Genomic DNA, 132194 nt, shown 5'->3' with positions numbered 1-132194 from the left:
GCTGTGAGTTTTGCTCCACAGTTAAAGAAAGGGAAAATACTTCCACTTGAGATTCTCAGCCTGCTTTACACACCAGCGTGAATGTTTTGGCTCAGCTCAGGGGAAAACAGAAGCAGAGAAGTGACCCCACTAGAGGAATGGGGGAGCATGCTGGGAAAGTCAGAGTGCTCTAGTAAAGGGATGCATGCCGTAAGAGATGGCCACAAGTTCCCGGGAAGGTTGGAACAGCTAAGTCTGAAGAAGAAAGCACTGGATTGAATGGAAGACATTCAGCATGGCCGAGCGATTCTGAGAAAGTCACCAGGAGCTCTGCATACTTTATTTTGCCAGTCTCTATAGTCAGAATTGTGCTGGCAAATGTTTAGCAGCTCTCTGAGTGGCGGGGGAGCTCGAATTATGTGTTTGCTGATGTCCGTGATATAAATTGTCTTACCACGGTCAATTTCAAGGTATCAAAATGACATCACCGAATGTGGAATTGGAAAGAGACGCACAGTAAGCCTACCATCATGTGGCATTCCCATCACGCAGATACAATCAGTGTAAATAGCCCCAAGGCCATAGATATAGTAAGGTATAGTAAAATGACTAGGAAGCAGTGGGTTTTGATTTATTTATTCACTTTGTATTTAATATCATTTCACCATAAGTTCATATAATTGTTAATAAGTTAGTTACATTAAAAATTTAAGTTTAGTGAGTGATTAAATATAATTTAATGATTTAACAATCAGCTTTTATGAAACAGTGTGAGACAACTCCAGCACACCACTGCATGGAAAAAGTTCCAGACCCTTGTGCTCAAGTGCTGGCTGGAAAAACAAGTTAATGCCTTGGAAATAAACATGGTACCTAAGCAGAAGCCCTGGAAAGGCCGGAGTTACCATTCTAAGAAACACATACAATATTTTGCTATTTAAAAGTGAATTCGTTTATATTTATCACACTAGATATCCCAGCACTTTGGGAGGCTGAGACGGGCAGATCATGAGGTCAGGAGATCGAGACCATCCTGGCTAACATGGTGAAACCCCGTCTCTACTAAAAAAATACAAAAAACTAGCCGGGTGCGGTGGCAGGCGCCTGTAGTCCCAGCTACTCGGGAGGCTGAGGCAGGAGAATGGCGTAAACCCGGGAGGCGGAGCTTGCAGTGAGCTGAGATCCGGCCACTGCACTCCAGCCTGGGCAACAGAGCAAGACTCTGTCTCAAAAATATAAAAAATAAAAAAAATAAAAAATAACCTTGAGGATGTCAAACCATTGGAAACAGGATCAGAGAGGGAAAGGGAACACAAGCCCACTCAGCTGGTCAGGGGGGTGCAGCATTTGATTTACTCTAAATCCCTCTCTTGTCTCTACCACTCCCTTTGTAGTCTTAGTGAGGGGCAGCCCACACCAGCACACAACCTCTGACTGCACACCACTGTCAAAGCTCACCTAACAAGCGTCACCAGACACGGTTCACAAGTGGAGCGCCTGTGCCCGCCCTGGACTCAGCCCTCTGGCTTTAAAGGAATATTAAGTAAGAGGCCACACTCACTTCTTTCCTAGGACGTCTATTGCAGAGCTCGGGGGCAGTGACATTCAGAGGCTGCCTTTCTTCCAAGATTGGAGGAAAACACAGCTTTCTAAGTCCCACCCCTTTCTCTGCCCTCTGGGATGCAGGATGTTGGTGTCTCTGCTAAACTGATCAGAAGGTAGCAGAGGGCTTTAAACTCAATTCTCTGAGCTGTAGCCAAACCCCAAGGCCTCCTGGACACCGAGAGCTTGACAGCGCCTGACTGGCCACCCAGGCTGTGTGCGGTGTTACCCAGCAGCCCCTCGGAAAGCCCCAGACAGGCCACCACCCCATCCCCCAACCCGGAGCAGCCAGCACTGGATTCCAGGACCTCTGCTTGGGGCTCAGATCCCAGACCCCCAAACTCACATGTGGCTGGAAACCAGCCCCTACAAAGTCCTCCCGTGCAAAGTGAGCCCTTCTCCCACCTCCCACCTTCCCCCAGCTTGGCTACTGCCCCTCCAGCTTCTGGGTAGGAGACACCCCATCGCCCAGGCCACACCCCCTCAATCCTTTGTCATTTCAAATTTTCTGGCATGTAGGTTTGGTATGCTTGGCTCTTTTAAACATCACGCTTTATGGCCTTTTGCAGTGTAATTTTGTTCCTGTCCTGCCATTCAATCTGAATTAAATATCAAACAGATGTGAGTCATTTTTTTTGCTCTTTTTAAAGAAAAAGTTTAATATTAGAGAGCATGCCCTCCTATAAGATCAGGAAAACCATTTGGAGAAATAAGCCCCTTCAAATTAAAAAAGAATCATATTGATTAACGTTAAGATGCTTTCAAGTGATACATTTCGAAGTGCTAAGGGAAGGTGTTTCCAGCAAGCTATAAAGCAGCCCGTAGAAAGAAGGGGAAGATATACGGCCCAAGGCTGACGGGGAAATTGGAGCTCTGAGAAGGGGCAACCCCACCTGGGAGGAAGCTCTGAGCTTGGAGATGAGGTTCACAGATGATGTTGGGGGAGACCATCTTCCCTGAAGGCCTTAGGCGGGCCCCTGTGCTCTGCAGCCTGTGTGGTCAGGCCGGGAAAGGAAGCAGGAAGGAGCTCCATTTTGCTCAGATACCCGGCCTGGCCTGAGTGCCCATTCCTCTTCCTCTCATGTGTGTGCTAGCTTGGCCTGTCTCCCTCAGCCAGCTGTCCCCGGTGATTTTGTATGTCTGGACATGCTGAATGGCTTAATCCACTCATTCCTGCTGCAGTCTCTTGGGTAGTGCAGTCTTTGGCTTTCTGTGGGTCTTGGACACCTCAGAAAATGATAGCTATGGTGTCTCTTCGCACATAGGAACATGCGCAACTTGCATCCAACCTCAGGAGCCCATGGTTTCCTGTTGTAGATGTTCCCTCTTCCCCCATCCCAAGAGAGTCAGAGCATATAGCATTCCATTACCAGGACATTCAGTGCACAGGGCCAAGGCCCTCCTCTCACAGAGAATGGGAACTTACGTTTACTGAGCACCACGTGCCTAGCACTGTGTAGGGGCTTTTGCATGAGCCAGAGGAGCTGGTCAGTCTCCAAACTGCTCTCCCTTCTTGGCAACATGCATACCTGGAACTCAGTGTTACTGGACCTGCTGCCGTTCATGGCTACAAGCCAGGGCTGCTCCAGTGCCGCCTCAGGCTAAAGCATTTCCATGTGGTCCTTTGACTCACTGCACCTAAAGGCAGCTCTCCAATGATGGCCGGCTCACTACAAATGGCATTTCCACGTGGCAGGGCAAGGAGCCAGAAGGCCTCTGATTCCAGCTGGTCCTGAACATCCTGGGCCCTGGGATAGGGCTCTGCATACCCAAGGTTTGCCTCTGGGATGACGTGCAGGTGCCCAGAGACCATGGGGAGCATCAGGCCCTGCTGATGAGAAACAGAACCAACACTTCCTAGAATTCCTCAGACAAAAGAGAAGTTGAGCGGAGGGATTTAGAGCAAAGAAAAGCCTAGACTTTGGAGTCAGACAGCCAAAGTCTGGATCCCAGCTCTACCACTTACTGGCTCTGTGACCTTGGGCAAGAGCTCAACCTCTCCCAGCCTCAGTTTCTTGTTTCTGTGAAACAGGAGTATCACAGGTCTTATACGGTGTCTGGGAGGATAAATGGGGTGCCTGTGAAGGACTCTGCACCGTGCTTGACCGACACCAAGGATTCAATGTTTGGAAATTATCTTTTTGGCCCCTTCCCTCCAAGGTGACAAGCCCCCTATCTGATGGCGCTTGCTGGGGCCTGGGGGACTGGGAAGTGAGTCAGAGCAGGCTCAGCCCCTGAAGGAACCGTACCAATGGCCACAAGAGGAGCCACAAATGCAAAAAGAGTGTGTGTTACTGCCTCATAATTCCTGTTTCGGGGGAGGGAAGAGGGGGAGGGGAGAGGGGAAGAAAGCAGCAGAAATATCTGCAAGTGGTTTTAGAAGAGGAACTGAAATTCACAAGCCACTGCTGCCATTCCAACGGTTATTTTCATCCATGGCAATTCAGTCAGAATGTACTGAGATTCATCCTGAGGACCTTGGGTGTGGGGGCTGTGGTGGGAGCAGCACAGAAATGGTGAGGCCCGGCTTCTGCCCTCCAAGGACCCAGGACCACATCCAGATTCCAGAAGGACTCTGAGCTCAACCTGGCAAAGGCTGGTCTGGGCAGAAGGGGTTTCTGAGGGGGGCAGGGATGAAGTCATACCTTGAAGGATGGGCCATCTGCTGAGAGAGAGGGAGAGCCCCCCACTATGCCTTGCTGCCCGCTGGGTGGGGGCCCAGGGACGAGGTAGCCAGCTCTCTGAGGTCTCCATTTAGCCCCCTCCACCTCCCAGCTCACATAGCCCCACACGACAGGCATTTATTTGTGCTTCACTAAGAACAAGAGGTCCTTTCTAAAGGGGCTGCTCGCTGCCCAGCCTGGGAACTCATAACAGCAATGAAAACACATTTCTCTTACTCTGCAGCTAACAGGGTCAGCAGAGTGTCACTCAGAGTCCTGAGGATGTGGGTGAGGCTCCACTCCCAGCCCCTCGTCAGGAGCCCAGGTCTCTCTCCAGGTGACAGGGGCATGGGGAGACATGAGGCCCTAGGTTGTTAAAGGGGGCCGACTATGACGGTGGCTTAGCCCCATACCCTCCAAGATCCCCAGGATGCCCAGTCTGAGTCCAGAACCTCGTGTGGTGGCCACACTCATTCTGATGACTTTGTTTCCATGTTCCCTACAGGGCAAAAGCTCAGCCACAGGCTTTTCTCCAGCCTTTTGTACCACATACATTCTGTCCTAGACTGATGACATGGGGTCTCCTCCTAGTAGGAACTTGATAACTTAGACACATTCATATCTGTCTCTGCTCTTATTTAATTTTCATGTTTTAATATGCATTTAACTATGTGAATAACTGAAATATATTTAAATAAACATTTACTTACATGTCCCTCCAATCTTCCTCAGGGCACACACTTTCTCACAGTTGTAATCAGGCTATATACAGACCCATTTTCTTCAGTTATTTGTTGGACATTTCATATGGCTCCATCCTTGTCATATTGAGCTTATTGGTTACACATTATCGTGTCACAATACACCTTAGTCTATAACTAACCAATGAGCATTTTAATTGGTTAAAATGTTTTTGCAATGGTTAATGTAATGCTTCAAAGTATCTATAAAATACTTTTTCTTTGGAACAATTCCCTTGAGAATGTTCCCAGGAGCTGCATGCTCTGTTGATCCTCTGTGTGCCTGATGTTTTGCAGACTATCTCATTAATCCGTTTGCTGATCCAGCAGAGTTTGCTCCTATGATGCCCATTTTATAGATGGGAAAACTGAGGCGGGTAGGGTGGGAGTGGACATTTGCCCAGAGCCAGCCAGCGTGTTTTCATGAGCCATTTCTTGGGATGCCCCCCACCTCCAGGTACACTCTGGGTGTAACGGGAGCCCTGAGTGCCTTTACCCAGGGCAGTGAATGACAATGGTGGGATGCTTCTGTGGCAGTGTAGAGCTGGTATGAGATGAAGAAAGCTGCTTCTTCAGCCTCTGAAACCACCGCTACAGATGGCCATCTTGAACCAAGCCCAGGGCTGCCCTCCCCGACCCCTCCAGAGACCCTTTAAGTAAAGGAGGAGGTGGTTTTTGGATCTCTAAGCCCCTCTGAAGATGTGAAAATGGGGGCAGGTCAGCCACATGAAGCGCCAGCTACAATGTGTAAACACACCTCAGGGCGATGCTAATCTCCAGGTCAGGCCCTGGTGCCACCAGCCGCCCACGGCAGACACAGAGGCTGGGGTGGCTCTGGCCAAGGGCGTTGTGTGATCTTGTGTCCACGGCAGAAGGTCACTGGGTTCCCAGGGCCAGGCAGCGGACCTGGTTGGCACCTCTGTCTGCCCTGCAGCGGTGTGAGTGTCCTGTCCAGCCTTCCCTAGATGCAAAGTTGCCACAGTTGCCAGGCCAGAGAGGGGCCCAGGGGCTCATGCAGGCATCTCAGCCCCTGGTTGTGCCCCTGGGTGAGGTGCACGGGGCTAATCAGAAACACCTGTGTACATGGAATTTCCTGCCCCAGTTCAGCCTTCATTTCCTCTGCCAGTAAAAACCCGAGACGTGCAAAGGTGAAAGAAACCAGCCAGTCAATCACCCAGACGACGGCCACCAGGGCCGCAGAGACAGGACTTTCTAAATTAAATTTTAATTCCCACCCGATGGCCCGGCTGGGACAGCCATGATTCAAACCGTGCAACTGGCTGCCTTGGTCAGGGAGACCCTCACCCAGGTCCTTGCAGGAATTAACCCCATCCCCTGGCCAGCGGACGGTGCTGTCTGCCTTGGCCATCGAGTTGTAGAATGAGACTCCAAGAATGAAAGGGACCCCCTTTCCCTTCAACTTCATTGTGCAGCTGCAAGGGTTGCCCAGCTGATTAGCTGCTCACTACTTCAGACTGTTTGAATTATTAGGTGCTGGAGAGATCAGAGCCCGCCAGTGACTCGGGGACATTTAGCAAGACAACATCAAAGCTGGGGGCTGCCCAGGTCCAAAGTGTAGGATAACGGTCAGAGCCTGAGGGTCTGGGCTCTGTCCTGGCCCAGCAGGTTTAGGTGAGGAGAGAGTCGTAAAAATGCCTCCGTTTTTCCAGAACATTTTTCCAGAGATTCCTGCAGGCTTGGGGAGGAGGGGCTTAGAGCGAGAAGAAGGGAAGTATCGAGCTGCCCACTTTATAGTCAAACCAACTGCAGCATCTTCTGGGAAAATGACTTGCCTGACCACACAGCTGGCTGGGAGCAGTTTGCCAGGCTGAGCCCATTACCAGAGACTGAGTCATGACCCCCATCTCTTAACCTCAGCTAGACATGGGAGGGCCAGGGAGGTGGCCTTTAGAGGCAAATATCCAGGGCTAAGAACTTGGGCTTGGGAGTCATGGAGTCCTGGACGCAAAGTCCAGCTTGTGCCCTTCTGCAGGCTAACCTTCCCCAGTCTCAGCCTCGTGGTCCACAAAATGGAAAATAACTGTAGCTCCCCCAGCCCTAACCCTCATGGGGTTGCTGCAAGGAGAACAAGGGCAGGGAAGCACCTCAGGGTGCTTTACCCTGAGGAATGTGATAAGCCAGGGGCCAGATGGGGCAATCTTTGAGAGAGAGCTTCTGCTTCTCTGCTCGTGGCATATCAGTGACAGTCACCACGAGAGCAGGAAGAGATGGCCCTCCCTTCAGGAGGATCTGAGCCCCTGCTGGACACCACTTCCTGTCAGCCTTGTGTCCGGCACCACCATGGTGAGACACATATGTCCCCCTCTCCATCCTATCTGATTGGCCTCCTTATAAAGGGGCCCAAACACATCACTGGCGATGGTGGGCAAGCCGGCAGGGTCAGGAGGATTGGCACAAATCCTCCCTAGTTTTGGAGAAGCAACTGCACAAGAGAACCTTTGGGATCTTCAGGGCAGCAGCCAGGACTGGAGGCCATGGACTGACTTCCCAGCAGAAGGACTGTGTAGCGCTCCCCAGGAAGCAAAAAGTGTCCCAGGGTTTCAAATCTGCCTTCTTTTAAATATAGCTTTATGATTTTTAAATGATATATACTCGTGCTCTACTGCAACTACATACAGTAACAACATTGCTCAACAATGTTGAGCAAAGCGAGCCAGACACAAATGAGTTCACACTGTGTGATTCCATTTATATGAAGCTTAAAAATAGGCAAACAGAATCTCTGGTGTTTAAATCTGGAAATGGGTCAGCCCTGGGGGGTGGTGACTGGAAGTTGACACTGGAGGTAGAGCGCCTGTGATGTTGTTCCCTGATCTTGATGCTGGCTACATGGGTATGTCCACAGAGTGAAATCCCCTGAGCCACACACTTATGACTTGTGCACTTTTCTGTATGTCTGTTATATCCAATAATAAATTTCCTTAAAATAAATGATCAGGCTCATAGCAACATTGTATGTACAAATAAATAAATATGAAACATTGGGCCAGGCACAGTGGCTCATGCCTGCAATCTCAGAGCTTTGGGAGGCTGACGCTGGAGGCTTAGAAGTTCAAGACCCGCCTGGTTTTAAAAACTGCAAAAAAAAAAAAAAAAAAATGCATAAAATAAATATAAAACATTGATCCTTATTGAAAAAATGTTATTTACAATAGAAAATTGGAAAGGTGTCATTTATCCTACCATCCAGTTTAATTCTTGTAATAGTTTATTATATTTTCTTCCCACCTTTTCCCATGTACTGTGTGTGTATATTTGGTACTTTTAGTATTATTATTATATGCAAAATTATAGGTCTAACTTTTTTCTTTGTGTTATATTGTGAAGATTTTTGTACACATCTTTGATGACTTCTAAAAACTATCCTGATGAGTATACTGTGCCACCACATGGACACATCATGCTTTAACTTAGTGGTTCTCAACCGGAGTGGATTTTGCCCCTCCCCAGAGGACATTTCACAATGTCTGGCTGGGGAAGAGGATACTAGCAGCATCCAGCAGGTAGAGGCCAGGGAGGGCTGTGTCTTGTTCACTTCCATTTCCCAAGGGGCTGGTCCAGACCTGGCACCTGGTCGGGGTTCAGTAAAAGTCAGTGGGATGAAAGTGACCCTCCCTCTTTCCTCCCTTGCTTGTGAAGATGACCTGTACTTACATTTGAGTTTCTAGGTCAGGCTCTTGTCTGTCTTTTTCCGTGGATGGGGCATGTTAGAATAGTTTTAGAAAATGTGTCTAAGGGACTCAGGGTGAAAGTGCAAACCAATCTCGAAGAATACCTGGGTTGCCAGGCAACAAGAAGACACCAGCACACATTCTCAAAGATGAGCCTAGAAGATATTTCCAAATAGCCCAAGACAGTCTCATTACTAGTAATTTGCTTACTTACACTCAAGGAAAGACTTATTCAAAATATACAATATATTGTGCCGATTACTGGGAGTAGAATGCTGGAAGAGAGATGATATACCACTGATGGAAGAAGTACAAACCTGACCCTGGCACTGGGAATATTAGGGAGAGAGAACCGTCTCTCTCTCATCATTAGGGCATGACCATCTTCAACAAAAAGCCAGAACCCAGAGTCACCTCCTGCCTCTGGCCTTTGCTGGACCTAGCAGAAGAGGCTGGCTGGAGAAATGCAGGGTGGAGAAGGCACCAGGACAGGGCTCTGAGGCCGCCCTAGAGATGGTTAGATGGCACTGCAGGGCCCCAGATCTCAGGGCCACGGGGTTGATTGTAGAGTCACTGCTAGTCCTTTGACCCCAAGACTGCCATAATCAGACTCAGCCTGGATAAACTAATGTGCCCATCTAGACTCCTGGACTCACTGGGACTCAGTGAGCCCCTGGACCCTGCATGGAGTGGCACACCTTCCTCCTTGCAATGTGGAAAGTGCTCTGCTTCCAGGACAAGCTCTGAAAAGCAGCATGAACTTCTGTTTTGTTTTCTTGTTTTGCGCAAGAAAGCCAGTTGGCATAGCCTATCTGTATTTCTAAAGTGGCTGTGGATTACCTACATCAGAGACACTTCGGATGCTTGTTAAAAAGGCACACACTGGGACCCCACACTGGACTTCCTGACTCAACCAACCTGGGAGGAAGTGCCAGGAATCAGCATCTCAAAAAACTCTTCAGGTAATTCTTTTTTAAAGAAATGTGGAGATATGTATATATGTGTGTGTATATATATACACACACACACACACATATATACACATATACATATATACACACACATATATATACACATATACATATATAAAACTTAAAAATGTCATTTTAACTTTTTTAATATTCAAGTCACCGTAATTACAATTCATTGTTGCACAAACATCTTCACTGTTTTCAACATTGTGTGTGTGTGTGTGTGTGTGTGAGAGAGAGAGAGAGAGAGAGACGAAGTCTCACTCTGTTGCCCAGGCTGGAATGGAGTGGTGTGATCTAGGCTCATTACAACCTCTGCCTCCAGGGTTCAAGTGATTCTCCTGCTTCAGCCTCCCCAGTAGCTGGGATTACAGGTGCCCACCACCATGCCCAGCTAACTTCTGTATTTTTAGTAGAGACAGGGTTTCACCATGTTGGCCAGGCTGGTCTCGAACTCCTTACCTCAGGTGATCTCCCTGGCTTGGCCAGCCAAAGTGTTGGGATTACAAGTGTAAGCCACCACTCCAGGCCAATCTCCAACATTATCACCCCAAACAGAAACCCTATCCCCATTAAGTAATAACCTCATGTTTTCCCCTTCCCACAGCTCTTGTAACCTCTATCTACTTTCTGTCTCTGTGAATTTACCTAGTCTAGACATTTATCTAAGTGGAATCATACCATATGTGTCCTTTTGTCTCTGGCTTAGTTCACTCAGCATGTTTTCAAAGTTCATCCATGTTGTATCATGTATCAGAACTTCATTCTTTTTTATGGCTGAATAATATTTCATTGTATATATGCATGCTACACTTTGTTTATCTATTTATTCATCTGTGGACACTTGGGGTATTTCCACCCTTTGGCTATCATGGATAAGGCTGCTATAAGCATTAGTGTTCAAATATCTACTTAAGTCCCTGCCTTCCGTTTTGTGTGTGTGTGTATAGCTAGAAGTGAAATTGCGGGGTCATATAGTAACTCTATGTTTCACTTTTTGAGGAACTGCCATATTGTTTTCTACAGTGGCTGAACCATTTTCTATTTCTACCCACAATGCATGAGGGTTCCAGTTTCTTTACATCCTCACCAATTCCCATCATTTTTCTTTTTTTTTTTTCTGTCTAACGTGCATAGCTTTGAGATGTGGGAGGAAACCCAAGTGCCCAGAGAAAACCCTCACAGATATGTGGATAATGTGCCAACTGCACACAGACAGTGGCCCAGGCTGGAATTGATTTTTTTTTTCTCGTCAATTTTATAACGAACCTACATTGGATGAATGGACATTACAGAAGGACCCACTGTATAGCCATCTCAGTAGGTGTGAAGTGGAATCTCACTGTGGTTTTCTTCAGATCATTCTCACACACGCTAAAGTTGGAGAACTCTGTTGTCAATAAAACAGAACACTCAGCAGAGAGACAGGGACCCAGGGTAAAGGGAAGGGGATTTTTGCCACTTTTCAAAGAGTTCATTTTTTTTTAAACAAACGCTGGTTGCTAATGCTGAGTTCAGTGGCCCATCAAGGGCACTCCATAGTCCTGAAGTGAATTTGAAGAGTTTGGGGGATGCAAAGACTGGATTTAGAGTTGCGAGGCTGCAGGCAGGCTTGTGTGAGTGGGGCAGCGGGCCAGCGCGGGTGACAGAGGTGCCATGGAAGCCCATGGACAGGGCTGCACTCTCATTAAGCTTTTGCTGGTGAAAGGGATCGAGTCTGAGCATCTCTCCAGGGTCTAATAATTTTATGAGTCGGCTTTGTAGGATAACTTTGCTTTTTTGGAAGCACTGTAAGGAGAATGCACAATAGGAAAAGTGCCAACTGGCTTTTTAATAAAGTCATCTGAGGCAGGGGTGGAACAACAACTTTCCTGCCTTCCCACCAACACGATTTGTGCAACAGGACTCAGAGGGGAAGATACCAGGCTTCGGGCCCATCTTCACAGACACCAAATAGAGGGATTTTCTTGTATTCCAGGACTCTGGTCCAGGCTGAGTAATAAATCTCTCTGGAAGCGGAGGTTGCCTCCTCATAACCCTGTATCAGCCTAACCAAGAAGCAGCTGCCCATTAGTCGTGGGGGTACTGAGGGACTGGCAAGGGTTGCGTGGTACCCAGGGCTGACCCCTGAGCCTCCGTAGAGGTTGCTGTCTTCCAAATCCCAAAGCCTGCCAGAAGAAACACTCATTGCTTTAGGTGTAATTGTGCTTATTTGGCTACACTGGGACAATTAGCAAAGCAGAGCTCTGTGGGTAAGAGCACTCTCAATGGGACTTGTAAGAGCCACAGCCAAGAGATCAAATAACCCCCTTGCTCTCTGTGCAGCAGGCCTGGATTCCATCAGAAGGACACGCCCAGCCAGCCACGATGTAACTTTGGTGCAGACGGCCAGCGGGGCAGTGAAGCAAGCAATAAAAAGGCCTAATCTCTTAAGGCAACATGAATTGTTGGCGAGAACACAAGGGGAAAGCAATGTTAGCTGAGGATCATTTTCTTCTTGTTATAGATGCCTGCTGACTGCTTGGAAAAACTAAAGTGGGAAGAAAATCCTGCTAACACTGGTGGGCAGCAAGATGCAATTTACAGGACTCGTTCTGTACACAGTCTTCTTGTAATGATTAGTGACTACATTGACTGAGCGCTTCTTCTGCAACAGGTATTTTACATTTAATAGCTTGCCTAATCCTCATGATCCTGAAAAATTAGCAGTATTATCACCCTGTGTCAGTCAAGTGCAGTGTAAGAAACAGAAGTCACTCTAAGTATTTCAAGCAAAAGGGGATTTTCATAGAGGGAATCAAATGTTTATAAGATTGTGGTTAGGGCTGGAGGAGCACATGCAGAGGGGGTGACAATGAGCAGTTGGGTACGTGGACACATCACACAGCTGAGCTATCAGGAAGCTGCTGTAGCTACCACCAGAGCTACTGTCACAACTACTTCCCGCACCCTTGAAGCAGGTGACCATCTTCCTTGGCTGCCTCTAAACTCACCACAACCAAGTTTACCAGCAACCTCAGAGGGAGGAAGAAGGCATCCCTCAGCTCTGCCTTACAGACCTCTCACAAGAACCAAGACTAGTGGAATTTATTTCCAGCCAGATCCCTAGCTGCAAGGGAGTCTGGAAAGCTTTCCAGGATGTCCAAGGAAGGAGAGTAGAAGTGAGAATTAGAAGGTCTTGCAGCCCCATTTTTCATTTGAGTCCAGAGAGGTTAAGTCATTTGCTCAGGATCATCCAGTTGGTAGTGGAGCCATTATTTGAGCCCAAGTTCGTAGGACTCTGAAGCCTGATCTTTCCATTGTTTTCCAGAGAATTTAGGAGAAAGAGCATTCTACATGTTTTAAGCATTCCTTTTAATTATAATTACATTGGATGGTTATTATTTGATCTGATTAAATTCCCAGTGGATTACTCTGAATTTTAGAGATAATGACTCAACTCTGGCAATTGTGACAAATGAATTGTTCCAGTATGAGGGGAGAGGGAGTAAAGAGGGGAGTGGTGAGAGAAAATAAATGGGTCTAGTCCGGATTTAGCTGCAAAGCAAACCTGTTTTCCCCGAGATCCCCATCCCAAGCTCCAGGTTCTGGAGCCCCAGCCATGGGCAGCCTGGGGAGCTTTACAGCATCATTGTTGAAGGGCAAGCATGGAAGAGCAATACTCACAGTTTAGTCTTACTGGCATTTAGGTGCCATGGATTAGGGCATTTCATTCACACAACAACTTATGAAGGAGGCAACTATCTCCATTGAATTTCATAGATGAGGAGATTGCATCTCAGAGAGGTTGAATAACTTGTCCAGTGTCACACAGACCGTCTGTGGTAAAGCCAGAGTTGGCACCTGAGTCTGTTTCAGTCCATATTCTGAAATTCTTAGTCCTTGGCCACGTCTATACCTCCCTGACCTTACAAGTTCTGTCAGCCTCTCAGGCACACAAAAACCTGGACTAGTCCAAAAAGGCTGACTGCCGGTTGGGTGGAAACTGTTTGTGTCAGAGCCATAGTCACTGACTCCCCTGACTCCAGTCTGGAGAACTCAGTGGAGTGGGCTCCAGCAGGCCCAGGAACCACCTGGGGCTAGGCCATCTCTCTCTACCAGTGATTGCTTCCAGATCCATCACGCAGTCTGCCACTGCACCTTGTCCTGTGAGACCTGGGGCAAGTCCTGAAACCACATTGCTCCAGTATGGGAAACCTTAATGGCTTGTTAGTCCAACCTTCCCATTGCACAGATGGAGAAGCAGAGACTCTAAGAAGGTTCGCTGCCAAAGATAATTCCCATGGCTGGGATTGGGGAGGGCACACCCCAGGCCTCTTCATCCTCTCTCCGACTTTGGTGCTAACATTTTTAAAAAGAGGCATTATAGCCCAAAATAATGGGCCAGCAACTGAGCACCCCTTGAATTCCTCTGATCACTGAGAACTCCTCCACCTGCCCATCCTTGCTGGCAGCTTTAGAGACAGTGGTAATGTTCCATTTCTCGACCTGGGTGAGAGTTACTTGGCTATACTGACGGGGTGAGAGTTCACTGGGTTGGACACTTACTTTTTTATACATATTTTTCTGTATTATGTCATGCTTCAATTAAAAAAAAAAATCTTACTTAAAAGTGATGTTGGCTGTACACCTTCCCCAGGACCAGAAAAATATTCCAATGTTTTAATTGAAAGGTATCTTCCTCTAATCTTAAGAGGCTGAAAAAACTGTATCCAGTGCTGCTGTCAACTCCAGAGTTAAGTAGACTTGGAGATGAAAAGGGCAAGAAGGTTCAAGGACTCTGACAGAAGCTGAGACATTCCTTTTACTGTACTTCAGAAGGCAGAAATGCACCCACACAAATGATACCTGTGGCAGAGACTTGATAGTTGTTTACAAGCTACATCTTCCTCCTGAGAAACCAGCTAGACTACACTTCCCAGCCTCCCCTTCAGGTGGGCACAGCCATAAGACTGAATTCTGGCCAACAGAATGCCCAAAGTGGGCAGACATGATGGATGCAAATTCCACATCTGGCCCATAAAAACTCCCTTGTACAACCCCTGATTGCCTTTTTCAATCTACTGAGTAAATAGAAAATGCTCTGAGGCCTTAAGGAGGGTGGAGCCATTAGCTAGGAGGAGCTTGTGTCCCTGTGACCTCACATGGAGGAGAGCCAGGTAGGAGAGTTACCTGACCAGGAAGACTTACCATGGGTCAGTTCATGAGCAAGACATAAACTTTGTTATGCAAAGCACTGAAATGCATAACTTATTTGTGGCGACAGTTAGCCTACTCTGAATAATACAACAGCCATTTAAAAATTAGGCAAATAATCTTCTCAACCTAAAGTCAGCCCCAAAGTATTTTTAAAAATCTGAGAAGCTACAGTGGCCTCTTGCCTGTTACCTATTGACTCATAAATCAGAAACAGTTTTAACAAGGGCAATTCACCTGTTTCCTAGGTCATTAGGGCAGCAGATCAATGGGGAAGGATTCATTCTTATAAAATGTGAGATTTGGTAGTCTTTTTAAAAAAACTATTGTTCTGTCTCCTCCCTTGTTGACAAAGAGCACAAACAGTAACGTTCTGGACCCCTTTAATACAGGGGCTAACAGTTCTGTACCACCAGAGGGCGATACTATGTAATAGCTGATGCACATAATACCTGAATCCTCATGACAGTGAGAAATGGAGTCAACGTTTATAGAAAGGGGCCAGAGGCAGACACCAGAATTGTGGACAGGTTCCTGGACAATGGGATGGGAGACAGCATGGAAAGCTCCTTTCACACCTACCCCCCAGCTTCCATTTCCTTTGCAAGTGTCCTCACAACTAAATCTGCCCATATTTTTCCAACACATACAAAAATTCTCCAGCTGAAAGACCTGCTTGCATAAGGCAAGGAAAAAATGTGTTCAAGCTACCTCCTACCAAAACAGCCACACAGGTAAAGCTGTTAGAAAATGAAGACACTGACAAAAAAGAAGACAGGCACACAAGGGGACAGGCCCCATTTTGTTCTCTGTTGGGCCTGGGGCCTGCAAGAGTCTGCAAGAAAACAGCAGTTTCTCCAGCATTACCCTGTGGTTTCCTGTTAAAACCAAGGGTTGAGAGTTCTGCTTCCTAGAATGGGGAGCTAGCTTTTTTCCAGGCCAAGCCTTTAGCTGAAAATAACTAGAAAAGGACAAAAATATGTCAGTTAATCTGTGTGATGGCATTGAAGAGCAATGACAGACCTGCAGAAGCAAGATCTAGGGGAGAAGGAAGCCCAATTTTCTTTTCTTTCTTTCTTTTCTTTTTTCTTTTTCTTTTTCTTTTTTTTAGACAGTTTCACTCTTGTTGCCCAGGCTGGAGTGCAATGGTGTAATTTTGGCTCACTGCAACCTCTGCCTACTGGGTTCAAGCGATTCTCCTGTCTCAGCCTCCTGAATAGTTGGAATTACAGGTGCCCACCACCATGCCCTGCTAATTTTTTTATTTTTAGTAGAGATGGGGTTTCACCATGTTGGCCAGGCTGGTCTTGATCTCCTGGCCTCAGGTGATTGGCCCGCCTCGACCTCCCAAAGTGCTGGGATTACAGGCTTGAGCCCCCACGCCCAGCCAAGGAAGCCCAATTTTCAGCAGTCCTTCTCCTTGGGATATTTGCCAATTCAAACTTTTTGGTTGAAAAGTTGGTCAGAAAGGTCCAGCTGAGAAGCTGAGAAGAACTTTTGGCCATCTCTCACCAGGGTGCGGGTACAAAAATTAGAGTTCAAGATTTGCCAATCAGGAGAGGCTATGATAAGCAGCTCAGGTTTTCAGCTGGGATCTCAAATATCTACAGCATAGGAATAAGAGAATCTTGGCCCAAGTTTCCTAGAATATAGAACCCAAAGAAAAAGCTTGCGTACTTCCTAGGAAATACAATTGTAGGGAAGCTGGAGTGAGAAAGAAAGGTGAGTGAAGCAGAGAAGGATGAACATACATAAGGAAGTGGATCACTGAGCTTTACAACAAGCACAGCTGACTGCTCCATTTCATGGGAAATGCTATGTGTCTCTGAACAGTCCTTCCAAGGGTATGTGGGTTGAGAATTTTCCTGCCAGTGCCTTGCATCTCTTGTCCCCTAGAGTAAAAGTTCACTCCATAGAGGGTTAACTCCTACATTTTCATATTATATGCCAATCCCTTTAGCAGTCCCAAGACAGACATATCCCACACCCTTTACATCTGGGTGTAGAAGCTGTAGGGGAAGCTAGAGACACTTCACAGCAGACTCATGTGTTAGAATAATGCTGATTTGAATGCCTTTTTCAGAGTCAGTAACCCTTGTGTTGGCCAGGGCTGAACAGGTAACCAATAGCCTTAAAGACAGGTGAAACTCATAGGATCTGAGAAAGAATGTAAGAGGTATTTGATACAACGAGTGGACCAGAACTAGACCAACTCTAGCCAAGCCTAGCTTCCAATATTAAATCATTTCAATCTCTGATTGGATTATGAAGATCTGACCCTGGAAAGGCAAGACTAAGATAAAATCCAGTAAGGGACTCACTCTGGGTGCAAAATGCAAGAGGTCTCAAAAAAACTTAATACTTGTCATAAATAATCTATAACTGCAAGATTATAAAAATCAAAATTAATGCAAAATATTTATGACAAAGAAATATCAAAATGTTTGGAAAATGGTGTTTTGATTGGAAACTGCAAGATTAATGACAAAAGGAACTGCGCAGAAATAAGAAACTTTACTTAGTGAAGCTGTTCCTCACAGGGGTATAGGTTAACAATTCTGAACTTGCTGCACATATATGATGGGACTGAACAAATGAGTAAATGAAACAGAGAGAGGTGGTGGGAGTCAGGTTTCTCATTGTTAGAGCTAGAGGTTGCAGAGAGGCATGAGGGGAAGGCTGGAATGAAGCATGTGGTTTTAGATTAGTGCAGACAGCAGTATGAACTCATGAGTAGCTTAAAATAGATACAGATGGAGAGAGACAGAAATAATTACAGACATGTATGTATATAAATATATATGTGGGTTATTACATATGTACATATATTTCCTAGCTCTGTCTACTGAGAGGACCAAGGAGCGAGGATGTTCTACCAACGGTGAGGATACCCGGTGCCCTAATCTGGGTTTCTGGTAAAAGCACCCAGGGATCCTTGGAGAAATGACTGATTCTAGGGCTGGGCTTGAAGCTCATCTTGTAGTACCAGAAAATAAGGAAGTGCTCAAAAAAAGCAAAACCATAGGGACATGACTCAAGAGCCAACCCGCAAGAGCTCTCAAGAACTAAATCTGGAACAATTTCAGCAACATGAAATTACAGTATTGGATTATAACCCCAAGTGTAAAATACATATCCATGAGGCCATACTGACACAAATTACTGAATAAATAAATCAAGGAATTCCAAATAGTTTATGTAGCTACTCCCTGCTCGAGGAGGTGGACTTCACTCTCCTCTCCACTTTCAAATGTAAGCCATGCTCATTGAGTAGAGTACAAAGAGGGGGAAAACACTCGCTTTATTGAGGAAAAACCTCGCCAGCACTACCGCAGCCCAGGAATAATCAGTGATGAGTCATGTTGATGGCGTGTACCCTTGATATGATGTGATAAGACCGGCACTTCACCTCTGGTCTTCTTCCCCCAATCATGAGAAAAACATCAGATAACCGCAAACTGAGGGACATTCTACAAAATACCAGTACTCCTCAAAGCTCTCAAGGTCTGAGAATTTGGAGAAACAAAGAAATTCCGAGATTGTCACAGACCGAAGGAGGCTAAGGAGACACAAAGGCTGAATATGATATGGCATGAAAAGAGCATTAGGGAAAACTAATAAAATCCAAAGAAAGTGTAGAGGTTAGTTAAGAGTTATGCACCAATGCTGTTTTCTTAGTTGTTACAAATGTACCATAATAATGTAAAACAATGGGGGAAGTTGGGTCCAATATACATGGAACTCTCTGTACTATCTTTTCAACTTTTCTGTAAGCTTAAAACTATTTAAAATAAAATTTTGATTTAAAAATAAGATAAACAGGTAAATCCAAATAAATTTTCACTGTTGAAAACATCAATAATTATGTCTTGGGGAGATTATAAATGTATGTTTGATATTATTTATAATGAAATCATATTATAACAAATAATATATTTATTATGATTCAATATATAAATATACTTATGATTTAATATATAAATCATAATAAATATGCTACTTGTTATATGATTTAATTATAAATTATTAATTACATTATTTACATAAATCTTTACAAATATGAGCATATACAATTATGCATGTAATTAAAATATGCAACAATAATAGCCCAAAAAGGGAATAAATGGAGCTAGGATGTTCTAAAATCCTTGCATAGTCTGGAGAATTGTAAAAATATTCACTTATATTAGATTTTAATAAATCAAAAATGTATACTGTAATCTCTAGGTTCATCACCAGTAGAATGTAACTAACAACTAATAAAGAAGAAAGCTATAATGGTAAAAATAATACAAAAGGGAGTAAGAAAGGAAGTTGAGCTTAAAAGAGGTGAAACAAGTAAAAAATAAACAGTAAGTTATAATGCTGAAACCCAAATACGTTATAAAATTAAACATAAATGAAGGAAGTGCTCAAAATAAAAGTGTAATTAGATTAGATACAATAGCACTGATAACCAAAACCTGCTTTAAATATATACTTAAATATAAAGATGTAGAATTACTTAAAGATAATAGGGTGAAAAAAACATTTAATTCAAACATTAATTTTTAAAAGGTTGATGTAGCTAAGGGGACTTTAAAATGGAGCATTACTAGAGATAAAAAGGGGTAATGTATGTTTAAAGGATCAGTCTGCCACAAATATACAACAATTCCCAATTTGTATGCACTTCATAGTTTCAAAATATAAAAAGCAAAATTCACAAAACTAAAAGGAAAAAAGACAAATCTACAACTAAATGGGCGATTTAAATACATTTCTCTCAGTAATTGATAAAACAAACAGAAAATAAAAAGCAAGGATTTAGAAGATTTGAACAATATGATTAAAAAGTTGATCTAATCAATGTATACAGAGTATGACCTCCCAGCAGTGAAAGAATAAATATACTTTCTTTTTAACTGCACATGAATATTTGCCAAAATTGAACATACATTAAGCCACAAGGCAAACTGCAACAGATTTCAAAAACTGAAATCACACAGAAGATATTCTCTACCCACAGTGGCATTAAGCTAGAAATAAATAACAATAAAGTTACTGGAAAATCCTCAAATATTTGGAAATTAAACAATATACTTCTAAGTAAATCACGGGTCAAAGAAGAAACACACTGGAAAGAAGAAACTAACTGAATAACAATAAAAATACAACATACTAAAACCTGTGGGATACAGTAAACCCAGACTTAGAGAGAAATGTATACCCTAGGATTCATATAAGGGAGAAGAGGAATGAGCATCTAGCCCTAGGAAGTTAAAATTATAACAGCAAATTAAACTCAAAGAGTTCCACTTTTTAAATTTTGAAGTAGATAGTGGAAAGGCAACGCTTCTGCTAAAATGACCTAGAAAAATCAGACAACTTATAAAAATTACATATTCAAAAGTATCAGAATTATAGAGATGATGGATTAAAGGAAGTAAAATTTCACTGAAAAGAGAACCTTTCAGGGTCAAGCTGAAGATATCTATCCTTGGGGTATTCATAGATCCTGGGCACAGGCCACAGATTGAGAATCTGGGGTGGGACATGTCACAGGGGTCTCCTAGGTGCAGAGTTTCAGAAAATCACATGAGACTAGAATTGTACAACTGGAGACTTGAGGGGCTTCAGACACATGGTGGGTTTCCTTTCTAAGACCTTAGCTGAAATCTCACACTTCACAGGTCAGGAGGCTAAATAATCAATACAAAATCTTGGAAAGCTGAGAATTTTCTACAGTCTTAATATGCTTGGTAGATAAAAATCTGCCTGGGGAGTGAGCAATGAGAAGCCCTAGAAGTGATAATAATTGACACTGACAATCTCCCACTCCCCACTCCCTTTCCTAGCAACTGGGCATACCTGAAAGCCAAGAATCCGGTCTCAGCACCTGGCAGAAAGCTGCTGCCGTAGAACTGAGAAACCAGCCTGAGGTAGTTGGAGAGTCTCAACTACATTGTTTTTCTTTTCAGAATGACTGCAAAATTCTGAAAGTACTCAAGGTAGGAGGCTAAAAATTTAAGCCTGAAAAGCAGAGTGAAAAGTTCCCATAGTCTTTAGGGAATGAGAAAAAAAAAAAAAAAAAAAAAGAAATGACACATCTGTGTCTCAGTTCTGGAGAGCCACAACCTTGAATGGGGACAAACCAGAGGTAAAGTGCATTGAACTTAATTTGTGCCTTAGGTATAACTGAGTGGTATAATGGGTAAATTGTAGTAAATGCTATTAGTGACCTGATCAGATTCCTTTGGGCCATATCATTGTAGTACACAGTGACCTGACTTCCAACAATTTGATGGCTTTATTCTGGATGCTGAAGCCCACTCTACGCATGCACACAGATGAGCCAGAGAATCAATGTCTCCTGGGAGCAGCCTTCAATCAATGACTAATGAGAGTTAATTAGTAAATATCTCCACACCTTCATCTGTCAGATGGGCAAACTCTTAGCATGTATTCTACATGGATGCTCAGTATTCTCAAGCAAAAGAAAGCTCCAGTTACTTACAGTGAGAACTTGCTTGATAATGAACCCTTAGTTGACTGTATGTGCTCTCCTGTCTCACTTCTCCATTCCATTACCAATGTTTTCTGGAATCATATTTTACATGAACAATCTGTTCTCAAATTCAAAATCAGGGTCCACTTCTAAAGGAACCCAAAGTAAGAAAGCAGAAGACAGGATCAATAAACTTGAAGACAGATTAATAGAAAATAGCCAAGCTGAATCACAGAGAGAAAAAGAATGGGGGTTGGGGGAATGGGAGAATCAGGACCAAGTGTAAGAAACCTAAAGAATACAGCCCAAAAGCTTAACCTGTGTAACTGAAATTAACAAAAGAGGAGAGAGAATGAGGCAGAAGCACTATTAGGAAAAAATTATGGCTAATTATTTTACAAGCCTTAGGAAAGGCATCAAACCACAGACTCAAGAAAACTAGTAAAACTCAAACAAGATAAATGCAAAGAAAACCACACCTAAGCACATCACTATAAAACCACTGAAAATGAAGACTAAGAGAAATCATGAAAGTAGATATAGAAAATGGACACACCATCCTCAAAAAATCTCAGTAAGATAGAGAGAGAAATTATTACCAGAAATGAAAACCCAAAGTCAGTGAAATAATGTGTATTTGAAGTGCTAAAAGAAGCCAGGCATGGTGGCATGTACCTGTAGTTTCAGCTACTTGGGAAGCTGAGGCAGAAGTATGGCTTGAGCCCCAGAGTTCAAGGCCAGCTTGGTCAACAGAGCAAGACCCCATCTCAAAAAAAAAAAAAAAAAAAAAAAAAAAAAGAAGTTTCAAAATAAAATAATTGTCAACCAAGAATTCTGCATTCGGTAAAAATATTCTTGAAAAATAAATATGAGGAGTTCTGGCTTCTGGTCAGACTAACCCTTTTGCAGATAACAACCTTTTAAACTCAGATTTTAAAATACAATTATTTGAGGGTTTTGAAAATTGAATAAACCAGACAGAAATTAGATGTAAGCCCACCCTTGAAAAATGAACTGTAACAGAAGAATAGTAAATTTACTGAACTATAGGTGGTGCACATGGCAGGAAGCCACAGTCCTACTGGCTTGTGTTGTTAGAGAAATAGAGTGACCAATTTTCCCAGTTTGCCCAGGACTATCAGAGCTAAAACAGGCACAACCCTGTGCAAACCAGGTGAGTTAGTCATCCTACACAGAGTTCAGGGCTGTCAAAATACCCAGAAAGTTAGGAGCAGAATCTTCAAGTTAAGAACATACAGAGGGGCATAAGCCCCAAACTCTGCAGAGAAAATTAACCCTAAATCAAGTAAAGTCCCTGGTTGACTGGCTATCTATGCATGGCCAGGGAATCTTTAGAAGACTCAAAGTAAAAAGCAACAGCTGGAATCTTGAAAGAAGTAAACAGAGATTCCAGTTGCTGCCCAGCATAAAAGAGAAACAGTTTGAAAAGTTAACTTAATGGACTCAAAGTTAACTGTTTCCTAGAATAAAAATTATTCAGAGAAACACAACAGAATTCAGAATCTACAAAATACGAATCATGTTGTTCACCATTCAACCAAAAATAAACAGAACTGTAAAGAAACATACAAATATGACCTACATTGAAGAAGAATATCAGTTTATGGAAACTCATGTTGCAAATAATAAAGTCTTTAAATAACCATCATAAATAAATGTAAATATTTAAAGAAGATGATGGGCACATTAATGGAGAATCTCAATAGAGAAAAAAGTGTTTTAAGCCAAATGAATAATTTGGATCTGGATAGTACAATAACTCAAATGAAAAAATTCACTGGATGAGCTTGACAGCAGATTGGAAATGACAGAAATGAGAGTCATTGAAATTCAAGACCCAGCAAGAGAGGTTATCCAATCTAAAGAAAAGAGAGATGAAAGAATGAAGAAAATAAACAGAAATTGAGAGACATTGTGGCCAAATATCAAGTGGCTTACTGGTTTAACACACATGTGACATGCAATTGGGTTCCCAGAAGGAGAGGACACTTTTATTGCTTGCATTAAAGAAAAGGAAAAAGAACTTAAAATAAGCGATCTAAGTCTTTACCTTAGAACACTTAGAAAAAAGACAAGCAAATAAAACCCAAAGTATGTAGAAAGGAGACAATAAAGATAAGAACAAAAGATCAGTGGAATTGAAAACAATGGGTAGAGAAAATTAACAAAGCCAAAAGTGGTATCTTTGAAAAAAAAACCTATAAAATTGATAAATCTTTAGCAAGACAAATGAAGAAAAAAGAAGAGAAAGCACAATTACCAATATCAGGAATGAAAAAGGGAATATTACTGTAGTTGTTACTGAAAGGGGAAAAAAGAGAATGTTATTCTCTCTTTTTTTTTTTAATAAGAAAGTTATTCAAAGGCAAAAAAAAAGAATATTATGAATAACTTTATGCAAACAAATTTGATAACTTAAATGAAGTTAAGATATATTTTTAAAAACACCCTGTACCCAAACTTTCATAGAGACAAAAAAATAGAATGGTAGTTGTCAAGGACTTGGAGGGAGAAGAGAGCGGGGAGTTATTGTTGAATGGGTTCAGAGTTTCAGTTTGGGGAGATGAAAAAGTTCTGGCAATAAGATGGTGGTGATGGTTGCACAACAATGTAAATGTACTTAGGCTACTGAAATTTTCACTTAAAAGTATTAAAATGGTAAATTTCATGTTATGCATATTTTTCTACAGCTTAAAAAATGATTTAAGAAACTGACACAAGACAAAATTTAAAATCTTACTATTCTAAATCTGTCAAAGCAACTGAATTTCTTATCAAACCCCTCTATAAACACACACATCTCTCTAGAATGAGATGATTTCACTGGTGAATTCTATCAAACATTTAAGGAAGACTTAATGCAAATCCTACATAAACACTTTCAGAAAATAGAGAAAGAAGAAAACTTTCCAACTCAGAAGACCAGAATAATTTTGATAACAAAACCAAACCAAAATATTATCAAAAAATAAAATACAATTATAAATCAACATCTCTCATAATAACTGATATGGAAAAAACCCTCAACATGATATTCGTAAATCAAATCCAGCAACACATAAAATGGTTGGTATATCATGACAAAGTAAGGTTTCTTCCGGGAATATAAGGTTGATTTCACATTTAACAATCAGCTAATAAATTCCACCATACTAACAGAATAAAGGAGTAAAATCATTTGATGATAGCACTGCAGAAAAAGCATATGACAAATTTCATTACCATTATAAAAATTCTCAGAAAATTTGAAAGAGAAGGGAATTTCCTCTATTTACTAAAGAATATCTACATGAAACCTACAGCTAATATCATACTAAACATTTTCCTTCTATTATGAAAAGGCAAAACTGGCTTCTATCACCAGTTTTATCCAATATTACATTAGAGGACCTAGTCAGTCAAACAAGACAAGCAAAAGAAATAAATTGCATTCACACTAGAAAGAAAGAAGTAAAACTGCCTCTATTCTCAGACAATATTTTTTAACCTAGAAAAATCTAAGAAATTAACACCAACAATAAAATCCCTAAATATGATAAATAAATTTAGCAAAGTTTTAGTATAAAAGGTTAGTATATAATATTCAATAGTATTTCTACATATTAGAAACAAATAATTATAAAAATGAAAATCATTTGCATTAAAATAGCACCAAAAACTTAAAATGTATAGAAATACACTTAACAGAAGCTATACAAAATCTTTACTCTGAAAACCACAAAACACTGCACCAAGAAATAAAAGACCTAAATAATATGGTAGATGGTAGATGGATATTCCATTTTCATAGATTGGCCAATTCAATTTTGTTAAGTTATTAAGTCTCCTTAAATTAGTCGATAGATTCAACACAGTCTTAGTCATAATAGTGGGCTATTTAAAAAAATAAACATTAATGGCTGACTTTTAAATGTATATGAAATGTAAAGGACCTAAAATAACCAAAATAATCCAGAAAAGAACAAAATTGAAGGACATGTATTATTTGACTTCAAGATTTAGTAAAAAGTTATAGCAATCAACAAAGTTTAGTGTTAGTACAAGGATAGACCAATAGAGCAATGGAACTGAATAGAGAGCCTAGAAATAGAATGGTATTTATATAGTTAATTTGTTTTCAATAAAGGTGTCACATCAAGCCAATGGGAAAAGAGAAGTCATTCTATCAAATAACGCTGAAGCAACTGCATATCCATCTGAAATAAAATGAAATTTGACTTCCTAATCTCACACTTTATACAAGATATAATTTAAGATGGATCATAGACCAAAATGTAAAAGCTAAAAGTGTAAATACATAAAAAGTCTATCACCTGGGGCTAGGCAAAGATTTCTTGGATAAAACTAGAGATATATAATAAGAAAGAAATTTATTGATGAAAATTGAATTTATCAAAACTAAAATCTTATGTTTATTAAAAGATACCAGCAATACCATTCAGGACATAGGCATGGGCAAGGACTTCATGACTAAAACAACAAAAGCAATGGTAACAAAAGCCAAAATAGACCAATGGGATCTAATTAAACTAAAGAGCTTCTGCACAGCAAAAGAAACTGCCATCAGAGTGAACAGGCAACCTACAAAATGGGAGAAAATTTTTGCAATCTACTCATCTGACAAAGGGCTAATATCCAGAATCTACAAAGAACTTAAACAAATTTACAAGAAAAAATAAAACAACCCCATCAAAAAGTGGGCAAAGGATATGAACAGACACTTCTCAAAAGAAGACATTTATGCAGCCAACAGACACATGAAAAAATGCTCATCATCACTGGTCATCAGAGAAATGCAAATCAAAACCACAATGAGATACCATCTCACACCAGTTAGAATGGTGGTCATTAAAAAGTCAGGAAACAACAGATGCTGGAGAGGATCTGGAGAAATAGGAACACTTTCACACTGTTGGTGGGACTGTAAACTAGTTCAACCATTGTGGAAGACAGCATGGCGATTCCTCAAGGATCTAGAACTAGAAATACCACTTGATCCAGCGATCCCATTACTGGGTATATACCCAAAGGATTATAAGTCACTCTACTATAAAGACACATGCACACGTATGTTTATTGAGGCACCATTCACAATAGCAAAGACTTGGAACCAACCCAAATGTCCATCAATGATAGACTGGATTAAGAAAATGTGGCACATATACACCGTGGAATACTATGCAGCCATAAAAAAGGATGAGTTCATGTCTTTTGTAGGGACATGGATGAAGCTGGAAACCATCATTCTGAGCAAACTATCGCAAGGACAGAAAACCAAACACCTCATGTTCTCACTCATAGGTGGGAATTGAACAATGAGAACACTTGGACACAGGGTGGGGAACATCACACACCAGGGCCTGTTGTGGGGTGGAGGGGGGTTGGGGGGGAGGGATAGCATTAGGAGAAATACCTAATGTAAATGATGAGTTAATGGGTGCAGCAAACCAACATGGCACATGTATACGTATGTAACAAACCTGCACATTGTGCACATGTACTCTAGAACTTAAAGTAAAAAAAAAAAAAAAAGAAAAAAAAGAAAAAGAAAAAGAAATAGGCAAACCACAGACTGGAAGAAGTTATTTGCAAGATACATAACAGAGAAAGCACTTGTATACAGAATGCATAAAAACTCCTACAACTAAATAATACAAATGACAAAAAAATCATAAAAATGAGCAAAAGGCCTGACAGATACTTCACAAAAGACAATATTCAAATAGCCGATAAGCCTATGAAAAAGTGCACAATATTATAGAGCATCAGGAAAGTGGCAAGGATGTGGAGTGACCCAAACTCTTATGTTGTTAGAAGGAACATTAAATAGTACAACCATTTTGAGAAAACTCTTTGGTAATTTTTCTTTTTAAAATTAATTTTTAATTTTAATTTAAGTTTTTAATTTAAAGAGCCTTAAGGGTAAAAACGGTTTTTGTATAAACAAAATATACTAATGGATGAATTGTATCATGGTGAAGTCTGGAATTTCAGTGCACCTTTCACCTGAGTAGTGTACATTGTGCCTAACAAGCAGTTTTCCATTCCTCACCCCAACTCCCAGCCTCTCTGCTTCTGAGTCTTCAATGTTCATTCTTCCATTCTGTATGCCTTTAGTAATTTTTTTTTTTTTTTTTTTTAGATGGAGTCTCGCTCTGTCACTCAGACTGGAGTGCAGTGATGCGATCTCGGTTCACTGCGAACTCCGCCTCCTGAGTTCACACCATTCTCCTGCCTCAGCCTCCTGAGTAGCTGGGACTACAGGCGCCCACCACCACGCCCGGCTAATTTTTTGTATTTTTAGTAAAGATGGGGTTTCACCATGTTAACCAGGATGGTCTCGATCTTCTGACCTCGTGATCCGCCTGCCTCAGCCTCCCAAAGTGCTGGGATCACAGGCGTGAGCCACCACGCCCGACCACCTTTAGTAATTTCTTATTAAGTTAAATATGCTTTCATAATTTGGCCCAGCAATTCCAATTCAGCCATTTATACAAGAGATATAACAACATATGTCCGCAAACCACCTGGTACAAGAATGTTCATCTCACCTTTATTCACAATAATAAAAATTTGAAAAAAGCAAAAAACCAATATCCATCAATAGGAGAATGGATAAACAAATCATGGTATATTTATATAATGTAATGCTACTCAAGAATAAAAAGAAATGAGCTATTAATATACACAGCAACATGGATTGACCTCCTAAACATTATGCTGGACAAAACCGAGCGCAAAAGAAACATACGTATAATTACATATATTTGAAGTTCTAAAACAGGCAAAATCAATCTGAGGTGAAAAACATTAAACAGTAAATGCCTTTGGGTATGGGAATTAACTGACAAGATACTCAAGGGAACTTTTTGAGGTAATGAAAATGTTCTGTATCATGACACAGGAGGCATTAAGTGGTGCATCCATTTGTCAAAAGTATACAGCTGAAATGTCTGCACTTTCATGTATGTACATTTTACCCTAAAATAAAAGAACTGCTAAAAGTCATCATTATCAGCATCATCAAGTGGAGGAGCCGTTGGAGTATAGAGATGCCAGAACTGCATAATTTGAGAATTGTTGTAGCTGGGAGATGAATACATGTGAGTTAGTTATGTTCTCCTCATTTTGTGTAAGTTTAAATTTTTCCGTAATAAATTTCTTATTAACAAAAGTGAAATAAAGAAGTTTCAGACAAACAAAAACTAGGAGAATTATTTGCCTGCAAGCTTTTATTTAAGGAAACACTAATGGTAAATTTTCCAGGAAAAAGAAAAATGATTCACATAAAGACATACATACACAAGGGGGAATAAAGAGCACTAAAAAGTATAAATATGTGGATAAACATAAATTTATATAATTGTGCAATAGAGTCCTAAGTAATGTCTTATGGAATTTAAAATATATATAGATTTAGAATTCACGAAAACAATGCAAAAGTTGGGAGCGTAATGAAGTTAAAATATTCTAAATACTTACTGTAAGTATTCTAAAGTGTTGAAATTATTATTTTTTGGTAACTGTTAAGGATGCAACTTGTAATATGTAAGGCAACTACTATAAGAATAGTAACATATTGTAAAACAAATTAATCAAAAGAAGAACTGGAATATTAAAAATATTTTATTAATCCAAAATAAGACAAGAAATGAGAAAAAGGAATATAAAACAGGTGGGTTGGCCGGGTTTGGTGGCTCACAGCTGTAATCCCAGCACTTTGGGAGGCAGAGGCAAGCAGATCACCTAAGGTCAGGAGTTTGAGACCAACCTGCCCAACATGGCGAAACCCTGTCTCTACTAAAAATACAAAATTAGCCCGGCGTGGTGGCAAATGCCTGTAATCCTAGCTACTCGGGAGGCTGAGGCAGGAGATCACTTGAACCTGGAAGGCAAAGGTTGCAGTGAGCTGAGATCGCGCCATTGCGCTCCAGTCTGGGCAACAAGAGCAAAACTCTGTCTCTAAATAAATAAATAAATAATAAATAAAATAAAACAGGTGGGTCAATTAAAAATCATATGGTAAGATGGCGATATTAATCCAACTGCAAGAGACAAACTTTAAATATGAGGACACAAAAGTTTTAAAACAAATGATTGGAAAAATAGACCATACAAACCCTAAAAGAAAGCTGATATAACAATACTGACATCAGACCAAATCAATTTCAAGAAACATTATCAAAACTAAAAAGGAAAATTTCTTAATGATAAGAAGATCAATTCACTAGGAATATGCCACACACATATATTATATATAGTAGTATATAATTAATAATATGATTTCGGTATATATAAAACCAAAACAGACAGAACCCAGTATATAATTAATAATATGATTTCAGTATATATAAAACCAAAACAGACAGAACCCAGTATATAATTAATAATATGGTTTCAATATATATTAAAGCAAAACTGACAGAACCCGAGGAGGAATAGACAAGCCTACAGTCACAATGGAAGACTTTAACACACTATTCTCAAAACCTGATAGAATAACTAGACAAAAAAAGAAATCAGTAAGGACATTCAAAGTTTGAAAAACACAATTTAAAAGAACTAGAGCTAATTGACATATATAAATCATTGCAGCCAACAATGATAGAATGTACATTATTTTCAAGTGCACATAAAATTTGTGACAAAATAGGTCCATGAGTTGAACCACAAAGAGGCTCAACAATATTACAGTGTTTACGAGCATCCATAGTATAATCTCTGAGTACAACTGAATTAAGCTAGAAGTAAATAGCAAAATCCACATGTCTAAAAATCAAACATGTACTTCAAAAATAATCTATAGTTTAAAGAAGAGATTACAACTGAATGAGAAAATATTATGAACTTAATAATAATGAAGATGCTATATATCAAAACTTATAGAATACAATAAAATGAGACAAAAATTTATAATTCTAACTACATATACTAGAAAATAAAAAAGATCAATTACCTAAGCTTGTATCTTAATAAGATGTAAAAAGAACAGTGTGTTAAATCCAATGAAAGTAGAAAGAAGGAAAGAGGAGCTGAAATTTAATTAAGTAGAAAAACTTTAATAGATAAGTTAAATAAAGCCAAAAGTAGGTTCTTTGAAAACCTGATAAACCCTTAGAAATATCAATTGAGACAAAAGAGAGAAATCCCAGATTATCAGTACCAGTAACGACAAGGAAGACAGCACTACAAATGTTGTATTAAAAGGATAAGAGAGTATCTGAACAATTTTATTTCAAACCAGAAAGAGAGCCCTCAACAGAAACAGAATAAGCTGACATCTTGATCTTGTATTTCCCAGCCTCCAGAAGTGTGAGAAATACATTTCTGTTGTTTAAGCCACCTAGTTTATGTTTTGTTATGACGGTCCAGGCAAACTAAGACAAGTAGAGAGTCTGGACACAAATCCATGGTCACTTGATCGATGACACTATGGTGCAGTGGGGAAAGTATAATTATTCATTAGCTGGTACTGGAAAAATTAGAAAAATGATATCTTGTATCATATTTTTGTATTCCAGATGGATTGTAAAGTGTGAAAGATAAGTTTTTCTGCTTTCTTTTTAAATAATGTTTTTATTTTTTGATTGAGCTATAACTTATATACAGTAAAGTACACAAGTCTTAAAAAATTGGTGACAGTTTTCATATACCCAGCAAGATCCTTCATGATCCCTTCCAATTACCCCCAAATAAATCACTATTATGACTCTGTCAAAATAAGTAAGTTTTACCTATGTTTTTCATTGAGATCTAGAGGGTCTCTGTTGTCTTACCCCTGAAAGACTGTGGGAAATTCATTTCAGCTCTTTGAAAGTGTTGAGCTTAATTTTGTATCCTCATGCTCCATACAACTGCAAAATCTGACAAATGTCGTGAAGCCTTTTTAGACTTGGTGGGTTTTTGAGACAGGATCTCTGCCTCTAGCAGGACTTTGTCTCTTGAGCATCAAACTACAGGAAATTGTATTTTGCCTGTTAGAAGCACTCTGCTGGACTTCTCAGCCTCCTACACACAAGCCTCAGAACTTACCAAGTGTTCTATGGAAAATGCAAACATGTCTGGGGGCTCTGCAAGTCTCCAATCTATCATTTAAATCCTGTGCAGCCTCCAAAAGCCTTGCTGGGTTCTATTCCTTCAACAGAGTCTCTCTGAATGAGTTAGATTCAAACCTCAGTCTGAGCCTATACTCGGAAAAGGCCCCTAGGGAAGGAAGCTGCTAGTGATCATCAATTCACCCCCTCTGCAATTTAAATTCATATTGTACTTGTTGCTTCCAGAGCACTTTGATCCCTTTTTTAAAAGCACACAGCTTTTTCTAGTTGTCACAGTAAGAATGTTGGGTTGCCATGACCTACTTATCCTACTTAAAGATTGATGACTAATAGAGGTTAGGCAAAGATTTCTTAAACAGCACACAAAATGTGTTAATAATAAAAAAAACTAATAAATCGGATGGACTACATTAAATCTAGAAATTTCTATTTATCAAAAAACAGTTAGCTGATAAAAGAACCAAAGAATGCCTAAATAAATGGGGAGATATACTGTGTCCATGGATCAGAAGACCAAACATAGTAAAGATGTCCATTACTCCAAAACTGATCTATAGATTTAATGAAATTTCTATCAAAATCCCAAGGGTTTTTTGTAGATATAGACAAGCTTATTCTAAAATTTATATAGAAACGAATAGGTTCTAAAATAACTAAGACAATCTTCACAAAAAAGAACAAAGCAGAAATAACCATTCTCCTGGTATTAAGGCCTAACATATAGCTCCAGTAATGAAGACATGGACTGATATTGCCAGAGGGACAGACACATGGGCCAATGGAACAGAATAGAGAACTCAGAAATAGACCCACAGCAATATGCCTAACTCGTTTTTGACAAAGGTGCAAAACCAATGCAATGGAGGATAGCCTTTTCGGCAAATGGTACTCAAGCAAATAGACATACACAGGAGAAAATAAAATAGGAAAGAAAAAAAATCTTGCTCTAAGCCTCACACTTCATACAGAAATTAATTTAAAGTGGATTCTGGACTTAAATGTAAAACACGTGGCTGAGTGCAGTGCCTTACACCTGTAATCCCAGCACTTTAGGATGCCGAGGCAGGTGTATCACTTGAGGCCAGGAGTTTGAAGCCCGCCTGGCCAACACAGAGAAACCCCTGTCTCTGCGAAAAATACAAAAAAAAAATTAGCCGGGTGTGGTGGCATGCACCTGTAGTCCCAGCTACACAGGAGGTTGAGGCACGAGAATCACTTGAACCCAGGAGGCGGAAGTTACAGTAAGTGGAGATCATGTCACTGCACTCCAGCCTGTGCTGCAGATGAAGACCCTGTCTCAAAAAAAAAAAAAGTAAATAAATAAATAAAAGAAAGAAAAAAGAAAAAGGAGAAAAATCTTTGGCTAGGCAAATAATTCCTACTATGACTAAAACAATAATCCATAAAAGGAAAAATTGATAAATTGGACCGCATCAAAAATAAAGACAGAAAGACACTAGAACAATATAATATTACTTAACAACAAAAAAAAGAGTGAATTACTGCTACATAGAACAGCATGAATGAAACTCAAAGATAACAGGTTAAGCAAAAGAAGCCAGACACACAAGAGTACATACTGCATGACTCCGTTCATGGAAAGTTCAAAACAGGCAAAATGAAACTGTGGCGTTAAACGTCAGGATAATATCTATTTTAGGGGCTGGAAACTGAAAGAGGGTACAGAGGAGGAGATTCTAGGATGCTGATAATATTCTGTCTCTTGATCTAGGTGCTATTTACACAGGTATATTCACCTTGTGAAAAACCCATGGAGCTACACACGCTTAGAATTTGTGCACTTTTCTGCATGTGTATTATACTTCCATAAAAAGTTGAAAAAATTAACCCCTCCAAAGTAAAAAGAAATAGGTAACAAATAAAATAATAGAAATTGATGAATGAAGAAACAAGCACGATAAAGATGATCAACAAAGTTGATTCTTTGAACAGACTCACAAAGTGAGTGGCATGGCAAAACTGATCAAGAGAAAAAAAATAGAAAAGACACAAAAAATGTGTCAGAAATTAAAACAAGAAAGACCTATAACAACAGACTAATGAACATGAAAGAAGAATTATGTAATATTATTAGTAATTTAATGTCATTAAGTTTGAAAATTCAGTTGAAATGAATGAATTCCTAGAAAAACACAATTAACCAAAATTTACACAAGAATAGATCATTTGAATAGTAGATGTGCTTCTTGCTGCAGGGATGTCTTTCGTTCTTGGCCCTTTCAGCAGACAGAGCTAGGAAATGCATGCATGTATATACACATATACATACACATACACATACATATGTATGTACATACATGTGCACATATATACATACATATTTGTATATACTTATTTTAAAAATCATGAGTTCACATCATTACTTCTGATTCCAGTACATCCCTAAGTGATACTTTCTTGCCTTCCTCTGTTCCATGGTTGTATGTCTCTTCTTCCACAGGGAGAAATCTGGCTCTTGATAACATCAGCACATTTACTCATTTGCTAAAGCCTATAATACATCCAAAATTATTTTAGAATGGATTTCCCCATGCCACTACAAATAACAAACTGAAAAAAAAAAAAAACCTTAGGATGTGTTTGTAATTCCTCCCTGTCCCTCTTCCCCACCATAGGCTGAGAGTATCAAATACTGTGGTCATAAATTTCTTGAATTATTTCTTTTTCTCCCTTGTAGTGGGATTATGACATTCATTTGAAACACAATTAGATTCACTGGTTTTAATTTGTTTTATGTTCTATGAATTTTCTCCCTGCTCCTTCTTATAGATGTAATTTCAGTTTTTCAATATGTAGAACATTAACACATTTCTGAAAGTCAAAAGTATACAAAAAACTATGCTCAGATAAGTATACTTATAAGTGTCATTTTCTTCCTTATTCTTTCTGCCCCTCACTCCTTATAGCTAACTATTGCCATTGTTTTATAGTTTATCCTTCCTGTGTTTCTAGTTATATTTGTAAGCAGATATATGTATGTTTTCTTAATTTCCCTTTTTTCTTACACAAAATGTAGCATACTCTCATTTGTACTTTGCTTTTTTCACTTAACAATATCTCTTGGAATTTACTTCATATCAGTTTACAGAGATCTTTGCTGTTCTTTTTTACAGCATACAGTATTCATTTTATGCATTATAACATAGTTTATTCAATTAATTTCCTATGCCTGTACACTTATGTAGCTGTTAATATTTTGTAATTACCAATAATGAGGCAATGAATAACCTTATACATATGTATTTTTGTATCATTGGTGATGTATCTTCAGGATAAGTTCTAAAAGCATAATTACTTGGTTAAGGATAAATGCAAAGATAACTTTTATTAAATATTGTCAAATTTCCCTCCATAGAGTTGAAACAGTTTGTATTTCTACCAGTCACGAGTTAGAGAGACAGCCTGTTTACTACAGCTTTGCCAATGTAGTTTCAAGCTTTTGAACTTTTGCCAGTCTGGTAGGTAAGAAATGGTTTCTATGTGTGGTTCTGTTTGCATTTCTCTTATGAATGAAGTTGAATATCTTTCTATATTTTAAGTACCATTTTATATGTCTTCCTATTAGTTGTTCATATCTTCTGGATATCTTTCAATAAGATGTTAATTAATTTTCAGAAGTTTTTTTGTTTTGTTTTGTTTTTTGAGACAGGGCCTGGCTCTGTTGCCCAGGCTGGAGTGCAGTGGCATGACCTCAGTTCACTGCAACCTCAGCCTCCCTGGCTCAAGCATCCTCCCACCTCAGCCTTCCAAGTAGCTGGGACTACAGGCACATGCCACCACCCAGTTAATTTTTTTATTTTTTGTAGAGATGGCGTTTCACCATGTCGCCCAGGCTGATCTTGAAATCCTGGGCTCAGGCTATCTGTCCATGCTATCTGCCCTCCCAAAGTGCTGAGATTACAGGCATAAGCCACCCTGCCTGGCCAGACGATATTAGGGAGTGCTGTGAACTAAATTCTGTCTCCCCCAGATTCATATGTTGAAGCTCTAACCTCCAGTGTGATGGTAATTGGAGATGGAACCTTTAGAAGGTAACTAAGTTTAAATGAGATCATAAGGATGGGGCCCTAATCCAATACAATTAGTGTCTTTATAAGAAGTGACATCAAAGAATGCTCTTTCTAGCCCCCAATAAACCCACACACACCCATGGAAAAAAGGCTATGTGAGGACCAAGCAGTTGTCTACAAGCCAGGAGGAAAGGAAGAAAGCCCTTTCCAGAAACCAAACACTGTTGGAACATTGATCTTGGACTTTCAAGCCTCCATAACTGTGAGAAAATTAATTCCTATTGTTTAAGCCACCCAGTCTATGGCATTTTGTTATGGCAGCCCACGAAGACTAAGGCAAGGACAATAGTTTTTATCTGTGCTTTATTTTGCCAATGTTTTCTTGCAGTTTGTCATTTGACTTTTTAATGGTGTTCTTCTTTCCATGCAAAAGTTTTGCTTTTTTTTTTGAGACGGAGTCTGCCTTTTTTTTTGAGACGCAGCCTGTTCTGTCCCCCAGGCTGGAGAACAGTGGCTCGATCTCCGCTCACCGCAAGCTACGCCTCCCGGGTTCACGCCATTCTCCCGCCTCAGCCTCCCGAGTAGCTGGGACTACAGGCGCCTGCCACCACGCCTAGCTATTTTTTTTGTATTTTTTAGTAGAGATGGTGTTTCCCCACGTTAGCCAGGATGGTCTCGATCTCCTGACCTCATGATCCGCCCGCCTCGGCCTCCCAAAGTGCTGGGATTACAGGCGTGAGCCACCGTGCTCGGCCCAAGGACATTCTTAATTCTTAAGTGAAACTAACGCTTTCTGTGGTGTATGTGTGTGTGTGTGCGTGTGCGTCTGTGTGATGAGGTGAATAATTCTATGACTGCTAGTACAGTTTGGGGCCACTGCCTTGACTCATGCTAACGCTCCAGCAGTTTACCCACCAATGCTTTTGTGTCATCAGTGCAAATGTCAACACAGTGAAAAAGGCAAATAAGGCTTTCATATTATTATGAAAATAGTTTTGGTCACAGACCACATGAAAGGGTCTCAGGGACCCCATAGTGGTCTGCAGAGCACACTTTCACTGCTCTATAGGTATCCTAAATCCTTCAACCTGTATTTTCAATCCAGTTATCTCCCCAGGGGAAAAAATATTTAAATTCAGAGATGCCTCTAGGCATGAAAAGAGGTAATACAGCCCTTCCTACAAACTCTCTAGGATGGTTTCCCATGGCCCCTTTGTTATTCCTCATTAAGGGTAACTATTCACCGGTACTTATCTTAAAGAAGGGCATTACCTTAAAGAAGGGCTTAACAAAGACATGAGGGGTTGTTGAAAACAAGGAAAAGTGTCAGATGTTGCCGTCAGTTGTAGATCAAAGAGAAAGAACCCATCCCTGCAGTAATCAAGTGAGGAAGAAAGTCTTCAGCCTGCAAAGATGCCGAATGCATCTGTTCGGTGGAATAAAGTACATGTTTGTTGGTGGGGGACAGAGGATGATGAGGGAGAAGCATGAAAGGTTTGCCTGAGGCTTTGTTTCCAGATCTCCCCTTCCTCACTCCCCCGACTCATGTACACACACTCCTCTTGGTTTGATATGTGTTGATCAAAAGATTAGGAGACCTACTCTCTGTCCTTCGACAAAGGAAGTCAAGATAAACTGAGAGAAATGGTGACACCTCCATTGTTTGACTCTCAGAAATTATTGGTCTTGGGGAACACTCAGGGTAGGGCAAGAAGGTTTTGGGGAAATCAGAATGCTCAGCCTTGCCTATTGGCCCAAACACTGTCCCAGTTTCTCTGGAGAGCCATTTGGCTGCCTGTGTTAAAGCTTTAAAATTGGGATATTTGATTCAACAATTCCACTTCTAAGAACTTATCCTTAACGACCAGATGTACACAAATATATACCTTTTTTTTTTTTTTTGAGACAGTCTTACTCTGTTACCCAGGCTGGAGTGCAGTGGTGCAATCTTGGCTCACTGCAACCTCCGCCTCCTGGGTTCAAGCGATTCTCGTGCCTCAGCTTCCTGAGCAGCTGCAGTTACGGGCCTGCATACCACGCCCAGCTAATTTTTGTATTTTTAGTAGAGATGGGGTTTCACCATGTTAGCCAGGCTGGTCTCAAACTCCTGACCTCAAGGGATTTGCCCACCTTGGCCTGACAGAGTGCTGGGGTAATAGGCGTGGGTCACTGCACCTGGCCAATCTTTAAAAATATTCATAATGCCTTTATAATAGAGTTGGAAACAGCCTGAACGAAGACAAAATAAGGAGTTGTTTAAATTAACGATGGCCAAGCTTGTGGATATTGTGAAGCAGTGGTTCTCAAAATGTAGTCTGCAGACCACCAAAGGTCACTGAGACCCTTCCTGGAGGTACAAAAAGTCACAAGTATTCTCATGTTAACATTAAGACATTATTTGGCTTTTCCCTGTGTTGATCTTTGCACTAATGGTGTAAGAACAATAGTGGATAAAACTGCTGGTGACTTACCACAAATCAGCAATGGCATCATCCCGCACTGATCATCATTTTATTATTTATTATCAAGCACTCGCAGCCAAAAAAAGAGCCAGTTTAACTTAAGAATGTCCTGATGAAACAGTAAAATGTATTAATTGTATTAAATCTGACCCTTTAGAACACATTTTAAAATATTCCATGTGACCAAATGGGAAGTATGCATAAAGCACTTCCGTTAGGATGGTCACCTTGGGGAGAAGCACGTGTGCGATTGAGCTGTGAGTTAAACTAGCTGCTTTTCTCATGGAACACCATTTTTTCTTGAAACAAGGACTGACAGCAGGGCTGCATTACACTTTCATGGCCCTAGGCACTTTTACCTTCATGAGTCCCTTCTTCTATAAAACAATAGAAAAAAATATTTTACAACTGTGTTTGTAGAAAGACAAATATATTAATGTTATATATTAAAATATTTTCTTCAATATAAAAGAACTAACCTTCATTTTCTTCTGATTTTAAAAGAAATTAAGACATTTTTGTGGACCCATAAAGTCCTGGGGGCCTGAGTACTGTTTCTAATGGAGAAGCTACACCTGACAAACTACGGGTATTCAGAATTGGCTGAATGCTCCACGAGGCACAGTTTTAATATACGATATTAATGTATTTGTCTTTATACCAGTGCAGTTGTCTTTTTAGTAGAGGAAGGGGCCCATGGAGGCAAAAATGCTTATGGTCCATGAAAGTCATAATGTGGTTCTCTGTTTGTGGTAGACATTTTCTTGAAAATGAATGAAATGAACCTGTCACTTGTAGGAAAATCGCTGTGACATTATGTTGTCAGTGATAAACTTGAGCTTTCAAGAAGAAATTACAATTTTGGGAAACTCGTATCTGCCACTATGAGCTTGACAACTTCCCAATACTCGAAAACCTTCAGATGAGATCAGAGGTGCTATTAATAGATGTGATTTTTCTAATATTGTACAATGAAATGTGTTTACATTTGTAAGATCCATATAAATCAGTGAACTGCTATTTCCCAAATGACCACCAATGTATGATTTTACCAAATCATGCATAGCTAAAGGACCCAGTCAAGATATAAAATAGGCCAAAGGATTTTAATGTATTAACTGAGTTCAAAAATTTATCGATTTTTTTTTTCAGGTTCTACATTGCGCTTAACCTTTACGAAACGACTCCTTCTTGCATTTTGGTGTAGTATGAAAGAAGAACATCTGTAATTGTCTGAAAAGGCGATTAAAATCCTCTATTCTGGCCGGGCGCGGTGGCTCAAGCCTGTAATCCCAGCACTTTGGGAGGCTGAGACGGGCGGATCACGAAGTCAGGAGATCGAGACCATCCTGGCTAACCCGGTGAAATCCCGTCTCTACTAAAAAATACAAAAAACTAGCCGGGCGAGGTGGTGGGCGCCTGTAGTCCCAGCTACTCGGGAGGCTGAGGCAGGAGAATGCTGTAAACCCGGGAGGCGGAGCTTGCAGTGAGCTGAGATCCAGCCACTGCACTCCAGCCTGGGCGACAGAGCGAGACTCCGTCTCAAAAAAAAAAAAAAAAAAAAAAATTCTTCTATTCTTTCCCATATACATATCTACATAAGGCTGAATTTTCTTCACATACTTCAAACAAAACAACATATAGTGACCGACTGAATGTAGGAGGAGGCATGAAGCCAGCCTCCTATTACACCAGACGTTCAAGAACCATGCAACTCTGTAAAACAATGTCACTCTTCCCACTAATTATTTTTGTTTGGAAAATATAATTATTTTCCTAAAATACATTATTTATGTAATATAACTTCTTTTCATGCTAACATTTAAAAAATAAATTAATAAACATTTACTTTTTCTCAGTTTTTATTTCTAATAAAGCAAATATTGATAGATGTAACCTATAAGACAAAAGCTCTTCAGGGTTCTCAAAAATTTTTAAGAGGGTCGTGGGAAACCCAAACAGTTCCAGTAATGTTATTGTAGAATAACTACCCAGTAAAATGTTCATAAGGAACCATTAAGTTTAAAATGCAGGTGCAATCACTAAATGGAGTAGAAACTCTATATGTTTAACATTAAGTGGATATAGATAAAAAGGCTGCAATGGGAGCAGCCTGTTCTCTCCTAGCAATGAACGTAGAGTGAGTTTTATTTTTTGAGCATTTTTATTTTTCATGTTTTCAGAGTGAGCATAGCTTTATTTTCTAATTGGAAAAAATAACCTTTAAAAGAAGAAGTAATAGCAGCAGCAGCAGTTGGTACACCTCTCTGAGCCAGATTAGGGGAGGAGACAGGTCACTGAAGTGGAAGAACAGGACACACAAAGCGCAGGAAGAGAGAAGGGAGAGAAGGTGGAGGTTTCTGGAGAAGGATGAGGTCAGAGCTGCTGCACTGAACAGCTCCAGAGGACAAAGGTCCTAGAGTGTTCTATGAGAAAGGCACGCTGTGGAGGGGCACGGAGGTGGGGCCGGCCCCAGATCAGCTCTTGGAGGACTGTAGACTTTAATTTCACCTGGTGGTCCCCGCAGAACGGAGAATCCTTGCCCAAAGACACAGAGAAGGATGGAACAACAAGGTGTGGTGTGCGGGAGGGTGTCTGCACCTTTCCTGACATCCCTTCCTTGGGAAATCCTCATACATCCATAACGCTTTGTTTTGGGACCAGAAGCATCATAAGCATCATTTTTCCAGCTTCATCTCCTGTTACTTTCCCCTTCACCCATTCTTCCAACCTCACACTCGCTGTGTCTCGACTATTTCGGACACGCTCCTAGCCTTTGCACTTGCTATTCCTCATGCTTGGGGCAGTTCTTCCCCAGACATCCACATGGCTTGCTCCCTCAATTTCTTCAGGCCTTTGCTTTAAATGTTACATTCTCAGAGAGGCCTTCTCTTATATTTGAGCCTCACTCTTATCTCACACTTCCTATTCCCCTTCTCCGCCTTATTTTGCTCCACCGCATGGAGACCCTCTGACACATTCTCCCGTTTGTCTTTCCTTCCCCCACTAGAATGCAAACCCCAGGGGGGCAGAGACTTCTGCCTGTTCTCTTGGCTGTTTCATATCCAGCACCCAAATTGCTGCATGACACAAAATACGTTCTCAGTACTTAATTGAATTAACGAATGCATAAATGGCAGGTATTGGACATCGTTTTGCAAACTCTTACAGTAACGAGTAAAGCATTCCGGTGAGGTGGAGGTTACTGCCGCTGCGATTCCCGCGCAGCCTGAGGACTGGGGTTGGGGGTGGGGTCTCTAATTACCTGCATAATCCCCAGTGGCGGCACTTTAAACTTCACATCAACCCTGAGGGATGTGTATTATTATCCAAATTTAGTTCACAGCTGGATGGAGAAGTGGCTTCCCGCTCCACACTTTGGAGGGAGGGGAGTAGAGGGAAGGCCCCCATTTAAGTACCCGGGATGGGGCACCAATGCCTTCAGGCGATAAACCAATTTAGGAAGACGTGGAGGGCTTTGTGGCGGGCCCTCCTCTTTCGGCCTGTCCGCAGTTTTTAAAAAACGCGTGTGATGATAAGGAATCACTGTTTATATTAGTAATTCCCAACTTGGGTCCGAAAGTGAACTTTTGCTGAAGCCAAGTAGCTAACCGCTTCCACGTGCAAGGCAGGATCCAGCCTTGGGGTGAGGGGATTAGCTGAAGGACCCCAGGGAAGCTGGGTGCGCAGTAATTGACCTTGGGGCAGACAAGGGCTTAGGGGTGGCCTGTATCTAAAGACAGCGAGGCCTCTGAGGCGGGGGGTGGGGGAGTTGGCATTGGCTAGGGAGGGAAGAGCGATCGCTGGTAACAGCCATTGTGCCTTCCCACTAGGTTAGTGAGAAGGTTCCTAAGGATGCCATGGCGACGACAGTCCCGTGCTCAGAGCCAGGCACACAGTAGGCGCTCACTCGAGATGCAGAGGCTGGGACGCGCCCTGAGGAAGCGCCTCTCCGGCGGTCCTGGCCCTTCCCAAGGACTGGGTTCTGGGCGACGCCGGGGTCACGGGTCGGACCTCGCGTCCGGGGCGCGGGCTGGTCCCTGGGCGCAGAGCGACCGGCGTCAGCTGGCAGGGCGCGGGCCCGGGGTCAAGGCCGGGGCGCTAGGCGGCGCGGGCGCGGAGGCCGGACGCTCGGGGCAGCGAAGGGATGTGACGAGCGGCGCGCTGTGCATTGTGGGAAGCCGGCCGCGAGGACTGGTTCCAGTTCACTCGGCAGCGGCGCCGGGCGGAGGGGGAGAGCGCGGGCCGCGCGGGCGGGAAGCAAAGAGGCGGGCGGGCCAGCGAGGAGCGCGGAGAGAAAAGGCGCGAGCGGCCAGGAGGGCTCAGGCCGAGACATCTTTCAGCTGCCGCCGCCGCCGCCACCGAGCCGCCGCGTAAGTGCCGCGCGGGCCCCTTGCCGCACTCCCTGTCCCCGCCGCTCGGGTCCGGCCGCGGGTGCCGGGGAGCGGCCCGGCCTGGCGCGCACCGGTGTGGTGCTCGGCCGGGCTCGGGCCGCCGGGTTCGGTGTGGCCCACGCCGGGTCCTCGCGCGTGCACGACGCCCTCCCAGGCCCTGTCGGGCCGCGCGGGATTCCCTTTGGTTTTGTTCAAGAAACAAACCCGGAAACCAACTTCTCTTCGAAATGCATCCCCTGCCCGCTCCTGTGCGCTTTTGTGGGAAAAAGGCAGTGCTGGCGCCTCCCCTGGTGACCCTTCCTGGGGCGGGCTCACCGGCCAGGCCTGAGGCCGCAGGAGGCCCCGCGGCGCTGGCTGGGCAGCCTGGGCCTGGGCGCCCGGGAGCTGCTGTGAGCGGAGTTGTACTTGGTGAGGCCCCCGCCGGCCCGCGAGTTGCCGGCCCCGGCACAATAAGTCGGACCCGAGCCCCGGGGGACCGAGGTGTAGGCGTCTGGCTCGCTATCTGCAGGGAGGGGAGGGCGGGGGCTACTCGCGGGACTGAAGCCGGGCTGGAGCTGGGAACCGGGTCGGGGAGTGGTCCAAGGGTGCGCTGGAGAGGGGCCACGGGAACCCCCGCTGCTCCCGATTGTCTTGGTATCAACCTTTTGTTTGCTTTGTGGTAGGAAGGGTTTGCTTTTTTTTTTTTTTTTTTTTAAAAGGTAACTCCGGAAGGCTGTGGGCTTCCCCGGGTGGAGAAGGCCAGCAGGAAAGAGCCTCGCTGGGGGTGGGGTGGAGTGGGGAGGTGAGTGCGCAGGATGCTGCTGGCAGTGTCACCTGACAACAGGTGTGCGACATGGCGCTCCCCACCCCCACTCCTGCAGGGGCCACAGATCACTCAAGCAGCTGGTCAGTACATTGCTTGAAAGGTTCTTTTAGACAAGATGTTAGGGGAAATGTTTCTGAGTTTCAAAGTGAGAGACTTCTGTACAAACAACTGATACAAACCTTGAATTCAACAATTACAGTGACTATAAAGGCCTTGTAAGATTTTAATGACCCAGTAAACAGCACATAAGAATAGACAATTAGAGGGGGCACTTCCCTCTTTTCTTCCACCTTTGTGGTTTGAGGTTTTACCGTTTAAGTGGGGGGTGAGGGAAGTGCTTTGTTCCAAAGCTCCCTGCTCCGGAGAGTCGGCATTTTTTAACAGTCTTAGGTTTGAATGGGAGACTCCGAGTTGTAAATTAGGTGGAATTCACCTACTGCAGGCCACCTTTAGGCTACTAGCCTGCTGTCAGAGGTGTTAACTCTGAAATGGACACCTCACGCCTGCAACTGAAATTAATATCCCTTGTACACATTTAACTAGAGTTGGGCAGCAGCATCTCAGTCTTGCACAAGAGACTCTCCGATGAGGATGAGTATGTTTTTAAACTTATTTTTTCTTAAACACAACAACAAAACTCTTGAAAGACTTCAAATTCTTCCCCCTTCTAGTTTTACAAGGAGAAATAAATCTTTCCAGTCTGTTCTTTGGTTTTGATCTGTTACCATTGTCAATGCTGATCCCTAGATGAGGCCTTAAGAGGGTTGTGTCAATGAAAATTGTTTGAGGCAGGCCTTTAGAAGGAGGCACAATTTAACTCACATTTTATTAAACTTTGAGGATTTTCTGGAACTTCACATGTGACATTCTAATATACAACCATGCCACTGGTTTAGTTTTTACCAAATGGGCCAGTGTCAGGGAGTGGCACATCTCCATCTGCTGTTTCTTCTGGTCCCTGAGAGAGGAGAACTTGAGGAGCGTCTCGCATTCCTTCCCCATTGAGAACCTCAGAGTGCATGTGTTCTGGGACCTGCCTTCAGAGCTAATGCGGCCCCAAGTCACCTAAAGGAGGTTTATTTAAATAAAAGCATAAACTGAAAACCTCAAGCTGAAGAACCCAACAAGACTCTATATGTGGTGTTCATCAGAATTGCAACAGCCTCTGGTTCTTATTCGAGTGTCCCCAAGGATTTGTGACAGGCTTTTCAGAGCCCCACTCCTAGAACATGGGCTGGGAAGGGGCAGGAGTGAGTGGGGCCCACATCTGTGGGTCCTTCCCACATTCTGTAGGTTTAGAGTTATGTTGGGCCCTGCCTCAGCACTTACAAGTGAGCCTGAGTGAGTCAACTCTTCATTCCAAAGAGTTGTATAGCTTGTTTGCTTGGACCAAACCTGTCAGGTCAGTGTCTCAGAGTCTTTCCATAAAGATTTCCTGAGAATCAGCTCCTGTTCAGGCACTGGGGACACAGCTGTGATTAAGAAATGCCTAGCCCCTACCCTGGGGGAGCTGACATTGGGAGAAGGCAGGCAAGTAGCTGTTGTAAAGTCAGTGCAGAAGGCGCCAAGTAGCCCCCGGCAGGGGCAGTAACCTGGCCAGGAGTGAGCCCTTATCTGGCATGGAAAGGTCAAGTTGGTTGGGCCAAGGAGGGCAGATAGGGACAGGTGTTTGAGGCCTAGGGAACCACATGTGTGCATCTTAGAAGAAAAGAACAGAGGTTATGTGGGGAACTGCCAGAGGCTTGGGATGGCTGAGTCCTGGTGCGTAGTCAGGTGAGGCTTCAGGGAGGGACAAACAGGACAAATCACAAAGGATTCTGGTCAGACCCACACTTTATCCTAAAAGCAACTGAAAGGTTCTGAGCAGGAGAGAGACAGGATCAGGTGTTCTTTTTATTCTTATTGGGAACACGTCTACTCAAAAAATAATGAGTGGATTCTACGTACTAAGCCTCATCAGAGTCCTGTTCTCTGAAGCCCACACTTTAACTTTTCTCTAAATGACCTTCCATTAGACTGGTTATCTTAGAGTTTGGTACAACCTTTAAAAGAGAGAGGAGTATGTAGGAAAGTTTTTTTGTAAAGCAGGCAGGCGATAACTTGCTGTTAAAATGTAACAAGCTGCACAGTTCCTTCAGTGCATCTGGGGAAACAGATCACAGAATGGTTTTGCAGTGGTGAAATTTCAGCCCCCGACTAGCTTCCCCAAAACTGTTTCTTGCTTGTGGTGAATGACACTTGTGTTTGTGTTTTTTCTTCCTGCCACTGAAAACATAACAGGAGTAAGACACATCTGCTGGAACAAAATGCATGGTTTACGATTTATTTACCATCTCGGTTGGTCTGTCCCTTCTGTTTGCAATCCCATAGTTCACTGAGAGTGGACTGTAGGTTCTTTAATCATCTGGCTCACTTTTTGATATGGTGTTTTATGAATGGAGAGAGATATTTTTCCTGATTGGCTAGCATACAAGAACAGGTCTCTGATCCAAGCCAATCAGAGTGCAGCTTGTGAACCCCAGCTCTGTGAGCAATGGTTGTCTAGTATATCCACATGCCTCTGGGGACATGACAGCGGGTGACACTGTGAATCATTTGGTGTGATAGAAGAGGGAAGAGAATGCCGTAAACAGGATTAGTGTCCTGTCCTTCAGAATTAAGTGTCTCAGGTTTGCCTTTGTGATTGGAGTTGATGGGAAGGTGACAAATGCATGTGGATATGTGGGCATTTATCCAGCTGCCAGAATGGATGGGATGGTTATTCCTCATCAGCAGTTATTTAAGTACTGATAGCTCAGACTCCTCTATCCTCAGGGGCTGGAGATAGGGCTCTTTGACTAGCAACTCCCCAGCAGTTCTAATCAATATGACATGGGATCAATAGGCATGTATTCATTGCTTAGATAATAAAAGACTTCATGATTGACTATTCCAGTGGCTTCATGAGTGTCCTGATTGTTTAAGGGGTTTCTGTGCTGTAGCTTTAACAGGAGTCAATCTCTTACAGATGTGAGGAAGGTATTTTCCTGCAGTCTATGGTACTGAGCCAGAAGCAGGAGGAGAGGTCACTGGAACCATAGAACTGTCACAGAGTCATAAGGCGTCTGTGTGGCTTATGCCCAGCTATCAGGGCAGTTGGAGTGTTCCTTTCCTGAGAATCCCCAAGGTAGCTCTACAAGCTCCCTGAATTTTGAGTGTCTGGGCTCCTATGGGGATTTTGCCAGGTGTATGTACATGAATGGTCCAAGAGAAGGTCTCTGGTGTCCCACCGGCCATAGCTCCCTGTCCTGTGGCCTTTGGAAATGCTGCCCTCTCCTTTCTCCCCATCCACTGTCAGTGCCAACTAATCAGCTACCTCGTAGCCGGCATTCGAGTGTTTACCAGGTGCCAGGCAGGGTGGTGGGTGCTTGGAGATACAGTAGTGAGTAGAGCAAATTGGTTCATTTCATCAAGACAGACAGGTAAACAGGCAATGATGATACCATGTACTGAGTTCTAAGAATGGGATAGCTGGTTTCAGAATTTATGTGTAAGTGGGATCTAGAGTGACTGGCAATCATGATGGAAGGAAGGGTTGGAAACTGCATTTGCAGAGTACTGTACATAAGACTAAGAAAAATAATTGAGTATATTAAAGAATAGGGGCAGGCTGAGGGAGATTGTAAGGCACTTTTAGCTAGGCCCTGGGTCTGCAGCTGACACATCCATTGAGGGTACTGGGAGGGAGAGATTTATCCTGGTGGTTCTCTGGTTGTTGCAAATAGAGAGATATGTTGGAGGTCAACAGGGCCTGTGCACAAGATTGGAGTCTGGACATGCAACTTCCCCAAACTAGACTGTGACTGACAGAAGGCATGGCCCTGGCAGGAATGCAGAAGAGGGAGCACGTTGATGGATCATTGCCAGAGAAGGCATTGGGACCACTAGGCAGGATTACTCCAGACAGAGGGGTAGAGAGTCCAGACTGAGCATCCTGGGTGTGCTGAAGGTGCCAGTGGGAGTGGAGGTGGTCTGCAGTACAGGGAGCAGCCTGTTAGGATGCCTGCTGGGGAGGGATAGGAGGGTGTGGCAGGGCCTCCATGGCACTTTGGTTCCTTGCCCCTACTGCCCCTCCTAGTGGTGCACAGCTTGTTCTCATGTCCACCTTATTCATGTGGTCTACATAGCCAGCCTTCTAATTAGTCCTGTGTGCCAAGAACAGACTGTGTTGCTCCAGTCGCATCTCGATTGCTGAGGGGCCTGCGGTCAGATTCTCTTGCTTCTCACTCTAGCCTGACTCATCTCTCCGTATAGCTCCTCTACAAAAGTTTGTCTTTGGGTAGGCTTTGAGGTTTTATGAACAAGGTTAATGTTTATTGTGATTGATATATAATTGGAGGAGTTGCAGAGATAAAGACCACAGAGATCCCTTCAGGATCAATCACAGAACCTTCATTTTCTAGGCTGATAACAGCCAAAAGGGCAATCAAGCTAACATGCAATGATGAACAGACACAGTTGCCTGAGGACCTATCATTGTCTTCAAAGCATGCAGAACCATGAGTGAAGGCTCCTGGTTTACTGAAGGACGGAAGAACACATCTTTGTCAGTTTGACCGAATAGTATAACTGTTCTCCCGTGACCAGCTTCACTGCCCTGCAGAGACGCTGAGTCCTTGGGAAGCTGCTTTGTCTATGATGTAGGGCTGTCTGTTTCTCAAACAAGGCTGGATGCAGAACATGGGTCAAACAGGGCCCAATAGGTTTTGGCTGGTAACTCATTCTGGGGTTAGGGTCAGCATTCAGATTGGTTTGTCATGTGACAGAGACTGGCTGTTTCCTCCTTTCTCCTGAGTAAATAGCCAGAGTACATTTCCCAACCTCTCTTGCAATTAGTTGTGGGCACATGACTAAGTTCTAGTTGATGGATCATAGTCAGAAGTGATGTGCCCCACTCTCAGGCCTGGCCCCTTAAAACCCTCATAGGTTATGATCCATGGTCTTTTTCTTTCCGTGGCAAACCTGGGAATCACGCATTGAAGATACGAGAGTCATAAGATGGGAGGCATCTGGATCCATGAATCGCTAGGTGGAGAAGAAACACCAGCCAATCATGAAAACCCATTTTGGATTTTTCAGGAGTGAGAAATAAGTTGTAGAGACTTACTGTTACAGAAGCTAGCAGTATCTTCAGTGAAATGTCCAAGATCTGTTCTGCAAGAAGATGGCCTTTTTTCATCTTATACACATTGTTGTTTTTGTTAACTACTGAGAACTTGCCCAGTGAGTGAGTGTCAGGCCCTTACATGGATGCTTTGATTCACTTCTGCCATCAACCCTTTGAGGCCCTTACTAGCATCATCTCCACTTGAAAGATAAGAAAATAGGTTCAGAGGGGTTAAATCACTTGCTCAAAAATGCACAGCCAGTAAGTGGCAGAGCCATGGTTATAATCAGGTCAGTCTGGCTTTGGACTTCTAGTTATTAATCATAATGCTCAATTGCCATTAGCCTCACAGTCACTCTCCCCGTCATGGGTGCCTGACTGGAGCGGCCCACACCTGCATAAACCTCTGAAGAGCAGGATGGACCTGGCACATTCATGGGTTTACCTGGAGACTGCACAACTGTGAGTTGATTTTCAAAAGGGTGTTTGGAAACCACCACACGTTGCTGGATGTCATAAGGCTTCATGGCTTAGTCAGAATTCTTTCATAGCTGTGGCTGCAGCTTGGGGAACTATAGTTAGAAGTGCAGAAAGAATATGGGGAGGGGTAAAGTACAGAATCTCTGCAAGACAACCCCGTTGTTGGGGAGACAGACTTGAGGCTGCTTTATTGGACAGGAGCCTGATTCAGAATGAGAAGTGAAGATGTTCTTCTGCCAGCAGGGTGGCACTGGAGGAGCTGTGATATTTCAGACCTTTCTTGGGATGAGTTGACTACAGTGCCTCACATCAAGTGGCTTGCAGTTCAGTCAAGTTGGAGAGGCATGTGCTGGGATATATATACTATGGGAACATGGAACAGTGAGCAGTTCCAGGCTGTGGTCATGTCCACAAAGCCTCCATGGCAGAGGGAGGCTGTGAGTGTCAGTTCAGCAAGTTGACAAGAGGACAAAGGGCATTCCAGACAGGAGAACTGCATGTTCAGAGACATCCTTAACACAGTGTGACAGGCTCAAGAAGTCAGGGGTGGCCATGTGAACCAGGGCAGGGGTGACAGGAAGCAGTGCCACCAAAAGTAGCTGAAGGATGCTGTTTGTGGCTAGCTCAGAAGCTCAGGCTGATGGGGAATCATCAGAGTAGGCAGAGCTGCTTCTGGTGTCCACGGATTAAGACTGGTGCAGTGAGAATAGGTCAGAAGTAAAGAGGCTGAACCAGCGCAGGGAGGGTGATGAGAAGAGGCCTGAGACGTTCTGCAGGCGGTTCAGCAGAGCTTGGCTAATGCTTGGGTGCTGTGGGGTGGGCCGAGAAGTCGGGGCCAGGTTGACTGCTGTTTGGCTAGCTTGGTGCATGACAATGACACTGATGAGGCTGAGAGACCCAGAAGAGTTCAAGGCACCCGTGGGACTTGTAAGTAGGCCCTTGCCATCAGCAGTCAGAACAGAGCTCTGAGGCTCAGCAGCCAGGTGTCGCACTGGCATAGAGACCTGAGAGGCTCTGGCATAGAGACCTGAGAGACGCTGGCATGTTGATGTAAAGACTCCGCTAGAGTCAGAGGAGAGAAAGACAAAGAGCACCACTTTTAAGGAGTCTGTGTCTAGGACCTGCCAGGTCTCTGAGTGCTAACGGCTCCTCTCTGGAGGAGAACACTATCCAGTTCCCACATAGGCAGCCCCAGACTTGCCCAGCAGGTTAGCTGAGAAACAAAGCTGAAGTCTGTGCTCTAGTAGGAAAGGGGCTGAGCTGCTGTTAATCATCACTGACCACAGGCCTCCCCTCCTGAAAGAGGGGAGACATTCCGATTTAAAAGCTCTTAGTCCAAAGGCATCGGGTTGTTGGTCTGTGAAACACATTTGTAGTAAAGCAAAAGACTGCTAGGAAACCCAGTGACAGCCTTGCCTGAACACACAGTCACACACACATATACACATATCGTTTCCTGTTCAGAGTAAGCACAGGCACCTTTTTGCAGGGAATGTTTTAAAATGAAGTTCATCACAGCAAGGAGGAGATCTAACTAATTGTTTCAGAAAAACCCAGACCCTCCTGGGTCTCTCTAGCCCTCAGTGAGCAGTTAAGACTGGGTACCCCTTGACAGGGCGCTCATGTCAGAGGCCTTTACTCTTCTAACATCACTCCAGAGCCAGGGCCTCTGCCATCTTACCTCTCTTGGGCCTGTCTACACAGTAGCCCCAGAGTGCCCAGAATTCTGTCTGCTGCCCTCACAGCCATCTCTGTTAGGCAGATGATTTGAGATGCACCTGGGGTCAGAGAGGTGTTAAGTGTGGACCATGGCATGTCCTGACAATGTCCCTAGTATAGGTTGAGCATCAGAGTGACAGGAACTCCTGTCCCTGTGGCCTCCAGTGGTCACTGCATTGACTGCTGGTGCTGGAAGGCCCCAAACACCATGGAGCCTGACCTCAGTTTATCAGCACATGGGAGACCTGCCCAATTGGTTCAGTGAGCAAACATGTTCATAGGAAAGACTTTAGGGGGCCCCAGAACAGGCCAAGGCCCCTCATATCCACTCTCCCAGCACCCTGCACTCTCCCTTTGAAGCATACGTCACATTAATCTTTTAAATTACCAGGGGGTTATTTATTGAGTTTTCTGTCACCAGTTCCACAGGGACCACATCTGCCTAGCATCGTCCCTGAAGTGAATGCGTAAATGAACAGGATGCTCTGAGTAAACATTCAAGACCTTGGGTAGTGCTGCAGTAGGAATACAGTTAGGGGCACCCCTCCACCCGCCTGCAGTCTGATGGTAGAATGGGCACATGTACATCAATGCTGTGACGTGCAACACATGGGGCCCTGAGGATGAAACAGCCAGATTCCAACATTTGTGGGCTGGCAGAAGACAGAGGCAAGTGTAAGAGATAATGGAGGTCCCAGCCAAAGGGAACAGCCACTGCCCAGGCAGGGAGAAAAGAAGTGGAAGGGTATTTGGGGGGAAACCTGTGTGGCTCCCTGTGTCCTAGTTTAGACCACAAGTGGCCCAAGGCAAAGCTGAACAGGTGTGCCAGGCCTAGATTTCTAGGGCATTACATGGGAGGCCAAGAGTCATGGTTCTATCTTGAGAATTGTCGCAGCCACAGAAAGCTTTCAGGCCATGGCCGGGGCATGTTCAGATATGTGTGTACCCAGATTGCCCCACCCATGGGGTAGAGGGTGGATTAGAGAGGGGGCTCTGGTAGGGAGACCTTCTCAGGAGACGTTTGTGACCACTTGATTAAAATAGTGATGACCAGGATCCCATCACTGGAGGTGGAGAGAAAGAACCCCCCAAGAGGTGTAGAGGAGGCTTTTCCTTTGGACTGGGTGACTGGATGGGGATTGGGAACAAGGAAGGAAAAACACCTCTCTCTCTTCTGTAAAGATTGGCCCATCCGGTGGACTGGAAGTGCTCAGAGGGCCTCTTACTGCAACCTGGCTATACACTGTACTGACTCCTGTAAGCTGTTCTTGCCTCTTACAGATAAAGAATCATAAGATAGAGATACTGCTTTCATCAGAGAATCTAGGTATCTGCCTTTACATCATCTTTTTAGGGAAAGGTGTCATAGCTATTTTTTCTTTTATGAAGCCTTCAGTAAATTTATCAGCCCCAGTCTCAAGTGTATGAAAATGCAATTATTAAACAAGTGTATAGAATGTGGCCAAGAAATCCCATTTTCATTTTCATCATGTGGCATAATGGCAAGGCACTTAAGAGCAGTCATTGTCAGTGTAACATTTAAATGGAAGTGGCCAATAAAATCGATGTCATGGTATAAATTGTGCAAAGCCAAGCCTTTCTTTTCAGGGATCAAACTGCTCCAGCAGAGTGCATCACCTGGACTCAGAGGGCTCCGCAGCTACAGACAGTGGCATCTGCATGCAGGCCCAGTGCCTTCCAGGGGACCGGAGTGTACCTGGAAAGGGGACATGTGCTGTCCCCAGCCACCCTGACCGGTGTGCCTCTTGCCTTCACAGTGTGCTCACTGATCAGCCTCCAGGGCCACCGCCATGTCGAGCCGCGGTGGGAAGAAGAAGTCCACCAAGACTTCCCGGTCTGCCAAAGCAGGAGTCATCTTTCCTGTGGGGCGGATGCTGCGATACATCAAGAAAGGCCACCCCAAGTACAGGATTGGAGTGGGGGCACCCGTGTACATGGCCGCCGTCCTGGAATACCTGACAGGTGAGTGTACCTCAGTCAACCCAGACACCACTGGCTCAGATACAGAAGTTCTCATAGTTCTCAAAAGACCACGTTTATTTCTTTTATTTTGAAACAGCTCAAACCTACAGAAAAGTTACAAGAAGAGTACAAGAAACATTTTCACCTAGATCTAGTTGTTAACGTCTTGCCTCATCTGCCTTATCTCCCCTCACTGTGTGTGTGCATGCAAGCATATATGTGGATATTTCTGTATTTATTTTTGGCTGTTACGTAGTCCATTTTGAAATTTCCTCAGTTGTCCCAATAATGTACTTTATAATTTTGTTTGGTTTTCTTTCCTGGTCCAGGATCCATTTCAGAATTATATATTGCATTTGACTGCCAGTTTGTTAGTCTTACTTAATTTTGAACAGTTCGCCAGCTTTTAAAAAATCTTTCATGACATTGATACTTTTGAAGAGTCCAGGCTAGTTGTTTGGCAGAATGTCCTCCAATCTGGGTTGGTTTTAGGATTAGATTCAGGATGAGCATTTTCTTAGGAGAATGGCATCAGAGATGCTGCATCCTTCTCTGTGCATCACGTTGGGAGGCACCTGACTTGGTTTGTCCCATCACTGGAGATGTTCTGCTTGCTTATTCAGTTAAGGTGGTATCTGTTGGATTTCTGCACATCCTGTACCACGGTATTTCACCCAGTGGCTTCAGCAACCCTTGATGATTTTACCTGAATTTTTTATTACAGTGGTGGTTATAAAACAGTGGGTTGTTTCTTCATTTCTTGGTGGTTATAAAATAGTGATTTTAAAAATTTCTTTTATTTCTGCATTTCTTAGTTGGCATTCTTTTGTAATAAAACCTTTCCCTGTGCCCTTCCTCTTTTTTTTGAAGTATCAATGTTGGTTTACAGATTTTTTAAAATTTAGTAAGTTATATTCATTTCCTTACTTTAATGCTCACATTACCTCAAATTTGATCTTCAGGCTGGTTCTGATATCCTTTTGCCATGTCTCCATCAATTTCTGTACATTTTCTTGCCCTTCTAACACAATAAGATATTCCAACCTTACCCTGGACTTCCCTTGCCCCAGTCTGGGACTCAGCCTTCTCTCCAAGGGGTCCTTTGTCCTGTTCACAGATACAGTCTTATTTGTGGCTTCATAGCAATTGTGCAAAGCCAGCTGGGAAGGGAGGGAGACTACCCCCATTTTTAGTGATGAGAAAGCCAGGCCTCAAAGCATAAAGGATTTGTCTGGGGTTGTATATGGCCTGCAAGGGATTGAGAAGGGACCCCAATCCTGCTGTCCTGTCGTAGTGCTTTTACTATGTATTGCCTGAGACACGATCAGGTGGGTCTGTAGGTGCCAGGAAAGAGTACTCTGATTCTTGCAGCCACCTCTGCTACAGCCAGAAAGGGGCAACTCCGCAAGATGGGGTACCTCTCCCAAAGTGATACAGCCAGGCAGCGGAAGAGCTGGGTTGCTTCCTGCACTCCCTGCTCTCTCAGTAAGACAAGGCCAAGGGTTTCCCCATAGCAAACACAGTCATCAGGAAGGTAAAGTTTTTGTGTTCTGTTGAAAGCATCTGGCCATGAAAAGTAATAGTGTTAGATTTAAGTATTTGTACATATTTTGGGACTTTTGACTTTCTGCTTAGCAAGGACTCTTATAGGTGGCAGGCCTGGTAATGTGAACTAAGCACGATTCTTCTGTGTAGATGAGGAAACAAGCCCAGAACTTAGGTGACACACCCAGGAAAGCTATATATATGTTTGGCAGTCAGCCAGGGAGACCGGGAGAAGTTACTAGATAGGAAACAGAAGACATTTTAGTTCTTGCCTAGTTAGTGTACATGCTGTGTGACCTAGAGGGAGTTACCTAACCTTTCTGGACCCCAATTTCCTTACAACTCAAATGGAGTCAACTGTCCCTACTCCAACTCCAGGCTGTTGTGAAGGCCAAAGGGGCTGTGCGCATAATGGGAAAGCTAATGTGCTATACAAACCCAGGCAGCCCCTGGCTCCCAAATGCCATGATGCCCATTCCTGGGATGTTAACAGAGACTATCATTAGGTCAAGTACAACCTCAGTGTCATTTCTTCCATCTAGCTTTCCCTTCTTTTTTGAAGGGCATGAGAAGGGAGTATCATTGCTTTGTCATATCTCAGGCAACTACTACCTGTGCTGCACAGAAATCTGTTTTCCTGGTCTGGGCATAGCTGGTTCTGAATCTGAGCCCAGTGCTCCTGAGGTGGATGTCAGCGGTCCATTCTCATGGGGGCTAGAGACCTTGACTCAGTGTCTCACACATCCATCCTCCCTATCCCCAGCTATTGTGGGTGTATAGGAGAGGTCACAGCAGGGCATGGGACTGGCCAGGACAGCCCATCACTATCACTGGAAAAGTAGCTCAGAGCAGATCCTTACTCTGGCATCAGCCACATCAACTCTTGTATATTAAATAATAATATGTATTTTTAAATTTTATGAAGACCTTCCTCAGATTCCAGTTGGCTGAATCTGAGGCATTTCCTCTGCCTGCATGTGGCACTGAGTCATTGGCATGATCATACCTGCCCCCAACATGGAGCCAGGCCCAACTGACCTCAGGAGGATGTCCTGAGCAGTCAGAGCTGTGCCCAGTCACTGCTGTGGTCACTTATGTCCTGTTTTGTGATGGGAGAGGAGCCAGACTCTGGGGCCATGTCTACTGAGGATGCTGCTCTGTTCCACCCCTCAGAACAGTGCCACACACCCACACTGACTGTCCTCAGAAGGTGGCCAGCCCTTAGCCTATTGGGTGGGGATGTGGGAGCACATGGATGTTAGACCTTCTGGGTATCCACCCACTTAGAACTTTGTTTTTTGGCCCTTGAGTGAGAAGGAAGTGTGTCCAGGCCCTCTTTCTGTTCTCCTCTTCACTTTTGTTTCCCTAAAGGCCTTTTTCTCATTCACTCCACATGTTGTCTGCCAGGCATCGTGCTAGGCTCTGTGTGAGAGTGCAGGAGTGATCAGGGCAGAGTGGCCTCTGCTTCATGGAGCTCACACTCTTGTCTGAAAAAGAGACAGCCAGCCAACCTAGACAGTTTAGAGACTGAAAGTGTTGCAAGGAGTGAAAGTAGGCCAAATGAGGGACCAGGCTGCTTGGGAGCTTGGAGATGAGCTGGCCGGGGAAGGCTTCTCTGAGGAGGAGAAATCAGCTGAGCCCTGGAGAGGTGCCAGCCAGCCCCGCAAGAACTGGGAGAGGGGCTCTGCCAACCACTTATCTATCTTGATGTGCCTGCTGGGTGCAGGCCAGCTCCTTCCAGAACATGGGGAAGCTACAGAGAGAGGGAGAAACTGGAGTACCAGCCTTCACGCAGCTTAGGGTCTGGTCAAGGATGTGACCCCGACGTGGTGTTCCAACACTAGGCAGACATCTGAGGGAAGTCCCACTCACTCAAGCTCTCCTTGCTGAGAGCTGTAATGTCCCTTACACAGCTACAGACCAACCCATCCCCATCCCCAAAGGGCTTCCTGCCCAGAAACAGGTATAGACAAGAGAAAGGCTATGGTGATGCAGGACAACCCATGCTGCAAAGGGGGAAACAGGACCGCAAGTGGGTGTCAGGAAATGCTTTCTGGAGAATGTTTATTAACCAGTTACCAGAGCTGTCCTGCTTGTTTAGGTGTCATTGAAGTCCCTAAGAAGGGATTGTTTTCTTCTCTGCATGGCCTAGACTCTTACAGGTGGCATCAACAATTGCAGGCATGGTGATGGGGTGTGCCACATGGAGGCCCATTTGAAGTAGCTGGGCCAGGCCCCCTGCCTTCCAAAGGCCCCTGTGGGAGAGATGGGAGGGATCTGGATGCCCAGGGATTACTAAGAGGACTGCTGAGCTGCAGTGCCAACCTAGGACTAGGTGCTTCTGAAGCAGGGAACTAGCATCTCCTTGGTGACCAGCTCTGGGGACTACTTGGGGTCCACTGTGTTCTACAGCTGTGTGGTTTAGAGTCTGGGCATTGGTGCCAGAGTTGCCACTTCTTACTTGTGGCTTAGGCAAGTCACTCACATCTCCATGCTATGGTTTTATACTCTGTAAAATGAGGATCACAGTAGCTGTCTCATCAGGTTCTTATGAGGCTGATGTGAGAGCATGCATGTGATGTCCTTATTTCATGCCTGGACATTGTAAGTGCCCAGATGTTAACTATTAACTTTAGGGTTAAAGTATGAGAGAGGAAGGGAGTCTCCAGTAATCTTGTTCCTTTTTCTGTCTTTTGTCAATGACCAGAGCCTTCACACTCCTCCAGCAGGCACCCAGCATCCTCCGATAGCAGATGCCCCAATTTGAAGCTACCTGTGGGTACTTGGCCAATCCTTGTGCAGTTTATGGAGCCAGCTCCTGACCTGGGGAAGAAGCAGGGTCACATGAGTGATCTTTAGCCATTTTACAGACTGGATGAGGCCCAGCCGTTGGACTTGACTACATCATGAAATAAAACCCCAAGGAAACGGGATGTTGTTAGAAATACACTTTGCCATCTGGTTTTGGCTAACAAAGTGATGGTCCTCATCCCAAGTTTCAGCTTGTTTGACTTCCAGTCTCTAACTCAGATCAGATGTTGCATATCCCCTTGGTGGTAGTCATAGGGCCACAACCCATCCCTGCCTCCATCTCCTAGAGGTGGGTAGAGAGAGTCTGTTCCTGTCAGCAGCACATCCTGTTACACTGATACTCATTTCAGCCAGCATCCATCTCACTTGGCATTTCTGATGTGGGAAGCAATCCTACAAGCTTGGAAGATTGAGGTAGGCAGAGCCTGCAGTTGGCTCTGTCACTTACCTTGAAAATAAGTCCCAAACCTCTTTACCACCTTCCTATCCGGGACACTCAAATGTGTCCCGGACTCAGACAGCTAAAAGCAGAGCAGGAAGAAGAGGACAGTCAGGCTTGGCTCTATGATGCTCCAAGGTTCTAGGAGCTCCCACATCCTTGCTTGTTTGCATGAGTGCACCTCCCTTAGACTAACTGACACTTCAGGCCAGAACCCAGCTAATGCTTGCTAGTACCTTCTTGGACACTCATGCTGCACTGGGTCTTATGTTACAGCATTTGCTGTGTTCTGCAAAGCCCTTCCCTCACCCTGTTTTCCTAAAATTAAAACACACACACACACCACACACCACACCACACAGGAAAGGAAAGATTAAGAATTTTAAGGAGTCAAGGGGTTACAACTAGAGAAAAAACACTGAAATTGAAACTCCAGTGGGTACTCAGTGTGCAGGGTATATTTAAGTGCATGTTCCCTTTTCTGGTTATGTGAGTAATTTGAAAATTAAGAAACTAAACTCATTCATAATCCCACTACCCAGATACAGCAGCTGACATTTAATGTCTTTTGTGTATGTGTAAAGGACAGCCTTTAGTCTAATTATTTGTTTTTATTAACATATGCTATTGATGACCTTCATTGACGGCCAGTCACAGAAACATCACAGTGCATACTCTTACAAAGCAAATTGTGAAGTACTTTAGGAGGTGTTCACCACATAATCTAAGTTGCCAATCCTCCTTCAGTCTCCCCTGGGAATAGATGATTCCATGGTGGATAAACATTCACTGAGCATTTGAAAAAGAATCAGTTCAATACTATGTGTCTTTGACATTTCCCTGATGATGTGGTATTATATGGCCAGCAAGTTAACCGATCCAAGTGGGTCAGGCCTCAGGGTTTGAGGCTAGAGCCTGGAAGCCACCAGGAGGTGGAATTCCACCTTCTCTGTCTTACCCAAGATGTGAAGGTGCAGCATAGCTTGATAACATGCTTCTCCCAGGGCATGTGAATCCAGCTGTAGAGCTCATAAACAGTTTTTATCTGGTTCTTCATGGTCCTTCTAAAGAGTCCACGAAGTTGTTGAGGAGAGTGTAAACATGATCTGAGCCTACTTTGTGAAGCAATGGGCCCATTTTCCCCTGCTCTCCCAAGGCCAGCAGTCAGACTGTAATACTTGGATCTGAGAGGGGAAAGACCTTATTGCTTCTTCATACAAATATTTTCTTCCACTCTATGGCTTGCCTTCTCATTCCCCTAACAATGTCCTTTACAGAGTAGAAATACTTGATTTTCATAAAGACCAGCTTAGTAATTATTTATGGTATAGATTGTACCCTTGGTGTTGTGTCCAGGAAGTTACTGCCAAACCCAAAGTCACCTAGATTTTCTCCTATGTTATCTTCTAGGATTTTTATGGGTTTGCCTTCTACATTTAGGTCTATGATCCAATTTGAGTTAATTTTTGTAAAGCATGTAAAGCTTGTGTCTAGACTTGGCTTTTTTGCATGTGGATGTCTAGTCTAGTTGTTCTAGCACCATTTGTTGAAAATCTCATTGCTATCTCGAAGATAAGCCATGTTGCCTGGAAATCTTCAAAAGTCAAAGGAATCTCACTGCTGTCTCATGATATCACTTTGAAGGGCAAAATGCAACTGTTATTTCTACCATCAGGGTCTACAGATGGGTAGTCAAGTTCCATATGAAGGGCTCTGCTTTTGCTTGGGCCAACGGACAAACACACAGCATGACAAAACCTGATGACAAATCCCATGACAAAAAGGGATATGCATTGCCCTTCCGGCTCTTTTGCATATCCAATTATCTTCCCAGGAGATAATCCATGTTACTAGTTCTTACATATGTTACATGTCTCTTAAAAGATGATCTTTTTCCTTTTTATTTAAAAATAAATCTAGAAAATAAAATGCAAAAATACAGGAAATGAAAAGGATAATGGGCACATGTAGTATGCAGAGGCTGCCCTTAATCCCTTAACACCCCTGTTTCTGGAATCAGGCAACGAAAAAGGTGTGAACAAAATTAAGTGTGCCTTCTTTTCATCTAGACCTTCCATTTGGGATCTATTTACTTCTTACTGAAGTACATCCTTTAGAATTTTATTTAGTGAGGGTCTTTTGGTGATAAGTGTCATCTACTTCTGTTTTTGAACATGCCTGTCGCATCTATAAAGTTTTCAGCCATCATTTCTTCAAACAGTTTCTCTATACTAGTCACTTCTTACGGAACACAAATTAAACCTATGTTAGTATTTTACTCTGTCTTCTGTATCTGTTAATCTCAGTCATGTTTTTAATTCATGTCTTTCTGGACTACTTTCTGGATAATTACTTTTCATCTGTCTTCTAGAACTATCTTCATTTTTACTAACTCTTTCTCCAGCCGTATCTGATCTGCTCTATTAAACAGATTGAGGCACTGAATTTTAAATTTCAGTCATGATATTTTCATTTATAGAAGTCCTATTTCATTCTTTTTTGAATCTACTTGACTTTTTTTTTTTTTTTGAAATAGGATCTCACTCTGTTGCCCAGGCTGGAGTGCAGTGGCATGAACATGGCTCACTGCAGCCTCTGTCTTCTGGGCTCAAGTGAGCCTCCCACCTCAGCCTCCTGAGTAGCTGAGACCATAGGTGCATGCCAGTGTGCTTGGCTAATGATTGGGCATTCTTTATCATCTTTTTTCTCTTCATTTTAAGTTTTACTTAAATATATTTCACATGATTATTTTATATTCATTATTTAAATAATTCTAATATATGGAATCTTTGCATCTATTTCTGCTGGATTTTGAATCATTGTTAGGAAAGCTTGCCTCCTTCCAAAGCTGTAAAGACTTTTCTTCATGCTTTTGCTCAATGTTTTTATGGTTTTTCACATTTATACTTTGACTTATTTGGAATTTACCATGTTGTATGGTGGGAGATAGGGATCAAGTTAATTTTACTTCACATGGTTATCCAGTTATCCAAACACAATTGAATATTTCATCTTTTTCCTGGTAATCTGAGATGCCACCTTTATCAGACATGAAATTTCTAGATATAATTAGGGCTATTTCTGGATGTTTATTTTCTGCTTTATTTATCTGTCTTGTTTATATACTTATTTCCCATATCCGTTAGGTCTTTGTCTTTTTACTTTTGTTGAACTTATTTTCTCTAATAAGTAATAACACCAATGATAAATTCACTCGCTATCAAAGGATATACAGTGAGACATGCATTGCCCTTCCGGCTCTTTTGCATATCCAATTATCTTCCCAGGAGATAATCCATGTTACTAGTTCTTACATATGTTACATGTCTCTTAAAAGATGATCTTTTTCCTTTTTATTTAAAAATAAATCTAGAAAATAAAATGCAAAAATACAGGAAATGAAAAGGATAATGGGCACATGTAGTATGCAGAGGCTGTCTTATTTATATTTGGGCCAAGATCTTGGGAGAATATGAGATCTTTGATCTGCCCTTAATCCCTTAACACCCCTAGACCCCCTCAGCTAACTCAAGGCTGACATGGGACTGTGAGTTGAGGCCTGCCTGGATCTTGGGCCATCCTGGGGCTGTGTTCCCTGGGATGATAGCTTTATAGTTCATGCTGCCTGCTACGGAACCCAGGTGTATGTTCTAAAACATGAAACTAGGCCTGGGCCTTGGAGAACCTCCCTTCACTGCCATCCTTAATCACCACTGACCACTGCAGTGCTTAGTTCACTTGTTTAGTAATTTATTTGGAATGACTGATTTGTGAAAGAGTTAGGTGCAAAGTCCCAAGCTGGGTGCTGGGGTCAAAAGAATCATGGTTGATTTCCACAGATTTATAGGGTGCCTGTGACGTGCCTCACATCAGAGCCACATTAGTGACCCCAGGCCTTCCCCACCCCTCCCTCACCTTTGTAGACAGCTCCCAGGACAAGGCCAGATACTCTGCAGCTACATGGTAAATAGTTTTTTATTGAAAGCTAAGAAGACTAGTTAGAGGAATGATGAGTTTCACGGGGAGGGAGTATTGGTAATGTCAGATGCTACCAGGAAATTGATGAGGATGAGAATTAAACTAGACTCCTGTATTTTTAAATGAAGCATGATTAGGATTAACACGGGGGCAGAGTGGGCCACACCTGTGTGAGGGGAGGTACGCAGCGGGTCAGCTGTTGCTGGCAAACAGGAGGGAGTTAGAAATGTAGCAAGGGCTGATCCTCATGTCTGCCCAAAAAAGCCATGGAGGAGGTCTCGGCAATACCTTGAAAAGCAGAGGAAGTCAGGAGCTGCCCAGCTGATTAGAGATAGCAGTGTCCCAGGAGTGGGACCCAGCATCCCAGGCATCTTCCATGGATGACCATCAGGACGGGCTTCTAAAAGAACTATTAACACTTTCTCACTGAAAGGAGAAGGAAGTAGGTAAGAATTCTGCAAATGTCTTCTCTCCCACTGTCTTCCTGTTAAAATATCAGCAACCGATAGAACATATTTACAGTGTTTTTGCTTGCTTTCTCCTGCCTGAAGGCTTCTATGTCTAGTCAAGTCAACCCAGAGTAAAATCTCCTGAAAGCAAAGAGCCACTCCTCAGAGCTATAAATAAACTCTAGCAAGAAGACAAACCCAAAGGGTATTAATCATAGTTAGCCTCCCTCTGTCTCTTCCCACCAACCCCTTCCAGGTCTGGTTGCCAAGAAGATGACATAAACCCTCCTTGGATTTGCCGGGCTGCTTCTCTCAGCCTACCGCTCTGACCCTGGCTTCCCTCCCTTTCTTCCTCCTCTTCCCACCCCACCTGCTTCCTTTTTAGGCAAGTGCATCTTCCATTTAGTGACCTGAACGTGTGTGTTCCCTGGCACCCAGTGCTGGGCTCTTTAGAGGCCCATAGTGGCGCCTGATGCTGAGATATCCTCTCGTGGGGTTGACATCACCCCATCTGCCTACAGGGGACACTCTGGGTTTTTATAGAAGGCGCATTCCCTGCAGAGCTGTGGGAATCGTGAAAACAAACCCAAGGCCTGTGGAAATGGCTGATGTGTTGGTTTCCCTTGCCATCAATATCCTGATTGATTCTCCTTGTGGTAACTGGTAGCTGAGGTAGTCTTTGGTTCATATTTATGTTGCCTCTATAAATCTGAGTGTTGACTGCTAAAAGTCAATATCTGCTGTTCATTCAGAAAATCAGGGTACTTGACTTAACTTGAGTAGCATTGTTTTTCTTGCTCTTTTACTCCCACCCCAGGCCCTGGCAGTCTCTAGTCATATTCTAACTGTGGGTTGTAATACTAGTTTCATGGACATGGGGGGAAGTGCTCTGAGTTCTAGGTAAAGGTGGAACAGTTAAGTTCCAAAAATCTGCAGTATGTTGAACAGTTACTGTGTGCTAGGCACTGATTAAATGCTTTATATTTGGTAACTCATTGAATCCTCAATCCACCTCTCTTTCTTAGGAGCAAATTGAGGCTCAGAGTTTAAGTAACTTCTCCAAAGTCACACAGCACAGAAACCTTAGCAGTCAAAGGAATTGGACCCCAGAGCACTTCATTCACTTTGCATTTCCTTTGCCTTGAAGCAGCTAGCGGACACCTCAGGAAGACTGGTAAATGCCCGGTCCCCACGGCTGGCTTGATGAAGACACAGCCTGAGGGGACAGACTCTGCAACAGTCATGGGTGATTGCCAGAGACATTCCTGTGGCCTGGTATGGACAGGGAGGACAGGGTTCCTGCAAGATAGGCCTTGAAGGACAGGCAACCCTGGACAGGGATGAGGAAAGTCTAGAGCACGCAGACAGGAGGTGGGTGTGAGCACAGGAGGGGCGAAGTCCCCTGGAGTGACATGTGCTGGCCTGCAGGGAAGGGGCGGTCTGGTGCATGTTGGAACTGCTGCCGTAGCAGTGGCAGAGCAAGTGACGTACTGGGCAGAGAGCTGCCCTGAGGAGCCACAGCAGGCCTCGGAGAGGGCAGTGCCCAGTCAGGTGTGGGGAGCTTGTGTCACTCAGTGGTGCTGAGGACTGGAGATGGAAAGCTTTTTGGCCAGTGTCCTTTATTGTCCCCTTAGCGAAGAGGAGGTGGAATCCTAGGTGTTGGAGCTCAGGCAAATCCTTAGACAAGTGGCCCTCAGTGTCAGGAATCCACACAGGCAGACAGCACAGAGGCCAGGCTGGTAAAGACCCCAGGAGCTATAGTCCCCTCTCAGGGGCCTCCCTTTCTGTGACACACTCACACTGCTCTAAAAACAGCCATGAAAAAAGAGTCTTCACATGCTCAGAACCTTTTTTTTTTGGGAGAAGCAGGATTAAGCAGGCTGGGGCAGAGTGTCTGAGGGTAAGGATGCTTGTGACCTGTGGTACCAAAGGCCAGCTGGGGCAGTGGGTAGCAAAAGTGCCTGTAGCTTCTCATCTATCCAGCGTTTTAATTATTTTCATTTTGAAAGGAAAATATACAGAACATAAATTCAAACAGCACAAAAGGGAATAGAACAAAACGTCTCCCTCTGAACAAGTCCCTGATTCTGCTCCCAGTGGGCAAAGCTGCTCCTCTGTCTTGATGAACATGTGTAGCCCGATCACAGACATCGCCGCCTCCCCCAACACAGCGCAGCCCACGAAGCTCACTGTTCTGCTCCTTGCTTTTTCCCTTTGAGTCCATCTGGGAAATGGTACCATGACAGGGCTCCTTAAATGAGTTTCCTCTTTACATTATACTCTTCAAATCATTTCATTTCAGCAGACATTGCTGATTGTTCACCCCTTCCTGAGATGAATTAAGAACAAATGGCTGTGGTTTTCCCTATCAAAACAAACATACATATTAACCATTTCCTTGTAACTTAATTGAGAGTCCTTGACAGCAAGTGATTGGTGGGGCAGAGAGTCCTGCCCAGCTGCCAGCCAGGCCTTGGAGTAGAACAGGTTTCTCAGGGCCTCCGCAGGCGCCTTCTCCTTCCCAGGGCCTTGACTTCTACTGCCTGAGCCCCTGGCTCTACACACCCTGCTGGGGTCAGACAAAAGCCCCAGATCTCTTCCCAAGGTAGAGATGCCTGTGGGGGCGCCCTGGTGCTGTGTTCCATCAAGGCAGGTCTGTCTGGCAGCACTGAGGTTAATCGAGTTCAAGTGCATTTTTCAAACATATGTTAACTGTTAAGCATAACAGCAAAGAGTAAACTATTGGCAGAGGAAACACCAGGTTTTCTGTTGCTTTTTTTCCTCCTTTTGGCACAAATCCACCCGTCCAAATCATCCAGTTCTAGATAGAGGAAATCGAGGCAAAGGAAGTACAGTTTTCTCCTTGTAATCAAGCTTGTCGCACTTTTTTAAATAGTGCAGTTGTAGCCTCAACAGTAGTAGCTTGAATTTACTGAGTGTACTAACCATTTTACTTGGTAACTCATTAATCTCATAAGCCTAGAGGTAACCTCAGCTATCACTCCTCCTGTATAGAATAGGAAACAGGTTTAGATGCACTTGGCCACGTCTTACAGATAATTGCAGGAGCAGGGATCCAAACCCCAACAGTCTGTCAGCAGACCCCAGGCTCTCACCACAGTGCCATTCATGGTTGCTGCCCTCCACTGCAGACAGAGTGGGTGGCTGAAACAGCACTAGAGGTGAGGAAGGCAGAGGAAAACTTTCCTGACAAGGAAGATATTCGGGCACTGAGTTGGGTTGGTGGGTTAGATTAAGGTAATGTTTGCTAAGAATCATAGCTCCCTTTTGTTATTATGTATAATGTAAACTTTGAAATAGGGCTGAAAGTTCCAGCCAGTGGAGCTTACTTTACAGGTTCCCAAATTAAGCTGCATTTCCATCTTATTGGGAGACTTTGTGCGAATGCAGAAGACGGGACCAAATGCTGTCTCTGAGACCCCTGGCTCCTGGACTTTTCGGAGGAGTCTGCAATGGGCTTAACAACAGTAGATGAGTTTGTGTCAGACTCGGAACCATCTTTGGAATACTACTTTCAATCACTGCTATAGGTTTTATTTTCTCTGTGGAATTCTGGTTCTTTTGAGGCCCCTGGGACAAGCAGATGGAGAGCTTTGCTGTGGCCCAGAGCTCCGAGCTGATGGCTCGGCAGGCTTCAGACCCTGCCACTCACCTCCTGAAAAGGTGGGATGGGGGCAGTGGATTCTGGGATGTGGCTGCAAACACTCGGAGCCACCAAGGGAATTGGAGGAGGTTGTGGTGTGGTCAGAATGCAGGAAGCTCTTAGCAATCACCTTCCGATTGGGGTTGATTGGGTTAAGGCCTTCTGGAATGGTGTAAAACAGATCTGAACTCAAAGGGCTGCTGATGGAAGGATGATGAATCGAAAGAAATACAATAAACAGATTGCTTGTCATGTTGTTGGCTTTGTAGCAAACATGTTTTCTCCTTGGGATTATGTGAACATTTGCTTTTCTTTGATTTCTGGTTGTTATTTTCAGTATTTCTTTTGTTAGATGAGCTCTGTTTTACAGAGCTTCAAACGGCTCTGTTAAAGCCCCTGACTCTTATTGCAAGGGCTGTGTTTAGAGTTTGGCGCAGCCTCAACACATCACCTGTTAGCTGTTAGGAGTCTAATTCTGCAAACCATGACTTCATCTTGCTGAAGGAAGATAGACAAAATGCTTCAATACAACAGATATGTTTTCGTTCAAGACATTTGGAAAAAAGAAAAAGGACCCTAAGCCTTTTGTCTCTGGCTGAACTTGGAAAGTAGACCTGTCAAAGGTATTCATGTTCAGACGGCTGGTCTGTAGTAAAAAAGGCTGCCAAACCATGCTGTTACCCAAGGATGTGGGAATTTTGTCAAGCGGCCTTAAAACAGTCATGTTCAATGAAGCTGGGGAACGTTTGGCCCAGGGTGCCCCTGCAGGGCTTGCAGCTCTGAGGAGAGGGGATATGGTCGCATCATCTAGGCCACTACAGATGATGGTGCCAGCCACTCAGTAGTTGCCGGAGACTAGCCCTGGCCAGGAGTGAGAACCTGAGGCTTATGTGTTTTGAAAAACAAAATCTTAGAAGAGCTAATGAGCTGGCCAGTTTGCTCACCATTCAACCTGTTCCCTTTGCACCATTTATAATTGGGAACTTTACCACACTTACAATCCTCTTCAGAGCGGACCCTAAGCGCCTTGGGCCCCAAATCAGTCTAGTATTGGTCATTGGAAACAGACTCACCGACTGAGAAGACTTGGCTTGATGGGGTGGAGAACCTGGTATGGGGTTCTGTTTTTTCTAATTGTTCTTTTTCCAGTTTCCTCCTGTGGTTTCTTATGGATTCCATTTATTTTGGTTACAGCCTCCAGGCTGCGGCTCCTGAAAATTCCCTTCAAGGGAGGATCCAAGGGCTGAGCACTGGAAACTCTGGAGAAAAGGATTTGTGTCCATAGATCTGGTGTTTTCCTGGTTATCTTTCTCAGAATCCCTTTTCTTTTAGACCGGCCACAGACAAAACATTTAGAGACACACAAAACCTTCCAAAATATGAAATGAATTGAGTGAAAGAATCCACCCTCCCCCTTGTAGGAAGGCATAGGCTGCATTCAGATTGAGGCAGAGGCTGAAGTTGGCTCTGTTCTAGCCTAGGAGAAAGCCCTCCTTGCTGGTGGGGATGTGAGGGCCATCCCAGTGTGCATGGGGGGCAGGCAGGAATTGCTGTACAGCCCTGAGCCTGGGGCCTCCATTACTTTGCCCTCCATACTATTGCAAAGCAGAGGATCACTTACAGGGAAGAAAACTACATCAGGACATCTTTGGTGACGTGTGCCCTGCCCCAATTCCTCAGCAGTCAGTCACCCTCTCTCCCCCTCCTACTCCCTCCAATAGGAACATGCCCTGGAGAGCAGATGGGAACTGTTCCGTCTTATTGAGTTGCTGGCATTTTGCACCTCTACTCTCTGCAGCAGACAACCCTTTCTTAGCTAGGAAAGCCCTTTACGATGGCTTTTTCTAAACCTGGACTAAGGATGAGAGGGTGGGTATTACTGATGGTTGGCAAGGGATGAGTGTGTGCTCTAGGTTACTGCTTTTGTTAAGTCAGGCACCCTCCGTCTTCCCTGGCCATGGTGAAATGCCCCAGCCCTCTGCTGCTGCAGCGCAGGAGAGAGGTGGGGCACTGAACATACTTCTCATAAAAGGTGTGTTTCTGAGGTGCTCTGTCTTGTGTGTCCCTTAATGATGGGGTTACTATGGTAACTATCCATCTGAAGAAAATGCAAGCGTAAACAGAAGATAAAGCTCTTGTTCAACTAGCTGGAGGGTGGATCTATGCCCCTCTTTGTTATCCCTCCTTGACCCAGCTCCCTCCTCCCTACCCACAGGGCTGAGGCCCCACTCTATGACGGTAAGAGTATGGGGAGGCAGTAATTTTGGCTTGCGCAGATCAAAGATGAGCTGGGGTTTTGCAAAAAGGAAGAGTCTTGGATTTGGGGGCTCCTTGGTAAAAAGCAGCAGAATGACATCCCTACCCAGTTCTTTCCAAGGAGCTGAGATGCTCCTTCCTGCCCCTCCTCATCCACCTTGCTACTCACTGTCATTTACAGGTTGGTCCAGTGTGGCATCCCTGATTCCCAGTTGAATAGCAAAACATGAGCACAGTCCTTCAAGTTTCCCTAGTGGAGAAACTGAGTCTACTGAACTTTCAGTCACAAAGTAAGAGCGTAAGGGAGTAAAGCTTGCAAAGCCAGGAAGAATGTCCTCTAGCTCCTGGAGAATCCAGCTTCAGGTTTCTCAGCCCTGTGTGCTTACTTCTGGGCTACTCCATTGCTTTCTTTTCCTTTTTATATACTGCCTGCCCTCACCCAAGTCAGGGGCCCAACCACACTTTTCCAGGTCTTTTTATCCATCATCCTTATTTTTCCTGCACAAAAAAAAGTGAAGGCAGCACTGCAGAAAATAAAGACCACATCCTTCCCCTCCTCCCCCACCCCCAGTGGCCACTGGGCCTTCTCTCAGGAAGGGCCTTCCTCTAATGTTTTGGGCAGGAAGAGGAAACAGGCCACCTCCACTTTCCTGAGAAACTACCTTCAAATGATTTTCTTGCCAAAGGGTTGGACTTAGGACTTAGCAAAACAGGTCACCACTGTGGGCATTCTCCTTCTCCCTCCCTTTCTCTCTGTTAATGAGGGGCAGGTAAAGCATTCTTAGCACATTATGGTCAAAAGATTGTAATCCATCAGCTGCCTCCTGTATATTCTGGCTCTGCAGATACCGATGGCCCAAAACTTCTCTGTGGCCTCCAAAAGGGGAAGGTTGAGGAAGGGAGGGGAAGCCAGCAAAGTGGGCTACAGCTCCGTGGTGCTTGATGTGCCTCTCAGGCCTTCCTGCTGCAAGGATTCTGCCCAGGGCCCATCATGGCTGAATCTCCCTCCTGTTCCATTGCTCCCAGGCTCTGTGTTCTTGTTGGGCTTAGACTCTTGGTTTGGTGTCCTCTTGGGCCGTGGGCAGGACAGTGGCATTGCGGATGTGCTCTCCCGTCCATGAACACAGGAGAATGAAGGGCAAGCTGGGCTGGCCAGGCAGGCGCTTCTGCATTCACGGTATCCAGGGCCCAAGGTCACATAGGCATCACAGGCACCTTTTTGGCCTGGCCAAGATGGACCCATCACTGCTGGGCATTGAGACAGTACCATGATCAATGATAAGGTAGCTTCAGTAAAACTGCTGGGTGGCCATCTCCCTGCTCCACTGGTAAACTAAACTGTGCTGACACTGGTACAGGGAAAGGAATAGCTTTGTGGAAACTGATGGATGAAAGTGGGAAATGTGAGCCCCTCCACGAGATTCCATGTAAGCACTGGCTATCTTGCCTTCCACCCTGTCTTGGTTTTGTGGCTCTCACATGTATAAAGCCCAGGTAAGGGACCCTGTGGCATTCTTTATCACTCTCTGTATCACTGGCATGTGTATCCCTGCAGGCCTGGGAACACTGAGAAGACAGGGGCCTCATGGTGTGTTGGGTCCTTCCTGCCAAGCACAGAGTTGTGTGTCATCAGTGTGGTGATTACCGAGCAAAGGAATTCCTGCCTTGGATTTAGGGGGAAACCTGCTGTTTCAAGTGTGTCTGATCTCCTCCCGCCCCCACCCCCAAAGCTAATACGAGAATTTCCTTGAGTAGCCAAGCAGTTTTTTAGCTTTACACACATACAGCAGATTTTTTGCATTGGGTTGAGCTGTTAGTACCTCTTAAAAATGTATGCCCTGTGTCATACTGTAAATTTTTAACACATGATTTTCGTGCAGCTAGAATTTTGTTCCTAGTTATTTTATAATGATTCTTGAGTGCTGATGTTGCTGGAGAAATATAGTGTTTACAACATAACTAAATATTAGAAATTCTTTAGTACTGGAAGGAGGTCAGACTTGAGTTGGGCCCAGAAGGGTGGCCCAGAAGGGTAGCCTAGAATGACATCCCAGTATGGGTAGAATTGCAGAAGTGGAGAATATAAGATCCATTCTGGGTCTATCCGTATGCCTCACTAAGAAAACAAGGAGACAGTGATGAGGTTGACAGGTTACCAAGAGAACTGTAATGCCAAGGAGAAAACCAGGTCTTGCCAAAGGGTACTTCCTAATTCCCACCATCTTTGGTGCTGTGGAAAACCTGTCTTGTCATGTGAGACTGTGCCCAGGTGGCAGGTAAATCAACTCTAACTTAGTACTAACTATGGGTTATGCTCATAGCCCTTCTAGTTTTTCTTTTCTCTCATACATTTCATTTTGAAAAACTTCAAACATACAGAATGTCAAGAATACTCTTTATTTCATCACCTTACATACTTATTTCCTTGTGTTAAGAACTTTTAAAATCTATTATTTTCACAATTTTTAAATATACATGATTGTTAACTATAGTTACCATTCTGCACAATAGATCATTAAAACTTCTAACTGAAACTTTATGTCCTTTGACCAGCATTCACCCCGACCCCACCCCCAGTCCCTGATTACACATAGAAATGAATTCATGCTATATTTTCCATCTGTACCTGGCTTATTTCACTTAGCATAATGTCCTCCAGGTTTATCCATGTTGTTGCAAATGACAGAATTTCAAGGAAATTCTGTCTTATAAACATTATAAGAATGTTCTTATAATCATATACCTGGATTTAAGAACTCTTAAAATTTTGCCATATTTGCTTTATTCCTTAGAGCTTTTTCAGGATGGAGGGCAAATTGTAGGCATCAAGATGCTTCACCCCTAAATACATCAGCATGTATCTCCTAAGAACAAGGGTGCTCCCTACAGAATGGCAATACCATTATCACACTTAAGAAAATTAATAACTCCCTGTGTCTGATACCCAGTCCACATTCAGATCTCTTCAGTTGTCTCCAAAATGAGTTTCCTAGCTTTTATTAAAAGAATCAGGATTTCATCAAGGAGTGACACATTATATTTGGCCGTTATGTCTTTTTAGCCTTTTGAATCTACAATACCTCCCCGCCCCCACACACACACCCTTTAAAAAATGTATTTATGACATTGACTTTGTAAAGAATCCAGTCACATCCTTCTAGTTTTGCATCCAGATGTGCAGGCATTCAGCATTAATGTAATCAACAAAGATTGGTTAACAGGCCTCAACAGCAAGCCATCCTGTCCTTGAAACCCTATAAGCAGACATGGTATACTCTCAGGGACCACGCTGAAGACTTTGGGTTTGGCCCTGGTGACATCTGCAGTGCTGACTGCAAGCACCCTTTCTGGGAAATGGGAGCTGGAACTGGGTTCAGATCTCAGCCCTCCCACTCACTCACTGAGTGATCTTCGGCTGGTCCCTTCTCCTCCCTCAGCTTCAATTCCTTCATCTCCCAAACAAGGGCATTGTACCTGGGGCTTCCTAGGTCATACTCAGCTTTGCCATTCAGCACCTCTGTGACTCTGCCCACAGCTTTTCACCTCAGGGTAGCTGCTTCCTGAAGTAGCTGCCTGTGCCCGTTCCTGGCACTGTGAACATGGGGACCGGGGCAGGGACACATGGTCCTCTAACATGACCATACGCTCATCTCTGCTCCCCACAGCGGAGATTCTGGAGCTGGCTGGCAATGCAGCGAGAGACAACAAGAAGGGACGGGTCACACCCCGGCACATCCTGCTGGCTGTGGCCAATGATGAAGAGCTGAATCAGGTATGGGGCTCTCCCATCTCCCACTGATGTTTGAGCAGGTGGTCATACTGCCCAAGAAACATAGCTGAGTGGCTTTGGTGTTGGCTGGTTATGAAAGGTGTGGACTGCAGGATTAATTAGCAGCTTCCCTGCCTCCCATGGCAGTTTTTCCCCAAGGCCTTATTGGGAGTGTTGGGGGAAGCAGGATAAAACAAGGTATTTGGCTCTCCCAGAAGGAGAGAGATGATCTAAATTCCATTTGAGTGAGGGACTCTGGGGACTGGATCCCTGAGCAGTGAGCCTGAGTCCTGGCAGCATCCTCATGGAGGATGCCATGGAGGAAGGAGCTGCACCAACCCAAAGCAAAAGACTGTCCTGGGCAGGGCTGGCTTCTTGAAGGTTAGAAGCAGGGTATCTGGCTCACCATCTGCTATTCTGGTTTTCCTGAAAGCTGCTAAAAGGAGTCACCATAGCCAGTGGGGGGGTGTTACCCAACATCCACCCTGAGTTGCTAGCGAAGAAGCGGGGATCCAAAGGAAAGTTGGAAGCCATCATCACACCACCCCCAGCCAAAAAGGCCAAGTCTCCATCCCAGAAGAAGCCTGTGTCTAAAAAAGCAGGAGGCAAGAAAGGGGCCCGGAAATCCAAGGTACGTGATTTGGCTGGAATGTATGAGGTGGAATAGGATGGGGTACAGATAAACAGGGTTACCAGGCCCCCCCGCCACCGTTCCCCTGTGGGCTCGTCCCACTGATGGGAGAGAATAAAGGAGGAACATGTAGGAGCTGCTACACTCCAGAAGGGCTAATCCAATACAAGTAGCCAGAGTCAGGAGGCCCTCCCAGAGTCTGGACCCAGTTGAAGGACAGAACCCCTGTGGGCAAGGTGGATGGATGGTGGGCTTTCAGGGATAGCCTCAAGCTGGAAGGACTCCCAAGCTGGCCCTTTCAGGGAGATGCACACACCTGTGGGAAGGGGGCTTCCCTGTGCTAGGGGACAGCCACTGTCTAGTCCTGTGGCCAGCTGCCTGCATACCCTGATGCTCAGTTGCAGAACTCTCGTGTTGCCATGGCTGCATGTCTTCCATCAGGGCGCTCCAGACAGTTCACTCTAGAATGGTTGCTTCTGTCAAGGAGGAAAATGGACGTATTACTCAGGTGCTTCTTCCTGGGCCTAACTTGGATTGGCTGGGTCCTAGGTGCTGGAAACCCTCTCATTAGTGTCATCTGATGTCGTCTTGGGTGGGGAAGGCCAGCAGACTCCAGGTCATGATCCTCAGTGTAGAGGAGCACCCTCCGGAGGTCCAGGCCTGTGACTGCTGTGCTCACCTGTCTGAGCAGGAGCAGGAGACTACAAGGCAACTGGGATACATTTTCTGTGTTCCTTTGCCGAGTCCTACCTGTCAGATGTTGTCATAGCCTCCAGAGCCAACAAACAATGGACAGTGCCACCAAAGCTTGGTCTCTAAGAAAATGGAATCTAGAGGCTGCCCTGCTCTGAGGTACCCCTTAAGGAGTCCTCCTTCTGGCCTCCCACCAGATCAGGAGGAAATTACCCCTGGCAGAAGGTGACCTCTGTATTTTGCAAGACTCTCAAGAAGAAGTTCCTGGAAATGCCCTGTGGAATCTAATGATGCAGTGTCAGGAATTTCTTCCTACATGAGCCCAGATCCTCTTACCTGAGTGAGACAGTGAGGACACCTTCCCAGGACAGGCTCAAGGAGCTGTGACCAGGTAGACAGAGCTGTCCTGTCAGCATGTCCTCTCCTTTGAGCCTGCCTGTGCCTCAGGCAGATTGGCTTTCACCCGCATGCAGGGACATCTTCTGTGACCCCCCAACCTTCTCACATCCACACTGTTTGTGGAGCTTTCTTTAGTTGAGGTGGAAGAGTCTGTATTTCTTTGCATGCACAAAATCTAAATTCCTCTTGCCAAATTGCCACCCACCCTTAGGCCCAGAATCACTCCCAGCTCTTTGAGAGAGAAATCCAATATTGAGTGTCCTGTAAGTTATTTCCAGACACTTGCATTCTACCTAGCTCACAAGTCCTGGAAGAGGCTTGAGGCCAGGCAGGGATTTCACAGAATGCTCCACTGCTCATTCCTGCTAACTATAGAATTAGCAGATTGGACAGTTTCTTTTTCCCTTTCAACATTTGCAGTTGGGAGGAGGGCAGGGAAGGGAAGGCAGGAGGAAAGTGCTTGTGCAACCCTTTTTAAATGTTAAAAAGGCAATGAAGATATTGAATCTATCTTTTGATTATGAGCCCCAGAGACCTGGCTGCCCACAGAGCAGGGCCCTTGGTGCTGAGGACCAGCAGGGGCAGGACCACGTCCTCAGCTTAGCCTTTGCCCTGGCTGTGTCCTGAGCCATCGCCCTCCTTCATGCATTCACTGTTGATATTTGAGTGGGTCTCTCAGATGCCAGTATCTGCTGGCAAACCTGGGCTGAATCTTGTTCCCGTTACTCTAGTCTTTCCCTAGTAGTTTTTGTTGTATGACTTTCTGAACTTTCCAATTTACTAAACACTAGGAATTCATCTTACTTTTTGGACTTGAAATATTTGGAGCGGGGGTGTCTTTAGCTCCTAGTAGCTATATTTGGAACTTAGTGTTTCTAATAACCATATGCCAATAATCACTCGACCACTCAACTTTTCCCTTGATTACAAAAGCAGGAAGTCTGTTATGGTGGTCTGTTTTTCTTCCACACAATAAAACACATTGTCTGCTTACTGTACCAGTATTTGGCTAACATTAAACCCTGGGGGAAGCTGAAATTGGAACCGTGAACAGCTAATTTTCAAAACATTTGTTTAATGTAAATTGTGGTGTCAGCTCCCAGAAACAGCAGAAAACCCTGCATCTCTAGGTTTAAGTGGAATGTTCTGAAAATAACCTTTCCAGGGACATGCAGAGAAAGCGTTAGTAACATGCTAAAGCACTTGTAGTGAGAGTTGGTATTTTTCAGGTGTCAACACTTGAATTCCAAATCATAATTTTCCCCACAATTCTACATAATTTGGAGGTTTTGAAAATCTCAGTTGTGACAGCTGAGTCAGCTATAGTGGAAATGGTTGGAGAAGGCAACAAACTGCACGAGGGGCTGGGTGTCCAGAGCCCTGGCTGTACACTAGGGCTCCCACTCTCCACTTGGGTGCCTTCAGGCAAGTCTGTTCCCTCTCTGTGCCTCAATTTACCTCCACCCATAGAATGATTGGGTCCATTCCAGCCTTACAATTCAGTAACCATATGCATATTACATAATGTTTTTCAGTAGGGCATATGTATGAGTTTGAACAAAAGAGTATGCAGTAAAAAAAATTTTGCTCCCACTGTAGTCCCTCACCCTACTTCTCCCCAGGGCGCACTCAACGAGTTTTTATGTCTCCTTTCAGACAGTCTATGCATATAAAAGCATATAGAGGTATAAATCCCTCCCCATCCTACTTGCTCTTTTTTTTTTAAATAAAAAATCATATGACCCCCCTATTTTAGCAGTGTGGCATAGTGAGTAAGAGTGCAGGCTCTGGGGCTAGCCATTTCCTAGCTGCATGATCTTGGCAGGTTGCAGAACATCTCTGGTGTTCAGTTTCCTCATCTTTAAAAAGCAGATGTAACACAAGGTGGTTGTGAGGCTTAACAGAATTCATGGAAGTGCATAGAATAGTGTCTGGCACCTGTGTTCACTGCCCCTGTCACTCTCAAGGCAGTCCTTCCATGTCTCTGCATGTAGAGCTGCTTTAGTGTTGCATGGGATGACTGGTCATTTATGTGATATATAAAACCAGTGTAGCCAGCCGAATTAGTCCATTCTTATACTTCTGTAAAGAAAGGCCCAAGACTGAGTAATTTATAAAGAAAAGCAGTTTAATTGACTCACAGTTCCACATGACTGGGAAAGCCTCAGGAAACTTAGAATCACAGCAAAAGGCACCTCTTCACAGGACAGCAGGAGAGAGAGGAGCAAGCAGGGGAAATGCCAGACACTTATAAAACCATCAAATTTCATGAGAACTCATTCACTGTCATGGGAACAGCTCAGGGGGGAACCACCCGCCATGATCCATTTACCTCCACCTGGTCCCACCCTTGACACATGGGGATTATGGGGATTACAATTTGAGGTGAGATTTGGGTGGGGGGCACAGAGCCAAACCATATCATCACCCTTCTACAAGTGGACTTTTAGATTGTTCTAGCATTCATTCTGACAAACAGTAACTGTCATTGTTGTGGGTCTCTGTCCTCACGTGCAAGTAAATGTATAGGATAAAGTCCTCAAAGTGAACTTACTGAGGCAAAGAGTGAGTATATTTTTAACTTTGGCTATTACTCACTTTTGGGGCATTTTAACTACATTAATCTCAAAAACCACCTCATCTTTTTAATGTTTAGTACTGAGTTTTTAAAAAATGAATATTCATTTGACCAATTTGTATCTAGTCTGTATACACTAGTTACTATTCTCAGTAGTGGAGATGTGGCAGAGAACAAAGTCCCTGCCCTCCCTCAGTGTTCAGGGAGGAGGATGTACAGATTCATTACAGAAGGCGGGAGGGAGTAGCTGCTATGACAAAAATAAAGTGGCATGATGGCAAAGCCAGTATTATTTTACATAGGCAGTGAGGTGAGGTTGCTGTCATGATACTGGAGCGGAGCCCCAGCAGAGTAAGGTATTTGGCCATTCAAGTGACTGGGGGCAGAGAGCTCCTGGCAGAGGAGTGGCAAGTAGGCCTGAGGTGGGAGCATGCCCGGCCCCTCTTAAGAGAACGTGACAGGACTTGCCTGCGGGCTCCCTAACGTTTTTGTAACATGGATACTTTTGACAGTGAGGGAAGCCTAGGGACCCTTACTTGAGATAAAGATTCCAAATGCATAAAATAAAATACCTAAAATTCAAAGGAAACTATGCCTAATTTTGTCCCTTAGGTTAAGATCCATCAGAATGTACACTAAGAATCATAGGATAACTTTTACGGGATCTCTAAGAAGCCAGTTTTTGCCAAACTTTTGAATAATAATGATCTCACCAGGGATTTTTTCAAACACAAACCATCAACAAACCTCACCCTATCCCCATATGAAAACTGCCCTCCTAGATCATAAATACAGGCTTGCTCCTCACCACCCGGCAAAAGCCCAAGGTGATTTTCGTAGAGTGCCTCTTTTTCTTGTTGAGGAATAAATATTTAAACTGCAAATTGAGTGATTAATGTTCTGGTAAGGGAAGCCAGTGAAAGGAATTGGTTCGTTTGAGAAGCTACTATTACAAAAATTTGCTGGCCTTCTATTGAAATTTTAGGCTGTTCAAACATTAGAATAAGAGACTAAATATAGGTAAACGTGGGGTGATGATTTTACGTAAGTCTTTCTGGATGCTCAGTTCTACAGATTCTTAAATGTCACCCAGCCGACTCTGACCTAACAGGTTTTCTGCTCAGAACAAAGCCAGGCAGGTGTCCAATACATGGAAATTTATGGGTTTATAGGAAAATATAAAATTATAACAGTCTTTTTGGAACTGAAAGACAGGATTGCTTGCTAACTTTTATTTCCCCCAAACTGAGATACGAAAATAATCTACCACTTAGTATCACCATTTCATAGAAGAAAGGGCATGTTTTTAAATTATACTTTAAGTTCTAGGATACATGTGCACAATGTGCAGGTTTGTTACATAGGTATACATGTGCCATGTTGGTTTGCTGCACCCATTAACTCATCATTTACATTAGGTATATCTCCTAATGCTATCCCTCCCCCAGCCCCTCACCCCCTGACAGGCCCCGGTGTGTGATGTTCCCCGTCCTGTGTCCAAGCGTTGTCATTGTTCAGTTCCCACCTATGAGTGAGAACATGCGATGTTTGGTTTTCTGTCCTTGTGATAGTTTGCTCAGAATGATGGTTTCCAGCTTCATTCATGTCCCTACAAAGGCCATCTGACAAAGGGCTAATATCCAGAATCTACAAAGAACTTAAACAAATTTACATGAAAAACTAAAACAACCCCATCAAAAAGTGGGCAAAGGATATGAACAGACACTTCTCAAAAGAAGACATTTATGCCGCCAACAGACACATGAAAAAATGCTCATCATCACTAGTCATCAGAGAAATGCAAATCAAAACCACAATGAGATACCATCTCACGCCAGTTAGAATGGTGGTCATTAAACAGTCAGGAAACAACAGGTGCTGGAGAGGGTGTGGAGAAACAGGAACGCTTTTACACTATTGGTGGGAGTGTAAACTAGTTCAACCATTGTGGAAGACAGTGTGGTGATTCCTCAGGGATCTAGAACTAGAAATACCATTTGACCCAGCGATACCATTACTGGGTATATACCCAAAGGATTATAAATCATGCCGCTATAAAGACACATGCACATGTATGTTTATTGCAGCACTATTCACAATAGCAGACTTGGAACCAACCCAAATGTCCATCAATGAGAGACTCGATTAAGAAAATGTGGCACATATATACCATGGAATACTAGGCAACCATAAGAAAGGGCATTTTAATACCAAAACATTAGGAAGAGACATAATTTCAGACAATAGGCTTTATGAAAAATTTGGGCACAGTTGCTATGATTTGAATGTGTTAACATCTCACAAGACAACTGTGCTGACCTTAAGCACCTGCTCTGTTGTCCTGTCGGGTGGGAACCTTGAAGGGAAGAGGCAGAAGTTCTTTGCCAAGTGGGCGGGCTATATAGGACCAGGCAGTGATGGCTTGTCTCTAGAGTGCTTTACTACTTTCTAAGGCCAATCGTTTAATCAGGAACTCTCCAGTCTTAGTCTCATTTTCTTACTTTCCTTCCCTTTCCCTTCCCTTTCCCTTCCCTTTCCCTTCCTTCTCCCTCCCTTCCCCCTTCCCTCCCCCTCCCCTCCCCTCCTCTCCCCTCCCCTCCCCTTCCCTCTCCTTCCATTTTTGGTAGCAATGGGGTTTTGCTGTGTTACCCAGGCTGGTATCCTCTGGCCTTGGCCCCCAAAAGTCTTGGGATTACAGGCATGAGCCACCACTCCCAGACCCAGTCTTATGTTCCAAATAAGGAATCTAAGGCTTAGGGAAAGGGAGCAGTTTTCCCACGGTCACGCTGTTAGGGGAGTCAGGACCCAAATACAAAACTTAAGAGTTCAAACTTCAGAATAGTATCACTTTTATGTCCTCTGACCATTTTTAACAGTTGGAAAGTTTACATTATTTTCTCCTTATTTCTCTTTTGCTTACCCCACAAACTTTCATCTTAATGTAACACATTTCTATTCTGTTTTTTAGTTCTGCAACAAAAATAATGTATATAAATTTCAATTTTGAAGAAGTTTTTTTTTTTTACTTTTATAAAAGTGCTAAATAGTAGATTCTACAAGATTGGATAGTTAGCACATTTATTAATAATATACAATTGATCAAACTGACAAATGCATTACAAATTCTAATAACTGTTAAGGAAAAGTAAAATTTTATTGGAAAAGCATCTTGTAATGGGCTGGGTGGATTTTTTTCCCCCTAACTAGTTCAAGTATCCTCAGTTGAATATTACTTATTGTTGAAATGAAACAGGGCTCAGCCTACTATTTTTATATATTTCTAGATATGAATGTCTGGAAAATCTTCACTAAAAAAAATTGAAATGGAAACGGTTTTCTTATAGCAACATCATTCAGTCCTCTGAACTCTTTGATATATGCCAACAGTACATAGTATAATCTCATCAATTTGTTGTAATAAACGTTTTACTTTAGAATAGCATTAGATTTACATAGGGTTACAAAGGTAGTACAGAGAGTTCTCGAATATCCCTCACCCAGTTTCCCCATTGTTAACATCTCACATAACCGTGGTACACATGGTCACAGTGAGGAAATCAATGCTGTTCCATTACTGTTAACTTCACCAGTCTATTTTCTGAAGATCTATCAGCTATTAACTCAATTAGGTATTGCTTCAGTTTTGTTGAAAGCGGGATTAAAAACACCTGACTTGTGAAAGTCTGTTATACAGCCTTTCCTATTCTTGGCTCCTGAAAAGTATATCAAAAAGTGTGTCACCAAGATTTACCGTATAGTTGTTGATTATACCTGTTTCTCTTTCACTCATCAAATGGTAAACACTCAATAGGAAAATCAAAATAGTGATAATTGTAATGTATCTTTGCCAGTACTATATTTCTTGATAAAATGCTTTTTCTCTCATTTATAGTGTAACCTTGGAACTTCAGATTTAGCTCACTAAATATGGGAAAAATGTTTGCCATATAACATAATTGCTAAATCAGCCCTTGTTGTTAAAAGCCGTTAGCAAAATTAGACCTTACTTTTCATTGTAAGTAAAAAATGTTAATATGCTCATATTAATGAATTTGAATCCTAAATAGGCAAATGGATAGGACACAGGCCTTGCCCTGAGTTTATTCAGATTTATTCTTCAGGAAGGCATGGCCATCTGTAATATTTCTCACCCCTTCTTTCTGGATTTCCTCCCACTAGACCCTCCCTCAGGAGTGAAGTACTTTTTGTTAATAATTTGGGGAAGGGAAAGGTGAAGTGTCTAAATGAAAACCGATGTTGTTCTCAGTATCCTTACTCTACAATTTATTTTAATGCAGAAAATCTCCAAATTAGCCAGAGTATCAATTTCTAATACAGGCTTTGTCCTTAATACAAATATGCCAAAAACATGCATCCCTACTCCCACAGTGGTGTGCCATATTAATATTTACTCTGGGAAGTGAGAGGAGGGTAGTTATGAAAGGAGCTCTGGTGTGGAATCTTGACCACAGGTGTAGATCCTTCTTAGGGCAGATCAGTTGTAGGAAAATGTTAGGAAGCAGACGATCGGAAAGCTGGTTTCTTAAACTCTCCATGTCATGTACCTCTCTCAGAAGATCCTTGGGAACTCCAGGGCATATGTATTTCAGTCTTAATGATGCTGAGGAAGAAGCTGAAGACCAAGCCAAGAACCATGCCCACTACTGGGTTCAGGGGGTCCCCAGAGAGACAGATGGTTCACCACAGCCACCACATGCATCCTTCTCTAACGCTGGCTTTAATGAAGGAGGGTGGAAGCGAGTCTGACCTTCTGGAGTCAGGAAGGTTGGAGGGTTATAGTCCTTAGTCTGCTTTTTGAGAACTAGTGACCTAGAACAGTTTTTCCTCTTAAGCTTTAATAGTATTGCAGACATCTAGAAAGGAAAGACACTTGAAGATCCTTAATTAAGAGACATTTACTTGGTCTGAATTTATGAAAATGGTTCTATTCTAAATGATCACTGTAAAGTGAAGTTTTACCTTTAAGTGACTGTTTTTTTTTTTAAGATCATAAAGTGATTAAAATATAACAACACACTCCATAGAACTCTTGTACCTCAAAATGAGTCAGAGCTCCCCCTTGGAGAAATGCTGAGAACTGGTTGTGGTTTAGTTTCCTGTTTCCCCTTGGGTGTTATGGGTGAGGCTTGGGAGCTGCCTCTCTGTTAGGATGCCTGTGTCTGTGTGGCCCACATTCTGACCCTTCCGTCTGTGCAAGAAGAAGCAGGGTGAAGTCAGTAAGGCAGCCAGCGCCGACAGCACAACCGAGGGCACACCTGCCGACGGCTTCACAGTCCTCTCCACCAAGAGCCTCTTCCTCGGCCAGAAGGTAGGCAGATGCGCGGCCTCAGTCTACTCGAGGGACCCAAGGGACAGATGGGCACAGGCCATCTCCACTGGAAGGCTGGGGGGGTCCCGGGGGCCACTCCCAGCCTTGTGGGTAGACAGAGTGCGCCATGAGCTTTGGGAGTGGCCTCAGAGAGGGCTAAGTGCTGGGGAGGCCACAATGCTGAGGGAGGACCCTGGCAGCTGGGGAAGGGAGACAGTGGTAAAAAAGAAGAGGGCAGGAGGCTCCTGTGGGAGATGGAGACCCTTGGTTAGTCTGGAGGAGGAGCTGCTTCTGTGGGATAAACTGGTCATCAGATAGCACCAGCCAGGGAACTAGGCAGAAGTCAAGCCCTGGTGGTGGAAGGTGAACAATCTAGCCGGCAGCCTGCTTGTCCTGGGGGGCACTAAAGGTAGAGCCTCAGGTCTGATGCAGGCCTCTACAGGGGATTGTTTTCAGATTGTACTGATGGGTGCACTGGGTTTCTTCACTGAACCACCAGATGACTCTTCCAGTTAATTGTTTGTTTGTTTTAACCATGGGCAATATATTTTCAGCCGCCCCAGTGATGCAACTTTGCCAGGACGCCATGGTTTTGTAAAAGATGATTCACTTTTATTGAAAATAAAAATGATGCAAAGGCTTTTAAGACCTGAGAATGAGAGTTAACTAATATTTCTTTATTGACACCAAAAAAGGGGTGGGAAGAAAGAATTAAGGTCTTCTTAATTTTTTAATCCTATACTTAAAAAATTAAAGGAATGAATTTGACCTTCCAAGTTAATCTGTATTTAGTTTGAATGTGGTAACAAACTTGGATCTGAAGCTGCATCATTTTTAAACCCTCACTGTCAATTTCTTTTGCATCACAGTGACACGGTTCCCTCGCTCACGTCATTGCAAGTTCTCCTCCTACCCCCTTCCCTCTTTCTGTCACTAATTGCACTCTCTCTCATGATGCAATTCCTGTGGTGGACTCTGTGTTCCAGAAAATAACCATTACTGTTTACATTTTTAACCATTCTCTGTATTTTGTATGCATTTTTTCAAAAGAAAAAGTAGCACTAGTTGTCATCTTAAGGTCTGGGGCTTTGAAAGTTTTTGTTTAAAATATTTTTCATTCCTTTAAAAATTTTGACTCAGCAGTGAAGACAACTGCCCGGGTCTACTTTCACCCCTGTAATATCCTTGGGTAATGTATTGAAAGTTAATGTGACCCATCCACATTGCTTCTGTTTGAAATACAGAGCAGTTCAGCCCCTGGGGTCACCTTCTACCTCTTTTCCTCACTCTGGCCTTAGGCACTCCCACCCTGGCCTCTTCCCTCCCTGTGTTCTTGCTACCTCCTGCCAGCCACTCCAAAGGCAGCCTCAAATCAGAATTCCTCATACCTCCCTTGCTGGATGAACTAAAATATTTCCAAAGTAGCAGCAAATATGACTGTAAAAATGTCCATGCAAAATGCAGATGCCCTTCTTGTTGCTGTGATCTTCTGAAAGAAATGGGATCGCGGCCTCCTCTGGGCTCTGTTTGTGAGCCCTGGAGGGGAGGGGGCAAAGGCCACAGACATCTTGCTGGCTTCTCCCAAGAGCCAGAAACATGTCAGCTCTCAGCAACATAACTCTTCTTTTTCAGATAAACCTGGTCTCAGGGCCAGGTGTCACATGAATAAAAATAAAATACAGTAGAGTAAAATTTTGGCTAATACTGACTGTTCCCTACTCAGAGTTGGTAGGATGAGGATACAAACAGCCATAGAAAAGTGATGGTACTCTATAATAAATTGCAAGCATATCATTTAATGTTATTTTTAAAAATGGAGAACGAAAGCAGTGAGCTTAACAGTGAAACTAATGTGCTTATCTTGACTTTTGGAGGGAAAATTTGAAAGGAATGGTTAAGCTGGAACCCCCAGTATAAAATGGTCAGCCATAAGAGAAGGGGTTGAATGTAGACCCAGACAGACCACCTAGCCTTCTTTCCCATATCACCCCCTTTTAAGTGGTGAAAACAAAACACCAAGCTACCAAGAAACTGCCCTTCCTGTTGAATGTGCTTGCGACTTTATGACCCAAGATTCACATATCCAGGAAGAGGCACCCAAAGATCTAGTGCTGCAGACACTGCTCAGCAGAATAAACAGCATGTTTCCAAAGTAAAGCAGCATCTTAAGTCTGCCTAAGCACCAGTGTTAGAAACTAGGGTTCCAACTGCCCTTTCTGGAACCCTACACCCCTGCAGCATGAGATGGAGTGAGCGTTGACACATTAGAGCATTATTTTGAAGCATTACTTTCTGGCTTTTTATTGGCCATTACTGTCAGGTGAAAATCATGGCATATAGTGTAAAAAAGGCAAAAATCATGAAACTGACACAGTTTTTACAAAAATCACATTTAAAATATTATAGACATTAACTTTGACTTGGAGTTTAGGAAATGTTTCAAAAGGGGTACTTTAGAATGGTGACTATAGGTACCCTGTGTCCTGTGAATCTCATTTTTCTATCTGTGACATTGAAACCAGTGCTTGAAGATTGCAAGCAAGCTGGGATGGAGAAAGGTGATATTGTGCGTGCTACAGCCCTGTAAGGCATGGTTGCTAAGCTACTCAGGAGGCATGGCCCAGGCTTAGGAGCCTGAGCATTGATGTTAATGATGTATTTCACATACTGAAGTCTCAGGAGTCATCACAGCCATTACTCTCTGATTTTGCCCAATGTTCACACAAATTGTTGAATTGTTTTAAAAAGGAAATCAGTGCTGTGAATCTGAGTCAACTAAATGCTTTTGCTTTCTGTTCAGCCAAGATTTGCAGCCTTTTTTCAGAGGTTTTACAGTTTTCAGAAAAAACATTTCTAATGTGTCTAATGTGTCAGTAGTAGTAAATGCTTTAAGTTTCCTTGGTAGAGTCAGTATTATTTGAAGGAGTTGGGAAGGCAGTCTGAGGCTGTGACGAGTCTCCTTACCTCCCAAATGATCAAGATGCCAACCCCAGCTCGCAGGCCATTCAAGGCAGGCGTAACGTACCATAGGTTTTCTCCCTTTGATCCACACACCCTTCTCCTGGGGGCTGGAAGAACTGTGAGGAGAAAGGGAGCTCTTGAAGTTGAAGCAACAGTGAGGGAGAAAAACCATTCACCCCTCCCCCCCACTATGGCTGAGGACTGGCTTCTGAGATAGTTTAGGAAACTGACAAAGCCATGAAGGAATGGCTCAGCTATCGGCCATCTGGACATCCAGCAGTGTCTATGCATGTCCTTATCTTTGTGGGGCTCTTTCTAGCTGGACACACTAGATTCTGCTGCCAGGTCCAAGGCCTCTGGAGAAATCCAGGCTGGGCATGCATGTGTGCAGGGAGAACCACACAGCATAGCTGTGAGGCCAGGAGCCAGCCCTGCAGTGTGCCCCAGGGAAGACACAGCATTCAGGAGGGTCCTATGGAAGACACTGCCCTTCCCATTCCCCTCATTGAAGTGAACTTTGGGGACAGGAAAATAACTGCACTTTAGGTGGTCAGCACAGGGAAATGAGACCAGCCAGGCTTCCTTCCTTGTCTATTATGAGAGAATGAGACACACCAACATCTGACAGTTACAGGCTAGATTTAACATACCACTCAGGCACTATCTTTAACAATCACTTTCATTAACTAAAATTGGGTTTCTAATATTTTTTTAAAAGAACGAAGAAGGAATGTACTGTTTCCTGTAGCCAAGTAGGTCAGGTCAGGCAGTCTGCATGTCCATCCAGGCACTCCTTCCCTGTCATCATCGACAGACCGCCTCCTGTCCTGCCCTAAATGGTGGGGGCCAGCCTCCCATCCAGGCGAGGGCAGCTTGGCTCTGAGCCACCTCAGATCCAAGCCAGGCCCAGGGCCCAATTTCTGAGCTCTGGCATTTCCATTAACCATGCCTTAAAGGAAAGCGGGCAGGGGCAGTCATTTTATCTGAGTTATATCTGAGGATGTTTGATGTTCAGTTCTAACTCTACATGCCCAGGGGAACCCCAGCACTGGCTTAGGCACTGTGCAGCACTCAGGGTTAGGGGGCCACATGCACTCTTGCCTTCAAAGAGATTATACTCTGATGAGCATATACCATGAGTAAAGAATAAGGGTTTCCACGGACATCCCCACCACAGGGAAGACTCTTGTATCAGAAGCTGGCCCAGCAAAGCCAATGAGGTTAGGATCATCAGATCCCGGTGCTGGAAGGGATCTTGAAGGTCCCTTGGCTACGACCCTTTCTGCCCACTGCGCAGCCACGTGGGACCCTCTCCTGCTCTATAACTGGCAGTGCCCTATGGTTACTTTCCTCAGTGGCTAACAGTCTTCATAGCTGCTTTAAATTCTTCATGCTGTGGATTAAAACTTAGTTTTCTATCTTTCCCGATGATGGTACAAAGAAGCAGTCACCTTATTCAAATTCTGAAACCATTAATGATCCTTATTCCTCCCAGAAAATCAGACTAATTTTGGGAATTTTTACAGTTCCCAGAATTCTGATTTCCTAACGCACAAGGACCACTTCTCTGCCATGTACTTCAGATGGACGCACACCCCTCTGGCTGATAAACCCCACAGGATCTGACCCTGGCTGGTGGGAGGGGACCCTGGGGCCTCCTAAGACTGGACCTCTGTCTTGGCTGTATCTCACTTATTCATTTGTGACTGGACAGTGGGAGCCTGTCCAGAAACATGTGTACCGGTCCATTTGCACCCTATGCTCATGGGCTTTCTTCTGTATAGTGGAGCTACTGTCTTCGTTCATGATCATCTCGCTGTTGGCTTCTGCCCACTGGCCCACCTGCCAAGCTGATTACCCATTTGTCCTTCCAAAGTACTTGAATTAATTTGTCTTCTCCCCTTCCCATTCTCTTCCCCTGATGCACACATCCCAAGCACACACTTTCTAGTCAAGATTGTTTAAAAATGCATATTTGTACACATTTTATAGCAACAAAACTTTTGTGGCTCAGCCTTATACCCTAAGGACTTCTGCTGAGCCCCAGTGCATAGCAGAGCATAGTTGGAAAATCACAACTCTAGCCTCATCCACAGATGTGAAGAGTGAAACAGCACTTGGTTGGCAGGAAATCCTCAATGCTGAGTAGTAGTGGCTCCCTGAGGTACTATAGTCTGTACTTCCAAGAGTGGGGCTGCCTCTGGTCAGATGGGAAGGTAGTGAGTCCAACGGAAGCTGGGAATTCTCCATGAGCTTGAGTTCTGTTCACAACTGTTCCCTTGCTTCAGCAAAGCCAAGTTTCTCCCAGAGAATCCCATTCCCCTAGACAGAGCAGGTGGTTCTCCCCAGGAGAGAGTCAGATACAGGCCAGTGTGGGGGTCTTCCTGGCTAGCTGAAGCACAGCCCACCAAAATAGCTGCTTTTCCAACGAAGCATTTCTGAATATAACACCAGAAGCATCTATACAATTGGAAAAAATTGTGTGAATTTTAAGGATTGAACATGTATTGTTTTAAACAAAGGAATTTATAGATGCCTTAAAAGCATACACATCCACATTACACTGAGTGGATCGAGTCTTTTTCTCATTTGCCTGCCTTCCTCACCAACCTGCCTCTTCACACTGTGTGAGGTGTGTTTTGGTGGTGTGTGGTGGGGGGAGTATTGGCTTGAGTTTTTCTAAATAGCATTTGCTTGGAGTCAAATGCAGAACTAAATAATAGAGTAAAATCCTTGGCCTTGTTCTAAATCCTGAGAGTTCACTTGCCTTACCCTAAGGCCCCCCACTCTGTGCCCACCCACACCCCTCCTCCCCGATGGCAGCGGTCAGGCCCCAGCTCCCATGCTCTTTTCTGTGCCTCTGACCTGGTGCCAGGGCCCTGAGCTGCTGAGAGCTTTGCTTTGTGAGATCACCCCCATGGCTTTCTTCAGCTTCAAGGGTGTGGGTGGCCTCTAAATCACTCTGTAGTGCTAGGAGCAATAACCCAGAAAGTCCACATGAATAAAACTTGGTCCTCTTCTCTGAGTCTTTAACCAAAAATGAAGTCCACTGCCCTGGCCAGAATTCTTCTTTGGCTGTATGACAAAACTTAATTCCACAACTGTTTCCTCCCAGAGGATGACTCTTAGTGTAAGCACATCCCTCTTTGAGAATCTGACTGCTTCTGGCAATCAAAAATGTGGGTTTATATTTCCGATGCTTCTGGAGTGCCAGGTTTTTTGTTTGCTTTTGTTTTCAAAAAAATGTTTGGCCTTAGAAATGCAGCAACTTGCTCTGTTGCCAGGAGCTTCCCTCCCAAGTGTCTTGTGCACAGCCCTCTCCTGGGTGAGCTCCTGGACAAAGCCTCATGCCCTGGTAAACCCTGCAGACCGCAGCCACTATTCTGGCCTAGGTCGTAGTCTTGAGCACCAGCTCTGCTGGGGCTACTTAGGCATTGTAGTTGTCTGCAGGTGTTAGGAATTTATGTTACTGAAGCGTGAGCAATGTCATTGTGAGAGCATGTGCAAAAGCAAGCTTTCCTGCAGGTGCTTGTACCTAAAGAAAAGCAAGGGGAATAGTAGGACCCAGAACAGCAGTCCTAGGCCCATTAATTCTCCTTGCCCCTCTGACAGAATTTCAAACTCGGGATTCCTCAAATACTCAGATGCAGGGTTGCCATTGTAACAGAGTAACAGTGGCTGGGGTACACCCATTCAGTGGCTCTTCAGAAAGAACAAATTCATTGGTTGGATATAACACTTAAGGAAAATGCTCAATAAGCCACCCACTGAGTCTCAGAGCAACCTGACCAACAAGGTGAAAACCATTTAAAAGACACATTGTCTTGCTGGAGAACTTTCCTCCCCTGGGTTTCACCAGGGAACTTCAGCATTACATGACTAATGAACATGTAAATTAGATGTTACTAAGCAACAGACTGTTCTCACTTCTTGCCACCCTGAGCAGGGCAGGGAAGCCAGCCAACAGTCACAGTGATGGGGACAGCCTTAAGGACCCATAGTCACTTGGAAGACAATGGCAGAGCCCTTAGGGGTTTGCCCAAGCCAGGTAGGATGTTAGCACCAGCCCAGCACTCAAGGATGAGGACAGTCACACCAGCCCCCACCCTCAGCAATGCGTACTCATTCTAGGTCCTGATAGCTGCCTTACTTTGGCCCCCAGATCACAAGTCCCTTTAAAGGAAAGTTGATCTCCTCGTCGAATGTGGCTTGTGCTTCCTTTTGCCCCAGGCATCACCCACATGCTCTGAACATTCATTCTAGTTTGCTTGCTCCCGCATCCCGAGCAGCATTTGAGTCTTATGTTTGAAATGGGTTCATTTGAGCCAGCAACTCCCTGCTTCCCTTTTGTGCCTCGTGCACTTGGAGTGTCCACTGCCCTTTACCTGTATCCCAAGGCTCCTTCTCTGAGACTTCCCAGCTCTCCTGTTATTTCCCACCTCATGCTTTTCTTTGCAGCTGAACCTTATTCACAGTGAAATCAGTAATTTAGCCGGCTTTGAGGTGGAGGCCATAATCAATCCTACCAATGCTGACATTGACCTTAAAGATGACCTAGGTAATTGGGGACGGGGTTCGGCACCACCAGCTGTCAGATGAAAAGTTATGGAACCCAGAATTTAGGCGTTTCATCTTCCCAGACTTTACAGTGGTCAAGCCAAATTTCCAAATCCAAGATTGATATTTGAGTGTAGACACTGAATATCGACTTACTCCAGGCCATTCCAAGTGTAAACGGTCTGTTTTATTAAGTGTGATTGGCTATTCTCTCCTCAGTTGCAAATATATTGCCATCTGAATTCTCTTCCATAATGATCAAACTGACTGCTGGTTACTTGGGGAGGGATTTTTAAACGTGTTGGTTTTTGTTTGTTTTTTTTGTTTTTACTTTAGAACTGAAAAATCTCAGGTAACTACAAAATGATAGTTTCTCCATTTAAACCTTAATTAGAAATGACAAAGCTTGAAAGAGAAGACAAGCCACATCAGTATGCTATTAAGCTGTCTTTAGCCCACAATTTACTACTATCACTTCAACTTTTTTTTAGAACTGAAAACAGTATATGACTGAATGCCACCTTCATGAATTATTTGACTAGAGGATGGTATTAAACAGAAGGGCAATGTCTTCAAGCGAGTTCTTACAGAGGAAAACTGCCCCAGAGCCATGGTGTCTCCCTGTTCAAGACGGTGGATGGTACAGGGCAGGCTGAGAGGTGCACCTTAAGTGTCCTGCCTCTATGGCTTTATCTTTGCATATGTAGCAGTGTCAGCTCAATGGCACGACAGGGCTCCTCTGCTGCTCTTCGAAGTAGAGGCTTGCCAGGGGAAATAGGCACACAGATGTAGCCTCCTTCTTAACCCTCAAGTGCAATCTATTTTGTATCCCTTGAGCTCTCAGCTTCCGCTGTTTTTGTCAGATAGCAGACTTCCTTACTGGGAGATACACTCATTCCATGAGCCCAGGCCTGACCCACACGAACTGGGTGTAACAGTGAGCTGAAAACATGAGGACTGGACTCAAGAGTGTCCAGCTTGAACTTCTTTTCCAACTGCCTTATACAGATACTCAAAAAACAAAACAAAACAAAAAACCACAAGCTAGAAAAAGCAAGGATTCTATCCAAAGCACATTTTATACTAAAATACAAAGGCCAGGTGCAGTGGTTCACACCTGTAACTCCAGCATTTTTGGAGACTGAGGCAGGAGGATTGAGTGAGGCCAGGAGTTGGAGGCCAACCTGAGGTAAGATAGACCTCATCTCTACAACAAGTCAAAAACTTAGCTGGGCTTGGTGATACGTGCCTGTAGTCTCAGCTACTCGCTCGGGAGGCTGAGGCAGGAGGATTGCTTAGGCCCAGGAGTTCGAAGCTGCAGTGACCTATGATTGTGCCACTGCACTCCAGCCTGGGCAACAGCAAGACCCTGTCTGTAAAAAAACAACAAAAAAACTGTAAATATAAGACACGCTAGAGTAAGAGATGGGCCTGGAAAAATATTGATAGAGATCAGCCCATATGTTGAGGGGAAAAAATAAAGGCAATCCTCTACATATATCAATACTGTTTTCTGGGTTTTCAAGAGAAATCCCTTGAAGGTAGACAAAATGGTAAATGTCACAAGAATAAAAATCAAAGCCTGCAAGTTGACTGCTGCAGACAGAATGGAGAAACTTGTTGTTTTGGTTGGCCTGATGGTCCACTTTTTTTTTTTTTTTTTTTTTAAACAGATGCCATGTTTTAGTAGCCTTCTCAGTGGGATTGCCAACTTTATAGGCTTTTGCGAAGTGAAACGGGGCATTCATTTTATTTCTTTTAACCTTTGGAAATGATCTCATGTGTGTGTTTCTCTTTTTTTGGACTTGTCATTCAAATGTTTAATTTAAACATGTCACATTTGATATTCCTCCTCCTCCTGTCCTCACCCCCATCCACATGTGCGCACACTGCGTGGACTGATTGCCCCTTGGGCTCATATGTTGGAATCGACCAGGTAGGCCAGCCCTGCCATTGGGGCGTTAGTAAATGTGCCTGTGCGTGGGTCTCGGTCCAACACAGTTGATATACATTTGTTTACCTGTTATAGTTGCAAGTTGTACAGGCTGACATTGCCTCGATCGACAGTGATGCTGTCGTTCACCCGACAAACACTGACTTCTACATCGGTGGTGAAGTAGGTAATGCCTAGCCGGGTGCTGCCGAGTGTGTGTGTGCATGGTCAGTCGGCCGCTGCAGACAGCTTGATCCTTTGACAGCTATGCAGGGCTGCATTCATTTCACACTTCCAGCTGTCCTGACCTTCCCAAGGTCTCCTGTCCCTGGGTTGTGAACCTGAGTAATAAAGCTAGCTGTCAGCCAGGATGTGATGCATCCTGGCTGATGCAGCTCACAAATGGACATTTCTGGTTTGAAAACTGGTTCAGCAGAATCATTTCTTCACCTGCCCCACAAGGCACAGCTTTGTTGGAGACTGGGTTCACAGATGATTTCAGCTGCAGGAACAATACAGTCACATGGACCGAGTGGCATCCAAGACCACCTCCATGCACTCTGAAGAGCAGACAAACACAGATGCCTGTGCACAGGTCACCACCCCCACCCCCGCAACCCCTGCCAATCTGTCTCCATGTCAGAAGCACGCTTGTTCCTGAAAATGGCCTTAAAGCCTCAGGTGCACAAGGAGGACCCTTTCCAAATGCTTGCCCACACTTAGGGTCCTCAGACTTCAGGTGCATGAAAATCACCTCAATCTGACATGGTATCCTTAGACTACTCATAAGAAACATCATCCTAGACCCAGAAAGCACCTTCCTTTCCCCTGGCAGCTGATAAGGCATTGTAGGTTGATTCCTGGTGTGCTAAATAGCTGAGGGTGGCCAAGACAGAGGGCACTTGAGATGCCATATCCCGAGGCTGCAGATTCCTGGCAGGAGAATCAAACAGTATCCTGCTTTAAGAACACACTGAGGGGCCTGTCTGAGGAGGCGGCACCCACGTGTGATAGAAAAAAGCACAGCTTTGGAGCTAGGTGGAAGGAACTGGAGTCCTACTGTCACCATTTACTGATCATGGGGCCTGGGCAAGTCACTTCACTCCTCAGTGCTTCAGGCTCCCTATCTATAAAGTAATGGTAATGATGGGAATTACATTAAATGTAAGCAAAGCACCTTGTTTTGTAAAGCCTGGCACATGATTGGTGCATGCTGTAAGGTATCACTCATGTGTATATATGATTTTTATAGTAGATGTGCTGGTCCTGAGAGCAGCACTCTGAGTGTGGATTCAAATACCAGCTTCCAAAGTGAATGGTTACATTTCCAGTCAGCAGACAGTGAAGTCATCTGGAAGGATGAGGAGATCGGGATTTTCACAAGGGTCCTGGATGCTAGATGTGCAGTAGCTCACAATCTCTGGCTGCCCAGCTCTGCTTGGCATCACTAGCAAAGACTGCTAGTTCAGTCTTCCCCAGCCACTGCAATTTGGACTAACCACTCTCCTGGGTATTTTGGATTTTGGACATGGATGGAAAGACAAACTGGATGGAAAGTCAGAATTTGCCAAGTCTGCCAGGCCAAAATGAAATCGGGCTGTAGGCAATTAAACTCCCCTTTCACAAGACTTTGGAGGAGTTAAAGAGCTCCAAAGTTAGGCAGCTTAAGAGAAAGATGCTTCCTTTTTTAACCAAATGAACATTTGACGGGAGGGAAGTGCTTATTTAGAGAAAAATAAATAACTAAGGGCTTGTCTTTGTCATAGCTGGGAGTTACTAAGGCCTGGCTTCATCCTGCCATCCAGGACATTTGGTGAAATGGGAATTATGCAACTTTCTAGGCAAAAGTATCTTACCCAGGTCCAGGGAGAAGAGAAAGTTGACCTGCCTGCTGCAGGCTGAGGAAGGCCGTGCCCAGCAGGATTAGCCATGCCAGGAAGCAGAGTTGCAGCTTTGAGACAGGGCTGAAGCCTTGGGGAATAACAGGCAGACCCAACTGTGCCACCCAGCAGAGCCCAGTCCTTCCTGAATTGTGACTGGAATAGATCTCTTTGGAATAAGGATGGTGCTAATGCTTTTCCTCTGACATGTTTGCCTACAACCCATTGATAAGCACAGGGTGGGGAATTATTAGCTTCCAAGCCACAGGAGCAACCTGGGTCCAAAAGCTTGCCCAGGACCCTGGCACACATCACTCACCGACAGTGTCACACTTGCAGAAATCTTCAGCAGCTTCAGACATCCCAACTGGCCAAGGCAGAAAGACTGCCAGATCAGAACCCAGTCTTCCAAAGCCCCGCAGGGCTTTTTCTGCCCAGCGGACCAGTCCAAACCAGTACTGACCCCAGATATCTTTTACAATGCCAATGCTAAACCAGATTCCTACATGGCCTCAATTGGTTCCAGCTCCCACCTTGATGTGTGAGAGGAGAAAAGAGGAAGCTAGTAATCACTCCATTTCTCATATTTGGTGTGAAGTCCCGAGACTGCTGGAAGAAGGAATCCGAGTGCAGGAATGCTTAGCCCCAGTGATTAACTTTTACCCATCAAAAGTTCTTTCTAACAGTGAAATAGACCACAGGCCTAGCCTGACATTTGTCCAAGCCTAAATTTTCGCTTAGGCTGTTTTGAACACTGATACTTATGCCTGCTTTCTAAGCATGAAATAATGTTCTTGTTCTCATGGGAGTAACACATGTTTATGCTTGGGGGCAAATAAGCCAATTGCTTTATGATTAACCCTGGAGTTAAGCCTCAAAAGCAAGAGTCTTACAATAAGAGTGTTGACAATATGGTTGAAAATGGGCCTGTTTCTTGTTAAAAAGTACACGTGTGTCTACATGAACATGTGCATACATATGTGTGTGTAGGAGTCAAGTCCTGACTGGGTTGATTGCCTGCAATCTAGGGTTCAGTTTTTAAGTTTGGGAAATGCATTTAAGTGTATTTTAACTTGGAAATTTCACTTTTAATTAAAGCAATATTTATAAGTAAAATTTTTAAACACTCTTCCTAAGATAAAATACCTTTAATTATAAATCAGCCCATTTTCTTAAATATTTTAGAAAGGAGTTGGTAATCATGATAAAGTAAAAACGATATTTTACCTTTCAAATTTCTCAGTTCTCACCAAAGAGTTAAATTTAATAAAGAATGAGAACCCTAACTAGTCCAGCCTCCAGTGTTTTTGTTGCCCTGCCTCAAGCTGGAGAATGGGTTTAAGCGTGAAGGCTAGACTGGGCCCCGGGGCAGCAGTGTGTGGAATCCAGCTGGTTCTGGCTCCAGATTCCTTTTTCTCAGCTGCAGGGATAGTTTAGGTGAACCTGTATTGGGGTCTCACTTGCCTGGGTTGCATCCACTTTGTGGTGGTGGAGTTGGGCTCTAAGCCCCCAGCCTGCTTCCTCCAGTGCATGGTCCATTCAGCTGCCACCTCTGATGCTGACTTTACTAGAAACATGCAGCAGCAACAGGTGTGACATTCTCACTCTGCCATTTAAAGTCTGTGCTGCTTTTCAGGACAGGTAAAGGCAGGAGGGCAGTCTGAGATCATGAAGAGTAACACAAAATCCTACCTCAAGGATGCTAAGTTTGTACCACCCTCTCTCAGACACAGCTGTGAGCTCCCCTGGGCTGTGGCTGCTGGTCATATTTATCTGTACACCCCAGGTTTCCTACAGCGGGTGGGTACAGGCCCAGTCCTAGCCATTAGCCCTGGTTTGTATTTGGGACAAGGCCCAAGTTGTTTCCTCTTCTTCCCAGACACCTCCTGGGGTTAGTTCACCCCTGCAGAACAAACATTCAAAGGAGGCAAGTTTCACTAAGATAATTAGCCCTAATCATCGCAGGGTGACTCCAAAGAGAATTTGGGCTGGTGCATTCCGATATACCTTGACCGTCCCGTACCAGAACTGTGCCAGGTGCACCTGGAATTTTCCAAGACAAATGTGAATCTTAAGGGGAGTATTTTGTCCTCCTGTGAGGAAAAGTACTTTAAAATGTGCAAAACTGAGGAATCAGAGCTTAAGGAAGACTCAGACCCCATTTTAGCCAAACTTGAAAGGCTGATCTTGTTGCTAATTTTGATTGCCACTTGCTATCCCACATGAGTATCAACTCAGAGTTCTCATAGGTGTTGGTGATCTTGTTTGGGAACTTGGTTTTCACAGCAGAAATTAATTACTTAGCAAGTGCCCTAATTGAAGAAAATACATTGCTCCCAACCTCCATTGGCTTTTATTAAAGAATCTGGTCCTGAGCAGTTAGACATCCTCCTTTCCAAGCTTTTTATAGCATACAGATTAATCTTTAAGCTCTGCTTCTGATGTTGCCCTTCTTTACTGAAAACAATTCTGAATCATTAGTGTAATTAAGAAAATACCGTCTGAGGCCATTTTTATTTTGTATTTGCATATGAGACCAAAGCTGCAAAACAGGAGCTAAGCACGGTAATAATGCTGGTCCAAAAAGGTGGCCAAGTATGAACACTTCCTTCTAGGCCTACTGCCAGGAGGAGAGCTGGCCTCTCGATGGGAGCATTGTATGCTGCTGAAACCTCCTTACTTGGGGGTTCTCCCCAGAGACAGAGAAGAAAACCCAAGGCAGGCATTAGTCTTGGAAACCAGTACCAGCTGGTATCTCATGCCAGTGAAAAGCATCCAGGACAAGCATGTCTGCAAAAAAAAAAAACAAGCATCTCCTGTCTCTTTCACATCTCTGTCACATCCGTGATCACCCTGAGTCAGACCCAAATAAGGGGCAGCAGAGACAGCCAGATGAAGCAGCAATGTGAGGGTAGTAACTGGTGATGACAAGCCCTTCTCAATTTTACTTTACTAACTCAGCCAAGGCTTAGTTCCTGTTTTGCAGCCTGGTGGAAATTTAATAGATCATTTGAAGTATGTAATCACCTGACATGCTAAGTGTCTGTGTGTGCCAGAGACACAGAATGGCAACCTGACCCCACCCTGTCCTTGTCTAGGAAACACGCTGGAGAAGAAAGGTGGCAAGGAGTTTGTGGAAGCTGTCCTGGAACTCCGGAAAAAGAACGGGCCCTTGGAAGTAGCTGGAGGTGAGGTGGGAAAGCCACCGTGCTTATTTGGTTGTGGCACATGCAGTATTAGGAAAACCATTTTGTGAGATGGCTTAGAATTTAGAGGTGCATGGCAATATAGCCGCATCTTCAAGATGGAGGCCAAGGACAGCCTGTAGCTTTATAACTTAGAGTTTCATCACATGCAGGTTGTCTGGGAAAATCACCTTTGAATTTCTTTATTACTTAAAATAGCTCCTATATGTTTGATGTCTAGATCTCAAATTTTAAGAAATTATAGGAGCTGAGTTTGGTACATCTAAGAGCTGAGAGGGAGTGATACTGAGCCATTTGCAAAACTGCTGGTGAGAGATGCTAATTAAAAATCTTCAGCCATCCATGTTTGTAATAGGAAACGTATAAATACACATTTCTCATTTGCCAATTACACCTTCCCTGGTATAAGGGGAAGAAAACAACTTGGCATCTGATGTGGGGAGAATTATTGCTAAGACCTGGAGGCAGGGTACTTCTTACTGCTTCAGGCCTGAATTTAGGTGGTCATTTGGGGTATACAGGACAGAGGACCTCCTGAGGACCTGAGAGTTGAGTCAGTGGGGAGGCCCGGCTCCACCACCAACTGTGTGAGGACAGATCACCCATTTCCTCACTTTGGGCTCTGGTTTTCCCTTCTTACTACCCAATTCCAATGCCTATCCTGTCTTTTAAATCCTCCGTTTTAAAAATGAATCTTAAGTTGGACATTGATAATTTTCGCATAAGCTCTCTCTTGGAGGGTCCACCAGGCCTTGCCCCGCCCCTCTATTCCTAGTGACAAATGACACCCCTTTCAGGCTAGTCTCAGGATCCAGAAGGATTCCCTTTGCTGATCTGTGCCTTTGACCTCTGCTCTGCCACTTCTGTTTTGCCTGCAAGGGGCATGACATACAGGGCACTAATTACAAAGTTCTTCCAGGCAGTACCACCAAAGTCCCACACTGTACAAGGGAAGGCATACACAGTTTTAACTACCTAGCCAGGGGCAGCTGGCCTTTCGCCAGTCCCTTTAAAACACCTGTTTGACCAGCCTGTGGGTCTCTTCCCATCAGGGTTCCAGCTTGAGTACTGCTGGTAGCCCTTGGTACAAGGCCTGGTAGGAGGCAGCCTGGTGCTGCCATGTACCAAACTCTGTGGGAAACCTCAGCCACAGCAGATGCAAACCCATTAGGTGTAGCATGGTTCAAGATACTTTTGCTTGTTTCAATAACACTTTTGTTTTTGATTTTAACAGCTACTTTAGAAATTGCTGCCGGGCGCGGTGGCTCACGCCTGTAATCCCAGCACTTTGGGAGGCCGAGGCGGGCGGATCACAAGGTCAGGAGATCGAGACCACAGTGAAACCCCGTCTCTACTAAAAATACAAAAAAATTAGCCGGGCTGTGGTGGCCTGTAGTCCCAGCCACTCAGGAGGCTGAGTGGTGGAGAACATGGAACCCGAGGCGGAGCTTGTGAGCCGGTGATCGCTTCACTGCACTCCAGCCTGGGCGACAGCGCGAGACTCCGTCTCAAAAAAAAAAAAGAAATTGCTTTAAAATAATTTTGAAAGTATAAAGAGGCAAATAAAACATATTCCTGTTCCACTGTGCAAAGATAGTCACTGTTAATGTTTCTTTCCAGTCCTTTTCTATGCATAGTTTAGCCATGACTTCTCATGGGGATAAACCCACTGGTTTAATTCAATGCCATAATGTCAGGTTTTTGTAGGTCAGCCTAGAGTTCTCAAGCCCAATCACAAAGCAGAGCCAGGACTCAAATTCATGCCCTGTGACTGAGCTGTTTCTACTGTACCATGAGACACTACCCACAAATCGCTCCTTCTCCAGTATCTACCACACGACCATAACAACACATACCCCTTGTAAAGATATTCCATAAAAAAAAAAAAAAAAGGGTTTCAGAAATACGCAACCAAATACAAAAAGTTTGGATGTTTTACTTTAGCAGTGGTATGGAGACTCTAATGTGCTCCTGTATAGAAGCATAGCATGCAGCACCCCCTAAACCCAGTGCCCCCAAAACCTTCTTTGCAGAGCATCTATGGACGGGGATTCTGGAACATGCTCTGGGAGACATGGTACTTTGCAGTTTGTGGCAGACCCCAGGCCTGTGTCCTTAGATCTGGCAAGGGAAAGGCAAGTCTTTTTGGTGGAGATGTATAGCTGGAAAGGGGCCCCTCTTCTCTTCTAGGAAAAGAAAAAACAGTTCCTTAAAAACTAAGCTAATTCTGCCACAAACAGGATCAGTTATTCACACAGTGAGGCCATCTTCAGCAGGGAGAAGACAATGGCAGCGGAGATGCTGGTCAGTTTGCTTAGCAGATCATTTAAAGCAGTTGCTTTCCTGGTAGCTTTGTCCTGAATTGGGTCTGGGAGATTTAGAGAATACATCATAGTAGAGACAAATACATCATATTGGTGTGCAAGTCGATAATTAGCACACCAGTCGACTTAAAGAAGAAGGGTTGGAAACCCAAAACAATTATTTTAAGGCTGCAGATGTTCTGACATGTTTAGTTGAGTTTGTGTTCAGTTGAGTTAGATGGGTAAGGCTGTGCCTCTGGGAGAACTGTGTAAGCTTTCTGAGAGTGGAGAGAGGCTTACTATGAACTTGGTCGAAATTCCTGGTGGTGACATATTGTAATGCCAACTTTCCAAGGGTGTGGCTTGGCTTGGCTCCCCTCTTCAAGTGAAAAGACTAAATGATGAGCAGTTCTTGGCTCGAGCTCACGTTGGAATCACAACGCAGCAGACAGCTGTGGAACTCCTCAGACACAGGCCATTGGAGGGCCCAGGAAGATGTATGGTGGCAGGGGAGTGGGTCTGTGTTTGGCATCTTGTGCTTTGTAGTGAACCAGAGCTCTCTATTTCTGTTTCATCCCCCCACCACTAGCTGCTGTAAGCGCAGGTCACGGCCTGCCTGCCAAGTTTGTGATCCACTGTAATAGTCCAGTCTGGGGTGCAGACAAATGTGAAGAACTTCTGGAAAAGACAGTGAAAAACTGCTTGGCCCTGGCTGATGATAAGAAGCTGAAATCCATTGCATTTCCATCCATCGGCAGCGGCAGGTAGGGGCACATGCTTGTTACATATCAGTCATGGGTGTGTCTCTCTGCGCACACGTCGCCCATAATTGTGGTGCTGTCACTCTGTGCAAGGCCCGCGGAGGCTGCCTTAACCAAGGAGACCAGAAGCACGACATAGGGAAGAATGCAGACATTAAATGATGGTGAGGGACAATCAGAGAGATCCAAATCCCAAGGATGATATAAAACTTCAGTTTTGATAGCAAATGTCATCACAGAAGGGGACCCCAGGGTGTACTGGGACCACAGAAATGGCGCCTCAGAGAGCAAGTTTTGAAGGGCACAGTGACTTAGATGGGTGGAGAAGATCTGGAGGTATGAATAACAGGGATACAAATGAACAGCTTGGCTGTCTCAGAATAAGTCTATAGCTGTGTTACAGTCTGCCACCCAAACCACAGTATTCTTTGGATAAAGCCCTCTACCCCTTTCCTTTCTACTCACAAGCATCTTCCACCTCCTGAGAACCTGTATCTCTACATGACTCACTGTCTTACTGCCCTAGGTAACCCTGCTGGTCTGCTAATGAGGTAATGGGACCTGGTGGAATGGAATGGGGAATTACGTGAGATTTAAACAGGGCTGGGCCCTACTCCACTTCCTGTCCCAGAAAATCCCCAGGTAGACTCACCAAGGTCTTCACGAGCAATACAACTGCCCCTAAGACATACACATACCCAGAGGACCACCATGGGAGAAGCCTAGTTTTTCGACAGCTGATGATGCAGGTAGGGCTCAGGGCAACCCCCTCAATACCTCCCTGGTTGTACACCCCGAAGATGTCAGCAAATAACCTATCAGTTTCCTGCCTGTTGGAGCAGCACTGCACTCTGGCTTAGGGGTCAGGCCTGGAGTTGCGTCCTGGCTTGGCCACTAACCAGGTGAGTGATGACATGTAAAGTAATCCCTTTCTGAGAAGTTGGCATAATAATCCCCCCATGCAGTGTCTCAGGGTTGCTCTAGAAATTAAAGGAGCTCTTAGAAGGCAGAGTGCTTTCAGAAATGTGTCCCATGATGCAGACATGAGGACCTGTCAGGGCAGAGCCACCTCTGAGATTGTGTCCCACTGCCCATCACTATTGTCCTCCCTACCAAGGGTCTAAGTCCAAGGCCTCTGGAAGGCTCAAGGTCTGCAGTGGGCACTGAAGCAAAAAGAAACTGGCCTTTAGAGGCTGCAGCTGTTAACAACTTGTGCCCAAGAGGAGCCATAACCTGGGGTTCTGTGTTGGCAGATGGCTCACTTTGGACAGAGTACCTGCCACTGCTCCTGGGGCTTCCCATCCCAGCTTGTGAGCCTTCTGGGGTCTCTGCCCATCAGCCCCTCCCAGCACCCAAGGAAGGCAGGGCTGTGTAGCACCAACTGCCTGTGACCCTGCAGGCTGTCCTGTCCTTCTGGGCGAGCCTGAGCAACGGTCCTCAGAACCATGTCATGAACTGATAGAAAACTGCTCTCTCAAACACTTTCCTTCCAAACTTTCGAGAGGATAGAGAGTACATTTTGCCATTTTCCGCTTAGGCAGGCCTCGTGATTTTGCCTCCTGCATGCTGCCATCACTGACGTCCCACACCTCAAGTACTGGTGGCAGAACTAGTACGGGGTGGGCTTCCTGTCACTTGACATTCTGCCTAGCAAAAGACCCTGTCCACAGGCAGATGGGCACTGCCACCATTCCCCAGGGCTTTCTGTGGCCAAGGCCATGTGTGACTGGAAGGGCCCACCAGTACCAGGCTCTGGGGGAAAGATCTCCGGTTGCGCCTGAACCTTCTCTGGAGCCTCTATCACTGCCTGCCACCCATTGCTGCCCCCACTTCTCCCAGTCAAGGGAAAAACAGAAGAATGAGCATTTCCTCAGCAGCCCCTCACCAGTCGGTGAGCTATGGGCAGGCTTGCCTCCCCGTTCCCTGGCCTTGCATCTCTGGGCTGTCTGGTCCTGGAGCTCTGTGAGTAAGGCCCCTCAGCTCTCCTGTCCTGTGTGACCTTTGGTTAAATGAATCAACCTCTCTGCCCTGGTCTGCCTTATCAGCAAGTGAGACTGTAGGGACTGCCCTTCCTCACAGATGGTTCTGAGTCTCAGTTAATTAGTGCTTCGGATGCACTTTGATCTGCTCTGATGAAAGGTGCTTCTGAAGAGGGAGGCAATAGGAAACTTTATTGGAGGTAATAATTTCACACCCTTTCATATGGGTATTGAGAAATTTTTAATTGAAGCATAAAAGTAATTCTCATAAAAGAGCATCTGTTATTACAAACTTATTTACATTTTTCATGGAGTAAAAAGTAGGAATAAAAATAATCAATTGAAAGCTTTAAGGGGGGAAATGCCCAAGGCAGCACATGTGTACAGCTACCCAGGCCACATCTGCCAGGCAGACCTCACCCCACAGAGCTGTGTAAACAGCTGCCCTCTCTTTCATGAGTAAAAAAATGGGATTACACCAGAGCCAGCCAGTAAATCACAGTGGGTTTTAGGACGGGAAATAAAACAGCTTGTTTGTTGCATCCAGTGTCTCTGGCATGAAAGTAATGTTGGGATTAAAACAGTATAAATGTAAGCATGTTGGGAAAGAGCCGTTGGTAAAGGATCACTCTCTTAGCTGAGGCCCAGCGACACAGCCTAATGTGGAAGATGACCACACCACACCTGTGTGATGGCTCCCTCCAGCCTGTCGGCCTTGCTGGGGGCAAGTGAGGCCCTGGCATCTGGAAATCCTGTCCTCAGTCATTCTGGTCATGATATTTATGGATACCCCTACTCCCTCAGCTCTGTTTCACATTAGGGGTGACCCCTCTCCAGAGGGGTAGTACATAGAGAATACTAGTTTGGGGCTTTGATTAAACTTTCCTTAGATTTATGAGCTTAAAAGGAAAGTGGTTTATTTTTTTCAAGCTACTATTTATGGATATGTGTTGAGCCCCAGGTACTGTGCTAAACCCTTTATCTGCATTATCTCACAGCAACCCTACAAGGTGAGCATTATTATTCCTTTCAAGGGCAAAGAAACTGAAGCATGGAGGGGTTAAGTAACTCATTTGAGGTCAACTTGTACGTGGTAGAGCAAGAATTTGATCGGAAGCCCTTGGCTTCAGAGCTGTTAGGCTCATGGAACCCCTGCCTCCTATCACCACTGGTCAGCCAGACCCCAGATCCTACCTCCTCTCATCCCACCACAGGGCTGTTGTTCCCTGCCTGTGTACTCTCTTTGCATAAAACACTACCTGGGAACTCCCTGACCTGCCCAAGTATAGCCATCAGCCTCTTTCTCCTCCTAACCACTGGCCTCAGAGGTGAGATAAAAGGACAGAAACTCAAAGGCCTTTGGCCTTTGAATAGGGGAGAATTTTTCATTTACCCAAAGCCTGGGGGCCTCGAGTGAGAGGCCACTTTGGGGCTGCCCAATCCCCTCTCTAGCTGCAGGGGGCACAGCTCAGGGGAGTGGTGGTCCCATCACCATTGCTTCTGAATGTTCTCCTTCCTGTATACCGTTGCTCTCGGCTCAGGATCCTAATGACTTGGATCAAAATGGCCTATGTTTGGGGCAACTTCAAACAACCTGGCAATTACTAAAAAATGGTAAAGGCCTAAGAGCAGCCCACAGCACAGTGCGAGGGGGACCTAATCTTAGCAGAAGAATGTCTATACCCTAAGTGACTGACAGACAAAGAATACCAGAATCCACCTCTACTCCTCCCCAGTCATCAAGGGCAAGCTCCCAGTCTGGCTGCTCCAGAAAATCTCCCTGGACTCCCAGGATACAGCCTCTTCCCCTGTGACTCTCTGAGGTCCCTGATAAGCTCCTAACCTGGATTTGCTGCATACCTGCCTGGCCCCAGCCCTGGAAAGTGAGCTCACTGAAAACAGGGGTGTGTGGTGAAGCCCCACTCAAGAAGAGGGCTGAACAGAACTGGGATGTGGTCCTTGGTGGACCTAGAGTTCCTGCATGTCCAGACAGGACTGTGGGACAGGCATCCAATGTGTACATCCCCAGCTATTACTGAGCAGGCTGACCCAAGAGGGCATCTTGCACTGGCCCTGGGAAACTGAGGTCTAGTACTCTTGGGAAAGGCAAAGGTCATTACACAACTGGAGTGACTTTAGGGAAAGCTCAGATGTCTGTTTTAGTCTGCTCAAGGTCCCAGCCCTATGGTGTAGGAAACACTTGACTCCAGAGGAACTTAAGGAATATTCCATAAACACAACCCACAGGCCAGATCAGGGGCTGAAGAGAGTGGCAACAACACACAGTGCACTCATCTCCTGGGCGGGGCTGATGGTGGCCGCAGCACTGGCAGCCTCATCATCACCACCATTGTCATCATTGCATAGACCCCTGAAACACCTAATGTCTAGTGGAGGAAACTAATGTTTAGAGAGGTTAATGCCCTGGCCCACAGCAGCTGGGATTCAAACCCAATTCTGACTCTAGAGTGGAAGCCCTTAGCCCCTCTTGCTCTGCAGCATCTGGTCTGAAAAGAGGGCAGTGCAGCTGTAGGACAGAGTGGCCGTCACAGAGGCCAGGCCAGGCAAGAATGGCTATTCAGAGGGGCCGTGGTTATACAAGTAACAAGTGAACCCAGCTGAGAAGCTAAAGATGCAACACCAGTGGGCATGAGTGCGCCTGAAAGTAGTCAGTACTGCGCCGGGGAGCCTCTGTGTAGTCCCTGCTGCTGCATGCCCACAGTCATGGCCAGCAGCTCTCTGGGTTCCGAGGCCAACATTGTTAGCACAGTGTAAGTGCAAGGACAACAGCAGTCAACCAGTCACAGCTAGCCCAGGGACGAGGGTGGAGGAGGCAGTTTTCTACTGCATGAGCCTTTTAAAAGACCCTTCAAAGCCACCTACTTTATAGACAGTTCCTCTTAACTGAAGACTCTCTGTGCCATGCTTGCTGTGCATTTTCCTGTCCCATACTCTGACTCCATTGCACAGGATGGGGAAACAAGGCACCGAAGCGGGACCACAACTCAAATCCTGTGTGACTCTGGGAAATCCTGAGCTTTTAACCACTCTGCTTCTCTACCCTGGAGGGAGTAGGGCTGTCAGGCCACCCATGCCTCAGAGGCAGACCTGGGTCTGACCTGCCCCAGCTGCTGCGTGTGCTACTGCTGCCTCTGTCTGGAGGCCTCAGGGCTTTGTGTGGAGTGCTCTTGCAGGGCATCCACCTACACATTCCATTTTGCTACAGGCATTCTAACTGGCAGCAAGACATTTTGAGACCCACCAGAAAATGTTAGGAAAGCCGTTACCTCTGCCATTCCTTCCTGGCAGCCTGCACAGTCCAGAGCAGCCGCAGTCCCATAGCAGGGTTTCTTTCTTAGGCTGTAGCTTCCTAGGACAGAGGGATGGATTTGTCAACAAAGGGTTTTCCTGGAAACAAATCCAGATTCATGTTCACCCACCAACAATCTTGAAATGCTTGCAAGGCCAGGGACATTCCGGTGGCACAGTCTGCTATTAAATGGGAGTGCAGGCAGGTGTGGGCACTGCAAGTCTAAAACATTTGATGCTGACTTCCCTCCCCCATTTGCAGATCCTCAACATCTGGGTCCACCCTGCCAGCTTAGATTATGAAGTCCATGCTGGGTATTTGTAGAACAGCAGTTCTCAAAAGTTGCTAGACCTGCTGAATCAAACTGTTGGGTTTTGACAAGCTCTCCAGAATTCTGATGCAGGCTGAAGTGTGAGAACTGTTGATGTAGAGGAATAGAAAAGAATATTTCCTCACTCAAAGTCACATACCCTTTTGTAAGGATCCAAGGCAGAGGCAGGGAAAGCCCCAGGAGGGGTCTGTGTCAGAAAGCACTGGTCACAGGCAGGAGTGACTGGCACACTTTTGGTGTGTTCCATGGAAACCCCTTGCGACCTCCCAGTCAGCGTGGCACGGCATGGGCCAGGCCACACTGTGTCCGCATCATACCACATCTCACCCAGCTTGTGTGGAATGTAGCTAACCATTGGAGACAGCTGCTTGGGCACGCAGCCCGGCTGCAGCTACAGAAGCCCTGCCCCAGGGCTAGCTCGGCTAGGCAGACCATCAGGTCACCTGACAACTACTATTTGCAGCAGTTCCACAGGCCCTCAGCCCAGCCCCCTGTACGCACGTGAGGCTGAGACAGGCAGGAGGGCACCTCACTGCAGGAACCTTGGAGCTGGCAGAGCATAGTCTTGGGCTTCACATGCAGAAAGCAACTTCTCACAGCTCCTCTCAGCACCCTGCAGCCCCCGTTCATCCAGGTCACATCCACAGACGGGATTCTGCCTGCTCCAGAAGCTCTTGGCCCCTTGGCTCAAGTGCAGGCTGCAACAGGACTGAGGAGCCCAGCCCATATCTGGAAGCAGCCTGAGCTGCTGGAAAGATGCCCCCCAAAAATGGAAGACTGAGTTTATCTCCTCAAGCAGTTCCCAACATGGCTCAATCCAGATAACCTGTCCTCTGTGCTCCTTGACTCCTGTGACTATAGTGAAGGCAGCTGTGCCTGGTGTGGGCCAAGATTTCAGATCTGCAAACGGCACTGGTGCCAGAGGAATGACCTGTCTGCTCTCAGCAGAGCCCTTTTCCTTCATTATACATGACACCCACCATCCTGGCCCACCTATTGGTCTAGAATCACCAGGATCTCCCAGGAGGAAGCTGCACAGGTCTACCACCACTCTTGTGACCAGAGCGGCTCTGGAGCTCTGACGCCTCTCATGGGCAGGGTTGTATGCACTGGCTGCTGCTCTGTGGGTGTGCTCTGTGGCTGAGGAGCTGCCACCTGTGTGTGAAGGAACCGTGGGTTTCCCCCCACTAATTAATTGCCCACAGGCTCCTTCACATAGGCTGAGGGCACATCTCTTGTCCTCTAAGAGGGAACTCCACTCCCGAGGCATCCAGAAGCTCCTAAGTCTCCACAAGCTGGAAGCCGTGTATGGTCAAAAGCAAATCACAAGAGGGTTTCCCCTGTGGCTGTCAAATGCACTGTGCACTGTCAACAGTGGACCACTGAGGTGCTCCAGGGCCAAGCCAGGAGGTTCAGAATGCACAGGCATGCAGTGAGTGAGGCTAGCAGTACTACAGTAGATGCCTACCTTACACCTCTGGAAACCCCTCCACCTGGCAGCAGGTGCCTCATGTGAAGAACTCCAGCTGAAACAGGCGGACTGGCCCAGCGCCTTGGACACCAACACACCCATAGGCTCAGGTGGATCGATGACCGTAGATCTGCCAGTGAACAAAGAGCCACCCGTGAGAGCTGGCCCCAGACTCACCCTCAGTATCCTTAACTAAAATGGGACCAGTAAGGGATGTGAATCCAGGGCCACTGGCTCTAAACCCAGGTTTTCACTAGAGTAGGCAAGCTGCCTATCTCCTCCTGGGTCTCCTGGGCTACCCACATGCCATGCTGACCAGGAGCAGCCTCAGGCATACCACAGAGCAGTGAGGGCCAGTCCCGATTTCATATTTTAAAATCCAGAGCATCTACCTCCAGAAATTGCCACATGACATTTGAAGCGGAAATGTATATGGATTCAAATACATATGGCTTGGAAACTTGGATGATAGCCCTGAGTTGAAGAGCCCACTGCTCCCTGCGTTGTGGCCTCTGGAGTGGTACCGCTGGTGTGTGTTAGAGGGTGGATTCCTGGGCAGTGGCCGCTGGTATGAAGGGGTAACTCTTCTGTGTGGGTGGATAGAGGTCAGTGCCTTCCCAGAGAACCTGCAGCCATTCCCTGGGGCTGACATCGAGAGCCTGGGCTATGGCTCAGGCACTGTGCTAGTCAAATGCATGACAGAAAAAGAAAATCAGGAGCTCACACTGCACTTCGGGGGCTTAATGCACACCACAAAACACTATTCTGTTTGCTGGCCTTCTCTGAAAGCACATAGCACGTCCTTCTGCAGGTGCCAGCTCTCTGTCCAGTTGTCTGTCCCCTGTCCCGTCTTCTGGGCACTGGGCTTTCCCACGCTGGTATACAAGCAGACACAGGGCTCAACAGACACGGACCCAATACACAGCAAGCTGCAGTGCAGAGGTGGCCCGTAGGGTGGGGCTGGTCCCGCGGTCCCCATGGCATCCCAGTTGCTGAGTGCTTGTTTTCTCTTCTCCAGGAACGGTTTTCCAAAGCAGACAGCAGCTCAGCTGATTCTGAAGGCCATCTCCAGTTACTTCGTGTCCACAATGTCCTCTTCCATCAAAACGGTGTACTTCGTGCTTTTTGACAGCGAGAGTATAGGCATCTACGTGCAGGAAATGGCCAAGCTGGACGCCAACTAGGCTGAGCAACGACAGAACCAGCTGCACCATGTACCCCACCTCCAATTTAAAAGAAAAAAAATCCCCTTCACTCCTACTGGGAGGTGGGACCCCTTTCATTTTCAATTTTGCTCATCTAGGGAAAATAAGGCTTTGGTTTCCAGTTTAATTGTTTTTGACCTTCTAAAATGTTTTTATGTTAGCACTGATAGTTGGCATTACTGTTGTTAAGCACTGTGTTCCAGACCGTGTCTGACTTAGTGTAACCTAGGAGATTTTATAGTTTTATTTTAATGAAACCCTAATTGACGCACAGCAGTGGGGAGAACAGCGTCTTTTACTTGTCGCCGAAGCCAGGAAGCCCCGTTTGTAACCGTGTGTTGTGGTGCTTTATCGTACACCCAGTGGCGTTCTTTTTACTCTAATGTTCTTTTTTTTCCCCCTCAGAAGAATCATGAATTTGCAACAGACCTAATTTTTGGTTACTTTTTGTCTTAATGATGGATTTGAAAATGGAAGATTTAATAAGGCAAAGCAGAATCTGTTGTCCTTAATTATATTTGCAATTTGGAATTTGTGTGAGTTGATTTAGTAAAATGTTAAACTGTTGTTGTGACTGGTGTGTTTCAGTTATTGTGCCTGTGAGTCACGGGTCCTAAGTTGGCCTCTGCAGTCACAGGATGTGGGAGCAGGGCAGCCCATCCCCCTTAACCCTTGCCCTGCCCCCACAACTCCTTGGATGCTCCACAGTGTTCAGTGCAACCTGGGTGGGTGTGGGCCATTTGCTGGTCTCAGTGGTTTGTAGAGAGAATTTTTATAAAGCCTCACCTTTTGGTTCTGTGGGACCCTTGGGCCAGGGTGTTATCCCCATTCCACAGATGAAGGAGGGAGTATATCAAGAGCCGTGCAGATGGCATGTGGCAGGCTGGCGCAGAGCCAGGGCTCCAGACCCTGAGCCCAGCTCTCTCCTTACCATTGTCCCCTTCTGACAGTCTCTGGCTCAGGGCTGGGCCTGGCCACTTGCTGATGGAGCTGCTGGAGCCTCATGCCCTCTGCCGGGACTGCTGGGTCTGTCATCCCTGCAGGACGGGATCCCTGGCAGAAGGGTGCCGGGAGCTTTCCAAGGACAAGCCGCCACAGCCAAGGCTCCTGGGATGTGCTGGCAGCTTTCACATGCCTTCTCACCGCCAAGGCTGTTGAGGGATGTTGATTATTTAGGAAGACCTCAGCCAAGCCAGAGTAGCTAAAATATGTTAGCAAAACACAGACACTTTTTGCTTCAAAGGGCACTTAAACCTTAACCTTAATTTGCCTAAAACACACAGAAGACTCTTTCCATCTCTGAAAGAAAGAAAAGAAAAGAGAAAAGAAAAGAAAGATGCCTGCATCTAAAGCAGACTTGAACCAGGAAGAAATATGCAGTACACTTCATATTATGGATGAATGTAAAGGATCATTTTTCTTTCCCAAACTGTGCCTAATACAAGCTCTTCAAAACAGAAGACCCTAGACCATCACACAACCAATCTTTTCCATGAAAAGGCAACGACTTCCAACTTAAACCTGAAAGATGATTTTTCTAAATTTCATCTGAACATAAGGAGTTCTGTGGCATTTTTTTTCCAAGATCTTTGCTGGGTCTAGATGATGTATTCCTGTTTCTTGATTTGAAATGAGAGCGAGCGGTGGGGCGGTGGGGGGGAAACTGCATTATCTTTATAAGAAGATGCATCTTAAAATGATACCACTTCATAGTTAATACCAGCAAACTGCTTAAACAAACCATACTATGCGCCCTCCACCCAAGAGCATTTGTGCAGGTAGGATCTGCAGTGTGGACAGAGGGTAGTGGAAAACTGTGGCCACTGTTAGCTGGTCAGACTGATATTTACTGTATGGCAAGTGCTGTGCTGAGTCCTTCATGGGTCTCATTTCATTTGGTCCTTGCAATAACCCTATAGGGCAGGTCCTATTATTAGATACATTTTATAGCCGGAGGTGATCACACTGCTGAAAAGTGACAACCAGATTCAAATGCAGAGTTTCTTACTATTGTGATATAGGGTCCCTGATGGCATGCGCTTACCAGCAAAGAGAGTCCATTTGGCCTTGGTATTTCTAACTCGGAGACTGAAACACAGAGGGACTTGTAGATGGAACCAAGTTTAAATGACTTAATTGGATGGGCTTAACTTTGGAGGAACACCGCAGAAGCAAATGTGTTTTTCAAAGATCTTCCACTAGATGTCGCTAAAAGGATTGAGAACTAGAGAAAAGGGCTGCGGATTTCTGCTCTCCTTGTGATTGCACAAAAGAATAAATTGCATTTATTGCTATTTGCATGAATGATTTACCATAATCACCTAAATGTTTCTAAACTTTGAATAATCCAAAGTGCATCATGCCCTGTGATGTGGGCACACTGTAGAAATTCTTTTCAATGAAACTGAGGGAAAGTGAGCCAACAAGCTGCCCGGGGTTCCCACCATTGCTAAGCCACTCAGTTTATTTTTAAAACTGGGATCAAAAACTGTTCTCTGATGTCAGCCTCATGCTTTACGGGGCAAAAAAGCTCATTACTTTCAAAAAAATTGGTGCAACTGCAAGGAACTCTTGAAATGCACACATGCCTCTATTCAAAAGACAAGTTTGCAGTTAGTAAAACTTAACAGAAATGAAAGTATTTTGTGAGGGGGTAAAATCCTGCAGGTTCTAGAGAGGTGAAGTGTTGCAGCCCAGCCCTTCCCTTCACTGTAAGCCTTCAGAGGCAGGCTTGCAGTGGATGCCACCAACAGCTGCCCCAGCCACTGTCGCTGTGCTGAGTCCCTCCAGCCTCCCCCAGCCTCACAGCCACGCAACCCTGTGATCCAATGGCAGCATTAGGCAGACAACACCTATTCCCATTCGTTTCTCAAGAACAATTCTTGCCCTCAACAGCTGGGCCCTGTCCTGAATAATCCAGACGATTTTCTCAGTGCTCCTCCATGGGCGCCTTTAAATGACATCTGAGATCTAACGTAATGCTGTGGCTCCAACTGGTACTAAACTGACAATAACAACCACTGTATGTGTGTCTTCTACATACATCATTGACTTCTCATGGCAACCCTATGAGATAGGTAATACTATCTCACAGAGAAGTGAAGTGTATTCCCTAAGGTCACACAGCCATGAATGGTGGAGGTGGGATTTGAACCCAGCTCTGACTCTACAACCAGCTCCCTGGAGCTGAATTCTCCTTTGCTATCCATCCCAATATTCTGTTCTTCAGGTTATGCAGGGTTTCTTGCCTACTCACTGAGAGGTCCTGTGTGGCTGGCCCTGGGAACTGAAACAGAACTTGTTGGATGACAGATGAATAGGAATGTGCATTTAAAGCAATCCAGTGGTCAACAAGGACTTACTAAATGCTTTCTATGAAAGAGGCCTCGGATTAAGGGTTTCTTACAAAGGCAGGTAAGCAAGCATTGTCCAGCAAGCACTAACTCAGAGAAGTACCTGCTAAAAAGGCAGGGGCCCAGAGCAGGGAGTTTTGCTCTCTGGCTGAGCAGGCTCAGGGAGGGCTTCTTGGAGCAGAAAGCCTAGTGCTGGATTTGATAGGAAAGGTTGGAATCTCCCAGGTCAGGAGAGCAAGGCAGTGGGTAACAGACAGCAAGCTAGCATAGAGGCTGCTCCGGTCAGCCCCAGCTGGGGAGCTCCTGCACCCTCCCTATGGAGACTCTGTCTTCACCCTCTTCCCACCTAGGACAGCCACTTCAGCCCTGGCCTCTGCTCACTACATGCCATCCCCAGCATTTGGAGTTGTCTACCCATGGATTTGTCTGTGGCAGAATTCCCCCTCCCATTCAGGGTCAGGTGACTGTATTTGGTCACAGCTACAGTCAGCTTTGACAGAGGAATTGGCTTACACTAAGGCAAAAAAAACAGAAAAAAAAAAAAAAAAAAAAAAAAGAAGAGGTGGGCTTCCCTTTCTCACCCAAGGTCCTGCCATTCCCAGTACCAGGGGTGGTCAGCCTTTCTCAGGAGGTGGAAGCCCTCACTGGGCCTGTCCACTGTGGGTCTGTCTACTTGGGGTCAGGCAAGCCTCTCATGTCCTTATTTGTCACTCAGGCTGCCTTGTCAATCACCCCGAATGGTCCTGGAACGAGGTCTTACTCAATTTATTCATTAGCAACTACCATGTTTAGTTTTTGCTGCCAGGCACTCCTGGCCGATGTTATCTTGGGAGCTGGCCTTGGTGCCGCCTTCCAGTGATCCACCTAAAGGCGATGGGGCAAGGAGGGAGTCCTGGGGCCCACTCCCGGCTGAGAAGAAAGGGGAACACTCAATGGCAGGGGCGAGGCCACCTTTTCTTCCATTTATAACCTCGCCTGTTGTGTTTGCTTCTGGGGGCCCCCCATATCAAAACAATATCACATGAGCCTCCTGACAGGCAGGCAATAACACTGCTCATTAATCCCCCGCCCCCGCCCTGCCCTCCATGCTCCTCTGCAAAGGTGTGTAAATAGAGTGGCCTTTCCCTGACCCTGGAAACCAACCCAGCCTGGGCTGCCTTGTCGAACTCAGAGAAGAGTGTCTTAGAAACACTCTCTCCATAGGAAGCACTTCCTCCTCACTCCCCTTCTCCCTACTAAGCGACCCCCACCCCTCCCACACTCACCCATTCCCATGGGTGCACATGCACACACACACATACATTCACATGCACATAGCGAGGCCCCGGAGCCCTCTGTGTTGGCAGGGTATAGAAAGGAGGAACATGCAGACAAACACCCTTTGAACTTGGGCAGAGAGCAGCCAGGATTCTGCCTCCCACAAAACATAGCTGACATTTCTCCTTGAGAGGCCCTCCTTGGCCTATTTTGCTCTGTGAAGTGACCGGAACTGTCTGCAGATCTTCTGCTAATAACTCCCTTGGCTAACTTAGAACAGGGTACTGGGACTCCCCAGCATCTGATGGGGGACCCAGCACCCACAGCAGAGGACAGTAGCCACTCACCACCACAGTCTGCACATACTCGGTGTCTGCATGAATGTGCCCTAGAGCACTCCTAGCAGGTCATGTACTCCCTGGCAAAGAAGCCCTCTGATGGCCCTACTGGGCAGAGGAGGAAAACGGTCCCAATGTCACAGGTTAAAGGTCACTGCCTTGGCTTCCGGTTTGTAACTGCTCCTTGAGGAGAGTAAAAAGCTGAAAATCCCAGAAAGACACCTTCCAAATCTTATGTTCAAAGCCCTGAAACCAGAGCAGTGATCACTAAGTGATGATCACCAGCATGGTCCTAGAACACATGCAGGCAGGAGGTCAGATCTGCCTTGCTAGGGAGTCTCTTCCTGTCCTGAGCCCTGGAACAGGCACCCTGGATCCCAACATCAGGAGTCACACTATCCCCCATTCCCATACACACCCCTTCCCATCCACCAGCCTGGCCTGCTGGGCCAGAGCCCAGCTTCTCCTGACACAGGGTGATGGCACATCCCCTGCTGACCACCACTGCTCACCCAGGTTGGGCTCCAGGCACGACCCTCTCAGCTTGTCTCCCTGTGCACTCTCTGGCCAGACTGGCTGGGAAACCTGATACTTCTGTACCTTGAAACGACAAGGCTTCCTAAGCTTAAGAGAATAAATTAGAGTTGAGTTCAAGTAGGCTCAGCTGCGGCGGATGGGCAAATTGATTTGCTTCCCATCTGGGAGATTAAATTCCACTGCCCAGAAATGGCAGTGGGGTAATGAGCTGTCAGTCAAACGGCGCAGAGCCAGGACCGGGTACGTAATTGAAAGCCAGCAGCTCCTCATTAGGTCCCATGGAGGTCCTGGCTGCGGATTCCCACCTCAAGGAGGCCTCTGGACCCCAGAGAGAATGCACTTGGCCCTGAGGCCACATCCTCTAGAGGGAAACGCCACCTTGGGCCAGTGCTGGGCTAACTTTAAGGAACTTTCACTGAGCTCAAGGTGCTTATATTTGTCCGCAGTCACTAACAGCCCCTCCAGGATTTAATTATGGGCAAATCCACTGAGATTCCACCCAAGGGGCATCTTTTTCCAGGGGGCCCTCTCCTGTCCTCCTATGTGTCCCTAGTCACCCCAGGTCGTCTCAAAGGGCAGCACCCCCAAAACCATCGCCACACCCCACTCAGCCCTTTACACATACAAAACACCCATACTCACTCTGCCCGTGTAATCCTGAAACACCTGCAGATGGTGATGGCAGTACCTCCATTCGATAGCTGAGGAATCTGAGGTGCATGGAAGTTTAGAAGCTGCCTTCTAACACTTTGGCAGGCCTAGGAATGGAGAAAGGAGGGTCCTCTTCAGCCTCATCTCACATAATCCCCTCGCATGCTCTCTACTGTACTTCCTCCCTAGGGCCACTCGTATCTCACCTTCAGGCCTTTGCATATACCAGTTCCCCACCAGAACACACTACAGCCTCCACTTATTTGTAATCCTACTCAACCCTGCAGGGCTCTGCTCTTAGACATCCCTTATGCCTCCTCCAGGAAGCCCTCTCTGACTATTCTGTCTGAGGAATGTGCCCTCTCTCTCAGTGCACCCTGCACACCTGCCAGCCACAGCGCTGTGCCTTCTGAACAGCTGTCATGTGGTTATGTGGCCATCTACCCCATCAGACGCTGAGTGCCACTCATGCACACATTCCATGAGCCCACTGGGCCAAGCTCTGTAAAGGGCTCTGGAGACAAGCAAAGGAGACCCTGCCCTCCATGAAGGCAGAAGCCAGGGGCTGTACACCTGCTGTACCCTCACTGCCTCACCCCAAGGGCACAGAGCAGGGCAGGGCAGGGGTTCTCTCTTGGTGGCTCTATGAATCAACAACAGGATTCAAAGGCCAAGCAGCAGGCTGAGGGCCTGACTCAGAGGAGCATGGGAATAACATGCCCATGTGAAAGTCAACCTGGGTGACAGCTGGGGGTAACCCATCATGCTGGACCTCTCACTTCAAGCAGGTGCATGGTGGCTTCAGAGTGGAGTCTGATGTTGGCACCAGGCCACAGCTCGGCCCCACCTTGCCACTGCTAACCACAGCTGGAGTCTCATGGCATCTAGTGCTTCTGCTCTTGCAGACTCCTGACTTGAAAAGGGAGTGGGCATGGGACCTTCCTGGATAGATGCCAAATCCAGTGTTGATCAACAGGGAAAACAGTGGCCAATGTCTGCAGGAGATGCCTGTGAATTACAGCAGCAGAGATCCCTGCCTGTGTACCAGTTAGCGTGGGTGGGCAATAGGCTGAGGAGTCTGCCTGCATCATTTCATCAAATCCTCCTAACAGCCCTGAGAGGGAACATCATAGCCCCGCTTTCTAGGTAATGGGAGCTTACATCAGAGAGGTGAAGTGACTTGCCCAGGCCACGCAGCAGGAACCTGGCAGAACCGGGACTCACAGCGAGGGACCAGTGACTCCGCGGTCAACTCTCTTTCATCCTCCTATGCTGCCTCCCGTAAGGGCCTCAAAAAGGAGAAGAGGTGCGGATGAGCACCTTGTCCAACACCACAGAGCTGGAGAGAGGAGGAGCCGGGGCAGGCCCTGAGAGTCTGGGCTTCCTCCTGGGCCTCCTGGGTGAAAAGACAAGGGACCCCAGCAAAGCCCATATGGACACAGGAACGAGGCCCAAGTTCTGCTCTTCCCAGGTTGGGGTCCCGGCCCGGGCCTTCCAGTAATTAGTGCGCCCTTGTTAAGACTCAGTCGCGCCATTCTCGGGCCAGGACTTGTTTTTGTTCCCATGCGGAGGCCCTCGCAGGAAGGCCAGGCGCACGTGCGCAGCCCCATAAATCCAGCCGGCGTCGCTCATTACAAGGTTCCGCCTCACGGCTCCGCCGGCCCCAGCCCGCGCGGGCTTCTCCGGGACGGGCCTCCCTGCAGCCCGGCTCGGCTGCCCCGTGCCGCCCACAGCCTCAGACATGAGCTCATCCAGCACGACGCGTGTGAGGAAGTGGCGGGACGGCGCTCTCACAGCAAGGGGACAATGTGTCCATTAAGGCTTGTCAGCCCCACCCCCCCCGCCCCCCGCCAACCCACCCGCCCTCTGAGCAGGACCACCCCACTCCGGGCCCTGGCCAGCCTCTGTGGACCGTACAGCTTGAAGCCAGTTTTTGGGGATGTGTCCTGGGTGTGGCCGTCCACCCAGTGAGTGCCACAGGAAGTCCAACAAGGCAGGGAGGACTTGCCTGGCGGGAGAACTGGGCTTGGCAACAGAAAGGCCCCAGACGTCCTTGCCTCCCTGCAGGCAGATTGACCAACTCCCTGTGGGATCTCGGGCAGGTTGCTCCATCCCTCTGAGCCTCCATCCCAGCAGCTATAACATGGGAAGTTACTCACAGCCCAGGCCACCCCACTGTCAAGGGCATTGACAGGAACAGATCATGATACAGGGAGGCCTCTCACCATCCAGGGAGCCCCGTAGAGGTGGCCTGGGTGAGGTGAGTGGGGGCAGGAGGGAGCCAGGTGAGGGAAGCACTGGGCACCTGCACCAGTGACCTTGAGCCTCTGCGCTTGACTCTCCTTCAGTAGGAAACCAGGCTGGTCCTTTACTCTGATATAAGGAGCTGGTTAGGGGCATAAAGAGGTAGGCCACCATTGTGTGTGCTTGGGACAAGTCACCGCCCCTCTTTAGGGCATGTTTTCTTCTGTAAAACTGAGTTGGCCACACAGCAGGTCGGAAATACTTAGTGGATGGGAACTGCGTCTCTTACTTTGATTCCCATGGAGGGTGGAAGCTGTGTAACTGCCACATCTGAAAATCAGGCTCTGGCTGCGGTCTGTGCTCCAGGGCAGCCAGCTCATGCCCAGGTGGCGATCATTACCACACACCATCAGAGCCCATCTTTACTGCATGTGGCCGAGGGTGCTGGAGGCACTGGCCAGCCCCTCCATGCAGCACTGTCACAGCTCAGAGAGGAACTGGGCAACGTTCACTTGGAAGGAACATTCTAGAACTGCACTGTCCAATACGGTAGACACTAGTCACGTATATTTACATTTAAACTAAAGTTAAATACAATTAAAAATCCAGTTCCTCATTCACACTAACTACATTTCAAATGCTTGGCAGCCACATGTGGTTAGTGGCTACCATGTTGGACAGCAATGATTATAGGACATCTCCAGCATTGCAGGGAATTGCACTGGTTGGCTCTGTTCTAGAACACTGAGCCATGGAGCCCTTCAGGGCGACACCCCATGTTTTCCATATCATTTGATTCAGTGTATGTAGCAAAAGCCATAGCCAAGGCATTTCCCCCAAGCAAATGGTTCTATGCTAGTAAAAATGATGACAGTGATATTGTGATGCTAGAAACCATAACACCCATGGACTGAACATTTCTATGTCCCAGCAGAGTGCTGGGTGCCCGACATTCACATCACATTCAACTCCCTCCAAAAGACTTTATCATTAGTGACGCATCTCTATCTTACGGACTCAGACAAGCTAAGGAACTCCAGCAAGGTGGTGTCGCGCAAAACCAGCTCTGACTTCAAAGCCAGCCTGCCCCTCAGGCACAGAATCTGCCTAACCTCTTCCTGTGTTTTGAATAGATGTGCACCCAGAGGGATGACTGTCCTTTATAAAGGCATTTGTGTTTCCCTTCCTGGCTTTCATTTAGCTTTGAACACCTCCTCCTCTCAGGAAAGCTCAGACTTGTTTGAACCTGGGCTGAAGGTCACTTGGGTGCTGGTGTGGAATTTCATGCCCTAGCCAGGCCTGCAAGGGGCCAATGGGGCTAGTCTGGTCCCACCAACCATCCCCAGTTTCCAGAGGCACCTGCTCACTGCCTGGCTTCAGCCACCTGAGGCCAGGTACCAGGTATCCTGGGGAGTGAGAGCTGATGGACTGAGGCCACAGCTGTACTTGCAAAACCCGTTCAGTGACACAGCCCCTGCACGGCTCAGGTCAGCAGAGCTGAGAGGGACGCAGATGCCAGGTGGATGCCCTGATGCATATGCACGTGCCTGTGAGCAGTGACAGCCCACGTGCTCCTGCTCAAAGCCATGGTGTGGCACACACGAAGGCATGGAAAGCAGGACAGGGTGGCCATGGCCAGGCCCTTGGAGCGAGCCCTGCACCTGCATCCACTAGGCTGCCTGTTAGCTAGTGGGCGAATTAATGAATATTAGGCTGTGGTCTCAATACCTGCTGGGGTCACCTGATCAGCCTTCTACAGAGCTCATTGCTCTGGCCGCAAAACGCCTGTCTTGCCATCCCCAAACTCCTCTAACTATATCCTCATGGCAACCCCGAGAGACTCGCATGCAGAGTAGGGACCACCCTCCAACTTGACAGATGTGGAAACTGAGGCCTAGTGAGCAAATGCCGTTTCCAAAGCCCATGACTCCCTCCTGGGGCTTGTCCATGAGGCTCGTCACCTCTCCCTCAGCCACCTTCTCCAGGATGTGTCCCACAGGCGTGCACACTGTGGGCTCTATAGCTCCCAAAGCCAAACAAGTTCACCAGAGGGACAGCTCCAGGTGCCCTCCTCTCTGCCCCAGGCCTGCCATCCTCCCTCAGCCCTGCAGGTCACCCTAGGACCCAAGTCACCAGGGAGGATGATGGGTGAGCTCACCTGGCCTGAGTACTGCACACAGGACATTTCTCCCACAGACACCTGCATGTTTAGAAACCCCAAACGCCAGGCAGCTCAGCAGGCCCGGCCCAATATTCCCAGGCACAGGAACTCTCTCACCCTCATACCCCAGAAGGCCACACGGGCCAGCCAGCCTCCAGCAGGGACTCACCAGAAATAGCCTGGCGGCCTCAGAGCAGCCCTCACATCCAGACCCCTCTGCCCACTGGCATGAGCCTGCCGCGGCTGTATCTTAAATAGGCTCACACCTCTGTGCTGAAGGCTGAGGGAAGCACTGCACCCCCACAAAGCCTGATCCTACGTTTGTCTCACTGAAGCCCTAGGGCTCCAGTTTAAGAGACTTTTTATAGACTCCTATAAAGGAGAAAGTGAACTTTTAACATGTTTGCACTCCACTAAGTCAATACGCATAAAAGGGATAGCAGCTGAGCTTCCGCTGCCCACTTGCGGTCCAGCAGGGCTGGAAGACACTGTCAGTGCCATCCAGCTCTGGTGGGCACCTGTGGCTGCTTCCCCTCGGCCATGGGCCTGGACCATGGACCCCAATTCATAGGCCGTCTGTCCACCAGGGCCATGGGCTGGCATAATGAAGCCAGAAAGTCCCCCCTTCAGCTGGGCTAATGGGTGGCTCCTGCCCTCATTCAGCCGAGACGGCCCCCCAGACGCATGATTCTCAGGTGAAGATTTAGAGGAGGGGAAACACGGAAGCTGTAAAGTTTTACTAGGAATTCTCAACCATCCTCCTTTGGCCCCGACATTCATGCTGCCCTTCATTTTTAAGAGAGCTTCCTATTCGCTTTGAACTTACCCCTCAAAGCTAAGCAACCCTGTGCCCGCCTCTAGGATCCAGGGTCCAGACTCAGACTCCAAAGGTGCCTGCCTGCCCAGGAGGGAGATAAAGAGACTGCTCAGGGTACCCCAGAGGGCATTCTCCTGCCAAGCCTTGTCCTGGAACAGTCCCTAAGGACATCCTCTGCCCACTTGCCACCCTGTCAAGGTCAAGGGAACCAGGATTTTATGACTGAGCCCAACACACCCTCCAGGGTTGGGTTTGCAGACATCTGCACACAGCTTTCCATTCAGTCATTGGTACTGAGCACCTCCTGTGTGCCAGGCACAAATGAGTGATGCTAACAGCAGCCTCCACCGATTGGGCACTTGATGGGTATTGGCTCAGTGGTTCAGAAAGGAGACATTAGAGTCAGTTCCTGGGTTTTGAGTCCCAGCTCTGTCACTTGCTACTATGACCTTGGATGTCACATAGCTTCTCTGAATCTATAACATATCTATACAATAGGAACAATAATTACCCCACACACACATACACACAACCACCGTGAGACTGTTGCACAGATTAAATTGCATGGTATATGTGCCCAGCATATAGTAAGTACTCAGTGAATGGTCATGTGGAACTCTAACAAACCTGTGATTAAGAAATAGGAAATGCCATTATCCCTTTCTTGAGAATGAAGGAGTTGAGGTTTAGAAGGTTAAGTGACTTACTGTAGGTCATACAGGGAGAAAGAGACACAACTGAGCTTGGATCCCAGTCCTCTCAGACTCTAAAGCCCACAACCTTAAGTGCTGTCATGCAAAACACTCCAGGCTTGAAAAGCAATGCAGGCCCCTCAATAAGTGAGAAAAGTTCAGTGTCAATAAACTTACAAGCATCAAATCTACAAAGTGATTATTTTCATTTCAGCGTCACAGTTCAGTGTTGGTTGTTTGGGGCTGGCAATAGTGGGGATGGTAGGAGTAGTATTACAATGTTTTGGGTGCTTAGAGGAGTCTAGTGCATGGGGCCAATTTTTTATCTGATGCAGATCAACTGGACATGGCTCCTGAGAGGCCAGGCCTCCAGGTCTCTGACTGGCCATGCACCCAGGGAGGGGTGGAGAGGGAAGCATTGCAGGCAGATGTCAAGGCTGCCCAGTGACTCCGCACAGAGCTGACATCGCTCTGCCACATCCTGGTCCGGAATTCTCTGGGAAACTGAGATCTCTTTGCAAATTTTAAGGACTATCTGCTGAGCCTTTTTGTGGAATTTTTTGGGACTCTTCATGAAAGAGCTTCTTCTTACCTCTGAATGCATCAAGAAGTCCTCAGTGTTCATGTATAAACAGTGTTCATGTATAAACAGTGTTCATGTACAGTGTTCATGTACAAGCAGTGTTCATGTATAAACAGTGTTCATGTACAAGCAGTGTTCATGTATAAACAGTGTTCATGTACAAGCAGTGTTCATGTACAAGCAGTGTTCATGTACAAACAGTGTTCATGTATAAGAAAATCTCATGTATACAGTGTTCATGTATAAAACAGTGTTCATGTATAAGCAGTGTTCATGTATAAGCAGTGTTCATGTATAAACAGTGTTCATGTATAAGCTGGGATGATGTTCCAGCCTGGAATTAACCAATTGTACAAGTCAGAAATAGATGGACCCATGGAGAACAGCTGCAGAACAGGTAGGGAAACTGAGGCCCAGGGTGCAAAGGGACTTGCTCAACAGCCCATCACCGACACTTGCCAGTGCCAGGAGACAGGTGTCACTGTCTTGTTTGGCTTTCTGTCTGTGCCTCACCCTCTTTTATAACAGCCTTGAATGCCCGAATCCCATGGCAGTTGTCTAGGCTAAATTCCTCTGGATGAAGAGTTGATTTATTTTTCTAAGTTGTTCAAAGGTCTGGGGATGTGTCGATCCATCAGGTTCTGGGAGGAGGCCCACTGTGTGCAAAGGCTGGTCTGTTCATGGAAGATTCCTGAGCCCTTAACAAAGCAGAACACCAAAGTTGATTGTCCTTGGCCACCCCGCCCCTGTGTCCATCACCACAGCCTAACAGTTCCTCTCAACAAAGTCAATTGCCGATCACACGCTGTCTTCTTAAAGCTGTGGATGAAGGTGTTGGTTTAGTGCTCGCTCTCTGAGTACACCAAAGCCAAAATGTATTTCAGAAAAAAGCTCACACATCCCACCACTGTTTTGGCTTTCTATACAGGGACAAAAGTAGAGTGAATTCTCCTTCCTGTTCCCTGATGTCACTCAGAAGCCATTTTCTGGCTGGCAGTCAGCCTTCTGGGAGCTCCTGCTCTCCAGAGCACAGCCATGGGGCCAGAAATTATTGAGAAATGCAGCCAAATGGAGAGAAATCACTGTCACAATGCTCACAATCATGATTCCATAGGAAAGAAGGGGCACCTTCCCATGGCGGTGGCGCAGACATTGTCCCCATGAGTTGTATCCCTCTGTCTGCTCCATGCACTGTCAGGTGTAATTCCAAAGGAGACAGACGCTGAGGTGCTGCAGGTTCTTGGGCAGCCAGCTGGCAGCAAGAGGGGAACCAGGCCTCCACAGAAAATGTGCTTAGGAACAGTGGCCTGGGTACAGCAGTGGGGCCTGGACGGAGGCAGCTCTGGTGCTTGTCAAGGACTGGGCTCTGCTGGTTTTCTCCTCCAGCCTATCCTTGGGTCTTCATGACTGTACTAGTTTCCTGCTGCTGCTGTGACAAATTGCCACAAAATTCATGGCTTAAAACAACACAAAACATCTCACCACTCTGGAGCTCAGAAGTCCACGATGGGCCCCACTCTACTAAACATCAAGGCATCAGCAGTGCCGTGCTCTCCTGGAGGCTCTGGGAGAATCTGTTTCCTCACCTCTTTCAGCTTCTGGAGGCAGCTCACATTCTTTGGCTCATGGCCCCTTTCCCCATCTTCAAGGCCAGCTGTGGAGCATCTTCAGACATCTCCCTCTCTCACTCCACTGTCATCATGTCTCCTTCTTTGACTCTGACACCCCATCAAGGGGAGGACATTGGGCCCAGCTGGAAAGTCCAGGATACTCTCCCACTTCAAGGTCCTTCACTTAATCACATCTGCAAAGTTCCTTTGCCATGGAAGGGATCACAGGCACAGATTCTGAGGATTAGGATATGGACATCTTTGGGATGATGATATCCTCATAGATCCTTGGGGCATAAGTGTGCCTCACACCACCAGAAAGATGGATGAAGTGTCGTCATCAGGAAAGGTAATGGGATCTATGCACTCTGTTCTTAGAGAGAAGAAAATCCAGTAGATGAGGCTCTGCTTTCCCCATTCTCCCAGCATTGCCCACCCTTGGAAGGAGCATCCCGTGCCCTCAGGATGACTGGGACTGTGAGGGCACCTGCTGGCCAAGGGAGTACAGAGCCCCTCTCCCGTGGCTGGACTACTCCCAAGGCCAGGTGGGCCCTTCTCCCTTGCAGGCGTTAGGGCCCAGGCCCTCTACCTCTTAACCTGTGTCTTCCCACAGCAGGCAGCCATGCATCACTCCAACCTTTCATAGCACCCACCTGACAAAGTTCAAACACAGGCTCCAGTCTCCTGCTTTTTGAGTTAGTTCTCGACACTGCAAATTCCTGGTGGGGGTGAAATATGAGTGCAGCAGAGCCACAGGTGGTCCAGTGGGGCAGGCTCTGGGCTCTCCCCAGGGCAGTGAGGGGACACAGCAGTGCTGGCTGTGAAGTCCACTCCTGCTTCCGCCGCTGTTTGGCTGTGCCACCGCGGGCAGTGGGCCTGGGCTCTCCAGATGCAGTTTCCTCAGCTGGGAAGTGGGGGTGTTCCTGGTCTCCTCTCACAGGCCTACCATGAAAACGCAAGGAGAGGGAAGATGGCAAAATAGAGCAGGGGATGGACAGTCAGCCCTCAGGATGGTGAGTGGTGGCACTTCTTGTTTTATTTTTAAATCCTGAGATTTTGGCACACAGTGCATCCTCGTTGCATATTTGCTATTATACTCAAAACATTTTTCGTTTGCATTTTGAGGTGCCGTGTCCCAGATGAACCGTGGTGTGGATAGCCAAGAAACCTGACAATGCCTTCCAGAAAGTGGGCATGGTGAGGAGACCGTACATTGGGCTTCCCTCTGCCCCTCAATTCCAGGCCCCTGCATCTGCCCCACTGCAGGCACTGAAGGGGATGGATGCCCCATCACACCTGCCCTGGGGGTTCCTCCGACAGTCTTGCTGCTGCTCTTCATATGCCCAGACTAGGGTAGTTATTCCCAGCTGGCAGGTCAAGCATCAATCTATAAAAGTTGCATGGGATGGAGTTGGTGTGGACATTCCGAGGCTTCTTGTCAGGGACCTCCTTAGGGCCTCAGGTGCCTTCATTAGCCACATGGAGCATCAACGATGGATCACCCGCACTCCTCCCTGGCTGAGCCCACAAGACCCAACACGACCAGAATCTCAGGCATAGTGCAGCCCAGAGGATGAACGTCTTTCCTTTTAAACACATCAGGCATGGAGGCTTTCTCCTAAGCCCCTCTGGGGCCCTAGAGTGCCTGCCTTCTCTTTAGATTTCTGTCCCCAGCATCAGCCTCCTCCACAGCCTTCATTTAGGAAAGGCCCTTGCAACCCAACTCACATTTAGGCACAGGCACATAAGCAAAGCCTCCACAGCCTCCCAGGAGGACTTGGACATGGATAGGCCAGGGCAGACCACCCCCAGCTGAGTGGGGAGCAGGGGACTCACTTGCCAGGGATATGAAGAAGTTGTAGGACAAGGCCCACTCCCTTCAAGCCCCCTGCTCCCAAAGCTGGAGGGCCATCACCTGGCCAGACTGTAACTCAGTCTGAATTACTAGTTCTTTCATCTGAGCTTCCCTCCATCACTCAGACCAGAGCCAACAGAACCCAGCACCATGGATTCTAGGAGGCCTTTCACAACCCAGCGATGACAGGTAGCATTTGTTAATTGCTTATCATGTGTCAAGCACTGAGCTACAGGCCCTACCACAACAAGGGAGGAACCATGACCCTCATTCTCACAGGCAGGGAAGCTGAGGCTTTGAGCATTTAAGGGACCTGCCCAAGTTCATATAGGCAAGCGACAGAATCAGGGCTTGAATCCAGGTCTGTGTGACTCTGAAGCCCACTTTTTTTTTTTTTTTTTTTTTTTGAGACGGAGTTTCACTCTTGTTGCCCAGGCTGCAGTGCAATGCTGCGATCTTGGCTCACTGCAACCTCTGCCTCCCAGGCTCAAACGATTCTCCTGTCTCAGCCTCCTGAATAGCTGGGATTACAGGCACCTGCCACTATGCCCGGCTAAGTTTTTTGCTAATTTTAGTAGAGATGGGGTTTCACCATGTTGGCCAGGCTGGTCTTGAACTCCTGACCTCAGGCAATCTGCCCTCCTCAGCCTCCCAAGGTGCTGGGATTACAGGTGTGAGCCACTGCACCCAGCCAAGGTCCACTTTCTTAATCACTACACTCCTCTCCCTGCCCTGGCACTTCCCCATCGAAACAGAATTCCATCCAGAGGTCCCAGCTTCAAGTCTGCTGCACTCAGAGTCTTTCTGAACCTAACTCAGCACACTGCATCCAGTAGCTGGGCCACCAGACCATTCCAGGGCCTGAGCAGAGCACCCGGCCCCTGCCAGCCCAGGAAAGTGAGGCTGACACAGGATAAGGGCCCCTCTAGTCCCCGAGGCTGGAAGTAAAACCAGTTGTCAGGCTGCTCTGATCAGCTTCCTTTCCTCCTCTGCCACTAACATTGCTGGAACCTTTCCTCCAGTGATGGGGACATCCTAGTATCAACAGAAGTGACCAAGCAGTGGAACAGGCTGCATAGGGGCAGAGGGTAGTGCTTGGGGAAACAGATGGAAATGGGGCGTTCTCCATGGAAAAGGTATAAGCAGACCTGCTGATGTGGGAGAAGATTTAAGTCCAAACTATGTGATAAACCCACTGGGATCCTTGGGAATGAATTGTGATTTAAAACAAAAGCTGAGGAGCCCAGGGCCCCATAAGATCTTGCTGGTGAGCATTTGGGAGTCACTCAACAAAATAGCCACCAACACCCACACCCACACCCACACACACCTGTCCCTCAATCTTTTGCATCCACATGCCAGTCACTAGTGGCTCCAGATCCTGACCTTAAAAACCACAATGCCTCGACACCCCTCCAGTCCTAACTGCACCACACAGCCCTTTGCCCATGTGTACTGCATCCCACACCCTCATTTTAAAAGATTTACTCTTCTGTGTCATTTGAGGGTCTACTACTGTCATGATAAGGGAAGAGGAGAAATTCCGTCAAGGCCCCCAAGCTGACATCCGCAGTCAGCTTGCACATGCCACACTCAGAGTCGTGGCTGTGCAGGGTTGTCTGCCTGTCCAAGGGTCGTTCTGTCTACGCTGCCACCCACATAGCCTGGCCCAGCCCGTTATGCCCTGCCATGCCTTGTTTTCTAAAGAAGCACAGGGCAGTGAAGAGGGGGTGGACCTCAGAGCCAGGCAAATCTGGCTTCTCAGCTCAGCCACCTACTAAACTTGTGGCTTTTTCTACAGCACTTGCCATTTTTGAGACTCAGTTTCCTCATTTGTAAACTCACTTCAAAACACTGTTTGAATACAATTATATGAATAGGCAAGACACTAACATAGGGTATTGCACACAGTAGATGCATTTATAATGCATGAATTACTAGGTTCTTTCATCTGAGCTTCCCTCTTGCATGTAAGATGTAATTGTCCTCTCTAACAATAGCCTCCATAAAGAGAAGTTGGGTCTTTTCTTCCTCTGGATGGTCCCTGGGCTGAGTCCAGGGCTGTGTCCTGGAGGCTTCTTGAGAAACAGTGCATACTGTGTGCCAGGGAAGAGTGAGGTCGGGGTGCTGTGCAACGGAGACCTGCTCCTGGCAATGTGGCAGACCACTCTCCCACCATAACAGCCAGAAATGCTGGATAAGACATAATAAACATAACTTCACATGTAAGACTCAGCTGAAAAAGAAAAGAAAAAAGGACAGGTGTGGAACTCCACAGTGCTAAAAGCTGCAGCTGAGGTCAGAGTTGCATGAGCACAGCAGCCGTGACTGCGTCACCTCCACGATTTGCAAAGGCCCAACTCAGTATACCAAAAGCCAGACCCACAATTATTTGGGGGCATCCATCATACATGCACTCACACAGTCTCTCACATATGCTTAACTTAATTCTCGGTATTTTGGGCTCTTTAGGCTTCCATAGGAGCCATTTTGTCCTGTTAAATCAATCTACCAGGTATAATGACCTTAATCTAATCAGAAGTTTTAAGGTTTTACCAAAGTTGTGTGATGGCCATATCTGCAATCTGATTTTTGTTCTGAGACAGTGTCTTGATGGCTGTGCTTTAACTTCGTCTTTGACCTATGGCTATATCTTAATGGCTGCATCCTGAATTTGGTGAGGAAACAGTTCCATTCTCCAACTGCAAAAGTCTGAGAACTTCAGGACTGTCAATTCTGTTTGCAAACTGGTCAGTTCTTCACTGAGTTCATTTCTTGTAGCACCTGATAAAATTTAACCAATAATGACTGACTCATACAAACAAAAAAGCCGTGGACTCCCACTTTCTATTGGCAGAAGGTAGGCTGAGAAAAGTACTCAGCCACTGTACGGAGGGCATATTTTTAATGCTTTTTTTTCTGGAAGTTGACAATGAAAATGGTGGAAAGGAAGGAACTCCCAGAGGGTGAAACCAGGAGCCAATGGATCTGGGAGCTGTTCCCAGAGAGCAGAAGCAGGACCTAATCCAGGAATATTGTCTAACCCCGGGGTAGGAGGACCTCACAGTATTTTCTCCAAAGGAAGAATCTGCTGTGAACCCCTGTTCTGTGCTTCCTGCTTGTCCCCCTTTCAAATGGGATAGTTGTGGTTACTTTGTCCCAGCTCTTCAATTGTATACTGTGGTTTTTTGGCGGGTGGATTGGGGGCAAATACTTGTCTCTTTAGTTCATGGGCCTCTGGGTGAATAGGAACTAATGGAGACAAGACTTCCAACCTGATGCTGTGATTGGATTGGAAATTTTTGAACAATTCTGGGGAGGAAGTAAGTGCATTTTGCTCAAGGGAGTGAAGTGAATATTTGTGATAAAGATGGACAGGCTGAGGTAGATTGTATTATTGCTCAGCAAATAATCATCTTCCCCAACCAACTCCATGGCTGAAGTGAACCTCTCACCCCCTTATTTGGAGTTTTGCCATGTGACTTCCTTCAGCCAATGGAATGTGAGTGGCCATATGTGCAGAAGTTAAATGTACTTCTGTGGTTCATCTTGGCCCTATAAGGCCTGAGAATTCACCCAGGTAACTGTGCCCCTGCAGCCTGGGTCCTGGAAGGAGAGCCAGGTGGATCAGACCTGAACCACGTGGCTCTGGATAGAGCAGAACCTCCCCGGCCAACTCACGAACCTGTGGGCAAAAAGTACTTGTTTTTGTTGTATTTGGTTGTATTCCTCTCAAACATTTACTATAAGATAGACTGAAAAAGTTTATTATATATCTCATCAGATTTCCCAGAGATAATAGGACGAGGATGAAGAATTAAAGAGATGATGGTAGATACTTTTCCAGAATTGGTAAAAGTTGTTAACCCTTGGGTTTTAGAAGCCAACGAATTCCAAGTAGGAAAAGTAAAATAAAAATAAAAATAAATAAATATCAAAAAAAAAATCACACTTAGATATATTGTAGTGAAACCGTACAGCTCTGAAGACAAAGAGAAGACCTGAATGGTTGCCAGGAAGGATGAAACACATCTCGTGCCTGCATGAGTTCTGTGCCTGCGGGGCTGCACATGGGGACAAACACCTACACCCTTTACTGAGATTTGCCAGGCAGGTGGCTTTATGGGTGTTATGTTATCTGGAGGAAACCTTGGAGGGCCTCTAATCTGGCCCCCTCAATGACAGACGAGGGCACTGAGTTCAAAAAAGGAGAGAGGAAATGTCTGCATCTGTTGTCCCATTTTCTTGGCAGACATGAGGCTTGAGGCCACAGCACCCACCTCCCAGCCTGTGTTTCCTATCACAGAGGCTGAATGTTCTGGGCCTGGCCCAGGTGGGCACACAGAGAACAGGTACTCCTCAAAGCCATGTGACAGGGTCTAAGAAGGCAAGGAGAGCCCTCTAAGACCCTGATGCATGGGTTGTGTAAACAGACCCTCCCTGACTCATGACAGCTGCGCCTTGGAAGAAACTGCCTTCAATGTGATAGCTGGCATCTGGGGCCTCTCCTGGCACTACACACCCCCAGTACCCTTCCTAAGAGAGTGCACAGTCCAAACCAAAACCAAGCCCTGCCAAGAAAAGGCATGCCCAACCCTATCCAAAAAGTCCCCAGCTAGCCACTCGCCCATCTTGGAATGACCCTCTCAACGCGGACACAGCATAATCTCTCTCTTATTCCCCAGTTGGCCAAGGTTGTTCTAAGGAGAATGGCCGACAGAAACAGCACATAAAAATGAGCCCAGGAACCAAATCTCCAGCTCCAGAAAGATGAACATCTATTTGTGGGTGGTGGACCCAACTTCCTGGGACAGCTTCCCACAGCCCAGGGCCATCTGTCATGTCCCATAGGCCCAGAGGTGTCAGTGGCAATGGGGTCTCCACAGACAACAGTTGTCTTGAGAATCTGTTCCCACAACCACCTTCCTCATGGGCCCCGAGAAGAAAGGACAGACACAGCTGCAGGTTTTACAATGGCCCAGCCAACATGGGATACCAGATGCAAATGAAGAGGCTGTGGAATGTGTGGACTGGCAAGTGAAGAAACAGCATTTGTCTCTGAGCAGAAGCTGTTGGCCTGGAGGTGTGACTGAGGCCATTACTCAGCTCAGTGACAACCAAGGGTTTCCATACTTTCATTGAAGAATCATCTGGCTAGTGTTTCGCTAGATGGCACCCCTGGAATCACTTCACAAGTGGCTACTTATGTAAAATTCACTCTGTGGACAGCCTTGGCCCATCCATTCACACTTGGTCAACTCCTGGGCTCCTGTGTTGGCCAGAGGGTGTGATTTCTCACATTAACCTGCTGAAGTTAATGCAGAAGAAGCTCCTCTAAGAAAAGAAACTGAAAGTCCCCCCAAACCAAATGTAGTTACAAGTTGATAACATGGAATGCAACTCTCAGGCAATCTTACCTCTTCAGGATGTTTTAGGGGCCAAGAAATAGGCCACAAGGTCTTTGAATGGCCCAAAGAACTGTCACAACGTCCAGGCACTGAAAGCTCATTCCTCTTCCTCACAGGACACCTCCCTGAGAGCCAGTGATGCTGCCCCTAGCAAGTGGGTGCAGACAGGAGCAGCGGTGAGAAGGTGAGCAGGACCAGCTGCAGGTGGACACCGACATCAGCAGAACACAACAGCTGCCAACTGAAGCAAAGGCACACTGGACCATCCAAACAGATGAAAAGCAACTTTGAAAACGTGTCCCGCCACCATTCAGGGCAGGGACAGTGCCACATATCTAAGCTCTGAAATATAGCACACAACAGGGCCTGGCACATCATACCATGCAAATATGTTTAACTTTTTAATTAGAAACAACTGTGATTAATTTTGCCTGAATTAATGATTATTACAATGACTGCCACATAGAGACCTTTCTAACCCTATCATTCCTTCCACATCGATCAACTGGCATTCTACACTGAAAGGGAGCTTCTCTTCATCCACATTTATTTATCCAAGTGTGGGCTCATGGACTGCTGTTTAATGGGTTTTACTCCATCACCGTATCATACATTTTGATGCTCAAATGTCCCAGTTTGGGTCAACGGGAGCCCCTTCAAGCTGTTTCCATGTCTTTTTGACATGTCTGCATCCTTCTTTGAGCACTTCCTTACTCTCTGGCATAATGCGGTGCTCCTGGCCTATCTTGTACTTTTTCTGTCCCAGCCCTGGAATCAACCACTTCTCCCAAGTCCTGGTGTCCTTAGCAGAAAATGACATTAGAATGACATTAGAAACCATCATTGGTTTGTTATATAAGTGTCATTGCTTCTAGGCCTGCCTGTTCTGTTGAAAGAGCTCAGAAGTATTTGTGGGTGTCTGTGTGTGTGTCACATAATGATATTTTAGTCAATGACAGACCACATATATATATATATATAATACCACATATAAAAATACCATATTTTTACTGTACTTTTTCTATGTTTAGATACACAAATATTTACCATTGTGTTAAAATTGTCTGCAGTATTCTGTGCAGTAACATGCTACACAGGTTTGTTCCTAGTGCTATAGGCCATACCATATAGCCTGGGTAGTAGGCTGTACTATCTAGGTTTGTGTGAGTACACACTGATGTTCACACAGAGATGGAATTGCCTGATGACACATTTCTGAAGTTAAACAACACATGGCTGTGTGTATGTATATCATATACTTACATCTATGCTAATTTCTATACCTACATTGAAAACATGAGTTTACATCAATACCTCCAATACACTGGGTTTATTTCTGACACTTCCCTTTCCATATCTGTAACTCTGTTTTCCAACAGTGAGAGAACTGGTCTGTTACCCTCAGTATATTTACTTATCTGGTCAATCCCCATCTACGTAACCAAGTTCTTGGACCCATCAGGCTGCCACCCACTCAGTTACCTTCCTCACATGGCATTCAACCTCTGCCAGGCCCTATTTCCTGTTTGGCTTGCATAAATGCTTTTCTTTTAAAAAATAATTTTAGCAAATTATAAATTACCATAAAATTAACTCACTTTTTAGTACATGATTCAAAGATTTTTAAGTGAATTTAGAGAGTTGTGTAACCTCCACCACAATTCGGTTTTAGATACTTCCATAATCCTCAACAAACTTCCCAGTGTCCATCCCCAGGCAACCCTTATCTGCCTCTTCTAGAAATTTTATATAAAGGGAATTATATGCCTTCTTTGTATATGACTGACTTCAGTCAGCATAATGTTTTGTAACATGTATAAGTAGTTCATTCTCATTGCTACATTATATTTCATTTCATGGGTATATCACACTTTGGCCATTAACCAATTGATAGACTGGATTTGGATTATTGCAAGCTTGGGGCTGTGTATGATGCCACTGTGAACATTCATGTACAAGTCTTTGTATAGGCACGTATTTTCATTTATCTTGAGCAGTGTTGTAGGCAGAATAATGGGCTCCCAGAGATGTCCAGGTTGCTAATCAGCTGACCTTAAGAAAGCAAGATTATCCTGGATTATCTGGGTAGGCCTTGTATAATCACAGGAGTCCTTAAAAGTGGAAGAACCAGAAGAGAAGGTCAGAGTGAAACGATGTGAGAAGGACTCAATCCACTGTTGCTGGCTTTGAGGATAAAGGTTATGAGTTGAGGAACTGTGGGCAAGCTCTGACAGCTGGAAAAGGGAGGGAACAATATTCTCCCTAAAGCCTAGAGAAAGGAACGTAGCCCTGCCAACACCTTGATTTTAGCCCAGTGAGATCCTGTTGGACTCTAACCTCCAAAAGTGTAAGATAATAAATTTGCGTTGCTTTAAACCACTAAGTTTGTGGTAATTTGTTACAGAAATGATAGAAAACCAATACAGGTAGATACCTAAAAGTGTATAATGGTTGGATAATAAATTTATGTTTAACTTTTTAAGAATCAGCCAAGCTGTTTTTCAAAGTGGTTGTGCCATTTTATATTTGTATGAAATGTATGATCTTGCTCAGTTTCTAGAGCCTTTCAGGTGGTTTTTACTGATTTTCTCCAGTTTTATCATTGCTTTTAGGGGAGAGGATTTTTCAAGCTTCTCACTCCACCATACCAGAACCCAATGACTTTTTGATTAAATTATCAAAAGAAAAGAGGAGGAAAAGAGGGAGGAAGTGGGGAAAGGTCAAATGTTTGCTGTTGACTTACTGGCAATACTGGAGGGCAACAGATTCCAAGGGTTCAATCACCTACCCAGCTCTTATTAGCTGTATGACCCTGGGCAAGTTGCCCCACTTCTGTGAGGCTCAGTTTCCTCACTATAAAATAGTACTGGCAATTCTAGGATCTGCCTCCTAGGTTTGTGATGAGGATTAAATAATATAGTCAAAGTACATAGTCAGTGCTTGGCCCCTAAGAGCTCTCAACTGTTGACAATGTTTTTAATGGCAAGGACAACAAGAACAGGTTAAATTTTGTAATATCCTGTTCTATTTAAGTAGAAAGATGTATAATTGGAAAAACCACAGAATATGGGTTCCTAGAAATGTAAACAGCTGCCTTGACTGGCATATTTTTCAACTTACTCATTGACTTCAGACACCTAAAATCTAACTACAGAATTATACAAGTCATCTGTTGCCAATGACTATCCATACACCACCATGTCCTTCCATCAATAACGACCCTATACAATTGTATATGATTTTATACTTTTTAAACATCTTTTCTGTATATACTTTCACAAAGTATTCAAATCAGCCCAGTCAATAGATAAACCAAGAATTCTCTCATTTGACAGATTAAGGAAACTGAGGACCAAGTGATTCACTCGAGGTTCTACAGCAAGGAGGTGGCAGAGCTGCTTGCATTTCCTCTTCTTCAATGAATGTCACTGGTTTCCGCCCATGGGCATGGTTTCCTCCTCTCTCTCACTGACATCATTCGTGTTCACTCACTGAATGTGGAACAGATTAGATTTCATCCAATTCCAAGATGCTAATAACACACTTAATGTCCATGAACACATACTGATTTTATTATAATCCTGCTCCTCTTGCTGGAAGCAGCCATGCCTGGCTTGGTGGAGACTCACCATTACAAAGAGTAAACTATGCTTAGGTTAAATTGGCGTTTGTTCTGAGCCCAGTAGCATTTTTAATGCATTTATAAAAATGGAAATGAGTCGAGGTACCCAAGGCTGATTAAACAGGCAAGTCAAACACCCACAGAGCCCACAGCAAAGGCTTTGCCTGCAGATTCACAGCCCTGCCAACAGCTCCCATGTTCA

General features: G+C 45.4%; 1 protein-coding gene and 1 long non-coding RNA gene across 6 annotated transcripts; one reads left to right on the top strand and one right to left on the bottom strand.

Annotated features, from left to right (window-relative positions):
* Nucleotides 1-41268: 41268 nt before the first annotated feature.
* On the top strand, nt 41269-107431 carry LOC100998964 (core histone macro-H2A.1). 4 transcript variants are annotated; one of them, XM_009209114.4, is made up of 9 exons: nt 41269-42272; nt 52222-52426; nt 71234-71340; nt 71771-71968; nt 80860-80967; nt 90515-90605; nt 95397-95486; nt 98397-98571; nt 106678-107431. In XM_009209114.4, exons 2-9 carry the CDS (start codon nt 52255-52257, stop codon nt 106841-106843), a joined length of 1107 nt encoding a protein of 368 aa, XP_009207378.1. In that variant the 5' UTR covers nt 41269-42272; nt 52222-52254; the 3' UTR covers nt 106844-107431. The 4 variants fall into 4 exon arrangements, with proteins under 4 accessions (XP_009207378.1, XP_009207377.1, XP_003900167.1 ...); XM_009209113.4 differs by lacking the exon at nt 90515-90605 and adding an exon at nt 88387-88486; XM_003900118.5 differs by having other exon boundaries at nt 80857-80967.
* On the bottom strand, nt 97086-106678 carry LOC101000137. 2 transcript variants are annotated; one of them, XR_004183825.1, is made up of 2 exons: nt 103835-106678; nt 97086-98676 (listed from the first exon to the last, which is right to left on the bottom strand). It is a non-coding gene; the product is annotated as an uncharacterized LOC101000137 (long non-coding RNA). The 2 variants fall into 2 exon arrangements; XR_004183826.1 differs by having other exon boundaries at nt 97086-98672.
* Nucleotides 107432-132194: the final 24763 nt, after the last annotated feature.

Source organism: Papio anubis, chromosome 5 (genome assembly GCF_008728515.1).
Source record: "Papio anubis isolate 15944 chromosome 5, Panubis1.0, whole genome shotgun sequence".
Taxonomy (NCBI): Eukaryota; Metazoa; Chordata; class Mammalia; order Primates; family Cercopithecidae; genus Papio; species Papio anubis.
Note: the sequence above shows the minus strand (reverse complement) of the source record. Positions and strands in the feature narration are given on the sequence as shown.

Excerpts from the sequence above, each read along its gene's own strand:
- LOC100998964 (XM_003900117.5), top strand. The coding sequence starts at position 52,255 with ATGTCGAGCCGCGGTGGGAAGAAGAAGTCCACCAAGACTTCCCGGTCT. Across the intron at positions 52,427-71,233 it reads CGTCCTGGAATACCTGACAG|CGGAGATTCTGGAGCTGGCT; the intron begins GTGAGTGTACCT and ends TGCTCCCCACAG. Across the intron at positions 71,969-80,856 it reads AAGGGGCCCGGAAATCCAAG|AAGAAGCAGGGTGAAGTCAG; the intron begins GTACGTGATTTG and ends CGTCTGTGCAAG.